The sequence below is a fragment of the Bombina bombina genome, chromosome 5, assembly GCF_027579735.1.
Source record: "Bombina bombina isolate aBomBom1 chromosome 5, aBomBom1.pri, whole genome shotgun sequence".
In the NCBI taxonomy this organism is placed as follows: Eukaryota; Metazoa; Chordata; class Amphibia; order Anura; family Bombinatoridae; genus Bombina; species Bombina bombina.
Window position 1 is genome coordinate 682,125,808 of NC_069503.1, and position 144,179 is coordinate 682,269,986.

The 144,179-nt window shown below is 39.5% G+C and overlaps 1 protein-coding gene across 1 annotated transcript; it reads left to right on the forward strand.

Annotated features, from left to right (window-relative positions):
• The first annotated feature begins 38,177 nt into the window (after positions 1-38,177).
• Positions 38,178-104,585, forward strand: LOC128660696 (leukocyte elastase inhibitor). Its single transcript, XM_053714652.1, has 9 exons — positions 38,178-38,263; positions 44,394-44,575; positions 56,781-56,828; positions 57,923-57,970; positions 71,097-71,225; positions 72,807-72,924; positions 74,149-74,291; positions 82,085-82,237; positions 104,178-104,585. Exons 2-9 carry the CDS (start codon positions 44,411-44,413, stop codon positions 104,583-104,585), a joined length of 1,212 nt encoding a protein of 403 aa, XP_053570627.1. The 5' UTR covers positions 38,178-38,263; positions 44,394-44,410.
• The last annotated feature ends 39,594 nt before the right edge of the window (positions 104,586-144,179 follow it).

The window sequence follows — 144,179 nt, forward strand, 5'->3', positions numbered from 1 at the left end:
GAAAAAGCCGGGTGAACCGGCGAAACATGTTAGGGACCTAAGAGTTAAGGGGAACTCTTGTTTTTTTAATTGAGCCGCAATTGAGACTTTGAAAATGTATTCAAAACCTAGTTACATCTATGTAAAATAAGACCTTAATAAGATCCGGACACTAAGAACAAACTTAGCTTAATATCACAAACAGCTGCTTAGAACGCTAGATATAACTGACAAGGGCAGTGTTTGAACCTAATGACTGTAGCTAACAGGGGAGTAGATCTTTCAGTATTTATGTAGCTATAAGATCTATTTAATGAATCCAAATGACAAATGAGACTTTGATCTAAACCGCTAAAAAACCACAAAATTACTGATACTTTTAAGTTAACATACAATTTAGTATATAGTGTTGCTTCAATTGTATCTAAAGTGCTGTGAAGGCAAGGTATATAACCGCAATTAAGGCAACTACTGAAACCATAACAAACTAATCTTTTGAAATAGCTAACAACGTTAATCTCAGTAGTTTGTATTTCAGCAGTGTTAGAACTGCAGCTTCACGAGTTAATTATTAACAGTATTCATCGACATAATGAAAGAAGTGTACTGCTGTATAATCAGACAAAATTATCAGCATAGCAGTGTGACTATATAAGTCTGTTGTTATAGTGATTTAACTGCAGCTTAAATTACAACTCCAGATAATAGAGATGTTGAATGGAATATATACTTAAACACCTTTTGCAACACAGTTTCTATACATTTTCTCTACCGAAACTGTGTAGCTAACACAAAAGTTGAATTTTATTTTTTCAACACATTAAACATTTCTGAAAGATCTTTATATAAAAATATAATAACTTACAAAGTGCTGTGAGGAAAATACAAAAACAGATAAAAAATATTACAACTTTTAGTGTGTGGCTAATATACATTAATACGTATATTATGAACCATTAAACGCATAGTTGCAGTACTGCTGATAAAGAGCACAAACCGCAACACTTATGGTGAAAACACCTATATGTACTAATAGAAAAAATATATATAGATACTATTGAAGCTTGCAATACAAGTCCAACAAATTCTAGTACCATTCCAACCATCAAGTGTACTATCATAGAGGTGGAACTATATTTAATATTATATTATAAACAATTGTTACTCACATAATCAAACACAAATTGATTATGTAGATATAAGTAACATCACCTCACTATTAATATTACCAACCTGTATAGAGAGACTGTATTGGTCATTAGTAGACAGATTTAACCAATATAGGTTAGATCTTAGTCAGGTTGCACTTGATTAATATTGTTTGTATACTTGTAAACACCAAGATATCAATTGAATTTACAAGTGGTTTATGACATTAAATCTAGATATATTTTGATCAATAAAATCCATCAATTATGTTTTCATATCCATAATTTGTATCTAATCAATCAATATATCTGGATACCAACCTTTCCCTGTACTACTCTAAGTTCTGATTCTTATAATGGTTTAAACCTTATCCCCATTCACCAAGGACAATCACATATATATAGATGTACTAGGCAATTCTATGCATGAGTCCATATTGTGAGTGTTTTTAATTGTGTGTTTTTTCCCCCCTTTTTAATATATTAAAGCAAATAAAAGTTATATTTTATTATTTCTTTCCTTACACCTCTGGAATTACCTATTAAACACTTGTTGTGAATAACAAATAATTATTTCATCACAAATTTGATGTCATATACATACATCGATAGCTCTTGAGTGCTACAAGTGTATTCTTTCTTGGTGGACTTTCAAAATCCACCATAAATTTACTTTTAGATTTAGAGTTTTGTCTGTAAAGACCCGCGTAGCTAACGCCGCATTTTTTCCCAATGCACCCTTAAGACAACGCTGGTATTGAGAGTTGTCTGAATGGCTGCGTTAGGCTCCAAAAAGGGTGCGTTGAGCCTAATGTACCGCCACTTCAACCCTCAAAACCAGCGTTGCTTACAGTAGCGGTAAGCAGCTAAAACGTGCTCATGCATGATTCCCCTATAGGAAACAATGGGGCAGTTTGGGATTAAAAAAACCTAACAAAAAAGCAGCGTTCAGATTCCAACGCAGCACCATTGTTTCCTATGGGGAAACACTTTCTAAGTCTGCACCTAACACCCTAACATGAACCCCGAGTCTAAACACCCCTAACCTTACACTTATTAACCCCTAATCTGCCGCCCCTGCTATCGCTGACACCTGCATTATATTATTAACCCCTAATCTGCCGCTCCGTACACCGCCACAACCTACATTATACCTATGTACCCCTAATCTGCTGCCCCTAACATCGTCGACCCCTATATTATATTTATTAACCCCTAATCTGCCCCCCCCATGTCGTCGCTACCTAACTACACTTATTAACCCCTAATCTGCCGACCGGACCTCGCCGCAACTCTAATAAATGTATTAACCCCTAAAGCCAAGTCTAACCCTAACCCCCCCTAAGTTAAATATAATTTTAATCTAACAAAATAAATTAACTCTTATTAACTAAAGTATTCCTATTTTAAACTAAATACTTACCTGTAAAATAAACCCTAATATAGCTACAATATAACAAATAATTATATTGTAGCTATTTTAGGATTTATATTTATTTTACAGGCAACTTTGTATTTATTTTAACTAGGTACAATAGCTATTAAATAGTTATTTACTATTTAATAGCTACCTAGTTAAAATAATTACAAAATTACCTTTAAAATAAATCCTAACCTAAGTTACAATTAAACCTAACACTACACTATCAATAAATAAATTAAATTAATTAACTACATGTACCTACAATTAAATACATTAAACTAAATTACAAAAAAAACAACAAACACTAAATTACAAAAAATAAAAAAAAGATTACAACAATTTTAAGCTAATTACACCTACTCTTAGCCCCCTAATAAAATAACAAAGCCCCCCAAAATAAAAAAATGTCCCTACCCTAATCTAAATTAAAAAAGTTAACAGCTCTATTACCAGCCCTTAAAAGGGCTTTTTGCGGGGCATGCCCCAAAGTAATCAGCTCTTTTGCCTGTAAAAAAAAACACAATACCACCTCCCAACATTACAACCCACCACCCACATACCCCTGCTCTAACCCAAACCCCCCTTAAATAAACCTAACACTACCCCCCCTGAAGATCTCCCTACCTTGAGTCGTCTTCACCCAACCGGGCTGAAGTCTTCATCCGATGGGGCAGAAGAGGACATCCAGACAGGCAGAAGTCTTCATCCTATCTGGGCAGAAGAGGACATCCGGACCGACAGACATCTTCATCCAAGCGGCATAGTCTATCTTCATCCATCCGACGAGGAGCGGCTCCATCTTCAAGACCTCTGGCGTGGAACATCCTCCTTCCCCGACGACTACCCGATGAATGAAGGTTCCTTTAAGTGACATCATCCAAGATGGCGTCCCTCGAATTTCCTATTGGCTGATAGGATTCTATCAGCCAATCAGAATTAAGGTAGGAAAAATCTGATTGGCTGATTGAATCAGCCAATCAGATTCAAGTTCAATTGGATTGGCTGATCCAATCAGATTGAGCTCGCATTCTATTGGCTGTTCCGATCAGCCAATAGAATGCGAGCTCAATCTGATAGGCTGATTGGATCCTACCTTAATTTCGATTGGCTGATAGAATCCTATCAGCCAATCGGAATTTGAGGGACGCCATCTTGGATGACGTCACTTAAAGGAACATTCATTCGTTGGGTAGTCGTCGGGGAAGGAGGATGTTCCGCGCCGGAGGTCTTGAAGATGGAGCCGCTTCTTGTCGGATGGATGAAAATAGAAGATGCCGCTTGGATGAAGATGTCTGTTGGTCCAGATGTCCTCTTCTGCCCGGATAGGATGAAGACTTCTGCCGCTCCGGATGTCCTCTTTTGGTCCATCGGTGCCCGGCTGGGTGAACACGACTCAAGGTAGGGAGATCTTCAGGGGGGTAGTGTTAGGTTTATTTAAGGGGGGTTTGGGTTAGAGTAGGGATATGTGGGTTGTAATGTTGGGGGGGTTGTATTTTTTTTTTTTACAGGCAAAAGAGCTGATTACTTAGGGGCATGCGTCGCAAAAAGCCCTTTTAAGGGCTGGTAAAAGAGCCGGTTACTTTTTTATTTAGAATAGGGTAGGGACCTTTATTATTTTGGGGGGCTTTATTTATTAGGGGGCTTAGAGTAGGTGTAATTAGCCTAATATTCTTGTAATCTTTTTTTATTTTCTGTAATTTAGGGTTTGGTTTTTTGTAATTTAGTTTAGATTATTTAATTGTATGTAATTGTAGGTAATTTATTTTTTAATTAATTTATTGGTGTTAGATTTAATTGTAACTTAGGTTAGGATTTATTTTACAGGTAATTTTGTAATTATTTTAACTAGGTAGCTATTAAATAGTTCTTAACTATTTAATAGCTATTGTACCTAGTTAAAATAAATACAAAGTTGCCTGTAAAATAAATATAAACCCTAAAATAGCTACAATATAATTATTCATTATATTGCAGCTATATTAGGGTTTATTTTACAGGTAAGTATTTAGTTTAAAATAGGAATACTTTAGTTAATAAGAGTTAATTTATTTTGTTAGATTTAAATTATATTTAACTTACGGCGGTGTTAGGGTTAGACTTAGCTTTAGGGGTTAATACATTTATTATAGTAGCGGCGAGGTCCGGTCGGCAGATTAGGGGTTAATACTTGAAGTTAGGTGGCGGCGATGTTAGGGAGGGTATATTAGGTGTTAATACAATTTATTATTGGGTTTGCGAGGCAGGAGTGCGGCGGTTTAGGGGTTAATACATTTATTAGAGTAGCGGCGAGGTCCGGTCGGCAGATTAGGGGTTAAAAAGTGTAGTTAGGTAGCGGCGACATTGGGGAAGGCAGATTAGGGGTAAATAAATATTATGTAGGTGTCGGCGATGTTAGGGGCAGCAGATTAGGGGTTCCTAGGGATAATGTAGGTGGCGGCGGTGTGCGGTCGGCAGATTAGGGGTTTAAAATAATTATTATAGTGGCGGCGATGTGGGGGGGACCTCGGTTTAGGGGTACATAGGTAGTTTATGGGTGTTAGTGTACTTTAGAGCACAATAGTTAAGAGCTTTATAAACCGGCGTTAGCCCAGAAAGCTCTTAACTACTGACTTTTTTCTGCGGCTGGAGTCTTGTCGGTAGAGGGTGTACCGTTCACTTCAGCCAAGACTCTAAATACCGGCGTTAGGAAGATCCCATTGAAAAGATAGGATACGCAATTGGCGTAAGGGGATCTGCGGTTTGGAAAAGTCGCGGCTTGAAAGTGAGTGTTAGACCCTTACCTGCCTGACTCTAAATACCAGCGGCCGGCCAAAACCAGCGTTAAGAACCCTTAACGCTGCTTTTGACGGCTAACGCAGAACTCTAAATCTAGCCGAATTCATTTAATATTCAATATTATCCAAACAAACAATCTCTCAGACTTATCTATTTACATTTACCATACTAAGGTATAAATTAATATTTTGAAATGTATATTATAGGTTGTTTAAATTTCCAAACTGTCTTCACATGCCTGTTAGTGAATTTTGGCATATGTTCCTTCCAGACCGGGATGCATATTGAGAATCTTAAAGGGGATTTTGTGATCTAACATTTGATTGCCAAGTAAGTGTTAATTACTATCTTCCTGAGCTTCAAAGGCCAAGTTTTTAGACTCTCAGGCTCCCTCCCCAAAGGGGGCATTCCGGGTTAGATAATTATCAGTATTAGTCATAGATTTGAGCAAATGTATTGAACAAAACCTGTAATTTAGCATAGAGAGTGGGGAGAACTGAATTCTGATGTGTAATTAGCAAGGCATCCAAATTCTGACCCCAGATTTGCATTACACAGGATGTAACTAGCAATGGTATTAAGCATGCTCAATTGTAATATTTGATAGATTGCATACTTATTTTATCTTATTATATATATATATATATATATATATATATATATATATATATATATATATATATACACACACACACACATATATATATATATATACATATATACATATACACATATATATATACATATACATACATATAAATATATACATATATATACACATACACATATATATATATATATATATATACATATATATATACACATACATATATACATATATATACATATATATATATATACACACACACACATATACTGTGTATATATATATACATTAATAACACTCACAGATATCCTGACAGATCAAAGTTTTGCCAATCATTCAGAGCATTTATGTTTTTCTTTTTTATTTCTTTTCTATTTTATGGAAATTTTTGGATGTCTTATTAACTTGCATAATACTTACAGTTTCAGGTTTTCATAAGCCAGCTCCATGATAACTGACTGCAGCTGTCAACGGTCTCTCACCGGGTGCACCGCTCTCTAGACACACTTCAGTACTGTAGACTATAAAGTGTCTGTACAGACATGTGCCAAACAATTAATTGCTGTCAACAAAATAGGAATTACGGGCATACTTTGCCCAACACGTAACCGTTCACACACACGCCTGCTCTTTACTGAGGTGTCCTGGCACTGCCTGGTGACGTTGAAGCAGCTGACAAGGTTACTGCCAGGATCTTGCATAATGTAATTATTAAACACAAAACTACTCAAAGAAAATTGCAGAAAATAGACGGTAATGCATAGGTATTCCCTAAAGGGGAAGGGATTGTAATTTCCATTGACTGACACAATTGACAAGTGTATTCTGCGTTTAATAACTTTGTAATATATTGTACGGGCAGTCAAGTGGTAGATCCAATATGTATGGTTCTATATTTCTGTCAGGTGCCAACCAGTAGAAAATATGGGACAAACCCCCGTCCCGTATTGATTCACAACAGGACTCGCTATTTTAGTCTCAAATACGGGACAATTCTGTATTTTAAGGGATGGATAAGAGCCGACTACAACAGTGAAACTCTCGGCAGGGCCCTCTACCCACTTGACCCCTACAATAGCTATCCTGTATACCGACTATGTTTACAGTGCTGCTGAATCTGTTGGCGCTCTACAAATACCTGATAATAATAATAATAATAATAATGTATGGCAACCCTAACTATAGCTACATCACTGCATGCAATCATAGGTAATTTGCTCTTTTGATTTTAATTCCTGTGGCCAGAGAGCCACTGCCATATGGTAAAATTTAAGGTTACTCTATCTTTGACCTACTCACAGACAATGCGAGCGATATTAGGTTTTTCTGCTTTTCTCGAGAGGGAAATAGTGGATGTATTACGAGTCGAAAGTAAACGTGTTCGCTTGAGCACAATGTGTTCGCTTGAGCACAATCTAATTTACCATGCGTCAGATTAGAGCGACTTCAGAGCTGGTGTAAATGGTAGTGGATTAAAATAAAGTTGCATTAACATATAAAAGTACAGTTACACTCATATAAATACTGTCTGATAAAAATTATTTTAAAAAAAACATATTAAGAAAAAAGTTATAGGGGCTTAAAGATAGATGGTATAAGGTATTAGAAAGGGCTGCAAAGCGCCTTAACATACATACATATATATATATATATATATATATATATATATATATATATAATATATATGTGTGTGTGTGTGTGTGTGTGTGTTACAGATGTATTTATGTATTTACATGTGTATATATGTATTATTATTATTATTATTATTATTATTATTATTACTATCAGTTATTTCTAGAGCAACAACAGATTCCACAGTGCTATAAACATAGGCATGATATGCAAGTAACATTTATAGGGAACAAGTTGGTAGAGGGCCCTGCCGAGAGTTGCACTGTTGTAAATCAGCTCTCATGAAGGTGATCTATAATACAGCTGGGCTCATAGGCTTACATTCTAAGGGGGTTAAAGGGGATAGAAAGGAGGAGTGGAACTGAGGTTAGAAAAGCTTGGCGTATGATGTATGCAACCCTGAACATTAGATGCTTAAAACTTTCAAGGGGAGAGTCTTGTGGAATGAGGCAGAGAGTTCCACAAAATCGGGGACGGTCTGAGAAGTCCTGTGGACGGGAATGTGAGGAGGTAACAAGAGAGGATTAGAGGAGAATTTTTTGAGCAGATTAAATGTGAAGAGAGGGAGAGATCTGGAGACAAGGTCTGAGATATAGGGGGCAGCAGTGCAGTTTAGGGCCTTGCATGTCAGAGTCAGGATTTTGTGTTTTATTTTGGCAAGATTATATCTTATAGATTATATAGATTGTGTTATATTTGGCAAGAGGAAGCCGGTGAAGGGATTGGCAGAGATGTGCATCAGATGAAGAGTGAAGTGAAAGGAAGATGAGACTGGCAGAGGCATTCATTATGGATTGTAAAGGAGCTAAACAGCAGCTAGGGAGACCAGAGAAGATGGAGTTGCAGCAGTCAAGGCAGTAAAGGATAAGAGAGTGGATTAAAATCTTAGTTGTGTTTTGTGTCAGGAAATGACTAATTTTCTAAATGTTTCTAAAGTGGAAGCAGCAGGAATTGGCCAAAGACTGAATGTGAGGAGTGAAAGAAAGATCTGAGTCAAGTGTGACCCCAAGACATCTGGCATGCAGGATTGGGGTAATGATGGAATTATCAACAGTTAAAGAAAAATGGGGGGTGGAGATTTTAGAAGAAGAGGTGGAAATAAGGAGATCAGTTTTGGAGAGATTTAGTTTAAGGTAGTAAGAGGACATCCATGAGGAGATATGAAAAAATAGCTGGTCACACAAGCAAGGGGTAAGGTCTGGTGCAGAGAGGTAGATTTGGGTGTCATCAGCATACAGATGATATTGATACCCATGGGATGTTATTGAGGAACCTAATAATGATGTATAGATTGAGACGAGAAGGCGACCAAGTTTGTATGTATGTATGTATTGGGTACTTATAAAGCATGGCTAATCACCCGTAAGGGTCTCAAGGCGCTGCTCATTTCATCAACCTCGAAAGGATGAAAGGCTGAGTGGACCTCGCCGTGGATCGAACCTGCTACCCTTGGGTTGCTACAGAGCTCAGCCACAGTGCCTTAGCATGCTGAGCTATCTGTCCGGTACCCCAATAGAAAGTGGTAAAGGGGCAGATGGTGCAACAGAGAAAGCTACACTAAAGGAATGGTTAGACAGGTAGGGAGAGAGTCATGTATCGCAAATGCAAAATGATTGAAGGGTTTGGAGCTGTTAGTAGGTAGTTGGTAACCTTAACGATTGCTGTCTCTGTGGAGTGTTGGGGCAAAATCATAAATTATGCTTACCTGATAATTTCATTTCCATCTGTGGGAGGAGAGTCCACTGCTTTAGTCATTTGTGGGAATTAAGAACCTGGCCACCAGGAGGAGGCAAAGACACCCCAGCCAAATGATTAAAAACTTCCCCCATTCCCCTCATCCCCCAGTCATTCTGACAAGGGACCAAGGAACAGTAGGAGAAATATCAGGGTATAAATGGTGCCAGAAGAATAATATAAAATGTAGGTCTGCCCATCGGAGTAAACGTGCGGGAGTAGTGGAGTCTCCTCCCACAGATGGAAATTAAATTATCAGGTAAGCATAATTTATGTTTTCCATCTTAATGGGAGGAGAGTCCACATTCATTCATTACTTGTGGGAACAAATACCCAAGCTCTAGAGGACACTGAATGAATAAAAACTGGAGGGTAAAAGGAGGTGGGCCCTATACTGAGGGCACCACAGCCTGCAGAACCTTTCTCCCAAAACCAGCTTCCGCCAATGCAAAAACGTCAAATTTGTAAAATTTTGCAAAAGTAAGGAGGACCAAGTAGCCACCCTACAAATCTGCTCCACAGAGGCCTCATTCTTAAAAGCCCAAGAGGAGGCCACAGCCCTAGTTGAGTGAGCCGTAATCCTCTGAGGAGGCTTATGTCCCGCTGTCTCATAGGCCAAACGGATAATGCCCCTCCACCAAAAAGACAGTTGACGAGGCGTTTTGCCCCCTACACTTCCCTGAATACACAACAAATAAAGATAAAGTCTGTCTGAAATCTTTTGTGGCCTGAAGATAAAACTTCAAGGCTCAAACCAAATCCAAGTTATGAAGATACCTCTCCTTAGACGAAGAAGTGTTAGGACACAAGGAAGGAACTACTATCTCCTGATTAATGTTACGATCTGATACCACCTTGGGAATAAACCCCAATCCCGTGTGAAGCACAAACTTATCAGCGTCAAAAAACAGGTAAGGAGGCTTAAATTGCAAGGCTGCTAACTCAGAGACTCTGCGAGCTGATGCAATAGTCAGAAGAAATAAAACCTTCTACGAAAGAATCTAAATATTAAGCGCATGCATAGGGTCAAACGGAGCCCTCTGCGACACCTTAAGAACCAAATTAAAGCTCCAAGGGGGAGCAGAAGTTCTAAACACCGGTCTTATTCTAGACAGAGCCTGAACAAAGGACTGAATATCAGGAAGCTCCTCTAGCTTCTTGTGTAACAGAACCGATAAGGCCAAAATCTGTACCTTAAAGGAACTGGCGGCAAAGGCCTTTATCCAGACCATCTTGGAGAAAAGCCAGAATCCTTGATACCCTAACTTTGTGCCAGGGATATCCTCGTTCCTCACCCCAGAATAAATAGGTCCTCCACACCTTATGATAGATGTGACGAGTGGCCGGTTTCCTGGCCTGAATGAGAGTATCAATCACTCTCTCTGAGAACCCTCTCTTTGCCAAGACTAGGCGTTCAATCACCACGCAGTCAGCTTCAGCAAATTGAGATTTTGGTGGAGAAATGGACCCTGAACCAGCAGATCTCTGCGACAGGGTAACTTCCATGGAGGAGACAACAACATTCCCACCAGATCCGCAAACCACATCCTCTGTGGCCACAATGGAGCAATCAGAATAGTTGAAGCTTGCTCCTGTTTGATGCGGGCCACCAGTCGAGGAAGGAGTGGCAATGGTGGAAAAATGGAAATTAGGTTGAACTCCCAAGGCACCGCTAAGGCATCTATCAGCTCTGCCTGGGGGTCCCTGGCCAGCAACCCATATCTGGGTAGCTTGAAGTTGAGTCTGGAAGCCATGAGGTCTATCTCCGGTGTCCCCCATCTGTTGCAGATCTCTGAAAACACCTCGGGGATGGAGAGACCTTTCCCCCGGATGAAATGATTGTCTGCTGAGAAAATCCGCTTCCCAGTTGTCCACACCTGGAATGTGGATCGCTGAAGGCGAACAGTTGTGGGTCTCTGCCCATTCCAGAATCCGAGAGACTTCCCTCATGGCTCGTTTCCCCCCCTGATGGTTGATGTAAGCCACTGAGGTAATGTTTTCTGACTGGTATCTGATGAAGCGAGATGACCCCAGTTGGAGCCAAGCCCTCAGAGCATTGAAAATCACTCAAAGTGCCACAATATTGATTGGTAGAGTTGACTCCTCTCGACTCCACCTGTCCTGTGCCCTTCTGCCACCCCAAACAGCACACCCTTCCTGAAAGACTGGTGTCCGTGGTCACAATCTCCCAGGATGTTCTCAGGAAGGATGTCCCCTGGGATAGCTGTCCCGGATGGACCCACCAAGAGAGAGATTCCTTCCCTCGATTATCCAGAGATATCTGCTGGGATAGATCTGAGTGATCGCCATTCAATTGTCTCAACATGCATAACTGATAACTGCAGAGGACTGAGATGGAACCTGGCGAAAGGAATGACATCAATGCTGGATACCATGAGCCCGATCACCTCCATACACCTGGCCACAGATGGCCTACTTAATAATAGTAGACATCTTCAAGGGAACTGGTAAAGTCTGAGGCACCACCCTGTCCTCTTAAATGCTATCTAGCTTAGGGATCGAAGGTTCCTCTGGGATTTTCAGTTCCGGAACCTCCAACGTAGCAAGCACTTCTTTCAGTAAAAAGCGCAAATGCTCCATCTTAAACTTAAAATCTGGCTCCTCTGTAGCCGGAGGGCTAGAAGATGCTGATTCCAACCCAGAGAGAGTGCCCTCTGAAGAGTCGGAGCTGTCCTCATCAGCGGATAATCTATCCAAGACATCCAACGGAGTAGATGACCCCTGGGACGGAAGGCTATGCCTTTCCCTTCGCAAGATGTGGTAGAGCATGGAAGGCCTCAGAAACTGCTGTTTGCAACTGGGCAGCAAAATCTGGCGGCCAAGAGGCCCCTCCCGCGTGAGGATCAGTAAGGCCCTGGGGATCTGCATGTGTAATCCGAGATGAATGTAGGGAACGCACCTCATGGGACGGAGAGCCCTCAGAGGTGGATGGCTCAGTAGTACTAAATATCTTATTCATTTTAGATATTGAAATTTTATCAAAGCATGTGGAAAACAGTTGAGCAGGTGGGTCAACCTGTACCTCCTCACAATAAACACAGGTATGAGGTTTAATTAAAGAGGGAGTATCCTCTAACATATCAGAGTCCTCCATAGCTTACGCCTTTAATACGGACTAGATAGATTAAATGGCACCTTTATACACCAATGGCCGGGGCACTCACCACCTCCTATGACCCAGACCACAGAGAAACCGTGTTGAAGAGGCCACACACGGTCACATGGAGTACCATGCAGGACCACCCCTGCAATATCAAGAAAACGCGCCAAAATAAGGGCTGCACCGATCTCATCTGAACTGTTCACACATTGCTAGAGCCTCATCTCACACTTGACATAGCATCAAACACAATACAATATTATGCCTAAATATGAGATATTAACCCTTGAGTCTATACAGATAAAAGGAGACACACTGTGACCCTGTCTTCTTGCGTTATCATATGTGTATAAATGAAAACGATCTTACCAGAATCTATACCGTGGAACAGGAACACGGCCCTTCAAGTGTGACAGGTTAGTAGCATCGCTCCTGACATGGGCCCCTAGTTATCAACGTGTCTACTTACCTGCCTTCACCGGCCCCAATACGCCCGCCTAAGCTCACCTACCATCGCCGCCACGGACCTGAATAGGCTCGCCAAAGATATCAATAAAGCTGTCAAAAAGCCGTGCACCAAGTACGGGGCGATGAGCAGTGGACTGTGATAGTTATCACTCTTCCGATCTCGCTGCTCTTCGGCTTTTTCCCAGCTTTATTACTAGCCTGTCACTAAGCACCCACACTAAACTACACTGTTCTACCCCCTATACCGGTGCCCCCGGAGCCCCCCACAACTAAATAAAGTTATTAACCCCTAAACCGCCGCTCCTAGACCCCGCCGCAACTATAATGTATTAACCCCTAAACCGCTGCCCCCGGACCTCGCCGCCACCTACATTATACCTAGTAACCCCTATCCTGCCCCCCCCTATACCGCTGCCACCTATAATAAATTTATTAACCCCTATCTTGCCGATCCCAGACCCCGCCGCAACTAAATAAATTGTTTAACCCCTAAACCGCCGCTCCCGGACCCCGCGCCACCTATATTAAACTTATTAACCCCTAATCAGCCTCCCTTATACCGTCTCCACCTATAATAAATGTATTAACCCCTATCCTGCCCCCCTACACCGCCGCCACTATAATAAAATTATTAACCCCTAAACCTAAGTCTAACCCTAACCCCCACCTAACTTAAGTATTAATTAAATACATCTAAATAAATATTATTCTTATTAACTAAATTAATCTTATTTAAAACTAAATACTTACCTTTAAAATAAACCCTAATATAGCTACAGTATAAATAATAATTATATTGTAGCTATTTTAGGATTTATTTGTATTTTACAGCCAAATTTCAATTTATTTTAACTAGGTACAATAGCTATTAAATAGTTATTAACTATTTAATAGCTACCTAGTTAAGATAAAGACAGATTAACCTGTAAAATAAATCCTAACCTAAGTTACAATTACACCTAACACTACACTATCATTAACTAAATTATTCCTATTTAAAACTAAATACTTACCTGTAAAATAAACCCTAAGATAGATACAATGTAATTAATAATTACATTGTAGCTATTTTAGGATTTATATTTATTTTACAGGTAACTTTGTATTTATTTTAGCTAGTTAGAATAGTTATTAAATAGTTATTAACTATTTAATAACTAGCTAGCTAAAAGAAATACAAAATTACCTGTAAAATAAATTCTAACCTAAATTACAATTAAACCTAACACTACACTATCATTAAATTAATTAAATCAATTAGCTACAAATAACTACAATTAAATACAATTAAATAAACTAACTAAAGTACAAAAAATAAAAAAAACTAAGTTACAAAAAATAAAAAGTTACAAACATTTAAAAAATATTACAATAATTTTAAGCTACTTACACCTAATCTAAGCCCCCTAATAAAATAACAAAGCCCCCCAAAATAAAAAAATGCCCTACCCTATTCTAAATTACGAAAGTTAACAGCTCTATTACCTTACCAGCCCTTAAAAGGGCCTTTTGCGGGGCATGCCCCAAAGTATTCAGCTCTTTTGCCTGTAAAAAAAAATACAACACCCCAACATTAAAACCCACCACCCACACACCCCTACTCTAACCCAAACCCCCCTTAAATAAACCTAACACTACCCCCTGAAGATCATCCTACCTTTAGCCGTCTTCAGCCAGCCGACCACCGATGGAACAGAAGAGGACATCCGCAGCGGCCGAAGTCATCATCCAAAGGGCGCTGAAGAAGTCTTCCATCCGATTGAAGTCATCATCCAAGGGGCGCTGAAGAGGTCTTCCATCCGATTGAAGTCTTCATCCAGGCGGCGTCTTCAATCTTCATCCATCCGGAGCGAAGCAGAGCCATCTTCTTCCACCGATGACTTCCCGATGAATGACGGTTACTTTAAGTGACGTCATCCAAGATGGCGTCCCTTGAATTCCGATTGGCTGATAGGATTCTATCAGCCAATCGGAATTAAGGTAGGAAAAATCTGATTGACTGATTGGATAAGCCAATCGGATTGAACCGTCATTCGTCGGTGGAAGAAGATGGCTCCGCGTCGGCTCATCTGAAGATGGCTCTGCTCCGGATGGATGAAGATTGAAGACGCCGCCTGGATGAAGACTTCAGTCAGATGGAAGACCTCTTCAGCGCCCCTTGGATGATGACTTCAATTGGATGGAAGACTTCTTCAGCGCCCCTTGGATGATGACTTTGGCCGCTGTGGATGTCCTCTTCTGTTACATCGGTGGTCAGCTGGCTGAAGAAGGCTAAAGGTAGGATGATCTTCAGGGGGTAGTGTTAAGTTTATTTAAGGGGGGTTTGGGTTAGAGTAGGGGTGTGTGGGTGGTGGGTTTTAATGTTGGGGGGGTTGTATTTTTTTTTTACAGGCAAAAGAGCTGAATACTTTGGGGTATGCCCCGCAAAAGGCCCTTTTAAGGGCTGGTAAGGTAATAGAGCTGTTAACTTTTGTAATTTAGAATAGGGTAGGGCATTTTTTTTATTTTGGGGGGCTTTGTTATTTTATTAGGTGGCTTAGATTAGGTGTAAGTAGCTTAAAATTTTTGTAATATTTTTTAAATGTTTGTAACTTTTTATTTTTTGTAACTTAGTTTTTTTTATTTTTTGTACTTTAGTTAGTTTATTTAATTATATTTAATTGCAGTTATTTGTAGCTAATTGATTTAATTAATTTAATGATAGTGTAATGTTAGGTTTAATTGTAACTTAGGTTAGGATTTATTTTACAGGTAATTTTTTATTTCATTTAGCTAGGTAGTTATTAAATAGTTAATAACTATTTAATAACTATTCTAACTAGCTAAAATAAATACAAAGTTACCTGTAAAATAAATATAAATCCTAAAATAGCTACAATGTAATTATGAATTACATTGTAGCTATCTTATGGTTTATTTTACAGGTAAGTATTTAGTTTTAAATAGGAATAATTTAGTTAATGATAGTGTAGTGTTAGGTGTAATTGTAACTTAGGTTAGGATTTATTTTACAGGTTAATTTGTCTTACTAATAACTATTTAATAGCTATTGTACCTAGTTAAAATAAATTGAAATTTGCCTGTAAAATAAAAATAAATCCTAAAATAGCTACAATATAATTATTTATACTGTAGCTATATTAGGGTTTATTTTAAAGGTAAGTATTAAGTTTTAAATAGGATTAATTTAGTTAATAAGAATAATATTTATTTAGATGTATTTAATTAATATTTAAGTTAGGTGGGTGTTAGGGTTAGGGTTAGAATTAGGTTTAGGGGTTAATAATTTTATTATAGTTGCGGCGGGGTCCGGGAGCGGCGTTAGGGGTTAACATATTTATTATAGTGGCGGTGGGGTCCGGGAGCGGCGGTTCAGGGATTAACATATTTATTATAGTGGCGGCGGGGTCCGGGAGTGGCAGTTTAGGGGTTAACATATTTATTATAGTGGCGGTGGGCTCCGGGAGCGGCGGTTTAGGGGTTAACATATATATTATAGTGGCGGCGGGGCCCGGGAGCGGCGGTTTAGGGGGTAATACATTTATTTAGTTGCTGCGGTGTAGGGGGGACAGATTAGGGGTGTTTAGACTCGGGGTACATGTTAGGGTGTTAGGTGCAGACATCTCCCATAGGAATCAATGGGATATCGGGCAGCAGCGAACATGAGCTTTCGCTATGGTCAGACTCCCATTGATTCCTATGCAATCCGCCACCTCCAGGGCGGCGGATTGAAAACCAGGTATACTGGGCCGGAAAACTGCCGAGCGTACCTGCTAGTCATTTGATAACTAGCAAAAGTAGTCAGATTGTGCCGAACTTGCATTCAGAACATCTGGAGTGATGTAAGAATCGATCTGTGTCGGACTGTGTCCGGCGGATCGAAGCTTACGTCACTATATACTACTTTTGCCGGTGTGTAGGGCTTGATAACTAAAGCAAATCAGCCTCGCCACAAATACGCTGCGGAATTCCAGCGTATTTGCGGTTGACGGCTTGATAACTAGGGGCCAAGGACTTGAGTGCATAAAGCAGGCAGCGAAACTCGTCAACACTGATTGCTTAAGGAGCTGTTAATCATCAGTCGGATGGTTTCGCAGAAAGACTCTCCCTGCATCTCCAGACTCTAACTTTCACCCATGCTCTCACTGAGAGGCTGACAAGGTTACTTAAAACTCCAGTCTTCCGACACTTCTCTGGAAACCTCCTGTGACGAAAAGCAAAGAATAACTGGGGGATGAGGGGAGTGGGGGAGGTATTTAAGCATTTGGCTGGGGTGTATTTGCCTCCTCCTGGTGGCCAGGTTCTGTATTCCCACAAGTAAGGAATGAAGCCGTGGACTCTCCTCATATTAAGATGGAAATCCAGATTGCAGTAAGACAAGGAGGGAGTTTAATGTAAGAAAATGTGATAGACGTGTATATACTAGCTTTTCCAGAAGTTTTGAGGCACAGAGGAGAAGGGAAATAGGGTGGTAGTTGGATGGGGAGGTTGAATTTACATACATATATACACACATTTAAACACATAAATATATATGTACACACTTATATATGTGTATTTGAGCCCTTTGCAGTCAAATACCTGAAAACATGTGAAATCATTTTTATTCAACATTATTTTATAATTGCTTTAACTATGTATTTATTGTAAATATTTCCTGACGCCCGCAAAAAAGTCTCCATCTAGCAGGGTTAACACAGGACTATTTTTTTCTTTAATGATTCAGATAGAGCATGCAATTTTAATCAACTTTCTAATTTACTCCTATTATCAATTTTTATACATTCTCTTGCTATCTATATTTAAAAAGCAGCAATGTAAAGCTTAGAAGCCGGACCATTTATGGTTCAGAACCTGGGTTATGCTTGCTAATTAGTGGCTTAAATGTAGCCACCAATAAGCAAGCGCTATCCAGGGTGATGAACCTAAAATGGGCTGGCTCCTAAGCTTTTACATTACTGCTCTTTAAATAAAGATAGCAAGAGAACAAAGAAAAATTGATAATAGGAGTAAATTAGAAAGTTGATTAAAATTGCATGCTCTATCTGACTCATTAAAGAAAATAATTGGGTTTCGTATCCCTTTAATGCTTGAGTGGGAGCATTAAATAATGCTCCACTTGTAATTTGGCCCTTAATATTTAAAAATATATATATATAATTTTTTTCAATAGTTGAAAAAACCTCACTTTCCCATTTGGTGAGATTTTTTATCTAAAATCAACAATAATACTGCAAGAAATGAATATACATATAAAGAAAGTGACCACATCTTATTTCATCTTCTATATTGAGATTTTTATAGTTCTCATACTGTAAATCCTGAATAAGTTATGAGTTTTAAATTATTGGCAAAAGTTCCAAACCTCACAGTACAGAACAATGTTTTTCTTTGCCAAATTTCTATTACTGTAAGAAGTTGGCAACACTAGATTCTAGGTACTGAATATAAAAAATATAAAAAATTAACATGGTTTTAGGGACTTTTGTTACAAGATGTCCATTAAAACCTGTACAGTACACATGTAAATATCTATCATGTCCACAACTGCTATACTATACTATAGGGGTGAATATAGGTTTAATGAATCTAGACCATACATTTGTATATACATCTAAATTGGTGTCTTTGCTCATTTGAGGGTATATTGCACATGTTCAGCATAATATGATTATTATTTTTTTGGCACTTTATTAAATGCCTTAAGGTAATATTGCCAAATTCAATGCTATCCATGCATCCTATGGGTGACTTTTCTGATATCTTTCAAATACGAAAAAAAGGTGTTATTGTTTAAACTGTGATCGTTCTGATGTTGCAAAACATATTTCGAGAGCCATTACAAAGGGTTCTGAAATCAATCTCTATATGTGGGGTTTAATAATGGCATTTAAAAATGAAGATAATAAGTATTTCAAAACCGTGCATTTTGAATGAATTGGTCTAGCGTAAGCAGGCGGCAGCTTTGCACAAGCAGCCACTTATGCAATGTTAAATGTGGGCAGTGTCTGCGATTCCGGGTGGACAGGATCACGGAAGCAAACCTTGTCAGTCAAGGGATTGATCAATTTTAATAGTTCTCATACTGTAAATCTGCTGTTTGAATCTACTGGGTACCCTGAAAAAAAATGACACAGTATATTTATATGTGTGGGTTTCTCACTGACAAATGGCCTACAGTAGCAGCTCAGCAAATATATGAAAAAATCTCAGCAGTTAAAGGGTTAAAGGGACGGTAAACATCTTATAAGACATATATGTTGTGTTGCTATAGAATAACATATCAGCCAAGTCTTAAAGGGGCTTTCATGATTAAGGTAGAACATGCAATTTTAAACAACTTTCCAGTTTACTAATATTATCAAATTTGCTTCATTCTCTTGGTATGCTTTGTTGAAGGAGCAGCAATGCACTACTGGTTTCTAACTAAACACATGGGTGAGCAAATGACCTAGGTTCTTTGCTGCTTTTGAGCTTTCCTAGATAAACCTTTCAGCAAAGGATAACAAGAGAAGGAAGCAAATTAAATAATAGACGTACATTGGAAAGTTGTTAAAAATGATATGTTCTGTCTAAATCATGAATGTATAATTATGAGTTTACTGCCCCTTTAACATTTTAAAACAATATCATTTTTACTGCAATTATTTTTCATTAGCCAAACTCCAGCCACCATTTGCTTCATTTGGCCAATCTGGGTCCCCATCCGATATGCAGCGTCGCCCGCAGAAGCCGGCGACGCCAGATTTTGCGCGGGTTTGGTATCACATATACGGCGTAACATAGAAGATACGCTCGTATATTTCTGCCTTCGCCCGTAGTTTTTTGGTCCATAGACCGATAAACAAAACACGCGCAGTTTGGTATCCAATATACAGTGTAAGGACTTACGTGGCAAAAATGGAGAAAACTTACTCCATTTTCACCTCGCCACAAAATGCAGGCGTAGAAAGCCTTGCGCTGAGTATTTGAGCACTGTAACTCCCTAAAATGCCTGGAAAATAAAACCTAACACCTAAAGCATGCGCAATGTCTATCTACCTGTCAACCTCAATCCCCCACCGCAATACATAATAAAGTGTTTAGCCCCTAAACCGCCGCTCCCGGACCCCGCCGCCACCTATATTTAATGTATTACCCCCTAATCTGACCCCCCTACACCTCCGCCACCTATATTAAATATATTACCCCCTAATCTAACCCCCCTACACCGCCGCCACCTATATTAAATATATTACCCCCTAATCTGACACCCCTACACCGCCGCCACCTATATTAAATATATTACCCCCTAATCTGACCATCCTACACCGCCGCCACCTATATTAAATATATTAACCCCTAATCTGACCCCCTTACACCGCCGCCACCTATATTAAATATATTGCCCCCTAATCTGACCCCCCTAGACCGCCGCCACCTATATTAAATATAATACCCCCTAATCTGACCCCCCTACACCGTCGCCACCTATATTAAATATATTAACCCCTAATCTGACCCCCCTACACCACCGCCACCTACATAAAATATATTACCCCCTAAACCTAAGTCTAACCCTAACTTAATTATTATTTAAATCAATCTAAATAATATTAATATTATTAACTAAATTATTCCTATTTAAAACTAAATACTTACCTATAAAATAAACCCTAAAGGCTAGATTTAGAGTTTTGTCGGTAACAACCCACGTAGCTAACATGGCTTTTTTCTGGCCGCACCTTTAAAATAACTCTGGTATTGAGAGTCCATAGAATGTCAGCGTTAGGCTCCAAAAAAGGAGCGTAGAGCATATTTAACGCAACTGCAACTCTCGATACCAGAGTTGCTTACGGACGCGGCCAGCCTCAAAAACGTGCTCGTGCACGATTCCCCCATAGGAAACAATGGGGCTGTTTGAGCTGAAAAAAAACCTAACACCTGCAAAAAAGCCGCGTTCAGCTCCTAACGCAGCCCCATTGTTTGCTATGGGGAAACACTTCCTATGTCTGCACCTAACACTCTAACATGTACCCCGAGTCTAAACACCCCTAACCTTACACTTATTAACCCCTATTCTTCCGCCCCCGCTATCGCTGACCCCTGCATATTATTATTAACTAATCTGCCGCTCCGTAAACCGCCGCTACTTACATTATCCCTATGTACCCCTAATCTGCTGCCCCTAACACCGCCGACCCCTATATTATATTTATTAACCCCTAATCTTCCCCCCACAACGTCGCCTCCACCTGCCTACACTTATTAACCCCTAATCTGCCGACCGGACCGCACCGCTATTATTATAAAGTTATTAACCCCTAATCCGCCTCACTAACCCTATAATAAATAGTATTAACCCCTAATCTGCCCTCCCTAACATCGCCGACACCTAACTTCAATTATTAACCCCTAATCTGCCGACTGGAGCTCACCGCTATTCTAATAAATGTATTAACCCCTAAAGCTAAGTCTAACCCTAACACTAACACCCCCTAAATTAAATATAATTTTAATCTAACGAAATTAATTAACTCTTATTAAATAAATTATTCCTATTTAAAGCTAAATACTTACCTGTAAAATAAACCCTAATATAGCTACGATATAAATTATAATTATATTATAGCTATTATAGGATTAATATTTATTTTACAGGTAACTTTGTATTTATTTTAACCAGGTACAATAGCTATTAAATAGTTAAGAACTATTTAATAGCTAAAATAGTTAAAATAATTACAAAATTACCTGTAAAATAAATCCTAACCTAAGTTACAATTAAACCTAACACTACACTATCAATAAATTAATTAAATAAAATACCTATAATTATCTACAATTAAACCTAACACTACACTATCAATAAATAAATTAAATACAATTCCTACAAATAAATTCAATGAAATAAACTAACTAAAGTACAAAAAATAAAAAAGAACTAAGTTACAAAAAATAAAAAAATATTTACAAACATTAGAAATATATTACAACAATTTTAAACTAATTACACCTACTCTAAGCCCCCTAATAAAATAACAAAGCCCCCCAAAATAAAAAAATGCCCTACCCTATTCTAAATTACTAAAGTTCAAAGCTCTTTTACCTTACCAGCCCTGAACAGGGCCCTTTGCGGGGCATGCCCCAAGAAGTTCAGCTCTTTTGCCTGTAAAAAAAAACATACAATACCCCCCCCCCAACATTACAACCCACCACCCACATACCCCTAATCTAACCCAAACCCCCCTTAAATAAACCTAACACTAAGCCCCTGAAGATCTTCCTACCTTATCTTCACCATACCAGTTTCACTGATCGATCCAGAAGAGCTCCTCCGATGTCCTGATCCAAGCCCAAGCGGGGGGCTGAAGAGGTCCATGATCCGGCTGAAGTCATCATCCAAGCGGGAGCTGAAGAGGTCCATGATCCGGCTGAAGCCTTCATCCAAGCGGGAGCTGAAGAGGTCCATGATCCGGATGAAGTCTTCCATCAACGGCATCTTCAATCTTCTTTCTTCGGGAGCCATCATCTTCCATCCGACGCGGAACATCCTCTTCTGCCGATGCCTACTAGCCGAATGACGGTTCCTTTAAATGACGTCATCCAAGATGGCGTCCCTCGAATTCCGATTGGCTGATAGGATTCTATCAGCCAATCGGAATTAAGGTAGGAATATTCTGATTGGCTGATGGAATCAGCCAATCAGAATCAAGTTCAATCCGATTGGCTGATCCAATCAACCAATCGGATTGAACTTGATTCTGATTGGCTGATTCCATCAGCCAATCAGAATATTCCTACCTTAATTCCGATTGGCTGATAGAATCCTATCAGCCAATCGGAATTCGAGGGATGCCATCTTGGATGACGTCATTTAAAGGAACCGTCATTCGGCTAGTAGGCGTCGGGAGAAGAGGATGTTCTGCGTCGGATGGAAGATGATGGCTCCCGAAGAAAGAAGATTGAAGATGCCGTTGATAGAAGACTTCATCCGGATCATGGACCTCTTCAGCTCCCGCTTGGATGAAGACTTCAGCCGGATCATGGACCTCTTCAGCTCCCACTTGGATGATGACTTCAGCCGGATCATGGACCTCTTCAGCCCCCCGCTTGGGCTTGGATCAGGACATCGGAGGAGCTCTTCTGGATCGATCGGTGAACCAGGTATGGTGAAGATAAGGTAGGAAGATCTTCAGGGGCTTAGTGTTAGGTTTATTTAAGGGGGTTTGGGTTAGATTAGGGGTCAGTGACGTGCGGTGAGGTCAGAGGCTGGTGAGGCACTCACTATTGTATGCCCGAGAAGCCCATATATGAACCCAATAGAGGTAGCTTAAAGGGACAGTCTACCATAGAATTGTTATTGTTTTAAAAGATAGATAATCCCTTTATTACCAATTCCCCAGGTTTGCATAACCAACAGTTATATTAATATACTTTTTACCTCTGTGATTACCTTGTATCTAGGAACCTTCTTCCAGCCCCCTGATCACATGACTGTAACTGTTTATTATCTATTGTCTTAAATTTAGCATTGTGTTGTGCTAGATCTTAAATAACTCCCTGTGCCTGAACACAGTGTTATCTATATGGCCCACGTTTACTTTCTGTCTCTTTGTGTTAAAAAGAGATTTAAAAAGCCTGTGATAAGAGGCAGCCCTCAAAGGCTTAGAAATTAGCATATGAGCCTACCTAGGTTTAGTTTAAACTAAGAATACCATGAGAAAAAAGCAAATGTGATGATAAAAGTAAATTGGAAAGTTGATTAAAATTAAAAGTCCTATCTGAATAATGAAAATTAATTTATACTAGACTGTCCCTTTAAAGTTACAACTAAATTATAAAGTTGCAAAAGGGCAATTAGCATTATTTAGAACACACGCATACAGGTAATAAACTAAGTAAATTCTGATTATATAGGCAAATGCAGTTCCACTATTTATACTCATTGATGACAAATTAAAAAATAGACTCTGAGGGAAAGCAGTGTGCTGGGCTTACACATTCATGCTACATGCTCAAGAAAATAGCGCTTTGCTGATTTAGACTCTTGGTGACACCGTGACCCACGCCCATGGGGTATTTCCTGAAAACTAAAAGTGGCAAGGCTTGTGTACTGAAGGAGGCAGTAAAATCTAGGGACCAAGATAACCTCACCATGACCTGACACTGCTAGCGAAGTAGTCAGTGCTGCTCTAGCACACTCAATGTGTGTGATTCTCAAAATGTACTTCCCTGCAGCCCGCCCCATAAATAGCAGTTTCGGTCGGGCTGCAGGAAGTACATTTTGAGAATCACACACATTTTCCAACGTGCCTCTGCTTACAACCCAGTTGAGTGTGCTAGAGCAGCTCTGACTACTTCGCTAGCAGTGTCAGGGAAGGAATAGGAGGACTTAAATTTAGTAGTGAACAACACAACTGCCAATGATGCATTTCCTACAAACTCATGGAGCTATCCCAGATCCTGGCTGGCACTCACCAAGGGGGCTGGAGTATAACACTTACATGCTGCCAGGGGCCTGCTTGTCAAACACAAATCACACAACCCTGCTTTAATGCACAATCTATCAGTTGGAATTAGAGGAGCAGAGTAGGTTTTACAAGTTCCAGTCCAACTGATAGATTGCACATTAAGTATTTGATTTTTTTCCCAATATGCAGCTGGAACTTGTAAAACCTACTAATTTGCTCCTCTATTCTGATAGATTCCACATAGAGTATTTTATTTTGTTTCCAAAAAATAAAATACTTAATGCACAGTTTATCAACTGGAATTAGAGGAGCAGATGAGTAGGTTTTGAAGCTGAAGCTGCAAAGCAGATAAGTGTCACATATTTTTTTTGTATGAAGAGGCATTATTTTACTGGAAAACAAAAATAGAATTCAGTATTTTAATTAAAAAAAAACACACCAACAAATCAGATATTTAAAGGGACATTAAACCCATTTGTCTTTATTGATTCAGGTAGAGAATACAATTTTAAACAACATTCCAATTTACTTCTATTATCTCATTTGCTTTATTCTTTAGATATCTGTTGTTGAAGAAATAGCAATGCACATGGGTGAGCCAATCAAATGAGGCATCTATGTGCAGCTACCAATAAGCAGCTACTGAGCCTATCTAGTTATGTGTTTCAGCAAAGGATATCAAGAGAATTAAGCAAATTAGATCATAGAAGTAAATTAGAAAGTTGTTTAAAATTGCATGTTTTTTTCTAAATCAGGAACAAAATTGTTTCATGTCCCTTTAAGTCTGTTTAATTTTGTGCATTTGTTATGGAGGGATATACTAAGCTAATAGTGACAGGACAGGACATACATACTTTTAAATGCAGGTATATAAAGTGTATTGGTGACAATAATCAGCTATATTAACAATTAATACAACTGCAACTTGCAGAAAAAGTGCATTATGCTTGCTTTATTAACTGTTGGTACAACTGCTGGTTAATGTCATGAAAATATTTAATACATCTACTTAAAAAGTGTGTGTTTATTAAATGATGTATTTTTTTACTTCTGCATGAGATATGTATGAATTAAAAAAATCATAATGCACTTTTACTGCAACAGTTGTATAAATTGTTAATATAGCTGATTATAGTCACCAATGCACTTTATAAAGCTGCATTTAAAAATATGTATTTAAATATATTTTTAAAGCATTATAGAAGCCATTTATTCCACAATTAATTAGGGTCAGTGGGTCATAGGCAGTCAGTTCTTATCTTGTCTTTAGTCCTGCCGTTTCTTTACTTTTCAGGGACAGACCCTTACAGAGCATGCTTTCACTGACTGTTTGCAGAAGCAGACGTTTCTCCAAAAGACTCATGGCATGCAGTAATAAATTAAGAAGGGCTTGACCCCCGAGTCGTCGATTGCCGTCCCCTTTTACTAAACTTAAATTACTTTAACTCATCCCACAATTAAAGAATACACAGACACTTGTTGCTTGGTAAAAATACTGGCCACAGCCTGTTTATTAAATACCAAATTTAAAACACCAAATCAATAAATCTTTGAACCATATACAATCCATTAACTCTGAAGATGCTAGCTCCCAAACTTAATTCATTAAGCTCCCTTTTCTTGTTGACCAGGCCGTGTATAAATTCACCTGGACTTAAATAAGTCCGTTATTTCTTTAAAACCACCAAGCTCCAAGGAACCCTGTGTCCAAGAAGCTACTTAACCTGCTCTCCCACCCCGTGGGGAGATTAACCCATTCACTTATGGCCATAGTCCAATTGCAGAAGTGAGGGAACTAGCACCCGCCAAGCTGTGACAAAACATAAAAAACGTTACACAATGGGTGGGTGGTAGGTAAAAAACTTCTTGCTGCCGTGAAATTATTTTCTGAAGATGGCCGTCTACCCACTTCCTTATATGGCCTTCTCCTGTAACCCACCCCACTCCAGAAAATATGGGACTACTCCTCCCATGGGTCAAAAGCCCCTCCCCCTACGTTCCTTCGTGTCCGGGGCTGGCTTGACCCCCGAGTCGTCGATTGCCGTCCCCTTTTACTAAACTTAAATTACTTTAACTCATCCCACAATTAAAGAATACACAGACACTTGTTGCTTGGTAAAAATACTGGCCACAGCCTGTTTATTAAATAACAAATTTAAAACACCAAATCAATAAATCTTTGAACCATATACAATCCATTAACTCTGAAGATGCTAGCTCCCAAACTTAATTCATTAAGCTCCCTTTTCTTGTTGACCAGGCCGTGTATAAATTCACCTGGACTTAAATAAGTCCGTTATTTCTTTAAAACCACCAAGCTCCAAGGAACCCTGTGTCCAAGAAGCTACTTAACCTGCTCTCCCACCCCGTGGGGAGATTAACCCATTCACTTATGGCCATAGTCCAATTGCAGAAGTGAGGGAACTAGCACCCGCCAAGCTGTGACAAAACATAAAAAACGTTACACAATGGGAGGGAGGGAGGGAAAAAACTTCTTGCTGCCGTGAAATTATTTTCTGAAGATGGCCGTCTACCCACTTCCTTATATGGCCTTCTCCTGTAACCCACCCCACTCCAGAAAATATGGGACTACTCCTCCCATGGGTCAAAAGCCCCTCCCCCTACGTTCCTTCGTGTCCGGGGCTGGCTTGACCCCCGAGTCGTCGATTGCCGTCCCCTTTTACTAAACTTAAATTACTTTAACTCATCCCACAATTAAAGAATACACAGACACTTGTTGCTTGGTAAAAATACTGGCCACAGCCTGTTTATTAAATAACAAATTTAAAACACCAAATCAATAAATCTTTGAACCATATACAATCCATTAACTCTGAAGATGCTAGCTCCCAAACTTAATTCATTAAGCTCCCTTTTCTTGTTGACCAGGCCGTGTATAAATTCACCTGGACTTAAATAAGTCCGTTATTTCTTTAAAACCACCAAGCTCCAAGGAACCCTGTGTCCAAGAAGCTACTTAACCTGCTCTCCCACCCCGTGGGGAGATTAACCCATTCACTTATGGCCATAGTCCAATTGCAGAAGTGAGGGAACTAGCACCCGCCAAAGACTGGACTGACTGCCAGGCAGACCAGCCCGCCACCCCTCACGCCAAAGATACCAAAATCTCTTGGAGCCCCAAGAGAAACCACCTTAAACCTAAAACATTAAGGTGTACACCAACCTGCAAATAAATTTTTTACCATTACTTGCATCCTCCAATCACTGATGCCCCACACACATTGGATTCCCTGCATAAGACTGCAACCAGCTTGTTCACCTACTTCCTCTTGTGAATTTTATAATGGACCCATGCCACCCTCCAACCAATCTAATAACCACGGCAGACCATACTACCGTTAAACCCTGGACAAGCCCACAAACCTCTCCGAGCCACCTTAATCTTATTCAACAGGCTTCTCTGAGGCAAGAAAACCCAAACATTACCTCGGCCCGGACCACTAGTACCCCCAAGACCGGAACAGTTCAGCATAATACACAACCCGCTGCAACATGCAAGCCAATCTGGGGGCCCCGTCCTCCAAACCATCCAATAGCATTGTCAAATTGAACACCCAAATTTCAGACACCCCCAACCAAGATGACTTGAAGAACCTCAACCTACCCGCACCTTTAATAAAGCCATCAAACCCCCTATAGCAGCTTCAGCGGCTGCCCGACTCCTCCAGGAAAATGGACACTTGTGATACCGTGAAAATCACCTCCAAAATTCAACAGCACCCATGGGTAGATTCAAAATCTTGACCATTTACGTGCAAGGCAGGCATGCTAACCACTAAGCTATGACAGAACATAGCCATAACCCAGCCCCACATGGGGCCATATATTACGAAAACCACCCACAGGAGTACCATCCTCCACAAACCTTAAGCAAAATCACACACATGAATTGCGCCATCTCTAATGCCCTTAACTGCAATCAATCCTTCCTATTCCACTCAACTTTTGCACAGGCAGACCACGTATCCTCGCTATGGAAGACCTCACCAAGTGGGCTGGTCATCCGTACCAAGATATTCCCTCCACACCGGAATGCTCTCCCCACTCTGTTTGCCCATGGCGCGAAATCCCAGGAGCGATGCCACCGAAAAAACACTTAAGGCATTGGCCCGTGAATTATGAATTGCAGAAATGCGCCTTGCTCCCACCAACGCATGGAAACATGCATTGCAACCCAATTGCCCTCAACAATTCCATGACCCTGGGATTAGGGGTGGGAGGGGGCAGATAATATGCCAACTACTGACACCCCTCCATGTTGCCAGTGTGGACAACCCCGACCCGTTTCCAAATGAATCTGCCCACACAAACATGGCCACCAGCACTGTAAGAGCTCAAGAAACTAAGGCATTAACAATTCCACCTCCTTCCGTTTTTTCTGGTTAGTGAGGCGCACACTAAGAAACCGCACCAACACCTACCCTTCCAGCCGGTCAGTCCCCCACACCTACTAAGAAATCTGGGCACATGAATCATCGCAGACCCGCTAAAAATAAAGATAAAAATACCCAAACAAGGTCACTGTGTGGCACCCTTAAAGACTAATAAAATGATGAAGCTGCTTCACCTCGGCTGCTTCCAATGCCAAAACTGCAAAATCTCCCGCCATAGATAATGCTGCGGGACAATTTTCCCCTGCAAAATCCTGAGCGTGACTCTAGCAGACTCCCTGGAGGACCTTACCTACTTCTGCACGGCCCCCTCTGATCATAATGCTCCGCACTCCAACCCCCAGCCACAGTAGTAATAATAAGGAAATAACCGACAGCAGCCTTCAGACTTATCAGATGCTAGGTACCTCCACAATCCTCAGCCCTTCAATAAAATTATCCCTGATGCATAAGCAGGCCAGGTTATTGGCAGGCCAGGCAAACAGAAAGCCGTACCGTATAAAAAGTATTACATTTGCTCCTAATAGGGCTTAATTACGCAACTGAACCAGCTGATCCATGTATTAAAACCACAACCTAACAAAATGAATTGAGCCTATATGTATATGCTCATCTCGGCAGTTTATCACCCTATGTACCTATACATGCATCTTTATTTTATATCTGTCCATAAACCACTCACCCAGACTTGTAAACAACCATATGACGTTAACATCTTATTACCTTATCTCTTCTATACCCCCCGGGGAATGCCATGTCCACTACTAGCTGCGTTAACACAGCTTGACCTCTATGACAAAACTTTAAATATGGGTTTGGATACCACAGGGGAACTACCCCTTTATATCTGCCGATATTCTGGCAATGTAAATACTTGTAAACTATTCAATACCTTACACTAGGCAGAGTGGATCATTGGGAAGAAAACATGGGTGGTAAACACATTGCGTAGACCGTCCCTGCAAGATAAAACTTATGGAAAATACCACCATTAGGATCGGACACAGACCCTGAAATCCCTAAACCAGAAGGGCACAATCAAATTAGTGATCTCAAACCGAAAATCATAGCATTTGTAATGCAAGATCTCAGTTCCCCCCGTAATAGGGTGATATAAACTTATCACACCCATATATAACATAATCGACATATCAGGTATATGCCAAGCACCAACAGAGTTTTGCGGCGCTATAACGCTAGGCTGTATACAAGGTAACAATTATAGAGATCAAACGGGTCCGCCCAAAATTTCACTGCTGCAGTCTGCCCATAGGAAGGTGAACTACAAACCGATGGGCTCATAGGATATGACCATACCCTATTAGCGCCCCTAGATACTACATAACATAAGGGCTGTCGCCTCAGACAGCGCTGTGACTCACTGTTATGAAAGGTATTGTAACATTTGCACTCCCATACTCAGTATAGATGCACCCCATATCATGATATTAACGCTTCAGAGGAATAAAAGTGGAAAACCATAGAGAAGGAATAATTTTTTCCACCTATCCAGTGAATAGAATTAGATACTATAAATTATAGAAATAGCTATATACCATCATATACACCTATGACTATATCCTCCATAGGCAACAAAGCATGAAGACTTAAACTGGACAGAACACCGTAAATTTCATTATTGAAAAGGTTAAGAAATCCCTTACTTGTTCACCAGATTAGTATAACAACAGTTATATTAAATTGCGTTACCACTGTGATTACTTTGTATCTGAGCCTCCAATCCCCTCTTAACCCTTATCACAATGCTTTGACAGACATTCAATTTAGTCAATCATTGCCGACCCCTAAAAAACTCCACGGGAGAGAACACAATGTTATTATATAACCACATGAACTCTCACTGTCTAACTGAAAACATTTCCCATATGCTCCAAGCTAAGAAGCGATTACCCACAGCTCAGAAATCAGTTTAGCCCACCCAGGTTTAGCATTTTACAAATATCAACAAGGTAACAAGCGAATTTAACGATAAAAGTCAATTAAAAGTTGTCAAAATAGTCCATGCCCATGAATCATAGCAATTAAATATTGACTAGCCTGTACTGTACCTCACAGAAAATTAGATGTAAAATACAGTTAACTGCCACTAGATGGCAGGCAAAACAAGGGATCCTAGGAAATAAGATCAACCACCCACTCTAACCTCTAAAGGCAGAGCAGAGAGTGTAAACCAATACAGCAGAAAATTAGTATTAACAAACAGACATAATATGAATATCCCCTATGGCACCAAACTTTACATAAGGAGAGAAAACACCTACTGACAAGAGAAAAAACTTCCATACAGTTTAGTGATCCCCAAGAAGGAATATCCTCTGTATATATATATATATATATATATATATATATATATATATATACACACACACATATACCCACACATATATACATACACCCACATAGATACATACATATATATATATATATATACACATATATATATACATACATATAAACATACATACCACATTGCTCTACAATAAGGAATATACTCTACATTCCCTTATTCAGCAAAATATACAAATTTTTGCTACTACCTGACCGACTCTGCAAATGTTATGCCCTAGGCTCGCCACTTATCTGGCACAGAGCAAAATGCGCACAAACTTCAATGGCGGGAAAGTTACCCCACCAAAACCGTATTTAACAGAGTCCCCCCCTTAGAGTAATAAGGATATCAAACTCAGAAATTTATTTAAGGTGAAGACACAATATAAACACTTTATTGCCTGTAAAAAGTCTGCATGACACTGAGAAAGAGACATGCACCCAAAGAGCCAACCTAAAGTCCAAAGAACCGAGCACTCCAACGTTTAAGCCAACCTGTCGCCCCATGTCACTTGTAACCGGGAAAAACGTTTAAGCAAACCTGTAATTTCGTTACCGAAACTGCAGGAAATAAAAGATTAACTGCTGCCTCATTTTAAAAATTGCACTGTAGCACCGAAGAGGCGCAAGGCCTGGCATCCATAATACATCCCGGATGCGTTTCTGCAGATATTGGCGGTCAACCACCACAACTCAAGCCCAACAAAATTCACACTGGCAAACAAGCAAGCACACCCAAACTTGCCAATGCAAATCCTCACAACTCTACCCGTTGCAGTAATGTCGCCACGAGACAAACCAGCACACACACACATCAAAGTATACTTCACAATCACAAAATACTGACTGGCAGGAAAGAAAAACCATGTATATACAGTAGTACCGCGACCCACACTCCACACAGCAAACCCCATTACCGGCTTTATTCTAATGAGCGGGACATCTGGCAAAAGTCCCAACCGCACTTGCGTCGCCGGATCTGTAGCCCCATGTCACTTGTAACTGTATTGGCAGACTTCCACTAACCGCAATTGGAAGTGGCTGTTAGTGGACTGTTCCTCCTGCAAGGAACCAGCAACCCAAGCGTACATCTGAGGAAAGATGGAACCGCTACTAATCTCATCCACTCACAATTAAACTAAGGGGAGGGGGCCACCATAGACCCCAGGTGTCTAACGGATAGTATAACCGCGCACACCGCAATACCAGACAGCAGAGTCACAGAGAATACAACTGTCACACCGACACAGGGCTGCAAGGAAAGAGAAGACAAAACACTAGCCTTCCCTATGCAGAAAAATTACCATCTGCATCAAACTCACCATGCTCCGCATATACCGCCAGCTAGAATTAGATGTTTTAATAGGGCTCCCATATATTTATATATATTTATAAGTATGGGGGGATTACCTATGGAGCTCCTAATGCGGGGCAGGTACAAAATTTCAGGCAAGCAGAAAACAAAAACTTCTTGCTGCCGTGAAATTATTTTCTGAAGATGGCCGTCTACCCACTTCCTTATATGGCCTTCTCCTGTAACCCACCCCACTCCAGAAAATATGGGACTACTCCTCCCATGGGTCAAAAGCCCCTCCCCCTACGTTCCTTCGTGTCCGGGGCTGGCTTGACAAGGCAGATAGATAATTTTCTCGGGCATGCAGGAGGTAAGAAGAGCACATGTGCATTTATCTCCCCTTTTCCCAGAACCACAGATCAGCAATTACATGTCAAGAAAAATAAATAAATAAATAACGGCTTGTTGAACTGTTTAGAGTGCACCAGCTCTCATTATATTGCTGATGGCTGGTGCACTGTAAACAGTTCAACAAGCCGTTATTTATTTATTTTTCTTGACATGTAATTGCAGATCTGTGGTTCTGGGACATGGGGAGAGAAAATATTCCATACTATTCAGCACACTGACTGAGCACAGACAGATGTGGAAAGTAAGGCTGTGCGATAGCAGTAGCACTTGAAATGCTTTCCCTGAAATCAGTCTGTGTAGCGCCTGACACTTACCCTGTGCTGCTGCCCCCTCACTGACTTTTCTCCCCCTTCTCACGGCACGGGCGGGACAAATGCCTCTCTCTCTCCCCAGTTCACTTAGCTTAATAGGAAGGGAGTAGTGTACTAGTGACAGGCAGCAGGAGCTAGAGGTAATCAATGTGTCACTGACTGTCCTCCTGACACAGGCTCTGACACAGTGAACTTTTTGCTATAACGCCTGGGCCTGTGCATATAATCTGTGTTATTATTTAATAACAACTGAAATGTTATACTAAAGTGATAGGACAACGGTGAACTGTTGTCCTATCACTTTAATATAACATATCAGTTGTAATTAAATAATAACACAGATTATATGCAGGGCGGCAGGGGTTATAACAAAAAGTTCGGCATTTGATATTGCTAGTTCGGAGTGTAACTAAACTGACATACTAATACTCTCTGCGGTGGCCAGCTCTCACAAATAGGAACAAAAATAAAATAATTTTACTTACCATACAACTGGGTGTCTTAAATCACTTCACCACTGGTCTCACTGGCAAACATCCTTGGTCCCCAATTTGACAGACAGTCACTGGACGGTCACACTGTGTCACTGTCACAGTGTCAGACAGACTGTCAGACACATTCACCACCACAACCGACTCCGAGAGATGGCTGACTCCTACACCGGGTCCGCCCGGGTCCACCACCCACGTGGCACCGGCTCCGCTCCTCCGTCGTCCTCCTGTCCCTGACTCCAGTCCTCTCCTCCTGAGCCTCCTCCTCAGTCTCGGCTCCTCCAGTCCAGCCACCCAGTCAGACAGCCAAGTGGGGCAGTTTAGGCAGCAGTGCAGCACGGCAGTTGGGCACGCAGACAGACACTCTCTCAGCTGCTCTCCCTCCACTGAGTCTTCCCGCCACTCGCTGTTGTCTCAGCGCGCGCAACGTCAATGGTCACATGGCCCACCTGTCAATCAGCAGCCCAGCAGGCAATGGCATGCTGTGATTGGCTGAAGTGACCTAGCTCATCATGGAGGCGGTTTTGAGAACCGCCTCCATTGGAGCTTGTACAGGGCCCGGGCGACTCACCACTGGGTGGCGCAGCTCTAAGTGAGCTTTAGATCCATTGTTGCGCAATAATGGAGGGCAGCGGACCGGCTCACTGCCTCCTAATTGCGCAACAATGGATCATGCGGTCGGTGAATATGCGCGAAATCTACTATCTAACGTACTACACACTACTAGAAATTAAAATGAATGAGTTATCGCCGTGGGGGGGGGGGTACCCTTGGGGCGAGGGTGGTAAAAAAAATTAATGAGAAATGAGATAATAATAAACATTATTTTTTTTTAATAAATATTAATTACAAATCTTTTTTCCCTCATTGGACAGGGTAGGCACTGCCTCCCCTGCCTCCTGTGACTGCACGTCACTGTTAGGGGTATGTGGGTTGTAATGTTGGGGGGGGTATTGTATGTTTTTTTTACAGGCAAAAGAGCTGAACTTCTTGGGGCATGCCCCGCAAAGGGCCCTGTTCAGGGCTGTTAAGGTAAAAGAGCTTTGAACTTTAGTAATTTAGAATAGGGTAGGGCATTTTTTTATTTTGGGGGGCTTTGTTATTTTATTAGGGGGCTTAGAGTAGGTGTAATTAGTTTAAAATTGTAATATTTTTCTTATGTTTGTAAATATTTTTTTATTTTTTGTAACTTAGTTCTTTTTTATTTTTTGTACTTTAGTTAGTTTATTTCATTGTAGTTATTTGTAGGTATTGTATTTAATTAATTTATTGATAGTGTAGTGTTAGGTTTAATTGTAACTTAGGTTAGGATTTATTTTACAGGTAATTTTGTAATTATTTTAACTATTTTAGCTATTAAATAGTTCTTAAATATTTAATAGCTATTGTACCTGGTTAAAATAAATACAAAGTTACCTGTAAAATAAATATTAATCCTAAAATAGCTATAATATAAATATAATTTATATTGTAGCTATATTAGGATTTATTTTACAGGTAAATATTTAGCTTTAAAAAGGAATAATTTATTTAATAAGAGTTAATTAATTTCGTTAGATTAAAATTATATTTAAGTTAGGGGGGTGTTAGTGTTAGGGTTAGACTTAGATTTAGGGGTTAATACATTTATTAGAATAGCGGTGAGCTCCAGTCGGCAGATTAGGGGTTAATAATTGAAGTTAGGTGTCGGCGATGTTAGGGAGGGCAGATTAGGGGTTAATACAATTTATTATAGGGTTAGTGAGGCGGATTAGGGGTTAATAACTTTATTATAGTAGCGGTGCGGTACGCTCGGCAGATTAGGGGTTAATAAGTGTAGGCAGGTGGAGGCGACGTTGAGGGGGGCAGATTAGGGGTTAATAAATATAATATAGGGGTCGGCGGTGTTAGGGGCAGCAGATTAGGGGTACATAACTATAATGTAGGTGACGGCGCTTTGCGGTCGGCAGATTAGGGGTTAATTATTGTAGGTAGCTGGCTGCGACGTTGTGGGGGGCAGGTTAGGGGTTAATAAATATAATATAGGGGTCGGCGGTGTTAGGGGCAGCAGATTAGGGGTTCATAAGTATAACGTAGGTGGCGGTCGGCAAATTAGGGGTTAAAAAAATTTAATCGAGTGGTGGCGATGTGGGGGGACCTCGGTTTAGGGGTACATAGGTAGTTTATGGGTGTTAGTGTACTTTAGAGCACAGTAGTTAAGAGCTTTATGAACCGGCGATAGCCCAGAAAGCTCTTAAAGGGACACTGTACCCAAATTTTATCTTTTGTGATTCAGATAGAGTATGCAATTTGAAGCAACTTTCTAATGTACTCCTATTATCAAATTTTCTTCATTCTCTTGGTATGTTTATTTGAAAAGCAAGAATTTAAGTTTAGATGCCGGCCCATTTTTGGTGAACAACCTGGGTTGTCCTTGCTGATTGGGCAGCACCAATAAACAATTGCTGTCCATGGTTCTGAACCACAAATTTGCTGGCTCCTCAGCTTAGATGCCTTCTTTTTCAAATAAAGATATCAAGAGAACAAAGAAAAATTGATAATAGAAGTAAATTAGAAAGTTGCTTAAAATTGCATGCTCTATCTGAATCACAAAAGAAAAAATTTGGGTACAGTGTCCCTTTAACTACTGACTTTTTTCTGCGGCTGGAGTTTTGTCGTTAGATTTCTAACGCTCACTTCAGACACGACTCTAAATACCGGAGTTAGAAAAATCCCATTGAAAAGATAGGATACGCAATTGACGTAAGGGGATCTGCGGTATGGAAAAGTCGCGGCTGAAAAGTGAGCGTTAGACCCTTTTTTGACTGACTCCAAATACCGGAGGTAGCCTAAAACCAGCGTTAGGAGCCTCTAACGCTGGTTTTCACGGCTACCGCCAAACTCCAAATCTAGGCCTAAGATAGCTACAATATAATTAATAATTACATTGTAGCTATTTTAGGGTTTATATTTATTTTACAGGTAACTTTGTATTTATTTTAACTAGGTACAATAGCTATTAAATAGTTAACTATTTAATAGCTACCTAGTTAAAATAATTACAAAATTATCTGTAAAATAAATCCTAACCTAAGTTACAAATACACCTAACACTACACTATCAATAAATTAATTAAATAAACTACAATTATCTAAACTAAAATACAATTAAATAAACTAAACTATATTACAAAAAAACACAAACACTAAATTACAAAAAATAAAAAAATATTACAAGAAGTTTAATCTAATTACACCTAATCTAAGCCCCCTAGTTACCTGTAAAATAAATATAAACCCTAAAATAGCTACAATGTAATTATTAATTATATTGTAGCTATCTTGGCGTTTATTTTATAGGTAAGTATTTAGTTTTAAATAGGAATAATTTAGTTAATAATATTAATATTATTTAGATTTATTTAAATAATAATTAAGTTAGGAGTGTTAGGGTTAGACTTAGGTTTAGGGGGTAATATATTTAATATAGGTGGCGGCAGTGTAGGGGGGTCAGATTAGGGATTAATATATTTAATATAGGTGGCGGCGGTGTAGGGGGGTCAGATTAGGGGCTAATATATTTAATATAGGTGGCGGCGGTGTAGGGGGGTCAGATTAGGGGGTAATACATTTAATATAGGTGGCGGCAGTGTAGGGGGGTCAGATTAGGGGGTAATACATTTAATATAGGTGGCGGCGGTGTAGGGGGGGTCAGATTAAGGGGTAATACATTTAATGTAAGTGGCGGCATGGTCCGGGAGTGGCGGTTTAGGGGTTAATACTAGGATAGGCTTATTGCGTTGTGGGGGGTTGTCGGTCTAGGGGTTAATACATTTATTGTTAGGAGTGAGAGGGGGGATTGCGGATAGAGGGGTATACGTGTCTGGCTATTTTTGGGAGGCGTGTTAGACAGTTACGGCAGATTTAAAAGTTTAGTTAGTTTTTTTAGGCACCGGCAGTTTCTAAAGTTCCGTAAGTTACTGGCGACTCCAGAAATTTGTACTTACGCTTATTTCTGGACATTGCTAGTTTGTCCAACTTACAGCACTTTAGCAACTGCCGGCGGGGTATATTGGATACCCCGATGTGCGAGGTGAAACTACGGGCGGCGCGGGTTACCTCGTTTGCGGCGAAAAGTACGCTGTATATTGGATCGCGCCCCTGGGCTTTAACCCAAAGACAACAAGGGTATCTGCTGTCATAAAGAAGTCAATAGGGGAATTTCAAGTTCTAAGAATTCGAAGTTGCTCAATTTTCAGAGCTAAATTACATGAAAAGAGGACAAAATAAATCATGTAATTATACTGCAAAGGATTTTATTAAAAATCTCAAGGTGTTTACTATCCCTTTAACAAAGTAGTCTAATACTGAAATTATTTCAGTTTACTGAGCAAGGCCAAGTTAAAACAGAACTGAATATTTGTTTAAATAGGTTATAATAATGTATCATCATTATGACATCTCTGGGAATTGTAAAATTAATTCCAATTTCTTATTACTTGTAATTATAAATGTCACCTACATGAAAGAAAAGCATTGCTCAATCTAAACAGAAAACAATGTGTGGCAATATGTCAAGGGTGTAACCACTTATTTTAAATATAAAGCTTGGTTCTCTGAGATTAATTTCCTTTCATTGCATCAAAATAGCTGATAAACTTCTTTGAGGGAAAAAGGTAAGTTTATTTTTTTGTCAATCTACATTTCTAGATACTGTAAAACTTTACTACTAAACAGGCTTATAATACATTAAATATGTAGATGAAATGAGTAGATAACTTATAAAAGCATTTTAATTTAACTAAAAGCCATTGTTCAGCATTTTATAGGTTAAAAAAAAGTGTCATCAAGCCTTGACTTTCCATTTACTGGTACAGAATCCACATTAAAGGTTTATGCAAAGCAAACTCAGTAACCTAAATACTGATTCTATGTTGGAGCCTTTTATGCATTAGGAAGTCCTCCTATGTGTTCTATTTGTAAAACTGTAGACTGTATTACACAAGAGTACAAATAAAATATGCTAACAATATATTCTATATTCATACAAAAAAAAAACATACTTGTAAATGGAGTGTCAGAGAGGAATACAAGTGCAACTCGTACATAGATGCCCAATGAAACAAATAAAGAAGGAAAACGTGATGATCGGATAAACTTATGAAGCCTTTTAAAGTGTACTTTAAAAACTAGATTTGCTAACAATCACCTATGGTGGCTCTTTATCAAAACGTGTATGTTAAAGTAAACACCGTTGTAAATAAAATGTTTAGTTATGTATAATAAAACAACTTTGCTTTCATTATTCATTATTTGTTTTTGCCCCTTATTCATGTAATTCAGCTCTACAAATTGAGCAATTTCTAATTTCCAGAACTTGAAATGCACTGCTGACTTCTCAAGGCCAACTATGTTACATATCTATCCCTAATTAGCTTTATCAGATAACAACCGCATAACAACGCACTCTACACTAACATTATAGCTGAGTCTTGTTGTCTGCAGACTAAAGCCCAGCTTGGCTCCTCCAAATAAGGCAAATGGTGGGTGGAGTTTGCCAATTGAAAATAAAAAAGGGTGTTAATTTGTTTTAAAAAAATTAAAGGGACAGTCTATTCCAGAATTTTTATTGATTAAAAAGATAGCTATTCCCTTTATTATTACCCATTTCCCAGTTTTGCATAACCATCATGTTTATATTAATATACTTTTTACCACTGTGAATATCTTGTATATAAGCCTCTGCAAGACTGCCCCCTTATTTCAGTTCTTTTGAAAGACTTGCATTTTAGCCAATCAGTGTCCTCTCACAAGTAACTTCACAGGCTTGAGCATAATGTTATCTATATGGCACATATGAACTAACGCTGTGAAAACCTTTCAAATGCATTCAGATAAGAGGCTGCCTTCAAGGGCTTAGAAATTAGCATATGAGCATACCTAGGTTTAGCTTTCAACTAAGAATACCAAGAAAACAAAGCAAATTTGATAATAAAAGTAAATTGGAAAGTTTTTTAAAATTGCATGCCCTATCTGAATCATAAATGTTTAATTTTGACTAGACTGTCCCTTTAAGACTTGACTGCTATAGTATTCTATTGTTTACTGTCTCTTTAAATAACTAAATTTGATAAATATGATATCATACAATAAGGAATACAGTGAAGTAGTTTAACTTTATGTTAAGCCTTCATTTAAAACTAATACCTAAATGTGTTTCTGAAGCTGCTCATTAGTCTATTATTTGGTACTAGTACTAAAGCCTGTGTACACGGGCCATTTTTTGCAGTACAGCGGTCCCACCCCTTGCTCTCTCCCCCCTCTCTTTTGCTTTCTCTCCCCCCTCTCCTTTGCTCTCTCTCCCCTCTTTTGTTCTCTCCCCCCCTCTTTGGCTCTCCCCCCCCTCTTTGGCTCTCCTCCCCCCTCTTTGGCTCTCCCCCCCCTCTTTGGCTCTCTCCCCTCTTTTGCTCTCTCTCCCCCCTCTTTGGCTCTCCCCCCCTTTGGCTCTTTCCCCCCCCCTTTGGCTCCCCCCCCCATTTGGCTCCCCCCCCCTTTGGCTCTCTCCCCTCTTTTGCTCTCTCTCCTCTTTGGCTCTCTTTCCTCTTTGGCTCTCTCTCTCCCCCCTCTTTGGCTCCCCCCCTCTTTGGCTCTCCCCCCCTCTTTTGCTCTCTCTCTCCCCTCTTTAGCTCTCTCCCCCCTCTTTTGTTCTCTCCCCCCTCTTTGGCGCTCTCCCCCCCCTCTTTGGCTCTCCCCCCCTCTTTGGCTCTGCCCCCCCCTCTTTGGCTCTCTCCCCTCTTTTGCTCTCCTCTTTGGCTCTCTCTCTCCCCCCTCTTTGGCTCTCCCCCCCCTTTAGCTCTCTCCCCCCCCCCTTTGGCTCTCTCCCCCCCCTCTTTGGCTCTCTCCCCCCTCTTTGGCTCTCCCCCCCCTCTTTGGCTCTTGGCTTTCTCTCCTTTTTGGCTCTTTTTCCACGTTGGCTCTCTCTCTCCCCACTCTTTGGCTCTCCCCCCCCCTTCTCTTTGGCTCCCCCCCCTTTGTTTCTCTCCTCCCCCTTTGTCTCTCCCCCCCCCTTTGTCTCTCTCCCCCCCCCTTTGTCTCTCTGCCCCCCCCCCTTTGTCTCTCTGCCCCCCCCCTTTGTCTCTCTGCCCCCCCCTTTGTCTCTATGCCCCCCCCCTTTGTCTCTCTGCCCCCCCTTTGTCTCTCTGCCCCCCCTTTGTCTCTCTGCCCCCCCCCCTTTGTCTCTCTGCCCCCCTTTGTCTCTCTGCCCCCCCCTTTGTCTCTCTGCCCCCCCTTGTCTCTCTGCCCCCCCTTGTCTCTCTGCCCCCCCCTTTGTCTCTCTGCCCCCCCTTTGTCTCTCTGCCCCCCCCCTTTGTCTCTCTGCCCCCCCCTTTGTCTCTCTGCCCCCCCCCTTTGTCTTTCTGCCCCCCCCTTTGTCTCTCTGCCCCACCCCCTTTGTCTCTCTGCCCCCCCCTTTGTCTCTCTGCCCCCCCCCTTTGTCTCTCTGCCCCCCTTTGTCTCTCTGCCCCCCTTTGTCTCTCTGCCCCCCCCCTGTCTCTCTGCCCCCCCCCCTTTGTCTCTCTGCCCCCCCCCCTTTGTCTCTCTGCCCCCCCCTTTGTCTCTCTGCCCCCCCTTTGTCTCTCTGCCCCCCCTTTGTCTCTCTGCCCCCCCCCCTTTGTCTCTCTGCCCCCCCCCTTTGTCTCTCTGCCCCCCCCCCCTTTGTCTCTCTGCCCCCCCTTTGTCTCTCTGCCCCCCCTTTGTCTCTCTGCCCCCCCTTTGTCTCTCTGCCCCCCCCCTTGTCTCTCTGCCCCCCCCTTGTCTCTCTTCCCCCCCCTTTGTCTATCTGCCCCCCCCTTTGTCTCTCTGCCCCCCCCCCCCCTTTGTCTATCTGCCCCCCCCTTTGTCTCTCTGCCCCCCCTTTGTCTCTCTGCCCCCCCTTTGTCTCTCTGCCCCCCCCTTTGTCTCTCTGCCCCCCCCTTTGTCTCTCTGCCCCCCCCTTTGTCTCTCTGCCCCCCCCTTTGTCTCTCTGCCCCCCCCCTTTGTCTCTCTGCCCCCCCTTTGTCTCTCTGCCCCCCCTTTGTCTCTCTGCCCCCCCTTGTCTCTCTGCCCCCCCTTGTCTCTCTGCCCCCCCCTTTGTCTCTCTGCCCCCCCTTTGTCTCTCTGCCCCCCCCTTTGTCTCTCTGACCCCCCCTTTGTCTCTCTGCCCCCCCCCTTTGTCTTTCTGCCCCCCCCCCTTTGTCTCTCTGCCCCACCCCCTTTGTCTCTCTGCCCCCCCCTTTGTCTCTCTGCCCCCCCCTTTGTCTCTCTGCCCCCCTTTGTCTCTCTGCCCCCCTTTGTCTCTCTGCCCCCCGCCCTTTGTCTCTCTGCCCCCCCTTTGTCTCTCTCCCCCCCTCTCCTGCTCCCTCTCTGGCTCTGTCTTCACATCGCGGGACCCTGCCCGGCCACGCCCCATCGCGGCGACAACCACCCGGCCACGCCCCTCGCGACGCCCGACCACGCCCCTCGCGACGCCCGGTCACGCCCCTCGCGACGCCCGGTCACGCCCCCATTGCAATGCTCCCGTCGGCCACAAACAGCTGTGAGGTCTGGGGAGCGCGTGGCCGCTTCTCACGCAGCAGACCTCACAGCTGTTTGTGTACCTCGCGCTCCCTATCTCACAGCTGCTTGTATGCTGTGTACCTCGCGCTCCCTATCTCAAGGCCAAGTGTTTGTCTCTACTGCGCATGACGGCTTCAGACAAACACTTGGCCTTTTATAATATAGGATGATGATGTATATAAAGACATATCATAAATATAGCACACTGTTATGGCTGCAGAATTTAAACACAACTAACCCAGGTCAACATAAGTAAGCAACAATTATTTCAGTTTTCAGTTTTGGCAAATGTCATCTTTTAGGCCCAGTGTACTGTAGACCCACATCTATATATGCCCCAGTGTACTATAGACCCACATCTATATATGCCCCAGTGTACTATAGACCCACAGCTATATATGCCCCTGTGTACTATAGACCCACAGCTATATATGCCCCAGTGTACTATAGACCCACAGCTATATATGCCCCTGTGTGCTATAGACGTACAACTATATATGCCCCAGTGTACTATAGACGCACAGCTATATATGGCCCAGTGTACTATAGACCCACAGCTATATATGCCCCAGTGTACTATAGACCCACAGCTATATATGCCCCAGTGTACTATAGACCCACAGCTATATATGCCCCTGTGTACTATAGACACACAGCTATATATGCCCCTGTGTGCTATAGACGCACAACTATATATGCCCCAGTGTACTATAGACGCACAGCTATATATGGCCCAGTGTACTATAGATGCACAGCTATATATGGCCCAGTGTACTATAGACGCACAGCTATATATGGCCCAGTGTACTATAGACGCACAGCTATATATGGCCCAGTGTACTATAGACACACAGCTATATATGCCCCAGTGTACTATAGATGCAGTTATATATGCCCTAGTGTACTATAGACGCACAGCTATATATGGCCCAGTGTACTATAGACACACAGCTATATATGGCCCAGTGTACTATAGACGCACAACTATATATGCCCCAGTGTACTATAGACGCACAGCTATATATGCCCCAGTGTACTATAGACGCACAGCTATATATGCCCCAGTGTACTATAGATGCACAGTTATATATGCCCCAGTGTAGTATAGACACACAGCTATATATGTCCCAGTGTACTATAGAGACACAGCTATATATGGCCCAGTGTACTATAGATGCACAACTATATATGCCCCAGTGTCCTATAGACACACAGCTATATATGGCCCAGTGTACTATAGATGCACAACTATATATGCCCCAGTGTACTATAGACACACAGCTATATATGCCCCAGTGTCCTATAGACACACAGCTATATATGCCCCAGTGTACTATAGACACACAGCTATATACGCCCCAGTGTACTATAGACACACAGCTATATATGCCCCAGTGTACTATAGACACACAGCTATATATGCCCCAGTGTACTATAGATGCAGTTATATATGCCCTAGTGTACTATAGACACACAACTATATATGCCCCAGAGTACTATAGACGCACAGCAGTTATATATGTCTGATCTTGGTATATCTACATTGAACCATTTTGCATCATGATTACAACAAAAATATATGTAGCTTTATACAGCATAACAAATAATTTGGTATAGCATTGCCTGAAGGCTCTTTACTTGTGAAATTACCAACCTAGTTTTGTTACATGATGCAACTCTACAAGGTGTTCAACTTACCTCACAATCTATGTTCAGTAAATACTTTTTCTCAGTGCAAATAATGATATACTCTTTTTATTCTGAGATGTCTGTACAAGTTGGAGAAAGATGTTGGAAGAATTTGCATCTAAGTTTTAAATACAGAACTGCTCATATGGATATATATTCTATTTAGGTAATAATTAAAGGCATAATCTGACAAAGGATACCTTTGCCCCACAATACATGACACCACAATACTAAGCTAGCAAGTCACAAACATAAACTAAATTAACATAATATGCAGCTTGTACAACGACACGGTTGTATTGTACATACTGTCAACTAGATGCAAATAAATCACCTATACCAGGGATGGGGAAACTTGACCCTCCAGATGTTTCAGAACTATATTTCTCATGATGCTCAACTGGACCTCAGAGTGCGTAAGCATCAGGAGGGCCAAGGTTCCCAATTCCTTACCTATACCATAAGATGCTGCATGTACTAACTTTACAGATACTATCACAATTTTTTTGTTTCTTGTTTCTGCAGTAGTAGGAAAAATCATCATGGATGTACTGAGTGAATCATTGGCTAAATTTACAGTTGACCTTCACAAGCAACTGGTCAAAAATAATAAAAAGAACATATTAATTTCTCCAGTAAGCATCTCATCTGCTTTTTGCATGGTATTATTGGGAGCGAAAGGAAACACTGCAAGCCAGATTGAAAAGGTTAGTACTCACCAGGCGAATGATTAGTTTTGATAAAGCAATGACATTTCAGACTTTTCCTATCTATATATAGATACAAACTGTCACACTGTACAGCATAAACATTCATTTACATGTATTTATTTTTTTTGTCCATTGAGGGCTAGATTACGAGTGGAATGATATCTGCTTGCACATTAACTCTGCTAGAAGTATTTTTTTTGCACGTATTACAAGTTTAAAATAAAAGGTTTTCGCACAAGTGTCAACCCGATGCACACAAAAAGCCAAATTTGGAATACCGCAACCATGTTAACGAATCCCGCCATAGACTTCAATGGAGCTCACAACTAAAAAAATACTTTAAAAGTGTTATATATACAGTAAATATGATTATATATAAAGATATATACAGAGATATATAGGAATATCGATTTAAAAATACTTAGAACATATTCCCCTATGTGAAGAACAGTGACATTTACAGTAAATACACAAACAAATATAAATATTGTGTAAATATGATGATTTTTCATGTTTTCAGCTACTTAAAGGGACAGTCTACACTAAAATTGTTATTGTTCAAAAATATAGATAATGCCTTAACTACCCTTTCCCCAGCTTTGCACAACCGACATTGATATAGTAATATACTTTATAGCATTTAAACCTCTAAATTTCTGCCTGTTTCTAACTCTAAGCCACTATAGACAGCCTCTTATCACATGCTTTGTTATTTGCTTTTCCCAACAGGAGACTGCTAGTTCATGTGGGCCATAAAGATAACATTGTGTTCACACCCTAGGAGTTTTTTAAGATTCAGCACAACACAGTACTAAATGCAAGTCAATAGATAATAAATAGTTACAGTCATGTGATCAGGGGGCTGTCAGAAGATACTTAAATACAAGGTAATTAAACTATAAATTAATCTAACATAACTATTCTAATAAAATAAAATAAACTACCATTAAAAAATCCTAACTTACATGATTAAAAAAACAAAAAATAAAAAATGATAGATTTAAATAAACCTAATACTATGAAAAAAATTAAATAATTTAACATTACAAAAAAAAACGCTAAAATTACAAAAAATAAAAAATGAAAATATCCAAAATTAATAAAAAAATTACACCTAATCTAATAGCCCTATAAAAAACAAAATAAGCGACTCAAAATAAAAGTACCGAAAAAAGTTATTTAAATAACTATTCACAAACACCTAGGCCCATATTTATCAAGCTCCGTACGGAGCTTGAAGGACCGTGTTTCTGGCGAGTCTTCAGACTCGCCAGAAGCAAGTTATGAAGCAGCGGTATAAAGACCGCTGCTCCATAACCCTGTCCACCTGCTCTGAGCAGGCGGACAAACATCACAGGAAATCAACCCGATCGAGTATGATCGGGTTGATTGACACCCCCCTGCTGGGGGGCGGCGTTGCACCAGCAGCTCTTGTGAGCTGCTGGTGCAATGTTAAATGCGGAGAGCGTATTGCTCTCCGCATTTAGCGAGGTCTTGTGAACCTGATCCGCACTGTCAGATCAGGTCCGCAAGACCAATGATAAAAAGAGGCCCTAGAGTACAAGTGTTGTGCTAAACCGGGTGCGTAAAGAATGCAAAAAAATGAGCGTTAAAAAAATGAAAATATCCAAAATTAATAAAAAATTACACCTAATCTAATAGCCCTATAAAAAACAAAATAAGCCCCTCAAAATAAAAGTACCGAAAAAAGGGAATAGGAGCGCCAAAGTTGGCTAAAGTATATATAAAACAGGATAAATCAGGAACAAAGCTGACTGAAAAGGAGGGTGATATTGACATTGGTATATCTAATAATGTATAATATATATATATATATATATATATATATATATATAACACCTACAGTTGGTCTTTCTATATAGGCAAATAAGTATAGAAACTGGTAGTTTCAAAAATGCTTAAAACAATTTATTTATATTAAAAACTTATATAAAAAATTTTATTAAAATTTTTTTTATAATAAAAAAGGAGTGACTCAGGATTGTTTGCTCTCACATATATATTAAGTCAAGTCAAAAACTGTTCAGATAAAATACAATACAATCGGATTCAATGCTATATAATACAATTGGTATACAATGTAATAGATATAAAGTGCAAATAATGAATACACTAATAGAAGAGACAATCTCAGAAGATCAAAATAGTGCAATGTCTGGATAGATCTCCGGTAAGGATACCGGTTGGTTACCTACGCAAACATGTGCACGTGCAATAAAAGGTGGTAAACTGTGGAAAATACAGTAAAAAAATGGCCAAAAATGCAATATGTATATATATATATATATATATATATATATATATATATATATATGTTACCTGGGATCTTGGAAACACACAGTCCTCAAAGCTGGAAACACCACACAAGGTTGTAGCTTTATAAAATACAGTCTGTTTATTATCAGGTCTGGCAAAAACCCAGGGACCCAGAAATAAATCACATATTTTCTCTATGTGGCAAACAAACATAACAATTCTCCCTGGGGTTGTCAGACCATACCCCGCACTGCAGCACTTTTGAGGGAATATAGACACCTTCCATTACTATGCCTTGGGTTCTGTCACAATATATATTTATTTTTTTATATATATATATATATATATATATATAGATACATATATATATAAAATTCAAAAATTAAAATTTAAAAATCATAACGTGAAAGATATGTGAAAAAATATGTGAAAAAATTAAAATAAAAAAAAAATATATATATATATATATATATATATATATATATATATATATTATATTAAAGGGTCCAAATCAAAATTAAGAAAAAAATCCAAAGGTATAATTCCAATGATAATATGTATATAATACCCCAAAAATATATAAATATGCGTATGGGTCCAGTGGTATTATAGTACTGATCATACAATCCAAGTGTCCAAATAAGTGTGTATTATTAGTAGTGATTCCTGTGTCCAAACTCGATATCCAAGAGGTCCCGCTGCTGGGATAATAACTAGTAATAAACAATACAATCCTAAAAAAGAAAGAAAAAAGAAAAAACAGTGTACAAAATGCCATTTATAGGTAGAGGCTATTGTTGTTGCACTCACTCAAATAAACAATCCTGAGAGAAATAGAAAGCCTCACAAATCGTGGTGGGGATACTGGTCGACGCATTCCAGCCCTTATATAGGGCCTTTTTCAAGACATGATCTTTATCACCTTTTATCGCACGTGTACACGTTTGCATAGGTAACCAACCGGTATCCTTACCGGAGATCTATCCAGCCATTGCACTATTTTGATCTTCTGAGATTGTCTCTTCTATTAGTGTATTCATTTTTTGCACTTTATGGGCGCGATCCGATATAGATCGCAGTTTGTGGCGCAAGCGAGGGAACCCGCGTCACCCGCAGTTTCAGCTCGCAACTCGAGCTATCCCATATATGTCGCCGTCAGATGCTAACGTGCCGTAAGTCTGACAAACCAGCGATGTCCAGAAATCTGCGCAAGTATAAATTTCTGGCGTCGCCAGTGACTTGCGGCACGTTAGAAACTGCCGGCGCCTACAAAACCTGACTAAAGTCTAAATCACCCGCACTGTCTAACACGCCTCCCTAACATAGCCCGACACGTCTAACATGCCTCCCTAACATAGCCCGACACGTCTAACCCTCTATCCGCTATCCTCCCTCACTATCCTAACAATAAAATATGTATTAACCCCTAAACCGCCGCTACCTAATAAAGTTATTAACCCCTAAACCGCCGCCAGCTATATTAAATCTATAACCCCCTAAAGTGAGCCCCTAACACTGCCGCCATCTACCTTACCTACCCCCTAAAGTAAGCCCCTACCCCGCCGCTATTTTAAAATTATTAACCCCTAATCTAATCCCCCTACCCCGCCGCCATCTATATTAAATTATTTAACCCCTAAAATACTAAACTATCCCTACCACTAAACCTAAGTCTAACCCTACAAATAGCCCTGAAAAGGGCTTTTTGCGTGGCATTGCCCCAAAGTAACAGCTCTTTTGCCAGCCCTTAAAAGGGCTTTTTGCGGGGCATGCCCCAAAGTAACAGCTCTTTTGCCAGCCCTTAAAAGGGCTTTTGGTGGGGCTTTGTCAGAAAGTAAACTGCTCTTTTGCCTACAATCTACATCCCCCTACACCGTGGCCACCTATAATAAATGTATTAACCCCTAATCTAATCCCCCTACACCGCCGCCAGCTATATTAACTATATTAACCCTAATTATATTAGGGTTAATATAGTTAATATCGTTATTATATTATATATATATATTAAGTATAATAACCCTATCTAACTCTAACATCCTAACTAAACTCTTATTAAAATAAATCTAATATTAATATTATTAATTAAAATATTCCTATTTAAATCTAAATACTTACCTATAAAATAAACCCTAAGATAGCTACAATGTAATTAATAATTACATTATAGCTATGTTAGGGTTTATATTTATTTTACAGGTAAATTGTTAATTATTTTAACTAGGTATAATAGCTATTAAATAGTTATTAACTATTTAATAGCTACCTAGTTAAAATAATTACCCAATTACCTGTAAAATAAATCCTAACCTAAGTTACAAATACACCTACAATATCAATAAATTAAATAAACTACAAATATCTATCTAAAATACAATTAAATAAACTAAACTAAATTACAAAAAAACAAACACTAAATTACAAAAAATAAAAAAAAGATTACAAGATTTTTAAGCTAATTACACCTATTCTAAGCCCCCTAATAAAATAATAAAGCCCCCCAAAATAAAAAAATTCCCTACCCTATTCTAAATTAAAACAAGTTCAAAGCTCTTTTACCTTACCAGCCCTTAAAAGGGCCTTTTGTGGGGGCATGCCCCAAAGAAAACTGCTCTTTTGCCTGCAAAAAAAAACACAATACCACCCCCCAACATTACAACCCACCACCCACATACCCCTAATCTAACCCAAACCCCCCTTAAATAAACCTAACACTACCCCCCCTGAAGATCTCCCTACCTTGTATTCACCCCGCCGGGCAGAACTCCTGATCCGATCCGGGCGATGTGTTCCAGCAAGCGGCAGTGAAGTCTTCTTCCATCCGGGCGATGTCTTGAAGCAAGCGGCAGAGAATCTTCTTCGGCGACGTCTTCAAGCAAATCGGCATCTTCAATCTTCTTACTTCGCTCCTCCGCCGTGGAGCATCCTTCCGGCACGACGACTTCCCGACGAATGAGGTTCCTTTAACCCCTTAATGACCGAGGACGTGCAGGGTACGTCCTCAGAAAAAAAGCAGTTAACGCCTGAGGACGTACCCTGCACGTCCTCGGTGTGGAAAGCAGCTGGAAGCGATCCTGCTCGCTTCCAGCTGCTTTCCGGTTATTGCAGTGATGCCTCGATATGGAGGCATCCTGCAATAACCTTAGATGGCCATCCGATGCAGAGAGAGCCACTCTGTGGCCCTCTCTGCACCGGACATCGATGGCCGGTATCGTTGGTGGGTGGGAGCCGGTGTGGGAGGTGGGTGGCGGCCATCGATGGCCCTGGTCATGTGGAGGGGGCGGGATCGTGGGCGTTATTTAGGTGGTGGGGGTTGGTCCATGGGGGGGGGGAAGCTACACTACAGAAAAATTAAAAAAAAAAATTAAAAAAATAAACATTTAATTGTGCAAACTGGGTACTGGCAGACAGCTGCCAGTACCCAAGATGTCCCCCAATAAGGCAGAGGGGGAGGCTTAGAGAGCTGTTTTGGGGGGGATCAGGGAGGTTGGGGGCTAAGGGGGGATCCTAAACACAGCATATGTAAATATGCTTTTTTTTTTTCTTTTAAAAAAAAAAAAATCTTTTATTTTAGTACTGGCAGACTTTCTGCCAGTACTTAAGATGGCGGGGACAATAGTGGGGTGGGGGAGGGAAGGGAGCTGTTTGGGAGGGATCAGGGGGTGGGATGTGTCAGGTGGGAGGCTGAACTCTACACTAAAGCTAAAATTAACCCTGCAAGCTCCCTACACACTACCTAATTAACCCCTTCACTGCTAGCCATAATACACATGTGATGCGCAGCAGCATTTAGCGACTTTCTAATTACCAAAAAGCAACGCCAAAGTCATATATGTCTGCTATTTCTGAACAAAGGGCATCCCAGAGAAGCATTTACAACCATTTGTGCCATAATTGCACAAGCTGTTTGTAATTAATTTCAGTGAGAAACCTAAAATTGTGAAAAAATTAAAGTTTTTTCTAATTTGATCGCATTTGGCGGTGAAATGGTGGCATGAAATATACCAAAATGGGCCTAGATCAATACTTGGGGTTGGCTACTACACTACACTAAAGCTAAAATTAACCCTAGAAGCTCCCTACATGCTCCCTAATTAACCCCTTCACTGCTGGGCATAATACACGTATTTTGCGCAGGGGCATTTAGCAGCCTTCTAATTACCAAAAAGCAAAGCCAAAGCCATATATGTCTGCTATTTCTGAACAAAGGGGATCCCAGAGAAGCATTTACAACCATTTATGCTATAATTGCATAAGTTGTTTGTAAATAATTTCAGTGAGAAACCTAAAGTTTGTGAAAATATTTGTGAAAAAGTGAACAATTTTTTTTATTTGATCGCATTTGGCGGTGAAATGGTGGCATGAAATATACCAAAATGGGCCTAGATCAATACTTTGGGATGTCTTCTAAAAAAAATATATACATGTCAATGGATATTCAGGGATTCCTGAAAGATATTAGTGTTCCAATGTAACTAGCGCTAATTTTGAAAAAAAGTGGTTTGGAAATAGCAAAGTGCTACTTGTATTTATGGCCCTATAACTTGCAAAAAAAGCAAAGAACATGTAAACATTGGGTATTTCTAAACTCAGGACAAAATTTAGAAACTATTTAGCATGGGTGTTTTTTGGTGGTTGTAGATGTGTAACAGATTTTGGGGGTCAAATTTAGAAAAAATGTGTTTTTTTCCATTTTTTTCCTCATATTTTATAATATTTTTTAAAGTAAATTATAAGATATGATGAAAATTATGGTATCTTTTGAAAGTCAATTTAATGGCGAGAAAAACAGTATATAATATATGTGGTTACAGTAAATGAGTAAGAGGAAAATTACAGCTAAACACAAACACCGCAACAATGTAAAAATAGCCTTGGTCCCAAACGGACAGAAAATGGAAAAGTGCTGCGGTCATTAAGGGGTTAAATGACGTCATCCAAGATGGCGTCCGTCGAATTCCGATTGGCTGATAGGATTCTATCAGCCAATCGGAATTAAGGTAGAAAAATCTGATTGGCTGATTGAATCAGCCAATCAGATTCAAGTTCAATCTGATTGGCTGATTGGTTCAGCCAATCAGATTGAACTTGAATCTGATTGGCTGATTCAATCAGCCAATCAGATTTTTCTAACTTAATTCCGATTGGCTGATAGAATCCTATCAGCCAATCAGAATTCGGTGGACGCCATCTTGGATGACGTCATTTAAAGGTACCTCATTCGTCGTTCAGTCGTCGGCCGGGATGGATGCTCCGCGGTGGCGGAGCGAAGAAAGAAGATTGAAGATGCCGCTTCATGGAAGATGCTGCCGGAAGGAAGAAGACTTTGCTGCCGCTTGGAGGAAGACGTCGCCGGGAGGAAGAATTCTTCTTTTCCGCTTGGAGGAAGACATCGCTGGAGGAAGAATTCTTCTTTGCCGCTTGGAGCAAGACATCGCCCGGATCGGATGAGGAGTTCGGCCCGGTGTGGTGAAGACAAGGTAGGGAGATCTTCAGGGGGGTTGTGTTAGGCTTTTTTAAGGGGGGTTTGGGTGGGTTTAGAATAGGGGTATGTGGGTGGTGGGTTGTAATGGGGGGGGGTATTGTATATGTTTTTAAATGCAAAAGAGCTGAATTCTTTGGGGCATGCCCCACAAAAGGCCCTTTTAAGGGCTGGTAAGGTAAAGAGCTTTGAACTTTTTTTAATTTAGAATAGGGCAGGGAATTTTTTTATTTTGGGGGGCTTTATTATTTTATTAGGGGGCTTAGAATAGGTGTAATTAGCTTAAAAATCTTGTAATCTTTTTTTTATTTTTTGTAATTTAGTGTTTTTTTTTTGTAATTTAGTTTAGTTAATTTAATTGTATTTTTAGATAGATATTTGTAATTTATTTAATTTATTGATAGTTTAGGTGTATTTGTAACTTAGGTTAGGATTTATTTTACAGGTAATTGGGTAATTATTTTAACTAGGTAGATATTAAATAGTTAATAACTATTTAATAGCTATTATACCTAGTTAAAATAATTAACAAATTACCTGTAAAATAAATATTAACCCTAACATAGCTACAATGTAATTATTAATTATATTGTAGCTATCTTAGGGTTTATTTTATAGGTAAGTATTTAGATTTAAATAGGAATATTTTAGTTTATAATATGAATTAGATTAATTTAATATAAATTTAGTTAGGGGTGTTAGGGTTAGATAGAGTTAATATAGTTAATATAAATACTATAGTAACTATATTAACTATAATATACTTAGGGTTAATATAGATAATATAGCTGGTGGCGGGGTAGGTAGATTAAATTAGGGGTTAATAATTTTAATAGAGATGGCGGCGGTGTAAGGGGCTTACATTAGGGGTTAATAATATTAATATAGCTGGCGGCGGAATAGGGGGATTAGATTAGGGGTTAATAATTTTTATATAGGTGGCGGCGGTGTAAGGGGTCAGATTAGGGGATAGATAAGGTAGATGGCGGCGGTTTTAGGGGCTCACAGTAGGGGGTTAGTTTATGTAGATGGCGGCGGGGTCCGGGAGCGGCGGTTTAGGGGTTAATAACTTTATTAGGGATTTCGGGGGGGGGATCGCGGTTGACAGGTAGATAGACATTGCGCATGCGTTAGGTGTTAGGTTTATTTTCTAGCTAGTTTAGGGAGTTACGGGGCTCCAATAGTCAGTGTAAGGCTTCTTACGGCTGCTTTTTGTGGCTAAGTGAAAATGGAGTAAGATTTCTCCATTTTCGCCACGTAAGTCCTTACGCTGCATATTGGATACCAAACTGCGCTAGTTTGGTATACCTGCCTATGGCCCAAAAAGCTATGGGCAACGGCAGAAATATACGGGCGTAACTTCTAGGTTACGCCGCATATGTGATACCAAACCAGCGTAAATATTGGCGTCGCCGGCTTTTGCGGGCGACGATTTTTATCGGATCGACCCCTATATCTATTACATTGTATACCAATTGTATTATATAGCATTGAATCCGATTGTATTGTATTTTATCTGAAAAGTTTTGACTTGACTTAATATATATGTGAGAGCAAACAATCTTGAGTCACTCCTTTTTTATTATAAAAAAAATTTTAATACATTTTTTTTATATAAGTTTTTAATGTAAATAAATAGTTTTAAGCATTTTTGAAAATACCAGTTTCTATACTTATTTGCCTATATAGAAAAACCAACTGTAGATGTTATATTATATATTATACATTATTAGATATACCAATGTCAATATCACCCTCCTTTTCAGTCAGCTTTGTTCCTGATTTATACTCTTTTATATATACTTTAGCCAACTTTGGTGCTCCCTTTGCCCTAAGTTAAACAGCTCTTTTACTCTTTTACCTAAAAAACTTACAAAGTCCCCCCTAAAGGTAAAACCCCTCACCCAACCAACCCCCCAAAATAAAACATCTTAGTCTAAATAAATCCTAAACTACCCATTACCACTAAAGGGGCATTTGTATGGGCATTTTCCTTAAAAGGGCATTCAGTTCTTTTACTGCCCTTAAAAGGGCATTCAGCTCTTTTACTGTCCATTAAAACCTTAATTTAAAAAAAAAGCACAATTAAAAAAATAAATAAAAAAAAACTAACACTAACCACAGGAAATCTACTCACGGTTCCTGAAGTCCGGACATCCATCTTCATCTAGGCCGTGAGAAGTCTTCATCCAGGAAGCGACATCTTGATCTATCGTGGGGGCATCTTCTTTCTTCATCCCGTTGTCGCAGAGCTGTGGAGGAGAGGAGCTGTGGAGGTACGGAGCATCTTTGCCGGCGGCGCGGACATCCAGTGTAGAGGATCCTCTACATACAGTCACCGCCGTACACTGAAGCTTGAATGCAAGGCACCCATTTAAATATGGGGTACCTTGCATTCCTATTGGGTGACATTTTCAAATCAGCCGAAAGGATGAGAGCTATTAAAATCATATTGGCTGATTTGAACAGCCAATAGGATTTCAGCCTATAGGATGTCAGCCAATAGGAATGCAAGGTACTCCATACTTAAACGGGTACGTTGCATTCAAGCTTCAGTGTACGGTGGTGATTGTATGAAGAGGATTCTCAACGCTGGATGTCCGCACCACCAGCAACAATGCTCCGCCCCCCACAGCTCCGCACCACTGGGATAAATATAGAAGATGCCGCCTGGATGAAGATGGATGTTGGGACTTCTGGAACTGTGAGTAGATTTCCTGGGGTTAGTGTTAGGTTTTTTTACATTTTTTGGGGTGTTTTTTTTTAGATTAGGGTTTTGATGGCCAGTAAAAGAGCTGAATGCCCTTTTAAGGGCTGTAAAAGAGCTGAATGCCCTTTTAAGGGCAATGCCCATAAAATGCCCCTTTAGGGGCTATGGGTATTTTAGGATTTTTTTAGACTTAGGTTTTTTATTTTGGGGTGTTGGTTGGGTGGGGGGTTTTACTGTTGGGGGGACTTTGTACGTGTTATAGGTAAAAGAGCTGTTTAACTTAAGGCAATGCCCTACAAAAGGCCCTTTTAAGGGCTATTGGTAGTTTATTGTTAGGTTAGGGGGTGTTTTTATTTTGGAAGGCTTTTTCATTTTTATAGGGCTATTAGATTAGGTGTAATTTTTATTATTTTGGATATTATTTTTTGTAATCTTACATTTTTTAATTTTTCGTAGTATTAGGTTTATTTAAATGTGTAATTTAGGTTTTTTTATTTTTTCATAGTGTTAGTTTTTTTAATCATGAAATTTAGGATTTTTAATTGGTAGTTTATTTTGTTTTATTTGAATAGTTAGGTTAATTTATAGTTTAATATTAGTTTTGTTTTAATTTCACTGGTAAGCTTATATTTATTTTAAGATAGTTATATTGTAACTTTTAATTTAAAGTTAGGGGGGTGTTAGGTTTAGGGTTAATAGTTTAATTTAGTGTTTTGCGACGTGGGGGTGGCGGTTTAGGGGTTAATAGGTTTAGTTTATTAGTTGTGATGGGGGGGCTGGCGGTTTAGGGGTTAATAGTTTATTTAGTTTTGGCGATGTGGGGGACTGGCAGTTTAGGGGTTAATAGGTGTAATATAGTATTTGCGATTTAGGGTTTAATAGGTTTAGTTTATTAGTTGTGATGAGGGGGGCTGGCGGTTTAGGGGCTAATACTTTATTATAGTGTTGGCGATGTGGGGGGCGGCAGTTCAGGGGTTAATAGGTTTATTTTAGTGTTGGTGATGTGGGTGGGCAGCAGATTAGGGGTTAGTAAGTGTAATATAGTATTTGCAATGTGGAAGGGTGGTGGTTTAGGGGTTAATAGGTAGTTTATGGGTGTTAGTGTACTTTGTAACATTTTAGTTATGAGTTTTGTGAAACATTTTTGTTTCGCAAAACCTATAACTACTGGTCTCAGATCGTGGAATGGATTGTGTTGGTATAGGCTGTAACGCAAGCATTTTAGCCAGATCGCACAACCTGTAATACAGCGCTATGGAAAATCCCGCACTCAAACTTAATTTGCTTAAAGGCTAAAATGCTTGCGGTATAGCTATACTGCCGCAACTTGAAATACGCGTTACCTGCCATTCCACACGCAATGGCCAATACCGCACAACGCAAAACTTGTAATCTAGCTGATTGCAAGTAGATGAGTCTATTGAAAATATTATATCAGAAAAATACTATTCTTATTTTACAATGAATATATATATATATATAAATCGCAAAAAGGAAGGCACTCGCCGGGTTTAATAAGGATAAAGATTTATAAAGCTTTATCCTTATTAAACCCGGTGAGTGCCTTCCTTTTTGCGATATGTTGGATCTGTGAAGTATGCAGGGTCTCTTTGATGTGCACCCCGGTGGTTCAAATGTTACCATGAGTACCAGGCCATGCTATAAAGACTATATATATACAATGCAAAATCTAGATACCTAATTTCTAAACAGAATGCTGTATTTACTTTCAGGTATTTCATTTCCCTGCAGTTGAGGAATCAACACTGTCTCCAAAAAACGTATGTATCTGCTCCTTTCCAGTGGTGTCTCCAGAAAAAATACATACAGGGGGGCACTTCTCAGAGGCACACTGGTATTTTGTGGGTGGGGACACCATGAGAAGGTATTCTGTGGGCGGGGTCAGGATATTCCATTGACACGGTGATCACAGATGCAGGTGGGGGCTAGTGCCCCCCCCCCGCCCCCTGGTTATGCCTCTTCTCCTTCCTCAGTGTTTTTTTTTTTTTTTTTCACTTTAAAGCACTAGTGCATTTATTCTTGGTACTAGCACAAGGCACTGGGAAATCTCCACTCTCAATCCCTCCAAAACAGTTTTAGTGTATATTTGTCTAATTTATTTTGCAAAATAGAAAGTCAGTTATTCACGGAAATGACATGCACGCTCACTAGACCACCAGGGTAATTGATTAATTAGTAATAAATTAAACCATAACACTTGAACATCATAGGAGTAGACAGGCAGCATGCCACAGAACTACCCCTCTGAATTTGATGCCACTCCAAAAGCCACATACCTAGGCCAAAAATTGACCCTGCTGAAATATCATGGTAATGTCAATTTTCTACATTATCCAGAGTTTAAAATGTGACTGCAATTCTTGTATTATATAGCTAAAAGTCTCTAGGGAGTTCATTGGATGAGACCATCAGCATGTACTGGCAAGACTGGTGGATAATATAAAGCTACCAGAACTGATATAAATTTTAATAAAAAAGACAAATACATTTTAGTCACAGAAGTAAATGTATTGCCTGGAGTTGAACATTTATTTAGAGCTTAGAATAGCTGCATCTGACTTACAAATTAACCCTCTCATAGCCTTCTAAGCATCAGTTCTACAAACAGGATGGCTATTGTGATTGTCTGTTTGCACACATTTTGCCACCTGGTCTTTTACGGGCATGTACAGTATTTTTAAGGTTCAGTAAAATATATATTAAGAATATCACTACAGAAAAATACTATTACTATTTTGCTATTAATGTATTTAAGCAAACATCATAAAACTATTATATTATTAAGAAGCTATTTAAAGTATTAGAGCATAACCATATGGGTACTTTCCAAACATTATTTTCTATTTTATTGCAGAAACGTAATTTACCTGAAGAAATGGGATGTGAACCCGTAAATACGAATGTATGTATTATCATCTACTTATGATACATTTCAATTCCCTCAAATATTTAAATGTAACCCATTTTGCTTGCTGGGGTCTGTAGAGGAGTATTGGAGGATCCCATCATTACACTCAAGCACCATTGGTATTGTAGAGATTTTATAGTTACCAGCTTCATTCTCTTGGTATCTTTTGTTGTAAAACATACGTAGGTAGGCTCAGGAGCAGCAATGCACTTTTGGTAGCTACTTGCTGAACAGTGCTGCACATATTTGCCTCTTGCCATTGGCTCACCCGGTGTGTTCAGCAAGCTCCTAGTGGTGCATATCTGCTCTTTATACCATGGATACCAAGAGCGTGTAGTCAATTTAATAATATAAATAAATTGGAAAGTTGTTTAAAATTGTATGCTCTATCGGAATCATGAAAGATACATTTTCGGCTTCATGTCCTTTGAAGATACCATAGTAAAGATTGATGGGAATATACTCTCTACCTGAGACTACAGTTTTTTAACAAACATTTTCACATGATACTTCTCCATATTCTTAGCACATTAAAGTCATTTGAGAAATCTTTATTCTGACTGGGGAGAACAGCCCTTACTGACAGTAGATTGAAAAAATGATAAGAGTAAACTCATAACATACCATCAACTATCATGATAATCACCCTTTAGACAGAGCAATACAGATAGACAGACAGCCAGACAGAAAGACAGACGTTCAAACATCTGAAACACAAGAATTAGCATAGACCAAGATTACAAGTTGCGTGGTATGGCTTTTCTGCACGCGTTATGGTCTTTGCGTTCAGAATGGTCATTATTATTATTATTATTATTATTATTATCAGGTATTTGTAGAGCGCCAACAGATTCCGCAGCATTAAGTTAGTATTACAAGACGCGTGTCCCGTCTTTACCGTGCGCAATATGGCCTTTACTGCAATGATCCATTCTGCACTCAAAGACCTGTAGTAATGTGTTTTGTGAAAAAAAAGTTCACAAAACACATGAAAAATACCTTAAAAAGTACACCTACACCCATAAACTACACTATTAACCGCTAAACCACTATCCCTCGCATTGAAAACACAAAATAAACTTATTAACCCCTAAACCGCCATCCCCCACATCGCAACCACAAAATAAAACTATTAACCTCCAAACCGCCATCCCCCCACATCGCAACCACTAAATAAAACTATTAACCCCTAAACTGCCATCCCACCACATCGCAACCACTAAATAAAACTATTAACTCCTAAACCACCATCCACCACATTGCAAAGTATTAAACTAATATTTAAACCCCCTAACCTAACACCCCCTAACATAACCCCAATTAAAATACACCTAAATTAAAGTAAAAATAAACTAACTACCTTAAAACAAAAAAAATAATAAAAAAACCTACATTACAAAAAACCCTAACATTGCAAAAAATAAAAATACTACCTTTACAAAAAATGAAAAAGCTACCATTACAAAAAAAACAATCAAAATTATCCAAAATTAAAACAAAATACTCCTATTCTAATAACCAAAAATAAAAAAACACCCCAGAATACAAAAAAATCTTATCTACAGATAAACTACCAATATTACTTAAAGGGGCCTTTTGTAGGGCATTGCCCTAAAGCTAACAGCTCTTTAACATGAAAAATATAACAATTAACCCCTAACATTACAATCCCTGAGGGTCTCTTCATGCGATCTCCAGCTGCACACTGAAGATTGAATAGGTAGGGTCTGGGGGTGTTGGGTCTTTAGGCCTTCAATGGGGAATGTGATCGCAGGTGTTTTTTTTTTTTAACATTTTTTCTCCATTAATCTCTATGGGGGAATACATGCACGCGCACGCCAAGTCGGAACTTGGTTTGTGTGTGGTATACGGCTTAACACAGCATAACGCACGCAAAAAGTACGTTATTTTAAAACTTGTAATGGCAGCGCAATGGAAATTGCAAAAAAAGCCAAAATGTGCTGTGTGTTTGCTACAGATTTGCTGCGTGACTTGTAATCTGGGTTATAGGAGGGGGCTAACTGAACTTTACATTGTTAAAGGAACAATTAATGATGTGTTCAGGAATAAAAATATTGAATATTATGTAACCATCCCAAAAAATGTTCTAGGCAAACCAAAACAATGTTTTAGGCTACTGTAGTAATTAGTAGTACTAAGTATTAATAGGTACTGTATATATTTTGCGTGATGCAATAGATTTCTAATATAGAATAAAATCAAGATTTTTCACATGATATTTGTTTTCATCTTCTTAGCACATTTATTAAATAAACTATCTAAGGCCTAGATTTAGAGTTTGGCGGTAGCCGTCAAAACCAGCGTTAGAGGCTCCTAACGCTGGTTTTAGGCTACCGCCGGTATTTGGAGTCAGTCAGGAAAGGGTCTAACGCTCACTTTCCAGCCGCAACTTTTCCATACCGCAGATCCCCTTACGTCAATTGCGTATCCTATCTTTTCAATGGGATCTTTCTAATTCCGGTATTTAGAGTCGTGGCTGAAGTGAGCGTTAGAAATCTAACGATAAAACTACAGCCGCAGAAAAAAGTCAGTAGTTAAGAGCTTTCTTGGCTAACGCCGGTTTATAAAGCTCTTAACTACTGTGCTCTAAAGTACACTAACACCCATAAACTACCTATGTACCCCTAAACTGAGGTCTCCCCACATCGCCGCCACTCTATTAAATTTTTTTAACCCCTAATCTGCCGACAGCCACCTACGTTATACTTATGTACCCCTAATCTGCTGCCCCTAACACCGCCGACCCCTATATTATATTTATTAACCTCTAACCTGCCCCCCACAACTTCGCCGCCAGCTACCTAAATAATTAACCCCTAATCTGCCGACCGCAAAGCGCCGCCACCTACATTATAGCTATGTACCCCTAATCTGCTGCCCCTAACACCGCCGACCCCTATATTATATTTATTAACCCCTAATCTGCCCCCCTCAACGTCGCCTCCACCTGCCTATACTTATTAACCCCTAATCTGCCGAGCGGATCTCACCGCTACTATAATAAAGTTATTAACCCCTAATCCGCCTCACTCCCGCCTCAATAACCCTATAATAAATAGTATTAACCCCTAATCTGCCCTCCCTAACATCGCTGACACCTAACTTCAATTATTAACCCCTAATCTGCCGACCTAATCTCGCCGCTACTGTAATAAATGTATTAACCCCTAAAGCTAAGTCTAACCCTAACACTAACACCCCCCTAAATTAAATATAATTTAAATCTAACGAAATAAATTAACTCTTATTAAATAAATTATTCCTATTTAAAGCTAAATACTTACCTGTAAAATAAACCCTAATATAGCTACAATATAAATTATAATTATATTATAGCTATTTTAGGATTTATATTTATTTTACAGGCAACTTTGTATTTATTTTAACCAGGTACAATAGCTATTAAATAGTTAAGAACTATTTAATAGCTAAAATAGTTAAAATATTACAAAATTACCTGTAAAATAAATCCTAACCTAAGTTACAATTAAACCTAACACTACACTATCAATAAATAAATTAAATAAAATACCTACAATTATCTACAATTAAACCTAACACTACACTATCAATAAATAAATTAAATACAATTCCTACAAATAAATAAAGGGAGTGCAGAATTATTAGGCAAGTTGTATTTTTGAGGATTAATTTTATTATTGAACAACAACCATGTTCTCAATGAACCCAAAAAACTCATTAATATCAAAGCTGAATAGTTTTGGAAGTAGTTTTTAGTTTGTTTTTAGTTATAGCTATTTTAGGGGGATATCTGTGTGTGCAGGTGACTATTACTGTGCATAATTATTAGGCAACTTAACAAAAAACAAATATATACCCATTTCAATTATTTATTTTTACCAGTGAAACCAATATAACATCTCAACATTCACAAATATACATTTCTGACATTCAAAAACAAAACAAAAACAAACCAGTGACCAATATAGCCACCTTTCTTTGCAAGGACACTCAAAAGCCTGCCATCCATGGATTCTGTCAGTGTTTTGATCTGTTCACCATCAACATTGCGTGCAGCAGCAACCACAGCCTCCCAGACACTGTTCAGAGGTGTACTGTTTTCCCTCCTTGTAAATCTCACATTTGATGATGGACCACAGGTTCTCAATGGGGTTCAGATCAGGTGAATAAGGAGGCCATGTCATTAGATTTTCTTCTTTTATACCCTTTCTTGCAAGCCATGCTGTGGAGTACTTGGACGCGTGTGATGGAGCATTGTCCTGCATGAAAATCCATGTTTTTCTTGAAGGATGCAGACTTCTTCCTGTACCACTGCTTGAAGAAGGTGTCTTCCAGAAACTGGCAGTAGGACTGGGAGTTGAGCTTGACTCCATCCTCAACCCGAAAAGGCCCCACAAGCTCATCTTTGATGATACCAGCCCAAACCAGTACTCCACCTCCACCTTGCTGGCGTCTGAGTCGGACTGGAGCTCTCTGCCCTTTACCAATCCAGCCACGGGCCCATCCATCTGGCCCATCAAGACTCACTCTCATTTCATCAGTCCATAAAACCTTAGAAAAATCAGTCTTGAGATATTTCTTGGCCCAGTCTTGACGTTTCAGCTTGTGTGTCTTGTTCAGTGGTGGTCGTCTTTCAGCCTTTCTTACCTTGGCCATGTCTCTGAGTATTGCACACCTTGTGCTTTTGGGCACTCCAGTGATGTTGCAGCTCTGAAATATGGCCAAACTGGTGGCAAGTGGCATCTTGGCAGCTGCACGCTTGACTTTTCTCAGTTCATGGGCAGTTATTTTGCGCCTTGGTTTTTCCACACGCTTCTTGCGACCCTGTTGACTATTTTGAATGAAACGCTTGATTGTTCGATGATCACGCTTCAGAAGCTTTTCAATTTTAAGAGTGCTGCATCCCTCTGCAAGATATCTCACTATTTTTGACTTTTCTGAGCCTGTCAAGTCCTTCTTTTGACCCATTTTGCCAAAGGAAAGGAAGTTGCCTAATAATTATGCACACCTGATATAGGGTGTTGATGTCATTAGACCACACCCCTTCTCATTACAGAGATGCACATCACCTAATATGCTTAATTGGTAGTAGGCTTTCAAGCCTATACAGCTTGGAGTAAGACAACATGCATAAAGAGGATGATGTGGTCAAAATACTCATTTGCCTAATAATTCTGCACTCCCTGTACAATTAAATAAACTAACTAAAGTACAAAAAAATAAAAAAGAACTAGGTTACAAAAAATAAAAAAATATTTACAAACATAAGAAAAAATTACAACAATTTTAAACTAATTACACCTACTCTAAGCCCCTAATAAAAAATCAAAGACCCCCAAAATAAAAAAATTCCCTAACCTATTCAAAATTACAAAAGTTCAAAGCTCTTTTATCTTACCAGCCCTGAACAGGGCCCTTTGCGGGGCATGCCCCAAAGAATTCAGCTCTTTTGCCTGTAAAACAAAACATACAATACCCCCCCCCCAACATTACAACCCACCACCCACATACCCCTAATCTAACCCAAACCCCCCTTAAATAAACCTAACACTAAGCCCCTGAAGATCTTCCTACCTTGTCTTCACCATGCCAGGTTCACCGATCGATCCAGAAGAGCCTCCGATGTCTTGATCCAAGCCCAAGCGGGGGGCTGAAGAGTGACGTCCATCCTCCGGCTGAAGTCTTGATCCAAGCGGGCAGAAGAGGACATCCGGACCGGCAAACATCTTCATCCAAGCCGCATCTTCTATGTTCTTCAATCCGATGACGACCGGCTGATCTTCAAGACCTCCATCGCGGACCCATCCTTCTTCTCCGACGACTTCCCGACAAATGACGGTTCCTTTAAGGGACGTCATCCAAGATGGCGTCCCTCGAATTCCGATTGGCTGATAGGATTCTATCAGCCAATCGGAATTAAGGTAGGAAAATTCTGATTGGCTGATGGAATCAGCCAATCAGAATCAAGTTCAATCCGATTGGCTGATCCGATCAGCCAATCAGATTGAGCTCGCATTCTATTGGCTGATCGGAACAGCCAATAGAATGCAAGCTCAATCTGATTGGCTGATTGAATCAGCCAATCGGATTGAACTTGATTCTGATTGGCTGATTCCATCAGCCAATCAGAATTTTCCTACCTTAATTCCGATTGGCTGATAGAATCCTATCAGCCAATCGGAATTCGAGGGACGCCATCTTGGATGACGTCCCTTAAAGGAACCGTCATTCGTCGGGAAGTCGTCGGAAAAGAAGGATGGATCCGCGATGGAGGTCTTGAAGATCAGCCGGTCGTCATCGGATTGAAGAACATATCCTCTTCTGCCCGCTTGGATCAAGACTTCAGCCAGAGGATGGACGTCACTCTTCAGCCCCCCGCTTGGGCTTGGATCAAGACATCGGAGGCTCTTCTGGATCGATCGGTGAACCTGGCATGGTGAAGACAAGGTAGGAAGATCTTCAGGGGCTTAGTGTTAGGTTTATTTAAGGGAGGGTTTGGGTTAGATTAGGGGTATGTGGGTGGTGGGTTGTAATGTTGGGGGGGGTATTGTATGGTTTTTTTTACAGGCAAAAGAGCTGAATTCTTTGGGGCATGCCCCGCAAAGGGCCCTGTTCAGGGCTGGTAAGGTAAAAGAGCTTTGAACTTTTGTAATTTAGAATAAGGTAGGGCATTTTTTTATTTTGGGGGTCTTTGTTATTGTATTAGGGGGCTTAGAGTAGGTGTAATTAGTTTAAAATTGTTGTAATTTTTTTCTAATGTTTGTAAATATTTTTTTATTTTTTGTAACTTAGTTCTTTTTTATTTTTTGTACTTTAGTTAGTTTATTTAAGTGTATTTATTTGTAGGAATTGTATTTAATTTATTTATTGATAGTGTAGTGTTAGGTTTAATTGTAGATAATTGTAGGTATTTTATTTCATTAATTTATTTATTGATAGTGTAGTGTTAGGTTTAATTGTAGGTAATTGTAGGTATTTTATTTAATTTATTTATTGATAGTGTAGTGTTAGGTTTAATTGTAACTTAGGTTAGGATTTATTTTACAGGTAATTTTGTAATTATTTTAACTATTTTAGCTATTAAATAGTTCTTAACTATTTAATAGCTATTGTACCTGGTTAAAATAAATACAAAGTTACCTGTAAAATAAATATTAATCCTAAAATAGCTATAATATAATTATAATTTATATTGTAGCTATATTAGGGTTTATTTTACAGGTAAGTATTTAGCTTTAAATAGGATTAATTTATTTAATAAGAGTTAATTAATTTCCTTAGATTTAAATTATATTTAACTTAGGGGGGTGTTAGTGTTAGGGTTAGACTTAGCTTTAGGGGTTAATACATTTATTAGAATAGCGGTGAGCTCCAGTCGGCAGATTAGGGGTTAATGTTTGAAGTTAGGTGTCGGCGATGTTAGGGAGGGCAGATTAGGGGTTAATACTATTTATTATAGGGTTAGTGAGGCGGATTAGGGGTTAATAACTTTATTATAATAGCGGTGCGGTCCGCTCGGCAGATTAGGGGTTAATAAGTGTAGGCAGGTGGAGGCGACGTTGTGAGGGGCAGATTAGGGGTTAATAAATATAATATAGGGGTCGGCGGTGTTAGGGGCAGCAGATTAGGGGTACATAGGGATAATGTAAGTAGCGGCGGTTTACGGAGCGGCAGATTAGGGGTTAATATTAATATGCAGGGGTCAGCGATAGCGGGGGCAGCAGAATAGGGGTTAATAAGTGTAAGGTTAGGGGTGTTTAGACTCAGGGTACATGTTAGAGTGTTAGGTGCAGACGTAGGAAGTGTTTCCTCATAGCAAACAATGGGGCTGCGTTAGGAGCTGAACGCGGCTTTTTTGCAGGTGTTAGGTTTTTTTTCAGCTCAAACAGCCCCATTGTTTTCTATGGGGGAATCGTGCACGAGCACGTTTTTGAAGCTGGCCGCGTCCATAAGCACCGCTGGTATCGAGATTTGAAGTTGCGTTAAATATGCTCTACGCTCCTTTTTTGGAGCCTAACGCAGCCATTCTGTGAACTCTCAATACCAGCGGTATTTAAAAGGTGCGGCCAGAAAAAAGCATGCGTAGCTAATGCACCCCTTTGGCCGCAGAACTCTAAATCTAGGCGTAATAGTTTATTAGATATAGCAATAGATGTGCTTTTTTAATTCAACTATCTCTCATGATTTGACAGTTAAGAGGGTGATTAGATTACCAATACGAAAATCATAGATAATGAACACTGAAATACCTAAATAGATATGATTTATAGATCTGTAAGCCAAACCTCAATGAAAAAGATGAGAATGATCTCAAGAAGAAGCATAATTTACCAGCTACCTTTGTATACTTGTTCCCCTGTATGGGTAAGTGAAGGGATAAAGATTTTGTGGACATAGATATTGCAAAAAGTTTGGATCTAGAATCCTCCAAAATCTCTATGTCAGTGTCACCTATGCTTGTGACTTTGCTGCAGCATTTCTATCTTTTTCTCCTTTTGTGAACCACAGTCAATGACTGTATGTGATGAGGTAGGAGATTAGGTGACCACTGTGCATGCAGATACATCTTAAAGATCAGATCCTCCATGCTGTATTTTTGGTGCTCTGGACCACTTGTCTTCTATGTAGTTGCCGGATTTATTCTAGGAGGGTGATGAATTACCTTGGGGTCTACTGTTTTTGAAGTGTTACCATTTGATCCTGGAATCTCTTTTCCTATGGAGGGTGGATTGGGGTTAAAAAAAAAGTTGGCATTTATAACCTATTTCTCCTTTGTAGATGACATGAAGAGGCCTAGTTATCAAGCCGTCAACCTCAAATACGCTGGAATTCCGCAGTGTATTTGTGGCGAGGCTGATTTGCCTTAGTTATCAAAGGCTAGAGACCAGCAAAAGTAGAATTTTGTGACGTAAACTTTGATCCGCCGGACTCAGTCCGACACAGATCGATTCTTACGTCACTCCAGATGTTCCACACACAAGTGCGGCACAATCTGACTACTTTTGCTAGTTATCAAAAAACTAGCAGGTACCCTCGGCACTTTTACGGCCCAGCGTATATGGTTTTCAATCCGCCACCCTGGAGGCGGTGGATCCCATAGGAATCAATGGGAGTCTGACCATAGCGAAAGTACAAGTTCGCTGCTGACAGACATCCCATTGATTTCTATGGGAGATGTCTGCACCTAACACCCTAACATGCACCCCGAGTCTAAACACCACTAATCTGTGCCCCCTACACCGCCGCAACTAAATAAAGTTATTACCCCCTAAACCGCCGCTCCCGGAGCCCACCGCAAGCTACTCTATACATATTAACCCCTAAACCGCCGCTCCCGGAGCCCACCGCAACTATAATATATGTATTAACAACTAAACAGCCGCTCCCTGACCCTGCCGCAACCTATATTAAATTTATTAACCCCTAATCTGCCCCCCTACACCGTCGTCACCTATAATACATTTATTAACCCCTATCCTGCCCCCCACTACACCGCCGCCACTGTAATAAATTTATTAACCCCTAAACCTAAGTCTAACACTAACCCTAACACCCCCCTAACTTAAATATTAATTAAATAAATCTAAATAATATTTCTATTATGAACTAAATTAATCCTATTTAAAACTAAATACTTACCTTTAAAATAAACCCTAATATAGCTACAATATAAATTATAATTATATTGTAGCTATCTTAGGATTTATATTTATTTTACAGACATCTTTCAATTTATTTTAACTAGGTACAATAGCTATTAAATAGTTATTAACTATTTAATAGCTTACCTAGCTAAAATAAAGAGAAATGTACCTGTAAAATAAAAACTAACCTAAGTTACAATTACACCTAACACTACACTATCATTAAATAAATTATTCCTATTTAAAACTAAATACTTACCTGTAAAATAAATAATAATTATATTGTAGCTATCTTAGGATTTATATTTATTTTACAGGTAACTTTGTATTTATTTTAGCTAGTTAGAATAGTTATTAAATAGTTATTAACTATTTAATAACTACCTAGCTAAAAGAAATACAAAATCACCTGTAAAATAAATCCTAACCTAAGTTACAATTAAACCTAACACTACACTATCATTAAATAAATGACCTACAAATAACTACAATTAAATACAATTACATAAACTAACTAAAGTACAAAAAATAAAAAAAGCTAAGTTACAAAAAATAAAAAAAATAGGTTACAAACATTTTAAAAATATTACAACAATTTTAAGCTACTTACATCTAATCTAAGCCCCCTAATAAAATAACAAACCCCCCCAAAATAAAAAAATGCCCTACCCTATTCTAAATTAAAAAAGTTTGCATTCTATTGGCTGATCGAAACAGCCAATAGAATGCGAGCTCAATCTGATTGGCTGATTGGATCAGCCAAGCGGATTGAACTTGAATCTGATTGGCTGATTCAATCAGCCAATCAGATTTTTCCTACCTTAATTCCGATTGGCTGATAGAATCCTATCAGCCAATCGGAATTGAAGGGACGCCATCTTGGATGACGTCCCTTAAAGGAGCCTTCATTCGTCGGTAGTCCGTCGGTAAAGAAGGATGTTCCGCGTCGGCGGGATGAAGATTCAAGACCCGGCTTGGAAGATGACATCGCCCGGATAGAAGACTTCTTCAGCGCCTCTTGGAAGATGACATCGCCCGGATGGAAGACTTTTTTAGCGCCGCTTGGAGGATCACTTCATCGGATGGAAGATTTCTTCAGCGCCGCTTGGAGGATCACTTCTGCCGGTCCGGGTCTCCTCTTCAGTTCCATCGGTGGCTCGGCTGAGTGAAGACGACTAAAGGTAGGATGATCTTCAGGGGATTAGTGTTAGGTTATTTTAAGGGGGGTTTGGGTTAGATTAGGGGTATGTGGGTGGTGGGTTTTAATGTTGGGGGGGGTTGTATTTTTCTTTTACAGGCAAAAGAGCTGAATTCTTTGGGGCATGCCCCACAAATGGCCCTTTTAAGGGCTGGTAAGGTAAAAGAGCTTTGAACTTTTTTAATTTAGAATAGGGTAGGGCATTTTTTTATTTTGGGGGGGTTTGTTATTTTATTAGGGGGCTTAAATTAGGTGTAAGTAGCTTAAAATTGTTGTAATATTTTTAAATTGTTTGTAACCTATTTTTTTTTTTTGTAACTTAGCTTTTTTATTTTTTGTACTTTAGTTAGTTTATGTAATTGTATTTAATTGTAGTTATTTGTAGGTCATTTATTTAATTTATTTAATGATAGTGTAGTGTTAGGTTTAATTGTAACTTAGGTTAGGATTTATTTTACAGGTAATTTTGTATTTCTTTTAGCTAGGTAGTTATTAAATAGTTAATAACTATTTAATAACTATTCTAACTAGCTAAAATAAATACAAAGTTACCTGTAAAATAAATATAAATCCTAAGATAGCTACAATATAATTATTATTTATATTGTAGCTATATTAGGGTTTATTTTAAAGGTAAGTATTTAGTTTTAAATAGGATTAATTTAGGTCATAATAGAAATATTATTTAGATTTATTTAATTAATATTTAAGTTAGGGGGGTGTTAGGGTTAGTGTTAGACTTAAGTTTAGGGGTTAATAAATTTATTACAGTGGCGGTGGTGTAGCGGGGGGCAGGATAGGGGTTAATAAATTTATTATAGGTGGCGACGGTGTAGGGGGGGCAGGATAGGGGTTAATAGGTATAATGTAGGTGGCAGCGGTGTCCGGGAGCGGCGGTTTAGGGGTTAATACATTTATCAGAGTTGCGGCAGGGTCTAGGAGCGGCGGTTTAGGGGTTAATACATTTATCAGAGTTGCGGGAGGGTCTAGGAGCGGCGGTTTAGGGGTTAATAACTTTATTTAGTTGCGGGGGGCTCCGGGGGCGCCGGTATAGGGGGTAGAACAGTGTAGTTAGTGTGAGTGCTTAGTGACAGGCTAGCAATAAAGCTGGGAAAAAGCCGAAGAGCAGCGAGATCGGATGAGTGATAACTCTCACAGTCAGCTGCTCATCGCCCCACGGCTTTTTGACAGCTTTATTTGATAACTTAGGCGAAATTTTTCAGGTCTGCGGTGGCGATATGAGGCGAGCTTAGGCGGGCGTATTGGGCCGGCGAAGGCAGGAAAGTTGACACGTTGATAACTACCCCCCAAAGTCTTTTAATGCTTTTACTGATGCCAGATCAACCAGATATTGTATCTGCAGTTGTTTTAAGGCAATATATCCTCCAGGTAGCTGCCCTATTGGTTTGTTAAAATGCAGAACTGGCATTAGCTAAAGGATTGCTTTCTCATACAACCCTATTTAGCCACTCAGAAGTATAAACAGGTTCACAGTTCTAAGCATCAAAAGTAAGGAAACCAACACAGTTCACAAAACACAGTAGGTGTTTAGACAAAAATCATAATCCAGAAGTCAGTCCAAGGTCAAACCAGATGAAAAATTATTGTTTAATTAAGTACCTCATAATTCTTTCTGTGCACTATGTAAAATTATGAGGTTTGTCATGACAATTGCTATTTATAGTAACACTTAACTATTAAATATGAGTTGCAACTTGGAGGTGGCCCCTCAAAAATGTCTTTATCCCAATTAAAGTTAGTGAATTAGTGTTTATTTAATTTATCATTCATTCATTCCATCATTTTATTAGATTATAAATTCAGACATACCGACACGCATGCTGGTTAAAAATATCTAAGCTCAACAGAGATGATAATAACGATCAAAAAATAGTAGAAGCAATAGGTATAGCTATAGCTACCCTGAGCCGCTAAGCTCCTTCTATAGTGGGAGCTGTCTTAATTATTACCTTTCCCTATAGCTCATTGAGAGAAACATTATTGCTCTATTCCTACAAATGCAGGGATTCTGAAACAATATACTATTAAATAATATGGTATAGGGAGATGACAGCTCTCACTACCCATAGGAATGGAGTGGGAAATTAAAGAACTTCTATTAGATTTACAAGTATATCATAAAATGTCTAACCAAGCAGATTAAAGAGAGACACACCGCTCGGTCTCTTTAAGTGGTGCTTAGAGTAGAAAAAGAAAAGGTTACCCAAAATTGAAATCTTTGATCTTATAATAAATTCACTGTGTTTTCTTTCAGGTTTGCCAAGCTAACGTTGTGCTCCAAGCAATGAAACAGCTTCTTCAAGAGCTAAATCAGCAAAGCAACCTGTATGAACTGAGCGCAGCAAATCGAATGTATGTTAAACAAGACTTTGAATTAAAAGAAGTAAGTCATAATTATTTATATAGACTTTGATATATTTTGTCTTCTGGAAAATATTATTAGCAGTACAGCAAATTGAAATACATTTTTGTATGCACTAGAAGATGACTAAATGTCACAATTTACAAATTAACCAATTAAGAGTGAATCTATACTGGATTTAGTGTTGTCATGACTAAAGGGAGGCGGATAATAACATCATTATTATGCTTATAAAATGTATTTAGTGTTTAATGTCCCTTTAAGGCAAGCTTAAAATACATAAATAAGGACTTTGGCCTCCATTTATCAAGCTGCAAATTAAGTTTGAGAGCCCTTATGGCAAAGGCCAGTTTATGTGAGCCTGCATCCGTAAGTTAAGGAGCAGCAAAACACTGCTTCATACCCTCTCCACCACCCCAGAGTAGGTGGAATTAAACATCCTACACTGATCTGTCCAGGATGAATGACAAGCTGGGGATGCACAAGAGATTTATTTTGGAGTTGTAACTTCCTGCAGTGGATGTCCTTTACCCCCTTGGAACAGGAACCTGCCAAGGAACCTTGTCTGACCTCTTGTTAATAAATGGAGGTCAATTTGTTCTCACATAAAAACACAGAGAATAAATGGAGCACATTTATAATCTTATTGAACTGATGTATCAGTGATATTATACCAACCCAAACTGATACGTATATTGGATCTGCCCCAATTTTCTTTCTCCTACGTCCTCATTAGTACACATTTGGTGCTAGAAGAGAAATATCCCAATCCTTAAATCAAAGTACTGAAATGTTCCAACTTCGTTAATATTAGACATGTGCATGGCGAAAAAATTTGGTTCGGTTCGGATCGATTCAGAATTTTTCAAAGTTTGGTTCGTATCGATTCGAATTCGGAAAATGTTGAATCAATTCGTTTCGGATTCATTTCGGATTCATTCGGATTCGAAGAAATTCGGCTGGATTCGGTTCGATTCGATTCGGTTCATAAATTCGGCATTTCGGTAAGTGTTAGGTGGGATTAGACTAGTATTATACTGTATATTAGGTGTTAACCTAACATACTGTACAATACTAGTGTAATTCAATGGCCATCCGAATTTACGAATCGATTCGATTTGATTCGGTTCGATTCGGAAAATTCGGTAAAATTTTAATTCGGAAATTCGGTTCGATTCGAATAGACGAATTTGCCAAATTTTCCAAATTTCCGAATCGAACCGAACCGAATCGCACATATCTAGTTAATATACATGCAATATTCACTTAGATTCACTTAGATTAGTCTTAGGACATGGACATGGGCTGCATTAAATTAACAAAATCATGATCTAACATCACAGATATAAATTATTTTGCAATTTAAAATATATGTTTTTTAAATACAATAAAGAAAAAAAAACTTATAATCATTAATTTCTTTCTTTATTGTATTTAAAAAAAAAGAGTAGAGTATGTTTATTTGTATTAAAATGTGCTTGCAATAACAAAGCAAAAACATTTCTGGTATACTAATGTGCCTGTTCTTCACGTAAGAGATTTTTCTAAAAGTAAATGTATTTAATTAGCTTAACCATAATATTTGAAATTCCTACATTACAGCAATTTAAACAGTGTACTGAAGAGCTGTTGAACGCCAAGGCAGAAGCTGTAGATTTTCAGAAAGATCCTGAAAAAGCTAGAACTAAAATAAATGCTTGGGTTGAAAGTCAAACAAAAGGTTAGTAATAACATACAACATTTGCCAATACACAGCTATTATCCAGCTAATTACCAAAATGATCACAAAATTTAAAAAATTATATTGCAAATTTCCTCCAAATATAAAAAATTATCACTATCATATATGTTCACTCACAACATTTCTTGACTCTATAAAACACAAAAAAGCTTATGAAAACTCATACATTATTTGCTTTATATGTAATTATACTGACGCTTCATAATGGTTGTTGTGTCTAAATATACAATATGGGCCAGATTACGGGGGAAGCACTAACAGTTACGTGCAAGCAATAAGGGGTTTATCAATGGTGTTTGCGCTCCTTGGGTTTATTGCTCATATTACAAGTTGAAAGTAAACGCGATCGTTTGAGCGCAATCGTGATTTATGCTAGAATGATTACTGCATCCTCAGATCTCTGGCTAACTGTTCCACACAAAAAAAATCCACATAAACACCCCCCCCCCCTTTTCACCCTCCTTAAAGGGACACTAAACGCAATTTCTTCTTTTGTGATTCAGATAGAGCATGCAATTTTAAGCAACTTTCTAATTTACTCGTATTATCAAACGTTCTTCGTTCTCTTGGTTTTTTTATTTAAAAAGCAAGAATGTAAGTTTAGATTCTGGCCCATTTTTGATGAACAACTTGGGTTTTTCTTACTTTTGCAAGCACAATGAAATGTTTGTACATACAAAATTACATAACAACCTCTGAAATTGTTAATTGTACATGCCATTAATTGACATTATTAGTCATCACCAATACTGACTTAGTTTACTGTCATGTTTTATGTCAACTTTGACCTTTAGATATTTTGCTTCCATGAAATCCCCTGCACAAATCAAATCTGTAAATCTTTCATAACACAGCTTTTCCAATAATATTATATAAGTAACTCAGTTGATTCGAACGATTCAGATAGCAATGCTTCAAATAGGTTTCGATTAGCTTACTGAAAAAAAAAAACATTAAAAGATTAATTGTTGAATATGAACCATAATTAGTCATTTGTTTTTACTTTTCATGGACCTAACATAATACTGTTTAATGGTGAAGCATAGAGTTTTGAAATGTAAGCTGATTTATTGTGGTATAAAGATAATACTCTTTTTTTCAGCACTGAAAAGTATTACTAACTACAATAAACATATCCAGTGTAAATTTAGATTTATGTGTGTGTTGCTCTTATTTGCACATCATGTTTTCTTCTCCTTTCAGATAAAATCAAGGAATTGTTTGCCAGTGGTACCATTAGTGGTGATACAGTGTTAGTTTTAGTAAATGCAGTGTACTTTAAGGGAAAATGGATGGAACAATTTGATAAAAAAGCAACAAAGGATGAACCTTTCCATCTGAATAAGGTATGTTCTTCTGGATTTCTATCAACAAGCTGTTAATAAATATGTTTGTAAGGCACAAATAAACTGCATTTGGTGAAGCTATAAGTGTGTTTAAATTAATATATATATTGGGACATGCAGTCATAGGAGGCAGGGGAGGCAGTGCTTCCCCTCCCATATGGGGCCAAAGTTTAATTCAATTTAAATAAATAAAAAAAAATTGTCAAATAAAAAAGTCAATTTTTTTTCCTCCCCATGTAACGCTATGGATAGGCAGTGTACAAGACTGCATCTCTCCATTGTGCTACATGGGTAATGGCAAAAGGCTTGATGAAGTGCCACCTGTTTGCTGTCTATATATCAGCACAGGAAATTGGGACCAATAGGAGGGAGCCCTCTTCATGCCTCCTAGAAAGGTAGCCAATCAGAGACAGTCATGTTCTCCTGGTGATTGATAGCACCAGGAGAACATGACCGGCATTGATTGGCTCCCTGAGCAGCACTGACAGAGCGTTACTGGCGGAAAGGAGAGACTGCTGCCTCCTGTGATCTGTCATCCATCTTGAGCCCGTCTTGACTTGTGATCATCATCGATTCAACATCAAGAGATCAGCTGCTGCCTGGCCCCTGCCCTACCGATAAGTAACTAAGACCGTGAAAGTCAGCCCTGGATTAAAGCCAGGGGACATCTGACATCTATACAGCAGGGATTCTCTTAGTGAATGTGTATTACTATTATTTGTGCACATTATTTTTATTATAATATACATTGATGACATCAAGGTATATTATAATAAAAATAATGTGCACAAATAATAGTTAGACATGCACTGCTAACAGTTCAACCTGTAAGAGAGGTGCTGCACAGATCACACATTGCTTACACGGGCTGCTCTGCTCAGATTGATTTATTTGCCATGCCGAGGTGACTATTTAGAGCGCTCTGCAAAACAGAGCTGATAGTCACCTCGGCATGGCAAATAAAGCTATCTGACCAGAGCAGCCCGTGTAAGCAATGTGTGATCTGTGCAGAACCTCTCTTACAGGTTGAACTGTTAGCCTGGAACTACTTCTGCCAATGAATCCTGCATTCCAGCAGGGACGGTAAAATTAGCAGTCACCTTATCTTCTTACTGAGAAGAGTTTTATGACTGGGCTGCTCTGCAGGATTATTAAGGTAACAGCTGTGACCGTCCATTTGCCTTCATCATGGTGCTTACAAAGGTCCCTATTTATTAAAGGTCTTGCGGACCTGATCCGATACTGCGGATCAGGTCCGCAAGACCTCGCTAAATGCGGAGAGCAATACGCTCTCCACATTTAACATTGCACCAGCAGCTCACAAGAGCTGCTGGTGCAACGCCACCCCCTGCTGACTCGCGGCCAATCACCAATCGGCCACCAGCAGGGAGCTTTCAATCAACCCGATTGTACTCGATCAGGTTGAATTGTGGCGATGTCTGTCCGCCTGCTCAGAGCAGGCAGACAGGTTATGGAGCAGCGGTCTTTGGACCGCTGCTTCATAACTGGTGTTTCTGGCGAGCCTGAAACACGGGGCCTCAAGCTCCATTCGGAGCTTGATAGATAGGCCCCAGAGTCTGTGATAGGCCCCAGTGTCTTTCTCATAGGGCTGTAATATACATGTCAGGATTCCCTCCTCTGTTTAGTACGATACATGGTCACCTCAGCATGGCAAATAAATCAGAGCAGCCTGTTGTTGATCTGTGCCTCTCTCTAACAGAACTGTGAGCAGGGAACTACTTCTGCTAAATAACTCAACTAACTTCAGCAGGGAATGTAAAACTAGCAGCTGTCTTACTGAGGAGAGTTTTAAAAGCATTTTTAAACGTATTTCCTTACTTGCTGTGGGTGGGTTTCTAATATTTATGGTACACAACTACACATTGACTGACAGAAACTGCAGTTACCAGAGGGTATGTGTTTGTGCTTGTGTATGTATGTGTGTTTGTGCTTATGTGTGTGTGTTTGTACTTGTGTATCTGTGGCTGTGCTTGTGTATTTGTGTATGTGTGTTTGTGCTTGTGTATTTATGTGTGTGCGTGCTTGTGTATGTGTGTTTGTGTATTTATGTGTGTGTGTTTGTGCTTGTGTATATGTGTTTGTGTATTTATGTGTGTTTGCGTATGTGTGTGTGTGTGTGTTTGTGCTTGTGTTTGTGCTTGTGTATTTATGTGTGTGTTAGTGTTTGTGCTTGTGTATTTGTATGTGTGTGCTTGTGTATGTGTGGTTGTGCTTGTGTATGTGTGTTTGTGCTTGTGTATTTATGTGTGTTTTTGTGCTTGTGTATGCGTGTTTGTGCTTGTGTATTTATGTGTGTGTGTGTGTTTGTGCTTGTGTATATGTGTTTGTGTATTTATGTGTGTTTGTGCTTATGTGTGTGTTTGTGTATGTATGTGTTTTTTTGCTTGTGTATTTGTGTGTGTGTTTATGCTTGTGTATTTATGTGCGTGTGTGTTTGTGCTTGTGTATGTGTGTTTGTGCTTGTGTATTTGTGTATTTATGTTTTGTGTGTGCTTATGTATGTATGTGTGTGTTTGTGCTTGTGTATGTGTGTTTGTGCTAGTGTATTTATGTGTGTGTGTGTTTGTGCTTGTGTATGTGTGTGTGTGTGTGAAACATTGGCTTTATTCCTTTGGCTGAGGGGTAACATTTTATCTCTAGCTGTCATTTGTTTACTGTATCTTTTTTATGTCATCATATGTCCACTTTATTAAAATGCTCGTGCTTTGGGGCCTATTTATCATAGGTTTTGCGGACCTGATCTCCACTCTCCGTATTCAGCATTGCACCAGCAGCTCACAAGAGCTGCTGGTGCAACTCCACCCCCTGCAGACTCGCCAGCAGGGAGGTGTCAATCAACCCGATCGTACTCGATCGGGTTGAATTCCGGTGATTCCTGTCCGCCTGGTCAGAGCAGGTGGACAGGGTTATGGAGCAGCGGTCTTTGTGACCGCTGCTTCATAACTGCTGTTTCTGGCGAGCCTGAAGACTCACCAGAAACACGGGCCCACAAGCTCCATATGGAGCTTGATAAATGGGCCCCTTTGTGTTCAAAACCTGTACTTTCTGCATGTACCTGTCATTGATCTAGGTGCATACAGATAATACAGAGAAGATGATTGGTGCGTACAGTTGTCATTCAAGCACATGCTCAGTACACAATTCTATTGGCTTATCATAGCCAGTGCCTCACTAGCCTCTGACCTCACTGCACGTCACTATATATATATATCTAACTTCACATATATTATATTTATTTTTGCATTCTGCTTTGTATATAAAGATTTTTGTGACATCCATCATTAATATTTACTTATACTGCTGCTACTGTAGTCGCTGCTGATTTGAAAGATATCTTTAGTTATTTTCTTTCTGCTCCAGTCTATAATGTTGAGGTTTTATTTAGGCTGACCTGATTTTGGGAAAGCCCTTCAACCCCCGTCCTCCTAGTAACATGAGTGTGCTGTGCATGTAAAACAGCTCAGTTACTCTTAGAATGACTCTAATATATTCTTAGAAAAGTATAAAAGTACATGTTGGTGGGGTCAGGTCACAATAAGAGATAGTTGTAGTTTGAGGGGGTAATATAAGTTAAAGGGATAGGAAAGTCAAAATGAAACTTGCAAGATTCAGATAGAGCATGTCATTTTTAGCCACTTTTATCTTCAGATGTGCTTTGCTCTATTAGGCCCTGATATTCAAAGATTCTCCTGCTTGGAAAGAAATTGTAGTTCAGAATTCACATAGGCTGAACTAACTGAATTTGTAAAAGATAAAGTGTGGAACTCTCCAGCACAATGAGATCTCTCTCATTTATGTATGTGAAGCAGAGACAAGTCCAGTGTAATATAGCACTAATGATATGAGGGTTTTGCGGCACTTACACTTTGTGCATTGTATTTTATATTACTATACGTTTCAGATTAGGTCCTTTCAGTATTATTGCATTTAAGCTTTGCACTTTCTCATTTGTATTTTAATACATTAAAATTTTGATCTAGCAGTGATTTTACACATTCTGATTACGCTTTGAAAGTTTCTGTGTTACTTTAATAACTACAAATTACATTGCATTTTGTATTTTCTCCATTGTAAACTGACAGTTTTAGAAAGTGGGAGGCAAAGTGCATTTCCTTGGGCTGAACAGGGGAGTTCCCAGGGTATATCTGAAGCTATCTCACAAGTCTTGTGACATTTTCTAAGCATTTTAAACAAGCTGGTCTCGCTGATTTGTTTCATCAGCTGTATGTAGGTGAAGTTTGCTCAAAATTCACAATACACTTATTTTAACTAACAGAAAAGTAATATATACTAAAAAATTGATAAAAGCAAGTTAAAATGTAGTGAACACATATCAGTTTCATTTGGAATTGATGCAAATGGAGCTTTTATATCAACCCAAGGGATTCTCCAGTTACCTTCTCTCCAATGTCAAATTTTGTATCCCAGATAGAAATAAAGACACTACAAGCTGTTAGTGTGAGGAATCATATTGAACTAAAGAACTACATCCAGGTCAGAGGTAGGAACAGGAAAACAGGAAGTATAAGGCAATGCAATATTACCATAAACAAACAGAGTCACAGTATTTGCATAATAACTACATAACAGAGAGCTTCATTAATTTTGATGGAAGGCATCTCTCATCTCTCTGGGATTTCCAGGTTCCTCACCTTTTCTTAGAAAAATCAGTGAGTTCTGCCCCTGTTAAGTAAGCACTATATTCTCTCTCCAAACTAGAGAATGTTTGATTATCTGGCCCATAGAAAGTAATAACACTCTCTGGGAAACTGAAACTGATAGTCTTTCAATTTTAATTTAAAATAAGACATGCAAAGTGCAATCTATTTTGTAAAATATACACACACACCCCTATATATATATAGCACTTTTTTATTGGTGGATAATTGTATCCACCAATCAACAATAACAACCCAGGTTGTTCATAAAAAAAATGGGCGGCATCTAAACTTACATTCTTGCTTTTCAAATAAAAATACCAATGAAGAACCTTTGATAATAGGAGTAAATCAGAAAGTTGCTTAAAACTGCATGCTTTAGCTTAATCACAAAAGAAAAAATTTGGGTTCAGTGTTCCTTTAACACCCAAAGAAAATAATAGCTATCACCCTTACTTGGTAGCTGTTGCTACAAGGCTTGCAATATATTATTTTACTGCTGCATTCTATGCACAAACCATGGGGTTGTCACTCACTTGCCCTAAGTTTCTGTCCTTTAACCCCTTAATGACTGAGGACGTGCAGGGTACGTCCTCAGAAAAAAGGCAGTTAACGCCTGAGGACGTACCCTGCACGTCCTCGGTGTGGAAAGCAGCTGGAAGCGATCCTGCTCGCTTCCAGCTGCTTTCCGGTTATTGCAGTGATGCCTCGATATGGAGGCATCCTGCAATAACTTCTACGGCCATCCGATGCAGAGAGAGCCACTCTGTGGCCCTCTCTGCACCGGACATCGATGGCCGGTATCGTTGGTGGGTGGGAGCCGGTGTGGGAGGTGGGTGGCGGCCATCGATGGCCCTGGTCATGTGGAGGGGGGCGGGATCGTGGGCGGGGGAGTCCGGGGGCGCGCGCGGGCGCGCGCACGTGCACGAGGGGGCGGGGGCGGGCGCGTGCACTGGGAGGGAGCGGGTGGGAACCGCTACACTACAGAAAAATGTGTCCCAAAACAAAATAAAAGTGGGACTTAGAATGTAAAAAAAAACCTTAGGAGTCATTTAGGTGGTGGGGGTTGGTCCGTGGGGGACCGTGGGGTGCCCTGCAAAAAAAATAAAAAAAAATAAAAAAATAAACATTTGTTTGTGTGCAAACTGGGTACTGGCAGACAGCTGCCAGTACCCAAGATGGCCCCCAATAAGGCAGAGGGGGAGGCTTAGAGAGCTGTTTTGGGGGGATCAGGGAGGTTGGGGGCTAAGGGGGGATCCTAAACACAGCATATGTAAATATGCTTTTTTTTTTCTTTTAGAAAAAAACAAAAAAAAACTTTTATTTTAGTACTGGCAGACTTTCTGCCAGTACTTAAGATGGCGGGGACAATTGTGGGGTGGGGGAGGGAAGGGAGCTGTTTGGGAGGGATCAGGGGGTGGGATGTGTCAGGTGGGAGGCTGATATCTACACTAAAGCTAAAATTAACCCTGCAAGCTCCCTACAAACTACCTAATTAACCCCTTCACTGCTAGCCATAATACACGTGTGATGCGCAGCAGCATTTAGCGACTTTCTAATTACCAAAAAGCAACGCCAAAGTCATATATGTCTGCTATTTCTGAACAAAGGACATCCCAGAGAAGCATTTACAACCATTTGTGCCATAATTGCACAAGCTGTTTGTAAATAATTTCAGTGAGAAACCTAAAATTGTGAAAAAATTAACGTTTTTTTTTTATTTGATCGCATTTGGCGGTGAAATGGTGGCATGAAATATACCAAAATGGGCCTAGATCAATACTTGGGGTTGTCTACTACACTACACTAAAGCTAAAATTAACCCTAGAAGCTCCCTACATGCTCCCTAATTAACCCCTTCACTGCTGGGCATAATACACGTATTGTGCGCAGTGGCATTTAGCAGCCTTCTAATTACCAAAAAGCAAAGCCAAAGCCATATATGTCAGCTATTTCTGAACAAAGGGTATCCCAGAGAAGCATTTACAACCATTTATGCTATAATTACATAAGTTGTTTGTAAATAATTTCAGTGAGAAACCTAAAGTTTGTGAAAAAAATTGTGAAAAAGTGAACAATTTTCTTTATTTGATCGCATTTGGCGGTGAAATGGTGGCATGAAATATACCAAAATGGGCCTAGATCAATACTTTGGGATGTCTTCTAAAAAAAAATATATACATGTCAATGGATATTCAGGGATTCCTGAAAGATATTAGTGTTCCAATGTAACTAGCGCTAATTTTGAAAAAAAGTGGTTTTGAAATAGCAAAGTGCTACTTGTATTTATGGCCCTATAACTTGCAAAAAAAGCAAAGAACATGTAAACATTGGGTATTTCTAAACTCAGGACAAAATTTAGAAACTATTTAGCATGGGTGTTTTTTGGTGGTTGTAGATGTGTAACAGATTTTGGGGGTCAAAGTTAGAAAAAGTGTGTTTTTTTCCATTTTTTCCTCATATTTTATAATTTTTTTTATAGTAAATTATAAGATATGATGAAAATAATGGTATCTTTAGAAAGTCCATTTAATGGCGATAAAAACGGTATATAATATGTGTGGGTACAGTAAATGAGTAAGAGGAAAATTACAGCTAAACACAAACACCTCAAAAATGTAAAAATAGCCTTGGTCCCAAACGGACAGAAAATGGAAAAGTGCTGCGGTCATTAAGGGGTTAAAATAGTAAATAGCTTGTACTTCCTGAGGAAACTAGTAAATATCATTTTTGCTTGTTGTTTACTTCTTATTGTTTATCTATTTGTTTCATTTTCTTGTATGTTTGTTTTTGTCCTTTTTTATAATGGAATATGATGTAACCTGAGTGCTCATAATTATGACAAGATTTTTAGAGCTCCTGTTCTCTTTTTATGTATGCTAAAATCATACTTTCTTCTTCCTTTTGAAATCAAAGTGATTTGGCACTCAAATCCTCATTTTATAATCAAAAGCAAACTACTGTACATATCTGAAGCTACATTCACAAACTCTAATAATACTGGGTTTATCTTTGTTGGTGCCTGTTAGTATTTGTTTTATACTTGCTAAATGTTTTCCTTTGATAACATTTATTACACAAATTAACATAGTTAAAATATTATTGTTCCTTTAGAATGAAAATAAAACCGTGAAGATGATGTATAAATCTGCCAAGTTTCATCTTGGTTCTCTGCCTGATCTGAAATGCAAGATTCTGGAGCTTGTTTACGAAGGAAACTTTAGCATGCACATAGTATTGCCAGATGAGATTGATGGATTGGAACAGGTAAGAACACCCTCTGTCTTGTTAATGTTCCTTTTTCCTCTTAATAATATTTGTAATTGTGACATTATATTATAATTATTTCATTTAATTGTATAGCTTTTTTTGTGTTTTGAGTTTTTTTTTGTCATATACATATGCACAGAGCTGATCTATATTACACATTTTAACACAATATAAAAGTGAAGTATATAAAGTCTATAAATGATCTAATAAAAATGGGATGGTATACATTGTTTTATAATAAAGAGTAGTGGAATGCATGTTTTTTTGTTTTATTGGGGAATTATGGGGTAGAAGATAGGTAACTAAGTGATATTGACTAAGGGCTAGATTACGAGTGAAGCGTTAGTTTCTGCTCCAGCTCGCATGTTATCTTCACACTTCTTGCACACGCCGGGTTGCACTCGTTTTCCAAGCAAAATGCTGAACTTTGAATATTGCGACCGCATTAATGTATTCCCCCATAGACTTCAATGAAGCACGAAAAGTGTGGGGGGGGGGGGGGAGTAAAACAACACCCTTACTCATGTGCTAACCCGCCATGAAATATGAATATTTCACATTCCAATGTTCTTCACATAGAAGAATATATTCTATTTATTCATAAATACATACATATATATATATGTATATATATATATATATATATATATATATATAAACACACACAGTATATATATATATATATATATATATATATATATGATGATTCATAGATATGATTTTACATGTTTTCAGCTACTTGACTGCAAAGGGCTCCAATATATATGTATCTCTATTTTAAAGCCCTTTGCATATCTTTTTTTCTAACACCCGAGACCTCACATCTTTGAGTCCTTATACATTTTTAATGGAATTTTTTAAAATAATTGTTATTAGACAGTATTATTATGAGTTTAACTGTACATTTAAATGTATTTTTCATGTGTTTTGTGCAATTCTTTAGCCGAGCGTAACTTAACCAGAGCTCTGAAGTTGCGCTATCCTAACACGCGTTAAATTCAATTGCGATCAAGCATGTATTTTTCCTACACTTGCATAATTGTAATGTGTATCTTGATAAAACTCACCAGCCAACTTTTAGAGAGAGAAAATGTGAGATCTTCAGACTTAATTTGTTAGGTTATTCTGATACAAATTGTAAAGAGACTTTATACACAACAAAGGAACTCCCTGTTCAGCACATTCACCAGTGCTGCAAGACTAACATTACAGTAGAAATATAAGGAACCATTTGAATTTTAGCTTTGTGTCTACAATTTCAACTGTTTTTGTAAATTATTATTTTTTATTTTTTTATAACAAACTTTTGTTCAGGAAAAATAGAGGCATTACATGAAATGCAGAGAGTCAGAAATTGTACATCAAAAATATAGACAGATTCAATACTGGTACATAAAGGAATTGGAACATCATAGCATATTTTCTTTTCTATATAATTTACCTGAGTTAAAGTACATGACCTTTATAGTAGACAATAATGTGTTATAGACTAAAGCGAGCTGTTATTGCAGAAATCATTTCATATTATTAAGGCTTCACATATGGTGTGGTAATTTGGAAATCGGAAGGTAACATATGATATGGATCATCAATATTTAGTGTGTTTAGGATAATATATTTAGTAAGGGACCTTGTTCATCCAGTAGTGTGTAATAAGCGTAGAGGTATCTGGGTTTTGTTTCCCATAAAAATCGAATCTATCTGTGGTCATGTAAAAGTACAGCTCAAGGGAAATGTTTGTGGCTATTTGTAGTAACTAGTGCTGTTTAGAAAGTACTTTATCTTGTTTCCAGAGTCTTGGAACCAATTGCTTTGCACTATTCAAAATGATGTGGAATAGTTTACCATGTAGTTTCGAAGGAGGTTTAGGAAATATATTAAACAAAAAAAATAGTGGATCAAGGGGCCAATTACATCTGAACAAAAAAATGTATATAAACTCTCACTTCCTCCCAATATTTCATAATACCTGGACATTCCCACTATATATGGTAAAGTGAGCCTACATGGCTACATCTCCTCCAGCATTTATCTGACACCTGAGAGAAAATGTGTTTTAACAGTAGAGGGGTTAAGTACCATTGCATGAGAAGTTTGTAGTTTGTCTCTAGTGTTGTCGATGGGTGTGAAGAGCAGGAAATGGACACATAGATTGAATTCCAATTAGCTTGTTGAAGCTTATAGGTTAAGGAATCTTGCCACTTTTTAGTGTATGATGGTTGTTTTTGATATTGTGGTGAAAGTAAGATTTTGTATATCAAAGATACTGAGTGTTTAGGTAAATTTGATGTACTACAGAGTAGTTTGATTGGAGTTCGAGAGCAAAATAGAAATGTTTTCAACATATGGTGGTAGTGTTACCATGTCAAAGAAGTGTTGTATCCTAGATCTTGTATTTGATCAAAAGGTAGGAGTTTAGAATAGTCAGATATCAAGTACACAGGTATGAGTTTGTTGATGTCATTGATGTCTTTTTTTCCATACTTTTTCCCTAGCGGTAGGTCTGGGTTATGTAAAATTGGCGTTAAAGGTGAGGGGATATTTGATAGGTTAGTGTATTGTCATAGGGGCCTAGTTTTCAAGCCGTCAACCTCAAATACGCTGGAATTCCGCAGCGTATTTGTGGCGAGGCTGATTCGCCTTAGTTATCAAAGGCTAGAGACCGACAAAAGTAGAATTTTGTGACGTAAACTTCGATCCGCCGGACTCAGTCCGACACAGATCGATTCTTAAGTCACTCCAGATGTTCCGCACACAAGTGCGGCACAATCTGACTACTTTTGCTAGTTATCAAAAAACTAGCAGGTACGCTCGGCACTTTTCAGGCCCAGCGTACCTGGTTTTCAAACCGCAACCCTGGAGGCGGCGGATCCCATAGGAATCAATGGGAGTCTGACCATAGCGAAAGTACAAGTTCGCTACTGCCAGATATCCCATTGATTCCTATGGGAGATGTCTGCACCTAACACCCTAACATGTACCCCGAGTCTAAACACCCCTAATCTGTCCCCCCTACACCTCCGCAACTAAATAAAGTTATTACCCCCTAAACCGCCGCTCCCGGAGCCCACCGCAACTATAATATATATTAACCCCTAAACCGCCGCTCCCAGAGCCCACCGCAACTATAATATATGTATTAACCCCTAAACCGCCGCTCCCGGAGCACACCGCAACTATATGTATTAACCCCTAAACTGCCGCTCCCGGAGCCCACCGCAACTATAATATATGTATTAACCCCTAAACTGCCGCTCCTGGACCCTGCCGCAACCTATATTAAATTTATTAACCCCTAATCTGCCCCCCTACACCGTCGCCACCTATAATACATTTATTAACCCCTATCCTGCCCCCCACTACACCGCCGCCACTGTAATAAATTTATTAACCCCTAAACCTAAGTCTAACACTAACCCTAACACCCCCCTAACTTAAATATTAATTAAATAAATCTAAATAATATTTCTATTATGAACTAAATTAATCCTATTTAAAACTAAATACTTACCTATAAAATAAACCCTAATATAGCTACAATATAAATTATAATTATATTGTAGCTATCTTAGGATTTATTTTTATTTTACAGGCATCTTTCAATTTATTTTAACTAGGTACAATAGCTATTAAATAGTTATAAACTATTTAATAGCTTATCTAGCTAAAATAAAGATAAATTTACCTGTAAAATAAAAACTAACCTAAGTTACAATTACACCTAAAACTACACTATACTTTAATAAATTATTCCTATTTAAAACTAAATACTTACCTGTAAAATAAACCCTAAGATAGCTACAATGTAATTAATAATTACATTGTTGCTATTTTAGGAATTATATTTATTTTACAGGTAACTTTGTATTTATTTTAGCTAGTTAGAATAGTTATTAAATAGTTATTAACTATTTAATAACTACCTAGCTAAAAGAAATACAAAATTACCTGTAAAATAAATCCTAACCTAAGTTACAATTAAACCTAACACTACACTATCATTAAATAAATTAAATAAATTAACTACAAATAACTACAATTAAATACAATTACATAAACTAACTAAAGTACAAAAAAAAAGCTAAGTTACAAAAAATAAAAAAAATAGGTTACAAACATTTAAAAAATATTACAACAATTTTAAGCTACTTACACCTAATCTAAGCCCCCTAATAAAATAACAAACCCCCCAAAATAAAAAAATGCCCTACTTCAGCTCTTTTGCCTGTAAAAGAAAAATGCACCCCCCCCAACATTAAAACCCACCACCCACATACCCCTAATCTAACCCAAACCCCCCTTAAAATAACCTAACACTAATCCCCTGAAGATCATCCTACCTTGAGTCGTCTTCACTCAGCCGAGCAGCGATGGAACCGAAGAGGAGACCCGGAGCGGCAGAAGTTATCCTCCAAGCGGCGCTGAAGAAATCTTCCATCCGATGAAGTGATCCTCCAAGCGGCACTGAAGAAGTCTTCCATCCGGGCGATGTCATCTTCCAAGAGGCGGAACAGCCAATAGAATGCAAGCTCAATCTGATTGGCTGATTGGATCAGCCAATCGGATTGAACTTGAATCTGATTGGCTGATTCAATCAGCCAATCAGATTTTTCCTACCTTAATTCCGATTGGCTGATAGAATCCTATCAGCCAATCGGAATTGAAGGGACGCCATCTTGGATGACGTCCCTTAAAGGAGCCTTCATTCGTCGGTAGTCCGTCGGGAAAGAAGGATGTTCGGAACAGCCAATAGAATGCAAGCTCAATCTGATTGGCTAATCCAATCAGCCAATTGGATTGAACTTGAATCTGATTGGCTGATTCCATCAGCCAATCAGAATATTCCTACCTTAATTCCGATTGGCTGATAGAATCCTATCAGCCAATCGGAATTCGAGGGACGCCATCTTGGATGACATCCCTTAAAGGAACCTTCATTCTTCATTTGGACGTTGGAAGAAGAGGAAGGATCCGCGTCGGAGGTCTTCAAGATGGAGCCGTTCGTCATCGGATGAAGATAGAAGATGCCGCTTGGATCAAGATGGTTGCCGGTCCAGATCTCCTCTTCTTCCCGGATAGGATGAAGACTTTGGAGCCTCTTCTGGACCTCTTCAGCCGCCGCTTAATAGAAGACTTCAGCCGGATGATGGATCGCCAGCCCCCGCTTGGGCTTGGATGAAGATTTCGGAGGCTTGGATCAAGACTTCGGAGGACTGATCGGTGAACCTGGCATGGTGAAGATAAGGTAGGAAGATCTTCAGGGGCTTAGTGTTAGGTTTATTTAAGCGGGGTTTGGGTTAGATTAGGGGTATGTGGGTGGTGGGTTTTAATGTTGGGGGGGGTTGTATTTTTCTTTTACAGGCAAAAGAGCTGAATTCTTTGGGGCATGCCCCGCAAAGGGCCCTTTTCAGGGCTGGTAAGGTAAAAGAGCTTTGAACTTTTTAAATTTAGAATAGGGTAGGGCATTTTTTTATTTTGGGGGTCTTTGTTATTTTATTAGGGGGCTTAGAGTAGGTGTAATTAGTTTAAAATTGTTGTAATATTTTTCTAATGTTTGTAAATATTTTTTTATTTTTTGTAACTTAGTTCTTTTTTATTTTTTGTACTTTAGTTAGTTTATTTCATTGTAGTTATTTGTAGGTATTGTATTTAATTAATTTATTGATAGAGTAGTGTTAGGTTTAATTGTAGATAATTGTAGGTATTGTATTTAATTTATTTAATGATAGTGTAGTGTTAGGTTTAATTGTTACTTAGGTTAGGATTTATTTTACAGGTAATTTTGTTATTATTTTAACTATTTTAGCTATTAAATAGTTATTAACTATTTAATAGCTATTGTACCTGGTTAAAATAATTACAAAGTTGCCTGTAAAATAAATATTAATCCTAAAATAGCTACAATATAATTATTTGTTATATTGTAGCTATATTAGGGTTTATTTTACAGGTATTTAGCTTTAAATAGGAATAATTTATTTAATAAGAGTTAATTTATTTCGTTAGATTTAAATTATATTTAATTTAGGGGGGTGTTAGTGTTAGGTTTAGACTTAGCTTTAGGGGTTAATACATTTATTATAGTAGCGGCGAGCTCCGGTCGGCAGATTAGGGGTTAATAATTGAAGTTAGGTGTCGGCGATGTTAGGGAGGGCAGATTAGGGGTTAATACTATTTCTTATAGGGTTATTGAGGCGGGAGTGAGGCGGATTAGGGGTTAATAACTTTATTATAGTAGCGGTGAGATGCGGTCGGCAGATTAGGGGTTAATTATTGTAGGTAGGTGGAGGCGACCTTGTGGGGGGCAGATTAGGGGTTAATAAATATAATATAGGGGTCGGCGGTGTTAGGGGCAGCAGATTAGGGGTACATAGGTATAACGTAGCTGGCGGCGGGGTACGGAGCGGAAGATTAGGGGTTAATAATAATATGCAGGTGTCAGCGATAGCGGGGGCGGCAGATTAGGGGTTAATAAATATAACATAGTGGTCGGCGATGTTAGGGGCAGCAGATTAGGGGTACATAGGGATAACGTAGCTGGCGGCGGGGTACAGAGCGGCAGATTAGGGGTTAAAAAATTTTAATAGAGTGGCGGCGATGTGGGGGGACCTCGGTTTAGGGGTACATAGGTAGTTTATGGGTGTTAGTGTACTTTAGAGCCCAGTAGTTAAGAGCTTTATAAACCGGCGTTAGCCCAAAAAGCTCTTAACTACTGACTTTTTTTTGTGGCTGGAGTCTTGTCGTTAGATTTCTAACGATCACTTCAGCCACGACTCTAAATACCGGCGTTAGAAAGATCCCATTGAAAAGATAGGATACGCAAATGGCGTAGGGGGATCTGCGGTATGGAAAGTCGCGGCTGGAAAGTGAGCGTTAGACCCTTTCCTGACTGACTCCAAATACCAGAGGGCGGTAAAAACCAGCGTTAGGAGCCTCTAACGCTGGTTTTGACGGCTACCGCCCAACTCTAAATCTAGGCCTAAGATAGCTACAATGTAATTATTAATTACATTGTAGCTATCTTAGGGTTTATTTTACAGGTAAGTATTTAGTTTTAAATAGGAATAATTTATTTAAGTATAGTGTAGTGTTAGGTGTAATTGTAACTTAGGTTAGTTTTTATTTTACAGGTTAATTTCTCTTTATTTTAGCTAGGTAAGCTATTAAATAGTTAATAACTATTTAATAGCTATTGTACCTAGTTAAAATAAATTGAAATTTGCCTGTAAAATAAAAATAAATCCTAAGATAGCTACAATATAATTATTATTTATATTGTAGCTATATTAGGGTTTATTTTAAAGGTAAGTATTTAGTTTTAAATAGGATTAATTTAGTTCATAATAGAAATATTATTTAGATTTATTTAATTAATATTTAAGTTAGGGGGGTGTTAGGGTTAGTGTTAGACTTAGGTTTAGGGGTTAATAATTTTATTACAGTGGCGGCGGTGTAGGGGGGGTAGGATAGGGGTTAATAAATTTATTATAGGTGGCGACGGTGTAGGGGGGGCAGGATAGGAGTTAATAAATTTAATATAGGTTGCGGCGGGGTCAGGGAGCGGCGGTTTAGGGGTTAAACTATTTAGTTGCGGCGAGGTGCGGGGTCAGCAGGATAGGGGTTAATAACTTTATTATAGAGGGCGACGGTATAGGGGGGGGCAGGATAGGGGTTACTAGGTATAATGTAGGTGGCAGCGGTGTCCGGGAGCGGCGGTTTAGGGGTTAATACATTTATAAGAGTTGCGGCGGGGTCTAGGAGCGGCGGTTTAGGGGTTATTACATTTATAAGAGTTGCGGCGGGGTCTAGGAGCGGCGGTTTAGGGGTTAGTAACTTTATTGAGTTGCGGGGGGCTACGGGGGCAACGGTATAGGGGGTAGAACAGTGTAGTTAGTGTGAGTGCTTAGTGACAGGCTAGCAAGAAAGCTGCAAAAAAGCCGAAGAGCAGCGAGATCGGATGAGTGATAACTCTCACAGTCCGCAGCTCATCGCCCCGTACTTGGTGCGTGGCTTTTTGACAGCTTTTTTGATAACTTAGGCAAATTTTTGCAGGTCCGCGGCGGCAATGTGAGGCGAGCTTAGGCGGGCGTATTGGGCCGGCGAAGGCAGGAAAAGTAGACACGTTGATAACTACCCCCCATAGTGTTTTATCCAAAGTGTCAAATGTTTCTTTAATAAAAAGGATTTGATTAATTGTTTGTGGTCTAGATTGTGGTGATAGATAACAAAGGCTGCCTAGTTGAGGGAATTGAATTAAGTCTTGTTCAATCATAATCCACATTTTAGCTGTAAGCTTCCCATAATATCTCCAATCTATAATTCTGGTTAGAATAGTTGCAGTTCTATAACTTGATGTTTAGGTAAATATAAGGTGACTCTTGGTGGTTTGGATTTCCATATGTAAGAGTTTAAGACATACTGGAGTTGTGGTATATAGGTTTTTGGTAAAGGTATTGGTAGTTTGAAACACATAAAAAATCTTTGGGAGGAGGGTCATTTTAATGGCGCTAATTCTACCTATCCAGGATATTGGTTTAAGGAGCCAATCACTGGTCAATGTAGGAAATTCTTGGGTGAATTTTTCATATTCAAGCTTAAATAGCTATAAGGGATTGGGTGATAGGTAGATGCTGAGATATTTCAATGAATGATTGGTTATAATAAAAGGGTAGTTTAGATAAATGAGTTTCATCTTGTTTAAGCATTTGCATGGGGAGAAGTTCTGACTTTTTGAAATTAATAGAATAATTCGAGAGTTTCCTGTATGTATTCAGAATTTGCATGGTAGGGGGCAAGGAAGCTATGGGGTTTGATAGAAATAAAAGAAGATCAATGGCAAATAGAGCCAGGTTGTGTGATTGAGACTCCAGGGGAATTCCTCTTATTTGGGGAGGTTGTCTAATATGTAAGGTCAGGATTTCTATTAAGATAACAAAAAGTAAAGTGGAAAGGGGGCAACCTTGCTGTGTTCCATTTAAAATGGGAAAGAAATCTGAAATGATTCCATTAACCCTAACTTTGGCTGAGGGTTGGGAGTATAATGCCGATATTTTAGCAAGAAATTCACTCGGGAATCCGAATTTCTGTAGCGTAAGATATAGCCCAGCCTGTCGAAGGCCTTTTCAGCATCCGTCAACAGGAGGACTGAGGGGATTTTTAGTAATATGGTGGATAAGGTGTAGACTTTTAATGGTATTATCCTTTGCTTCTCTACCCTGCACGAATCCCTTTTGGTCTTCATGGATAATATGGGCCAGTATGGGGTTAAGTCTATTGGCAAGAATTTTTGAGTACAGTTTTAAATCTAGATTAAGTAGTGATATGGGTCTGAAGTGTGCTGGTTGATCTGGGGATTTCCCTGCTTTTGGGAGGACGCTTATATTTGCTTCTAGCATGTTGGGGGGAATTTGGTTATCTTTGTCTATCTTCTGAAAGAGTGCAAGGAGATGCGGACTAAGGAGATCATCAAACGTTTTATAATAAGCTCCAGAGAAGCCATCTGGACCTGGGCTTTTACCTGGTGATAAGGATTTAATTGTCTCTTTGAAGTCATTGAATTCTATAGGTTTAGTGAGAGTCTTCCTCATTTCTGAAGTGATCTGAGGGATTTGTAGTGTGTTGAGGTATTTCTGACAATTTGTTTTGTGGTCTGTCATGTTTCGTGAGGGAACAGATTATATTAGTTAGCATAGTATTTTCTGAATATAGCTCCCATTGATATTGAGTCTTCTATATGTGTGCCATCATGTTGGATTAGATGGTGTATGTAGTTATCATTCTGCTTTTTTTTTAGGGCTCTGGCAAGAAGTTTACCCGGTTTGTTGCTTTCTGTATGGAATTTTTGTTTTAAGAAAAAGAAGGCTTTTTGGGCTTTAATATCTAACGGCTAGATTTAGAGTTGGGCGGTAGCCGTCAAAACCAGCGTTAGAGGCTCCTAATGCTGGTTTTTACCGCCCTCTGGTATTTGGAGTCAGTCAGGAAAGGGTCTAATGCTCACTTTCCAGCCGTGACTTTTCCATACCGCAGATCCCCCTACGCCATTTGCGTATCCTATCTTTTCAATGGGATCTTCCTAACGCCGGTATTTAGAGTCGTGGCTGAAGTGAGTCAGTAGTTAAGAGCTTTTTGGGCTAACCCCGGTTTTTAAAGCTCTTAACTACTGTGCTCTAAAGTACACTAACACCCATAAGCTACCTATGCACCCCTAAACCGAGGTCCCCCCACATCGCCGCCACTCGATTAAAATTTTTAACCCCTAATCTGCCGCTCCGTATATCGCCGCCATCTACGTTATCCCTATGAACCCCTAATCTGCTGCCCCTAACACCGCAGACCCCTATATTATATTTATTAACCCCTAATCTGCCCCCCCAATGTCGCCGCCACCTACCTACAATTATTAACCCCTAATCTGCCGACCGCACCTCACCGCTACTATAATAAAGTTATTAACCCCTAATCCGCCTCACTCCCGCCTCACTAACCCTATAAGAAATAGTATTAACCCCTAATCTGCCCTCCCTAACATCGCAGGCACCTAACTTCAATTATTAACCCCTAATCTGCCGATCGCACCTCACCGCTACTATAATAAATGGATTAACCCCTAAAGCTAAGTCTAACCCTAACACTAACACCCCCCTAAGTTAAATATAATTTAAATCTAACGAAAAAAATTAACTCTTATTAAATAAATTATTCCTATTTAAAGATAAATACTTACCTGTAAAATAAACCCTAATATAGCTACAATATAACGAATAATTATATTGTAGCTATTTTAGGATTAATATTTATTTTACAGGCAACTTTGTATTTATTTTAACCAGGTACAATAGCTATTAAATAGTTATTAACTATTTAATAGCTAAAATAGTTTAAATAATTACAAAATTACCTGTAAAATAAATCCTAACCTGAGTTACAATTAAACCTAACACTACACTATCAATAAATTAATTAAATAAAATACCTACAATTATCTACAATTAAACCTAACACTACACTATCAACAAATTAATTAAATACAATACCTACAAATAACTACAATTAAATAAACTAACTAAAGTACAAAAAATAAAAAAGAACTAAGTTACAAAAAATAAAAAAATATTTACAAACATTAGAAAAATATTACAACAATTTTGAAAAGGGCCATTTGCGGGGCATGCCCCAAATAATTCAGCTCTTTTGCCTGTAAAAAAAGAAATACAATCCCCCCCCCCCCAACATTACAACTCACCACCCACATACCCCTAATCTAACCCAAACCCCCCTTAAATAAACCTAACACTAAGCCCCTGAATATCTTCCTACCTTATCTTCACCATACCAGGTTCACCGATCCGTCCTCCGAAATCTTCATCCAAGCCCAAGCGGGGGCTGGCGATCCATAATCCGGCTGAAGTCTTCTATCAAGCGGCGGCTGAAGAGGTCCAGAAGAGGCTCCAAAGTCTTCATCCTATCCGGGAAGAAGAGTAGATCCGGACCGGCAACCATCTTGATCCAAGCGGCATCTTCTATCTTCATCCGATGACGAACAGCTCCATCTTGAAGACCTCCGACGCGGATCCGTCCTCTTCTTCCGACGTCCAACTGAAGAATGACGGTTCCTTTAAGGGACGTCATCCAAGATGGCGCCCCTCGAATTCCGGTTGGCTGATAGGATTCTATTAGCCAATCGGAATTAAGGTAGGAAAATTCTGATTGGCTGATGGAATCAGCCAATCAGATTCAAGTTCAATCCAATTGGCTGATCCAATCAGCCAATCAGATTGAGCTCGCATTACATTGGCTGATCGGAACAGCCAATAGAATGCGAGCTCAATCTGATTGGCTGATCCAATCAGCCAATCGGATTGAACTTGAAGCTGATTGGCTGATTCCATCAGCCAATCAGAATTTTCCTACCTTAATTCCGATTGGCTGATAGAATCCTATCAGCCAATCGGAATTCGAGGGACGCCATCTTGGATGACGTCCCTTAAGGGAACCTTCATTCTTCAGTTGGATGTCGGAAGAAGAGGATGGATCCGCGTCGGAGGTCTTCAAGATGGAGCCGTTCGTCATCGGATGAAGATAGAAGATGCCGCTTGGATCAAGATGGTTGCCGGTCCGGATCTACTCTTCTTCCCGGATAGGATGAAGACTTTGGAGCCTCTTCTGGACCTCTTCAGCCGCCGCTTGATAGAAGACTTCAGCCGGATTATGGATCGCCAGCCCCCGCTTGGGCTTGGATGAAGATTTCGGAGGACGGACCGGTGAACCTGGTATGGTGAAGATAAGGTAGGAAGATCTTCAGGGGCTTAGTGTTAGGTTTATTTAAGGGGGGTTTGGGTTAGATTAGGGGTATGTGGGTGGTGGGTTGTAATGTTGGGGGGGATTGTATTTCTTTTTTTACAGGCAAAAGAGATGAATTATTTGGAGCATGCCCCGCAAATGGCCCTTTTCAGGGCTGGTAAGGTAAAAGAGCTTTGAACTTTTTAAATTTAGAATAGGGTAGGGCATTTTTTTATTTTGGGGGTCTTTTTTATTTTATTAGGGGGCTTAGAGTAGGTGTAATTAGTTTAAAATTGTTGTAATATTTTTCTAATGTTTGTAAATATTTTTTTATTTTTTGTAACTTAGTTCTTTTTTATTTTTTGTACTTTAGTTAGTTTATTTAATTGTAGTTATTTGTAGGTATTGTATTTAATTAATTTGTTGATAGTGTAGTGTTAGGTTTAATTGTAGATAATTGTAGGTATTTTATTTAATTAATATATTGATAGTGTAGTGTTAGGTTTAATTGTAACTTAGGTTAGGATTTATTTTACAGGTAATTTTGTAATTATTTTAACTATTTTAGCTATTAAATAGTTAATAACTATTTAATAGCTATTGTACCTGGTTAAAATAAATACAAAGTTGCCTGTAAAATATTAATCCTAAAATAGCTACAATATAATTATTCGTTATATTGTAGCTATATTAGGGTTTATTTTACAGGTAAGTATTTATCTTTAAATAGGAATAATTTATTTAATAAGAGTTCATTTTTTTTTTCGTTAGATTTAAATTATATTTAATTTAGGGGGGTGTTAGTGTTAGGGTTAGACTTAGCTTTAGGGGTTAATCCATTTATTATAGTAGCGGTGAGGTGCGATCGGCAGATTAGGGGTTAATAATTGAAGTTAGGTGTCGGCGATGTTAGGGAGGGCAGATTAGGGGTTAATACTATTTCTTATAGGGTTAGTGAGGCGGATTAGGGGTTAATAACTTTATTATTGTAGCGGTGAGGTGCGGTCGGCAGATTAGGGGTTAATAATTGTAGGTAGGTGGCGGCGATGTTGTGGGGGGCAGATTAGGGGTTAATAAATATAATATGGGGTCGGCTGTGTTAGGGGCAGCAGATTAGGGGTACATAGGGATAATGTAGGTTGCGGCGATGTCCGGAGCGGCTGATTAGGGGTTAATTGTGTAATGCAGGGGTCAGCGATAGCGGGGGCGGCAGATTAGGGGTTAATAAGTGTAAGGTTAGGGGTGTTTAGACTCGGGGTACATGTTAGGGTGTTAGGTGCAGACTCCCATAGGAAACAATGGGGCCGCGTTAGGAGCTGAACGCTGCTTTTTTGCAGGTGTTAGGTTTTTTTTCAGCTCAAACTGCCCCATTGTTTCCTATGGGGGAATCGTGCACGAGCACGTTTTTGAAGCTGGCCGCGTCCGTAAGCACCGCTGGTATCGAGAGTTGAAGTGGCGGTAAATTATGCTCTACGCTCCTTTTTTGGAGCCTAACGCAGCCATTCTGTGAACTCTAAATACCAGCGGTATTTAAAAGGTGTGGCCAGAAAAAAGCACGTGTAGCTAATGCACCCCTTTGGCCGCAAAACTCTAAATCTAGGCCTAACAATCTATTCAACTGGTGTCTACATTGGGCTAAGTTTTGTAGTATAGAATCATCAGATGGGATTAATTTGTGTAAATGGTCAAGGTGAGAAACTTGTTTTACTAAGTCTTGCCGTTGTTGTCTGGATTACTTGGTTTTGAAAGCTTTAATCTTGATGAGTTTTCCCCTGATCAAACACTTGTGTGCCTCCCATTTCATACTTATAGATATATCAGGGGTCTCATTTTCTTGAAAGTAATCTTATATACACTTGGTGATTTGTTGTTTGGTTAAGGGATCTAATATTAATGTATCGTCAAGTTTCCATTGGAAAGGTAGTGGGCCATCTAAACGTATTGTGTACTGCCGAACGGTCAGACCAATTAGTAGGGATTAAACGTGAGGAATGCAGAAATTAAAATAATAGATGATCTGCTAGAATGTAATCTAACCATAAATATGATTTGTTGGGATTAGAAAAAAGGTATAGTTTCTTTTTGTTGGGTTAAGTTGTCACCATTTATCATGTAGAGTTAATAAGTGAAAGTCCTGCCAAATTTGTTTATGAAATTTACGTCTCAATTTGATGGTTTGGTTAGAACTGTCCATGTTTGGGTCTAGTGGGATATTAAAATCTCCAGCGAGTATTTGGGCGCCCTTTCTGAGTTGGAGTGTTGAGTTAGTAATAGAACGGAAACATTTATTTTGGGATGAATTAGGGGCATATACATTGATAATGGTAATAGGTTTTTCATAGAGGATGTCCATCAGACCCAGATAACGACCCTCCTTATCAGTATCTATTTTCAACAGTTGAAAGGGGAGGGATCTGTGAATTAAAATACTGACTCCATTTTTTTTTTTTGGGTGGCAGCTGTGGAAGTGTGTTGGGTATTGGGGGGAGAAATACCTAGGTATTGAAGATTTTTTAAAATGGATTTCCTGAAATAATAAAATATCATACTTATTGTGTTTATAATCTTGCATTGCTCGCAATCGTTTCATTGGGGAATTGAAGCCCTTAACGTTTTGCATTAGAAAAGATACTAATTGTGAAGTGTTATCAGTCCTCACATTTTTGAAAAAGGTGATAGTAGTAATTAGGCAATTCCAACCAGAATAGTGTAGATAATAGAAAGAATCTGTGTACCATTTCATGTAACTGCTAATACCCCATAAGGAAAGAGTCGAGATGCAATGAGTTGTTTATAATATCAAAATGTATTCAGCTGTGAGGTAGTATAAAATATATTAAATAAAAAAAGTGATGGTAAAATAATGTGTTTTTATAAAAAAACTTATTAGAAGTCGGTTGGCCAACCTTGTAAAATTTGTGTTATAAATGACAGAGATAAAACACCAGTAAAAAATTTAAAATAATAATAAATTCAGTTGATTGCATAAAAAATCTAGGTTACAATTACTGTAATAGAGTTATTCAATGTCTGAAAAATCAATTAATCAATTGCTAGTGATTTTCCTGCAATAGATGGAATAATTGTTGCAGTTTGTATAACTAACTGAGAATACAGTGAGTTGTAGCGACTTGGTCGAAAATATGTGATACAATTGTAGCTGTTAAAATAACTAGCTAAAAATACTTGCTAAATATACTTGCTAAAGATAACTTGCTACAGACACAATGCACACTTTGAAAAGAAATCTGTAATCACTCCTATAGAGGGAAATTTACATGCATGCTGTGATGATAAACACTTTCTTGCTTCAAATGTACAGCGCAATACACATACGTAATTTCTATGAATGGAAATGTGTGCGTTCTTATGCGAGAAAAACAAGGGATCAGTACAAAGTTACAGTATCGATGTAAACAATGTATACTTGCAGTTTCAAATCCAGCGTTTGAGTCAAAGTTCCTAGTGTTGCAAGTGCACTTGAGAATAATTTCTAACCTTTTGCCTTCTGTATCTTCAGACGGTTCGAATTCTGTCCTAACAGAGGTGAACATGTATATATACAAAATACTGCTGGTAAGGCAGACTATGGAGAGTATGTTGGGGAGAACTAGGGTATTAATCTCATCTCCGGAGGGATAGTGTTATATATTAGGAAGCAGATTAAGTAAAGTAATATTTTGCTTTCTGGCGATATTGAAAATATGAGAGTTGGCAAACTCTGTGGTGCAGTATAGCTACTTCATCGTTATTCTTTAACCCCTTAACGACCGAGGACGTGCAGGGTACGTCCTCAAAAAAAAGGCAGTTAACGCCTGAGGACGTACCCTGCACGTCCTCGGTGTGGAAAGCAGCTGGAAGCGATCCTGCTCGCTTCCAGCTGCTTTCCGGTTATTGCAGTGATGCCTCGATATGGAGGCATCCTGCAATAACCTTAAATGGCCATCCGGTGCAGAGAGAGCCACTCTGTGGCCCTCTCTGCACCGGACATCGATGGCCGGAATCGTTGGTGGGTGGGAGCGGACTTGGGAGGCGGGTGGGCGGCCATCGATGCGCCGTGTAATGTGCAGGGGGGGCAGGATCGGGGGCGGGGAGCGACGGGGGGCGCGCATGTGAGTGCGCGCGTGCATGGGGGGGCGGCGGGCGGGCGCGTGCATGGGGCGGGAGGGAACCGCTGCACTACAGAAAAACAAATCTGAAAATAGCTATAATAAACAAGAAAATAATAATGTTTCTAAGTGATCTGCAACTGGTGGGAGGTTGGGGGACAGCTACACTACAGAAAAGGGGATTTTTAAAAAAAAAAAGATTTATTTTTTTACTAAACTGGGTACTGGCAGACAGCTGCCAGTACCCAAGATGGCGCCCGCTAAGGCAGAGGGGGAGGGGTTAGAGAGCTGTTTGGTGTGGGATAAGTGAGGTTGGGGGCTAAGGGGGATACTACAAAGCAGCATATGTAAATATGCTAAAAAAAAAAACTAAAAAAAACCCGCAAATATACCTTTTATTTTAGTACTGGCAGAGTTTCTGCCAGTACTTAAGATGGCGGGGACAATTGTGAGGTGGGGGAGGGAAGAGAGCTGTTTGGGAGGGATCAGGGGGTCTGATGTTTCAGGTGGGAGGCTGAGCTCTACACTAAAGCTAAAATTAACCCTGCAAGCTCCCTACAAGCTACATAATTAACCCCTTCACTGCTAGCCATAATACACGTGTGATGCGCATCGGCATTTAGTGGCCTTCTAATTAACAAAAAGCAGCGCCAAAGCCATATATGTCTGCTATTTCTGAACAAAGGGGATCCCAGAGAAGCATTTACAACCATTTGTGCCATAATTGCACAAGCTGTTTGTAAATGATTTCAGTGAGAAACCTAAAATTGTGAAAAATTTTACGTTTTTTTTTAATTTGATCGCATCTGGCGGTGAAATGGTGGCATGAAATATACCAAAATGGGCCTAGATCAATACTTTGGGTTGTCTACTGGACTACACTAAAGCTAAAATTAACCTAGAAGCTCCCTACATGCTCCCTAATTAACCCCTTCACTGCTGGGCATAATACACGTGTGGTGCGCAGTGGCATTTAGCACCCTTCTAATTACCAAAAAGCAACAACAAAAGCCATACATGTCTGCTATTTCTGAACAAAGGGGATCCAGAGAAGAATTTACAACCATTTATGCCATAAATTGCACAAGTTGTTTGTAAATAATTTCAGTGAGAAACCTAAAGTTTGTGAACAAAATTGTGAAAAAGTGAACAATTTTTTTTATTTGATTGCATTTGGCAGTGAAATGGTGGCATGAAATATACCAAAATGGGCCTAGATCAATACTTTGGGGTGTCTTCTAAAAAAAAATATATACATGTCAAGGGATATTCAGGGATTCCTGAAAAATATTAGTGTTCCAATGTAACTAGCGCTAATTTGAAAAAAAGGGGTTTGGAAATAGCAAAGTGCTACTTGTACTTATGGCCCTATAACTTGCAAAAAAAGCAAAGAACATGTAAACATTGGGTATTTCTTAACTCAGGACAAAATTTAGAAACTATTTAGCATGGGTGTTTTTTGGTGGTTGTAGATGTGTAACAGATTTTGGGGGTCAAAGTTAGAAAAAGTGGGGGTTTTTTCCATTTTTTTCCTCATATTATATAATTTTTTTATAGTTAATTATAAGATATGATGAAAATAATGGTATCTTTAGAAAGTCCACTTAATGGCGAGAAAACGGTATATAATGTGTGGGTACAGTAAATGAGTAAGAGGAGAATTACAGCTAAACACAAACACTGCAGAAATGTAAAAATAGCCTTGGTCCCAAACGGACAGAAAATGGAAAAATGCTGCGGTCATTAAGGGGTTAAAGGAAGATAGCACCTAGACATATATCTAGATAAACGAATACATAGAAATACAGAAGTAAAATAAATTACTGTATAGAACCTGTTTCCAGGGAGAATCCTTTTAGGCATGTCCAACTTGTCCCTCAGACCCACAGAGTATACAAGGTGATGGATAAATTGGTGATCTAGGTACCAACGTACCATGATGATGTATGGCACTAAGTGTGGGAAAGTTCCTGAGATTTATGTCTCTTGTATTGTACCATGTGCCAATTGTCTCTTTGTGATTTCGGTTTGTCCTGGCGTGATGTAGGTCGGTCCAATACAGGAGGTTTGCTTGATGGAGGATCTATCTGGAGATCACTACAGAATTCTTCTGCATCCTCAGGATCCTTGCATGTAAATCCTTTGCCCCTCTCTGATGACCATAATAGAGCACGGGAAGCCCCATCTCATCCATAGGATATAGAATTGGCTCTGAGATCTGCAGTCAGAAACTGGAACTCTATTCTGCGCATAAGTGTGCGTGGTGCCAAATCAGGGAAAATTTGAATAGATTTTTCTTGAAATCTGATTGATTTATGTTTTCTTGAGTATTGTAGTATTTCTTCTTTCTCATTATAATCCTTAAAGCGTATGATTACATCTCTTGGGTTTTCATTCTCTGGGGGTTTGGGCCTTAGTGCCCTATGAGCTCTGTCAAGGGGCACGGGTGGTTCAAATTCTGCTCCTTTCAGAAATGAGAATAGCTCTGAGAGATATGTAGAGACGGATGCTGATGGAATGGTTTCTGGGATTCCCTGTATTCTCAGGTTGCATCTGCGCTCTCTATTTTCAAAGTCTTCGTCTTTGTCATACAACTTCATGATTGCAGATTTGTGTCCTTTGATCATTTGTTGCATAGTGGATATTTCATTTTGATTGGTTTCCATTTCTTCTTCAATGAAGGTCACTTTATTGCCAAGTTCTGTGATTTCTTTACGGAAACCAGCAATCTCCTCTTTGATACATAAACGCACTTGTGTTATCAAGGATGTAAAGGTCCTTTTATGATGGTAAGTATTCTAGAAGTGTTTTCGATATCTGTATAGGGTCATCAATGCCCTCTTCTTCCAGGTCTGAAATAGGAGAGGTGGATCTAGAGAGTTTTGGTAGATTTGCATTGGTGTCCCTAGATCTGGAATCTGTGACTTTGAAAAAGGATTCCCTTACAGGGTAGAACTAGGTAGCGTTTTGATCATTTTGTCTGCTTTAGTGAGTCGTTTTAGAGACATGGGGCATATTAATGAAATGTCTGTCCGACATGATCCAATCAGCGGATCATGTCCAACAGACATCGCTGAATGCTGAGAGCAATACACTCTCTGCATTCAGCATTGCACCAGTAGCTCTTGTGAACTGGCCGCTAGCAGGGGGTTTCAATGAACCTGATCGTATTCGATCGGGTTGATTTCCTGCGATGTCTCAGAGCAGGTGGACAGGTTATGGAGCAGCGGTCTTTAGACCGCTGCTTCATAACTGGTGTTTCTGGCAAGTCTGAAGGCTCGCCAGAAACAAGGCCCTTATGGAGCTTAATAAATGGGCCCCATGGTAAAAGGATAGTTGTTTAAAATTAGGTGCTGATCCTCCTTCCTAATTCTATCACAGATGACAGTAGTTGATGAGTGAAATGAAACAAATAGGGAGCACACAGGAGAGGATATGTACACAGATTTCTCCAAGTGTATGTGTTTAATTTTCTTTATGTGGCTGAAGTGTCACAGCTATATTCCTGTTGTTACCCAGCGGGATCATCCAGAAGTGATGCGTGGTATATAAGGTTATCAGATATATTGTTGTCCTTTGAGAGAAGCAATAACTATTGCGTAGTAAAGATGGCGCCCTTTCTTTTTAGAAAACTGTGGAGATTGTTATTTATAAGGGCCGCTTTACTGGATGTTCGTAGGCTAATTAAAAGTAAAGTTCATGCCAAGAGTGTTGAGAGTATTTATCTTTGTACTTTCAATATCTCCGACGAGGTATATAAGGTATGTCGCTAGGTGGTTATTTCCCCTTAACCATAGTAAGATTATCTGCTTATCTCGGTATGTTTAAATGATAAGTTATCATTGTGCTTGAAGTTTTACCTTCCAGAATTGGAGTCGCATTATTTCGGAGCTGAGATATGGAGTGCTGTGGGCCCATGAGATCTTTGGATTTCACATGCTTAGCAGATATTCACTCCATGCTGCAGGCCCTGATACAACCTCCAATGTTGGCGGTCTGCAGTAAGGGGTATTTCTTTATCCGATATTCCGGATGGGTGGTCACATGTCTCCTACTCAATAATCCACAAGCTGGGGTGTAAGGGAGACAAAAAAAATCTCTGTTTGATTGCTCTAAGGGGATCTGGTCCACGGAGCTTACTCAGTTTTCGGCCATTTCCTTTGCTGGCCGGCTCCGCCCTCTGTTTTTGTAAATTATTTTATATGTTAAATATGAGTTTTACTGTTTACACCGAATATTATTTTGTTCCTCATATTTTAAGGATGATTTGCATGGTATAATGGAAATTTGCATCTTGAAGTGGATTTTTAACTTCTATTTGTATGCATAGTATTTTTATGAGTTTTTATGCATACGCTTTTGGAAGGCTTGTTTTATTGAGCAGTATCGTGTATGTATGTATCTCACCATTGCATCCAGATATTTAGGTTACGCCTCTTAGTGAGATACACATATAACTTGTTCCCACAAGGCCTAAAAATGAAAAACTTGCCGTCACGGAGAAACCACTCAAAATCATTGAGGGCTTCTTTTTAGAATTTAATGGTAATGTATGTGCCTAGAGAGGTTATCTAAGAAGCCTTATTAGTAGAAAGGCACATTTTAACTTGAGAGCTGAGGAGTGTTCTAGATATGAGGGAGGGCACATACATCACAATATAATGCTCCAAAAAATGTTTTGCATGATTTCTCTCAATTATCTGGCCCTTAGGGCATCATGATCAAAAACCCGCTGGCATTTAGAGAAATCACACAAAATCTTTGCAAGCTTTTTTTTACCATTATATTGTAATTTCCAGAGCCCTACATAACTAGAAAAATAACTTTCAAACTAAATTTTGCCTTTTTAAAATTCTTTAAGAGACCTTGCAGTACTGAAAATTTTTAGATCATCTTGCCAGAGCGGAGAGCTTTAGAGCATTGGGCCCTCAGTGAGAAAAATGAAATATAGACTGGGACAGGATAAACTGGATTATTTGCTTATCACACAGAAGATTTCTTGCTTGTGTGTCTAGGCCAATTTTATTGAAATAACAAAAAGTACCCCCAAAAAAATTTATAAAAAACCCTTTATGGATTTCATAAATTATTATAATAAACTATAACTATGCTGGAGGTTAACTAAGTCTGCATTGTTAAATAAGATAATGTTCAAATTAGATAGGTCGTTTGGTTTATATCTACTACCAAAACATTTCTTTTTATAATAATTCAATAATAGTTCAATTTTAATCTTCCCAATTCAAGAAAATTCTAAATTTGATTAAAAAAGCCAATTTTTTTAATGTTCAGAATTCAGATGCGAGGAAAAAAAAATATAGCAACAGGTCTGATCTATTAACCACATGGTTTAAAACATTCTATAATATTTTGAACAGTATACATTTATAGATATAGATATAGATATTGACGGCAGATAAGAGCCATAGGCCCAGCAAGTCTGCCCGACCTTACCTAACAGTATAAACTTATCTAGTTCGTAGGATAGCCTTATGCTTGTCCCATGCATTTTTAAAAGTAATATGTTTTTGTTGTCACTATTTCTCTAGCTTGAAAATGACATGACACATGACAAATTAATAAGCGTCTTATACTCTACAAATGTGGAACAAAAAGTTGAGGTGAAACTTCCAAAATTCAAAATTGAGGAGACCTATGACCTTAAGGAAACACTTTCTGCTATGGGAATGACGGATGTCTTTAATTCAAATGCAGATTTTAGCAACATTTCTTCTCAGAGAGGCCTACAGGTGTCAAAGGTTGTTCACAAGTCCTACGCAGATGTAAATGAAGAGGGAACAGAAGCTGCAGCCGCTACTGGGATTATAATTAAACATATCCTAAAAGCAGTACCGATATTACTGATTGAATTTACCGCAGATCATCCTTTCCTGTTTTTTATAGCCCATAAACCCACTAAAACTATAATGTTTTATGGAAGAGTCACTTCTCCGTGAAATAAAAACAGAATTTATATCTTACCTGATAAATTCCTTTCTCCTACGGTGTGTCCGGTCCACGGCTTCATCCTTACTTGTAGGAATATTCTCTTCCCTAACAGGAAATGGCAAAGAGGCACACAGCAAAAGCTGTCCATATAGCCCCTCCTCTGGCCCCACCCCCCAGTCATTCGACCGACGGTTAGGAGAAAAAGGAGAAACTATAGGGTGCCGTGGTGACTGTAGTGTATAGAGATAAAAAAAAAATTAAGCCTGACAAAAAAGCCAGGGCGGGCCGTGGACCGGACACACCGTAGGAGAAAGGAATTTATCAGGTAAGATATAAATTCTGTTTTCTCCTACATAGGTGTGTCCGGTCCACGGCTTCATCCTTACTTGTGGGAACCAATACCAAAGCTTTAGGATACGGATGAAGGGAGGGAACAAGTCAGGTAACCTAAACGGAAGGCACCACGGCTTGCAAATCCTTTCTCCCAAAAACAGCCTCCGAAGAAGCAAAAGTATCGAATTTGTAAAATTTTGTAAAAGTATGCAGTGAAGACCAAGTCACTGCCTTACAGATCTGATCAACAGAAGCCTCGTTCTTGAAGGCCCATGTGGAAGCCACAGCCCTAGTAGAGTGAGCTGTAATTTCATTCAGGAGGCTGCCGACCGGCAGTCTCGTAAGCCAATCGGATGATGCTTTTCAGCCAAAAGGAAAGAGAGGTAGCAGTAGCTTTCTGCCCTCTCCTCTTACCAGAGTAAACGACAAACAAGGATGAAGTTTGTCTGAAATCCTTAGTTGCCTCTAAGTAGAATTTTAGAGCACGGACCACATCTAGGTTGTGCAACAAACGTTCCTTCTTTGAAACTGGATTCGGACACAAGGAAGGAACAACTATTTCCTGGTTAATATTCCTATTGGAAACCACTTTTGGAAGAAAACCAGGCTTGGTACGTAAAACTACCTTATCTGTATGAAACACTAGATAGGGAGTAGAACACTGCAAAGCAGACAATTCAGAAACTCTTCTAGCAGAAGAAATAGCAACCAAAAACAGAACTTTCCAAGATAGTAACTTAATATCTATGGAATGTAAGGGTTCAAACGGAACCCCTTGAAGAACTGAAAGAACCAAGTTTAGGCTCCATGGAGGAGTCATAGGTCTGTAGACAGGCTTGATTCTAACTAACGCCTGTACAAACGCCTCTACATCTGGCACGGCTGCCAGTCGTTTGTGTAACAAAACAGACAGAGCAGATATCTGTCCTTTTAAAGAGCTAGCTGACAAACCTTTATCCAAGCCCTCTTGGAGAAAGGAAAGTATTTTAGGAATTTTGATTTTACTCCAGAAAATCCTTGGAATCGCACCAACGGATATATTTTTGCCATATCTTATGGTAAATTTTCCTAGTCACTGGTTTTCTGGCTTGAACCAGAGTATCTATAACCGAATCAGAAAACCCACGCTTAGATAGATTCAAGCGTTCAATTTCCAAGCAGTCAGTTGCAGAGAGACTAGATTTGGATGTCTGAATGGACCTTGTACTAGAAGATCCTGCCTCAAAGGTAGCTTCCATGGTGGAACCGATGACATATTCACCAGGTCTGCATACCAAGTCCTGCGTGGCCATGCAGGAGCTATTAGAATCACCGAGGCCTTCTCCTGTTTGACCCTGGCTACGAGCCTGGGGAAGGAGAGGGAACGGTGGAAAACACATAAGCCAGATTGAACGACCAGGGCGCCACTAATGCATCCACCAGTGACGCCTTGGGATCCCTGGATCTGGACCCGTAGCGAGGAACCTTGGAGTTCTGACGAGACGCCATCAGATCCATATCTGGATTGCCCCATAGTTGAGTTAACTGGGCAAAGACCTCCGGGTGAAGTTCCCACTCCCCCGGATGGAAAGTCTGACGACTCAGATAATCCGCCTCCCAGTTGTCTACTCCTGGGATGTGAATTGCAGATAGATGGCAGGAGTGTTTCCTCCACCATTTGACGATCTTGGATACCTCTCTCATTGCTAAGGAACTCTTTGTTCCCCCCTGATGATTGATGTACGCTACAGTCGTCATGTTGTCCGACTGAAATCTTATGAACCTGGCCTCCGTCTAGTTGAGGCCAAGCTAGGAGCGCATTGAATATCGCTCTCAGTTCCAAAATGTTTATCGGGAGAAGAGACTCTTCCCGAGACCATAGACCCTGAGCTTTCAGAGAGTCCCAGACCACGCCCCAACCCAAGAGGCTGGCGTCGGTCGTGACAATGACCCACTCCGGTCTGCGGAAACTCATTCCCTGAGACAGGTGATCCTGAGTCAACCACCAGAGGAGTGAGTCCCTGGTTATCTGGTCTACTTGAATTTGGGGGAGACAAGTCTGCATAATCCCCATTCCACTGTTTGAGCATGCACAGCTGCAATGGTCTTAAATGAATTCGAGCAAAAGGAACCACGTCCATTGCTGCAACCATTAGTCCTATTACTTCCATGCACTGAGCTATGGAGGGCTGAGGAATAGAATGAAGAACTCGACAAGCGTTTAGAAGTTTTAACTTTCTGACCTCTGTCAGGAAAATCTTCATTTCCACAGAATCTATTATTGTTCCCAGAAAAGGTACCCTTGTGGACGGGGACAGAGAACTTTTTTCTATGTTCACCTTCTCATCACTTTTCTGTTGTAGAGTAAATAGTACAAACCGGCACTATTTTAAAATAACAAACTCTTGATAGAAGAAATAAAAACTACAACTAAACACCACAAACTCTTTACCATCCCCGTGGAGATGCTACTTGTTCAGAGCGGCAAAGAGAATGACTGGGGGGCTGGGCCAGAGGAGGGGCTATATGGACAGCTTTTGCTGTGTGCCTCTTTGCCATTTCCTGTTAGGGAAGAGAATATTCCCACAAGTAAGGATGAAGCCGTGGACCAGACACACCTATGTAGGAGAAATAAGCTTTGATTGTCACAGTGTGTTTGTTAAAGTTTAGTAAGCATAATGTAACCCGCTTAAATGACACTTCTCTTATCTTGGTTCTTTTAAATGACTATGAAAGTGTAAATATTACTTGACAAATATTGAAATATTTATATATAGATAGATAACAAAATAAATATATCAATAACAGTTTAACAAGATTCAAGATGGTGCATGACAAATAAAATGATGAAGCTCTGAAAAAATCTTTTAACAACTGTAAATTAACTATTAACAAAGCTGGTTTATTCTTCTTTTGATATACCTATAGGGGCCAGTTTGTCAATTGTCGGGTGGACATGATTCGCTGTAGCTTATCATGTCCGGCGAACATTGCTTAATGCCAACAGCGTATGCTGTCAGCATTTATAATTACATCAAGCATTTCACAAGAAATGCTTGTACAATGCCGCCCCCTGCACATTCACCGGCCAATCGGCTGCTAGCAGGGGGTGTCAATCATCCCGATTGTATGGTACCCCAGAGGTGACGGACAAGTTAAGACCGCTGCTTCTTAACTCCTGTTTCCGGCAAGCTGGAAGCTTCACACACAATAAGCAGCATCCACTGCTTAATAAATGTACCAAATAGGGTGGTCATTTTCATATTGCAATCATATTTTCTAAAGGAATGTCAGCACCTTTAGTATAAAAATGTATGTCTGGGAACAATATTCCTAATAAACTACAGAAAAAAACCTAACACCCAACTTGTGCGCAAACCCAATTACTTTTACTCAAGTGTGCTAACCCACCATGAAATATGAATATTTCCCATTCCAATGTGCTTCACATAGCAGAATATGTTTTATTTATTTATAAATACATATTTCTATATATATTTGATTTTATTTGGTAAAATATATATCTATACATATATATATTATATATAGATGATTATATATAGGTATAGATATATATAGAAATATCTTTCTATTTATATATATATATATATATATATATACACAGTATATATATATATATATATATATATATATATATATATATATATATATATATATATATATTTTATGTATATCTCAAACATATTCCCCTATGAGAAGAACATTGGAATGTGAAATATTTACAGTACAGTTAAAATAAATATGAATATTGCATAAATATGATTTTATATGTTTTCAGCTCCTTGACTGCAAAGGGCTCCAATACACACACACATATATATATATATATATATATATATATATATATATATATATATATATATATATATATAATATATATATATATAGTAGAACAAAAAAGGTTCTCAAAGCAAAAAGTGAATATTTATTAGCAACAGTATAAAAGCTTCTAAGATGTATATACAAGGCAAATGGCTATGATGGACAGCAGAAAGGGGGCTGGGGGTGGGCGTCTGAGGCGTTTCAGCTCCTTAGGAGCCTTAATCATAGACAGAATACTGCCCTAATGCCCTATTCAGACTGATATAGACTATGCTAACTTACTATTGGATAGCCTGACCTACCTGTGTTTACTAGTGGGTGTATACCTATTATGGAAAACTACCTATGTACGGTTGAGTGCCTAATGCTGTGAAGACGTAATTCTCTAAGAAATTACTTATATTATTTTGTTATATGTATGTATATAACCTTACTGCTGTGAGAATGTAATTTTCTGGGGAAATTATGTTATTGAATTGTAAATAGCCTTACTAGTACCCTGTTCACCATAAACTAATAATTTCGTAGATTAACAAGTAAAGAAGAAGAAAAAAAGGAATATTTGAACTAATTAAATAATTTAGTTACCAACCTGTTACTACTAATCTGATCGCATTATATGCTAAATGTGTACCAAGTTTTGCTTATGGTCATACATATTTACTGCTTGTTATAGAAAGTAGGCAACTGTGGTTATATTCATCTTACACTGTTTCTAAATAGGTGAATGCGGGGTTTATGTGCTTATTCCTAGATACATATTTAGATGTTTATATAGTTTAAATAATCTAAGAGTGGTGGTTGTAGTAACCTAAGAGTGATTTTTGGTTGGTAAACAAGAGGGCATGTAGCCAATCACAACAACCACTATATTATTGGATTCATACTTAATTCTATATTAACTTTGTATTTTGAAAATCCAAATGTTATCGTGTCATGATAGAGTGATGCCCTCCTATTAATCAACTTTAATTACTAAATCAAATAAAAAGAAGAAATAAGACTAGCTTACTAAGCTGGGAACATACACAAGAAAGTAATTACTTTTGTGTATTTTAGTATTTAAATACAGATTGAGAATTTTTACTCAATTGCTTATTTAAATATTATATTGTTTGAAAACACAATACAATATATTCAAAAAAATTCAAAAGCAGGTAAGGGACAATCCATTACCAATGATTGATTAGATCCGTCTCAATGTTTAGACCTGATGGTTGCCGACTGCCTAGGGTGAAGATCCAGAACACTTCTTTGGCAAGGAGGTCCTTCAATCTATCTCCACCTCTCGGCTTCCTTTTTATCTGGTCAATCACAGTCCAGGTGAATGTGCTTATGTCCTTATTGTGCTCATCCACAAAGTGTTTGGAGGCTCCAGTGGGTGTTATCCCCCTTTCGATGTCATTAAGGTGGGCACGGATCCTCTCCCTGGCTTCCCGGGAGGTGCACCCTATGTATTGTTTCTGGCAAAGGCTGCATGTAATCATGTAGATCACAAAGGTCGATCTACAGTTTGTGCATTGTGATAGCAAGTACACTTTTTGCGTGGCCAGGGATTGGAAAAATTTCCCCGTGATGACATAACCGCAGGCCTTGCAGGTACTATTACCACATTGTAGTGTCCCTTCTGTGAAAGCCTAAGTACTTTGTTGGTTTCGATTTCTTGAGCATGATGGCGAAATTGATTGCCGATGTTGTATTGTCGTCTTGCTACGCAAAAAGCAACCTTCCTTGATATCATCTTGAGAAAGTCATCTCCCAAACAAAATTGGCAAATTCTTGCGCAATATTTTGCAGATTGAGTAGTTATTGGGGACTATAGGTGAGTCACAAAGGTGGATTTTGTCTAGCTTCCTTTGTTACTCTTCTGGTCTCAAGGAGAGAATTCCTATTGATATGTTTGACATCATCGAGTGCTTTGTGCACCACATCGATGTCATAACCACGCTCCAACATCCCTCCTGGTTAATTTTTTCACTTTCTGCCAGAAAGCTATCATCCTCTGAACAATTGCGCCGAATTCGCAAAAATTGTCCTTTGGCTATTCCATAACTGGTATGCGGAGGATGATTACTTCTGGCATGTAAGTAGGTGTTGGACGAAATAGGTTTGACATACAATGAAGTGATTACTCTGTTTTCCTCTGGAAGTCCGGTCAGGACTAAATCCAGGAATGGAAGCTCGTTCTTCTCAAAAGTGTAGGTAAAATGTAATTCCCATTTCATTGTTGTTGAGATAATCAACAAACAGTTCACTGGTCTGACTGTGTGCCAGACCACACAAATAGGAGATCGTCAATATACCTTTTATATCCAATAATGGATTTAAAGAATGGATTTTGGTCACTGTAGATGTATTGGTGCTCCCAATAGCCCATGAAGATGTTGGCATATACATACGTATTTATGTGTTTATATGTGTACATATGTATGTAAATACATATATACACATATAAATACATACATACATATGTACACCCATATATACAGTATATATATATATATATATATATAAATATATATATATATATATATATATATATATATATATAGGAAAAAACATCAAGCAGGGATCTGCACAAACAATAAACTTCTTTAATTGAACTGAGACGTTTCGGGGTAGTTAGCCCCTTTCTCAGACAGATAATAAACATAGTGCAACTTACCCCTCTTAAATACCCTCCACAATGTACTGTGAATGCTGAACACCGCGGCGTCTCATCTGCGGCAACTGCGCATGCGCAGAGATAACTATGGTGGCCGGCATTAGGACAAACTACTAATGACAAAAAGTCATCCAGTTGGAATCATATCAGTTGTGTCTTCAATGGTTCTGTTTTTTAAAGGTTCATTGGAAAGTTGTTTAAATTGTATGTTCATATCTGTGACATGATAGAAAAATGTGGATTTATTTCCCTTTACAGATCTTTTCCCTTTAAACCCTTGACCAGAAGTATTTCAAATGATCGAGAGAACACTTTTCTAATTGGTGTTCAGATAATTTGGGGATTTATTTCATTCTACAGTCGTCACCATCTTGAAAATCTATCTTTACATTTATATGACATTTAAATAAAAACATTAGGGCCTAGCAAAGTTAATTGTTCAAATCTCACTTTAATATTATGAAACATTTGAACAACTAAAATATTATAAAATTTCGAGTTCATTATTATTAATAGTTGTGACATGTTTAGCTATTATAAAAAATATTGTGATCACTTGTTCCAGTGTTAGTGTTAGTCAGTTACTAATATGTAGTAGTCCTATTGAGGTTCCAATCAGCTAATAGAATGCGAGCTCAATCCTATAGGATTTTTTCACCTTTAATTCCGATTGGCTGATAGAATTCTATCAGCCAATCGGAATTCAAGGGACGCCATCTTGGATGATGTCCCTTAAAGGAACCTTCATTCTTCAGTTGCCGTTGTAAGAAGAGGTATGCTCCGCGCCAGATATCTTGAAGATGGAGCCGCTCCACGCAGGATGGATGAAGATAGAAGATACCGTCTGGATGAAGACTTCTGCTGGCTTGGGATGAAGACTTCGGCCCGCTTGGATGAAGACTTCTGCTGGCTTCGCTGAGGACTTCTTGCCGCTTGGATGAAGACTTCTGCTGCTTTGTTGAGGATGGATGTCGGGTCTTCAAAAACTGTAAGTGGATCTTCGGGGGTTAGTGTTAGGTTTTATAAGGGTTTATTGGGCTTTTTATTTTTAGATTAGGGTTTGGGCGGAAAAAGAGCTAAATGCCCTTTTAAGGGCAATGCCCACCCAAATGCCCTTTGTCAGAGCAATGGGGAGCTTATTTTTTAGATAGATTTTTGTTTGGGGGGGTTGGTTGTTGTGGGGTAGTGGGTTTTACTGTTGGGGGGGGTGTTTGCATCTTGTTTTACAGGTAAAAGAGCTGATTTCTTTGGGGCAATGCCCCCGCAAAAGGACCTTTTAAGGGCTATTGGCAGTTTAGTTTAGGCTAGGGTTTTTTTTGTTTTTTTTTATAGGGCTATTAGATTAGGTGTAATTAGTTTTAAATGGGGGAGGGTTTGTAATTTAGTTAAATGTATTTAATTAATGTAATTATTTAATTGTAGTGTAAGATTAGGTGTTAGTGTAAAAACAGGGTTAGGTTTTATTTTACAGGGCAAATGTGTAATTTATTTTAGCTAGGTAGCTAGTAAATAGTTTAATAACGTATTTGCTAACTATATACCTAGTTAAAATAAATACAAACTTGCCTGGTGAAATAAAAATAAATACTAAGCAAGCTACAAATGAACTATTAGTTATATTGTAGCTAGCTTAGGGTTTATTTTAACGAAAGTATTTAGTTTTAAATAGTAATTATTTAGTTATTAAAAGTAGGTTTTATTCAGATTTATTTTAATTACATTAAAGTTAGTGGGTGTTAGGGTTAGGGTTAGGTTTAGGGGTTAATAACTTTAGTATAATAAGAGTTATGGTGATAGTAAGTGCGCTAAAAGAAAGCTAAAGGTATCCCAATATTAACCAGTAATAAAAAGAGTTATAAAAATATATATAAAGAGTGAAAAGTGTAATAAAGTGGGGGGGCGGAGCCAGCTGTTAGAGAGAGCAGACACGTTTAATGGAAGCTCCTGCTTAAACATACCTTCTTTACTCAATTATCTATATTTACTGGAAGGATAATCTTGTTTTCTACCTTACTTTATGGTATTAGTTCCAGCACCTTTGATTGAGACTGATCGATGGAAGCTCTGACATAAAGCTCCTGTAATGGGTGGGGTGGGGGGTGGGGGGGGGGGGGGGGGGGGCCGCCGGGGGGGAAGGCCCTGAATGCCTGACACTCTGAGCCGCCATTATCTGTGCACTTGTCCTGCAGACTGATTTGAAAAACTTATGCACAACTCCTCATCGCTAGCCGCAGGCAAGCCGGGAAGAGAAGAAAGAATCAGATCCAACACCTTTCTGCTGTATTCCTTACTGAAAGATCTGGCTCAACAAAACAAAAATTATATTGCTTGATTTCATATTCAGGGCGGCCCGATCCCCCCCCCCCTTCTCCCCCCCTCTGATATCTGGGCCAAAGACCTTCCGCCAGATAATACCAGAGGACAGGGACCCCGTTATACACTTTCCTAGCAGTGTATAAGTTTTTTTTATCTTAAAGCTCCCAAGAATATGGAGTTCGTCGATGGAGAGGAGGACTTACTATTTAAACACACGGAGGAGCATTTCAATAGACCTGAAACGGAGCTTGTTGGCAGTATGGGAAACTCGCCATGCAGCTACCACAGGAGATCAAGGGTACAGCATATTGCAGCTGCGTGGAGACCCCTTCTGTGACAGATGGAGCTAGCGGTATGAGAGATTGTGAAACACATATTAATCAAAATGACACAATGGCGACACATGACATTTCTCTAGCCGTGACTCTCCCTCATCGCTGGTTTCACATCTCCCCATAAATATGTAACCACTCCAGCCCCCTATTCTCCCTGCCTTCTCATCTGGACAGTACCTAGCCACAAGGGAGTGGAACTGCCATTGCGGGACTTGACCCTGCATAGTCCACAACACCTGGACTCTAGCGGTTCTTATACCAACACAAATGGTGGGGCTTACGGCAAACTCTTGGACATCTGTTCATTCTCACCCCATTTTGCTCTAAAGGTGAACAGTCCCTGGAGGTTGGTTGAACACCCTATATTCTTACAATGCCTGTAAAATGCCTACTCTGCACTCCAGTAGCCCCCCCTAATTTTTTTCTTTTTTTTTCTCCTCCTTTCTCTTCCCTTTTTTTTTTTTTTTTTCATATATGTTCCCCACTCCCCCAAGTTTGATTGTATTGCTTGTTACTCTCTGCTGTTATTCTTGCTCCTTGAGCAGGAAATTTAGTTAAGAATAGTGTGAAATTCTTTATTTCTCTCTGCTCATTATAGTATGCAGTTTGAATTGGGATGAGATAAGTTCCACAGTTTATTGTATTTATCTCTTGTCTGTATTGGAGGTTGATGCATATATGTTACAAGTATTGACCCACAGAGCTCTTTAAGTTTTAGTAAACTCACACATCTATCTTACTCTCATATGAGATACTGAAGTTTTTGGGACCCTTAATTTCTCTTATAGATTGAAGCCTAACCTTTGCTTAGTCACTATTAAATTTAAAGAGCCATTTAGCTTATATGTGACTGGGCATAACACCAAGCCTCACTCTCACACCTATATAGCCTGAACATATACAGATGCTGCCGGCGGCCGAGGTAGCAATACATTTTTGAAGAGTGTAGGGAGATATATTAGTAAATAGGCATTTGATCACACCTTAGAGACTCCTATAGAGCTTCCTTCATCTATGATCAGTAAGTCCCAAAACTGTATATGTATTATACAAACTTTATGTACATGTTTATAATGTTATTTTGGTTAAAACTGGGTCATAAATGAGTGCTAACTTTTCCCATAGACTCACCTTACCCTTCAGCAGTCATAGACCATCCCATATTTCAGGCTATTAGACAAAAAGTAGATTTATACTACATATAATACTCATAATTGTACAGTAATATATCCAGCTCCTGTCATATATTTCTTTGCCCCAGATATCAGATATTTCAAATCAGAGCGGCTTTTGCCCGCTGTACTCCTCCTATACCCCCTTCACTATAAAAAAAAAATGAGGATACTATGACAAAGGCGCACCAATAGTCCAGACTATTACATATACAATTTCAGGTTACTATAATGTCTATGAAGGTCTATGCTAGTTAAAGACAGATGGATTATTTTTCTTCTCTCTTCCTGCTATACGACAGTAATATGTCTTGTTTTTGTAAGTATGTCAAGCCTTTAGCTTATTTCTTGTACACTCTGCAATCCTCAATAAAAAATTGTTTAAAAAAAAAAAAAAAGTGTAATAAATGTGTAAAATTCACAGTCAAAAAGAAAAAAAGGGGGTGTGAGGGGAAAAGGGGAGGATCTATGCGAAAAAATAATAATAATAATGTCCGCAAAAAATAAGTGATTAAATATTTTGGGAAGATAATAGTATACTCTTCTAATCAATGGTGTGCTATATAATCAAAATATGTGACAATGAGTGGTGTTTCTATATATTAGTGTAATAATATCAAACTTAAAATAGTGTATGTTGAAAGGAAACAATACGTTAATTTGTAACGAAAAAACTATAATATCTAAAAAATTAGATTATGCAGCCTAAATCATATATCAAAAATATATATTTATACACAATCACAATCAAATAAAAGGGGACGTCTCCCCTAATAAAAAAGTAATAAAAGCAGAATTAAGCAAGTAGAAATTCAATATTAAAAAAGCAAACTCGCTGAGAAAATGTGTTAAAAAATCCACAGTGTTGTACAGAGAGAGACAGTCTCTTATAACATCAGAACCTTTCGTTGTTGCTTTATAGGTAGGTTTTGCTGACCAAGTTCAGGATTTGGAAAAAGTGTAGGCTCCTTATAGCGCTATACAGTCATTCAACTATATTGAACTTATTGCTTTAAGATTCTTTCTACTTACTTCACCACTCGTGTGGCAGCGATAAAACCTGTACAGCTCCAAGTATCCAAACTAAGTCAGTACGCCGCGTGTATCTCGGCGTCTGACGTCATCGGCAAACTTCAGCCGCTGTCACCGTAATAGTTGGCTTTTCTGGATATTATAATCCTAGGTGGTTTTGGAGATAATCACTCTTTGTGTTTCCAACAGAGATAGTTCCCTGCACTTAGTGCTGATTGCACGCAGGAAAAAAGGAGGATATTGAGAAATGTAGATAACCCGGGTTAATAAGTAAAGTTGAGAAAATCCTTAAGTATAGAATGTCCTCATTCAAGTAGTAATGTCAGATAACACAGCCACTCAGATCAACGCGTTTCGCTCGCCAGGGAGCTTTTTCAAGATAGATGTGACTGGTCAGGTGTATCCTTATAAAGGTGTCAGAAAACCCTCATTGGTAGTTTTTTAATTGGAATTTAAGGTGGAATCATAGGAATACTATCTGTATATGTCCCATCTGATTAAGGTGGAATAGTCTCTTCATGTTCATTCTCAGCTTAAAGAGGAATTTCTTTTTTAGCTTAATATCTTACTTACTAAAAAGGCTACTATATAGGTACTACTGCAATATTCATAATTTTCTAAAAAGAATAAAATTCATAACAAATGATATTCATAAAATTTTTTATATATTCATAAAATTTATATTCATAAAATACATAAAATTCATAAAATATTTTTGTAACATATATTAATAAAAGTGTCCCTAAAACTTGTGACAGGAGAGATCTATATGTACATCCTACAATACTGAAAATTCCAAAAGGGATTTTATCGAATTGATTATGGCCATAAAACTTAAGTAGTATAAAAGTTACAATTTAAAATCACCATTAGTCCAACAGAAAGGGTGAGAGATCTAATTCTGAGTTTAAACCTCTTGGGTACAGAGTATTGTATTTGATCACTTATTTTTTGCGGACATTATTATTATTATTATTTTTTCGCATAGATCCTCCCCTTTTCCCCTCACACCCCCTTTTTTTCTTTTTGACTGTGAATTTTACACATTTATTACACTTTTCACTTTTATATATTTTTATAACTCTTTTTAATACTGGTTAATATTGGATACCTTTAGCTTTCTTTTAGCGCACTTACTATCACCATAACTCTTACTACATTTTTGAAAAGATAGAAGGATCTTTTCTAACTTGTAAGTTGTGTGGTATCCTGTTTATAAACCAGCGCTCTGCTTAAACACTTTTCTAACTTTAGTATAATGGCAGCAATTTTGGGGGCAGCAGATTAGGGGTTAATAACAGTAATGTAGGTTGCGGCGATGTTAGGGACAGCAGATTAGGGGTTAATAATATTTAACTAGTGTTTGCGATTATAGTGGCGGCGATGTCCGGAGTGGCAGATTAGAGGTTAATAATTTTATTTTAGTGTTTGCGATGCGGGAGGGCCTCGGTTTAGGGGTTAGCAGGTAGTTTATGGGTGTTAGTGTACTTTTTAGCAGTTTAGTTATGAGTTTTATGTTACAGATTTGTAGCGTAAAACTCATAACTACTGACTTTCAGGTGACGGTGCAAATCTTGTAGTTATGGGCTGTACCGCTCACTTTTTGGTGTGCGGTACAGAAATACCTGCAAGACTTGTAATACCAGTGGTAGTGAAAAAGAGCCATAACGCTGCTTTTTCACTCATAACGCAAAACTCGTAATCTAGCCGTATGTTTGTTAACTTAATAAATTGGATACTTTTTTTAAGAGTGCTGTATCCCCTCGCTTTTTTCAGGATTTTTTCAAAATCCTGTAGATTCTTTCTTTTTTTATTGTAACAAATTAATCTTTTGAGGGTGTGACAACCAAGGTTAACCAACCCTGCATTAGATGGCTAATACCCTTCCTTTACTTGTTGTGTCTTCACCGTTTTTATTTTTAATGGAATAAATACATTTTTTTACCTGTTGCTTAGTAGCCATCCTCTTTCACTTTGTTGAGCCTTTTGCGGTTGTCCTCCACACTTTGGTTGGCTCCACACACCCCTCCTCTGGTGTTGGTCTGATCCTTTCACCCTTGTCCTTTTGCGGAAGTTTACTGCAGCAGCACGACCTCTCCTCTTCAACCCTGCACTGGTCACTTGTTTGGCACAGAAAGGGTTATCAGACCCCTTCTACTGTCACTAATATGTCACAATCTAGCCACACCAGGCAATCTTGTGAGTTAGTTCAGTAGGTGCAAGGGTTAACAACACTCTCTAGTCTGTACTAGACGTAAAAGAAATGCCCAAAACTCCCCTTTAATGCCACCCACACTAAACTAAAAATGATATCTATCTAGACATTCACTCTCAGAATACAATTTAGCAAAAAATAACCTAAAATACTCCAGTCTCTTTCAGTAACGGGGTTCAAATATTAGACAAAGGCCAAAGCTTAATAAATTAATTATTTATTATGCCAAAAATTATTATGCACAATGCATTATTAATAAAACGTTGTTACAAATGAAATTACACACAAGCAATCCGTTTTTTTTTTAAAAAGGAGAAAAAGCAGATTTGATACTTTACTAGTCTCTCAATATCTGTGCTAGGGAGATGGAATGAATCAATGGGTCCTTACTCCATTCGTCACAGCCTCCCTTGTAAGAATGACAACTTTACATGTTAGAACACAAAACTTTATACAATTTTCAGAACATCAGGTTGCTTGCCCAACCCTCTTTGCATGGGGCTGGGAAGCCCCCTATCTTTTACAACAGTCAATAAACTCTAAGTCTTTGCCTGAAATTATAGAACACATAATTTCTGCTAGATACATCCATTTTCATATAGACAGAAAGGCAATCTCTTATTTACATTGTTAGAAGCAGTTTGATACCAAATATGACATGGTTGCCATATTTCCCTTCCTCTAATGTGATAACATGTTTTAAACACATATCTACATGTCCCTTTATTGACCTTATCAGTTTCTGTGAAGAGGCACTGTTTTGTATCATGACCTCTGCTGACAGTTTGAGCTATAAAGGTCTCTTCTGTGTATACTACAAAGTATTTATGAGGGTCCTGGCACTTCAAAGGGAACACAAACATAAACACAGGACACATTTCTTCTTGAAAACTAAATGTTTTTTAGCACAAAACTACAGAAAGTTAACCCCTTAGCATCTCAATTATGGGGTATTCGTGACAGAGGGTCTGCACCAACAATGCCGTTGCATATTATATTACATTAGAACTAAGACCAATTTCTCAGTTCTTACGGTCATCTTTCTTTCATTTTTTGTATATATGTATTTAAGTGTTTATATGTGTATATATGTCTGTAAATACATATATACACATATAAATACATATGTCTAAATGTATATATGTACGTATCTCTATTCTAAAGCCCTTTGCATGCCTTTTTTCTAACACCTGAGACCTCACATCTTTAAGTCCTTATAACTTTTTAATGGATTTTTTTTTAAATAATTGTTATTAGACAGTGTTATTTTGAGTTTAACTGTACTTTTAAATGTATTTTTCAGGTGTTTTGTGCAATTTTTTTAGCTGAGCGTAACTTAACCAGAGCTCTGAAGTTGCGCTATCCTGACACGCGTTTGAGCATGTCTTTTTCCTACACTTTCATGATTGTAATGTGTATCTTGAAAAATCTCACCAGCCAACATTCAGAGAGAGAAAATGTGAGATCTTCAGGTTTAGGGACCTATTTATTAATGTGCGAGTGGACATGATCCGATATTGCTGATCATGTCCGCTGTACAATGATAAATGCAGATAGCATACGCTGTTGCATTTATCATTGCACCAGCAGTTCTGGTGAACTGCTGGTGCAATACCGCCCCCTGCAGATTTGCGGCCAATCAGCAGGGATGTGTCAATCAACCCGATCGTATTGGATCGGGTTGATTTCTGGCGATATCTGTCCACTGCCTCAGAGCAGGCGGACAGGTTATGGAGCAGAGGTCTTTAGACCACTACTTCATAACTTGTGTTTCTGGCGAGCCTGAAGGCTCACCAGAAACAGGGGGCATCAAGCTCCATACTGAGCTTGATAAATAGGCCCTGTCATATCAGAGTTTGTTAGCAGTTGTTGTTAGAGTGGAATCATTGACAAGAGGCCACACCATAGGAAACTGCAATTTGATTTAACTATCAGTAGCAGTCTGAGTCTGAGAGAACAGGCAAGACTGCTAGCAATAGTTGGTTAATTAAGGGTTAGCTGGCTAGCAGCTGATACTAATGTTGTGGGTAGATGTGAAAACATTATCTGAACACAGGGGCTGCCTTGAGATTAATGGAAAAATAAACAAACAATCTCTGTTTTAGATTAGTAGTTCATCAATAACAGTTAGAGACAAAGTTAGTTAATTGCAGTCCATTTAAGCAACAGGTTATAACAAGTTGATGATTAGTGTGTGTGCTGTTAGCAAAAAGAACTAGTAAGATTTGTTGTATTACAGATTATAGCAAGCACAGACTTTGTGAGAGTTAATGAGCAGCACACATAAGCATAGATTGTAAGGGAAACAACTTATCTTATGGAAGGAATACAGTCCTGTATAGGAGATCATTAGAGCAGTGATTGCCAGCAGTAATTCAGTAGTTAAGGTTAAAGGCTTTTCCAGACAGCAGGAGAGGAACAATGCAGCTTCAGTGTGGAGTGTCCTGCTGTTATAGAGAAATTGAAAGTTAATCCAGAAGCAGTGAAAAAGGCTGCAGCTCGTGTAAGTTAGCAGCTGATACAGACTGAGGAGCAACAGCAGTCTGTAGTTGATTGGCTTCAGTAAGTTGCACAAGAAGGAAATTCTCTGCAATTGAAGATACCTAAGCAGAGTGTTAGAGGAAGTGCTGGCTTAAATAGGCTGAAGGAGGAGGGCCATACTTAAAGGGGCAGTAAGTTAGAGCATTACAGGACCCCCCGAGTAAGGCAGACCTCAGGGCTGCGAGGGCTTGAGAGGGTAACGTTTGTGGAAGTCAGAACGAAGACGAGGGGCTCTCAGGTCAGAGACGTGAATCCAAGAATCTTCAGACGAGTCATAACCCTTCCATCTGACTAAGTATTGGAGTCTCCCTCTACACAATCTAGAGTCCAATATTTGATCAACCTCATATTCCAAATCACCATCTATCACAACTGGAGCAGGAGGAGGAAGAGATCTCCCAGGAAACTTGTTCTCTAGGTATGGTTTAAGGAGAGAAACGTGGAAGGTTGGATGAATATGGAGATGTGCTGGGAGTGTCAAGCGTACAGCATTTTGGTTTATCACCTTAGCGATGGAGTAAGGACCAATGAATAAGGCGCTGAGTTTCTTTGAAGGAGTTCCAAGTTTTAAGTTCTTGGTTGATAACCAAACCCTGTCACCAACCTTAAAAGTTGGCGGATGGCGTCGGTGTAGGTCAAAGTATCGTTTTTGTCTTAACTGTGCTATTTTAATATTGGAGCGTATAACTTCAAATCCGGATTTGATGGTATTTAGGGTTTCTGTGACAGTCGGATTATAGCTGGAGTCAGGTTTTAAGAAATGAAAAGTTGGATGATAGCCATAGTTGGCATAGAAAGGCGTAGGTAGTGGAACTGAGAGTGTTATTGAAGGAGAACTCCGCCAAAGGCAAGAATGTAGACCAGTCATCTTGTAAATGAGAACAGTAACAACGCAAGAACTGCTCCAACCACTGATTAGTCCTTTCTGAAAGTCCATTTGATTGGGGATGGTAAGCACTAGTGAAGTTGTTCTGGATGGAGAGGAGTCTACATAGCTCTCTCCAAAATTTGGAGGTAAATTGTACGCCCCTGTCAGAAGTGATGGTGCTAGGTAAACCGTGCAGACGTACAATATTTTCAATGAAAATGTGTGCAGTTTTTAGAGCAGTTGGAAGTTCGGTTAAAGGAACAAAGTGTACCATCTTAGTGAATTGATCAATAACCACCAGGATGGTGGTGTAATCTGCAGAAGGGGGTAAGTCAACCACAAAATCCATTGAAATGGAGCTCCAAGGTTTCTCTGGAATAAGTAAAGACATAAGAAGTCCATATGGAGGAACTCTCTGTCGTTTAGAGGTTGCACAAACTGTACATGTATTGATATAGTCATAAACTGTTTTGTACATATTTGGCCACCAGAATTTCCTTTTTAGGAGTTCTAGGGTTTTGTAATGTCCAGGGTGTCCAGACAATGGGTTGTCATGTATTGTTTGGAGAATTTCAAGACGTAGCTCAGTTGGGATATATAATTTATCTTCCTTATAGAGTAACTGATCAGATCCTTTTGTAAGAGTATGTGAAGACGGAAGGGAGTGGTCATTGAGCAAAGCTTGTTTTATCCTTGAGGGAAAATCAGCTACGAGAGCTATAATCCGTTCTGTGGGTATTATAGTAGTTGTGGTGGCACAATGAGGCCTGGGAAACATCCTGGAGAGCGAGTCAGCTTTACCATTGGCACTACCTGGACGGTAGGTAATTAGATAGTTAAACCTATCAAAAAAAAGACTCCACCTAACTTGTCTAGATGACAAAGTTTTGGTGGTTTTGAGGTATTCTAGGTTACGATGGTCAGTGTAAATTAAAATGGGCAAGTCAGTGCCTTCCAATAGGTGTCTCCAGTTCTCAAGAGCGACCTTAATAGCTAGCAACTCCTTTTCAGCGATAGGGTAGTTCATATCGGCTGATGTGAGAGTTCTAGAGTGATAGGCGACGGGATGCACTGGAGTACTGATGGAAGTCCTTTGGGAAAGTATAGCACCAATTGCGTAATCAGAGGCATCTACCTCTAATATGTACTGTAGAGTAGGGTCAGGTAATTTAAGTATAGGCTCAGAGGTGAAGGCATTTTTAAGTTTGTCAAAGGCATGTTGGGCTTCAGAGTCCCATGTGAATCCTGTAGTGGTACCAGTGAGTCTTGTTAAAGGTTTAACAATGTGCGAGTAGTTCCTTATGAATTTTCTATAGAAATTTGAGAAACCAAGGAAACGTTGTAGTGATTTCTTATCGATAGGAGTAGGCCAGTTGAGTATGGCTTTAATCTTATCATCCTCCATTCGGATCTCACCCGGTGTAAGCTTATAACCTAGGAAATTGATATTTTGAGAGTGGAATGTACATTTCTCTAGCTTTGCATACAGACGGGTGTTTGAAGCCTGGCAAGGACCCATCGGACGTGTTTAATGTGTTCTTCTTCTGAAGATGAATAGATGAGGATATCATCTAAATAGATGACGACACAAATATCCAATAGGTCTCAAAAGATATCATTAACAAAAAACTGAAAAGTGGCGGGGGCATTGCAAAGCCCAAAAGGCATCACCAAGTACTCATAGAGGCCATATCTAGTGCGGAAGGCTGTTTTCCATTCATCACCACTCTTGATTCGCACTAAGTTGTAGGCACCCCGTAGATCAAGTTTTGTGAAAATTCTGGCCTTTTGTAACCTCTCCACTAGGTCAGGAATGAGTGGAAGAGGGTACCTATTTTTTATAGTTATTTTATTCAGAAGCCTGTAATCTATAATAGGGCGAATGGTGGCATCTTTATTTCTCACAAAAAACATACCAGCCCCAGCTGGAGAGGTAGACGGTCTTATAAATCCCTTGCGTAGATTATCATCTATGTAGGTCTTGAGTTGAGCGAGTTCTGGTTCGGACAAGGAGTAGACATGCCCGTAAGGAACACTAGAGCCGGGTAATAGGTCGATAGGGCAATCATAAGGACGATGGGGAGGCAGGCTTTCAGCTTCCTTTTTACTGAACACATCATGGAAATCTTGGTACTGTTCAGGTAATACATTAGTAGAAGGCTGTAGTAGTAGGTGGTGCTGTAGACAGGTTTTACTGCAGTAGTCAGAGTTAAAATTCACATGTAGGCTATCCCAAGATATGGAAGGGCAATGTAGTCTTAACCAGGGTAAACCAAGAATTAAAGGGTAAAAAGGCGAAGAGATAACGTCAAAAGTTATATGTTCAGTATGTCCAGAGGTAGAGCACATTTGTAATGGTATTGTGTTATGTGTAATAGGACCATTAGGGACAAGGGAGCCATCAAAGATTCTGAGAGACACAGGAGTAGATTTCTTAACAGAAGGAATTTCATTAACTTGTAACACAGATGAATCTATGAAGTTAGCAGAGGCTCCAGACTCAATAATTGCTTCTAGATGTAGCAGCTTTTTGTCCCACTGTACAGACATGGGAAGTGTACAATAAGCAGAATGTGGGGAGTGTGTAGAGAAACAAGATACTGAATGGAGGCAGGTACCAATAGTTTTTTTATTTAGGACTGGACATGAGCGGACTTCATGGTCACTTGCAGCACAGTATAGGCATAGGTTTTGGAGCTTTCTCCTACGTCTTTCTTCAGATGTGAGAGGACCACGGATAACACTTTTTTCCATAGGTACAGGCGGATTGGCTTGAGGGGTTGAATCCTGGTGTGGTCTTCTCTTTCTCTTATAGGACTGTTCCAAATGGGAATGTTCTGCTCTTCTTTCCCTGAGTCTTCTATCGATGATGGTAGCTGTTTTAATAAGTTCTTCAAGAGTGGGGGGTAGCTCTGTCCTTGAGAGTTCATCCTTGAGGTTCTCAGAGAGGTTAAGTCTAAACTGATTTCTCAGACTAATGTCATTCCACTGTGAGTCACGGGCCCATTTTTTAAATTCTATAACATAATCTTCAACAGGTCTTTTCCTTTGTTTGACTGCCCTTAGAGCAGTTTCTGCTGTGAATTGACTATCCATATCCTGGTATAATGATGACATTGCTGAGAAAAATTGTTGCAAAGAATTTAGGATTGGCTCTTGGTTTTCAATAAAGGCGTTAGCCCAGGTTCTGGCATCCCCACGGGTATGATATGACTGTACAAACCTTAATGTGCTCAGAATGGTAAGTTTTTGGTTTCATCATAAACATGCAATTTTAAAATCTTTAAATTGGGATCTGTCCCCAGAGAATGTATCTGGGGGGCTAATTGAGGGTTCAGGGGCCTCTGGGATGTTGTGAGTAGAGGTTAATGTAGTAAGTTGCTTTTAAATGTTGAAACTCACGTTGTAGGCCCTGCAGGCCCTGGGTAAGTATGTCAACTGTGTGAGTCAAATTCAGAATGTGTGTGTTCATTTCAGCAGGTTCCATGTTGCTTAAATATAAATTAAGAAAACACAATCCAAAAGTTTTGTTTTTTTTTTGTTGTTTTTTTACACAATGTATATATATAGAAATATATATATATTTTTTTTTTATTATTTTGGGCTTAGGTATTCTGTCATATCAGAGTTTGTTAGCAGTTGTTGTTAGAGTGGAATCATTGACAAGAGGCCACACCATAGGAACACTGCAATTTGATTAACTATCAGTAGCAGTCTGAGTCTGAGAGAACAGGCAAAACTGCTAGCAATAGTAGGTTAATTAAGGGTTAGCTGGCTAGCAGCTGATACTAATGTTGTGGGTAGATGTGAAAACATTATCTGAACACAGGGGCTGCCTTGAGATTAATGGAAAATAAACAAACAATCTCTGTTTTAGATTAGTAGTTCATCATATAACAGTTAGAGACAAAGTTAGTTAATTGCAGTCCATTTAAGCAACAGGTTATAACAAGTTGATGATTAGTGTGTGTGCTGTTAGCAAAAAGAACTAGTAAGATTTGTTGTATTACAGATTATAGCAAAGCACAGACTTTGTGAGAGTTAATGAGCAGCACACATAAGCATAGATTGTAAGGGAAACAACTTATCTTATGGAAGGAATGCAGTCCTGTATAGGAGATCATTAGAGCAGTGATTGCCCAGCAGTAATTCAGTAGTAAGGTTAAAGGCTTTTCCAAGACAGCAGGAGAGGAACAATGCAGCTTCAGTGTGGAGTGTCCTGCTGTTATAGAGAAATTGAAAGTGAATCCAGAAGCAGTGAAAAAAGGCTGCAGCTCGTGTAAGTTAGCAGCTGATACAGACTGAGGAGCAACAGCAGTCTGTAGTTTGATTGGCTTCAGTAAGTTGCACAGGAAGGAAATTCTCTGCAATTGAAGATACTAAGCAGAGTGTTAGAAGGAAGTGCTGGCTTAAATAGGCTGAAGGAGGAGGGACCATACTTAAAGGGGCAGTAAGTTAGAGCATTACAGGCCCCTTAATATGCTTAGGTTATTTTGATACAAATTGTAAAGAAACTTTATAAACACCAAAGAAACTCCCTGTTCAGTACATTCACCCAGTGCTGCAAGAACTAATGTTACAGTAGAAATATAAGGAACCCTTGGAATTTCAGCTTCTTGTTTACAATTTCAACTGTTTTTGTAAATTATTTTATTATGTTCAATATGAGTTTTACTGTTTACACCAAATATTATTTTGTTCCTCCATATTTTAAGGATGAGTTGCATGGTATAATGGAAATTTGCATCTTGTAGTGGATTTTTAACTTCTATTTGTATGCATAGTATTTTTATGAGTTTTTATGCATAATATTATTCTGATTTTTACAGTGTAAATTCAATACGCTTTTGGAAGGCTTGTTTTATTGAGCAGTATCGTGTATCGTATGTATCACGCCATCGTATCCAGAAATTTAGGTTACGCCATCTTAGTGAGATACACATATAATAGTGCAAAATGTGCCTTTAGATAATCACCTAATTTTAGATCATCTCGTCGCTGAGCGGGAGCTTTAGATCATTGTTCCCACAAGGCCTAAAAATGAAAAACGACCGCCGTCACGGAGAACCACTCATAATCATTGAGGGCTTCTTTTTAGAATTTAATGGTAAGTATGTGCCTAGAGAGGTTATCTAAGAAGCCTTATTAGTAGAAAGGCACATTTTAACTTGAGAGCTGAGGAGTGTTCTAGATATGAGGGACGGGCACATACATCACAATAAAATGCTCCAGAAAATGTTTTGCATGGATTTCTCTCAATGCTGGCAAACCATTTGATAATCTGGCCTTTAGGGCATCATGATCAAAAACCCGCTGGCATTTAGAGAAATCACACAAAATCTTTTACCATTATTTGTAATTTCCAGAGCCCTACATAACTAGATTAAATAACTTTTCAAAACTAAAATTAGCCTTTTTAAAATTCTTTTAGAGACTGTGCAGCTCTGATGAAAATTTTTAGATCATCTTGCCAGAGCGGGAGAGCCTTAGAGCATTGGGCCCTCAGTGACAAAAAATGAAATATTAGACTGGGACAGGATAAACTGGATTATTTGCTTATCACACAGAGACATCTTGCTTGTGTGTCCTAGGCCAAATTTTATTGAAATAACAAAAAAGTACCCCCAAAAAAATATAACAACCTTTAGGATTTCATTCATTTTTTATAATAAACTATAAACTATTGCTGGAGATGAACTAAGTCTGCATTGTTAAATAATATAATGTTCAAATTAGATAGGTCATTTGGTTTATATGTACTACCAAAACGTTTCTTTTTTATAACATTCAATAATAGTTCAATTTTAATCTTCCTAATTCAAGATCATTCTAATAGTGAAAAAAAATACCATTTTTTAATGTTCAGAAATCAGATGTGAGCAAAAAAAAAATATAGCAACAGGTCTGATCTATTAACCACATAGTTTTAAACATTCTATTAATATTTTGAACAGGATACATTTGTGAGTAATATGTTTTTGTTGTCACTGTTTCTCTAGCTTGGAAAATGACATGACACATGACAACTGACAAGCATCTTAAACTCTACAAATGTAGAGGAACAAAAAGTTGAGGTGAAACTTCCCAAATTCAAAGTTGAGGAGACCTATGACCTTAAGGAAACACTTTCTGCCATGGGAATAACGATGCCTTTAATTCAAATGCAGATTTTAGCAACATTTTCTTCTCAGAGAGGCCTACAGGTGTCAAAGGTTGTTCACAAGTCCTATGCAGATGTAAAAGAAGAAGGAACGGAAGCTGCAGCCGCTACTGGATACATTTCAAAAGAGCCTTAAACCACTGATTAAATTTACAGCAGATCATTCTTTCCTGTTTTTTATAGTCCATAAATAACCTACTAAAACCTACAATGTTTTATGGAAGAGTCACTTCTCCGTGAAATGAAATAAACTTTGATTGTCACAGTGTGTTTGTTAAGGTTTAGTTAGTATAATGTAACCGCTAATGGACAGTTCTCTATCTTGTTTTTTTTTTTTAATAACTTTGAAAGTGTATAAACTTTGTTTGACAAAGATTGAATCAACTACAATATATCACAACCTACAAAAGTAGATAATTCTCTTCTCATTTGGGGCATCTTGAAAACTGATCTTATGTTTCTAAACAGTACTAACTAATGTAACATTTAATAAAGCACTTAAGAAAAGTTGTTTTCTGGTATTTCAAATGGTTGCACACGAGGTTTAAGAATACCTTTAGTAAACCGATTTCATATCAGAGAGGCATAGTTCGTTTAAAAATATAAATATATAGATAACAAAAGAAATATATTAATAACAATTTAAACAAGATTTAAGATAATGCATGACAAATAAAAATGATGAAGCTCTGAAAAAGCTATCTTATTCTCATGAATCTATATGCATCCAACAACTATAAATTAACTATTAGCTTAAGGCTGGTTTATTCTTCTCTGTAGGAATTATGTCCGCCCGACATCACTAAATGCATATGCTGTCAACATTTATCATTGCACAGGCATTTCACAAGAAATGCTTGTGCAATGCCACCCCCTGTACATTCACGGCCAATCGGCCACTAGCAGGGGGTGTCAATCATCCCGATTGTATCGTATCCCAGAGGTGCGGGACCGTTCACATAGCAGAATGTTTTTATTTACTTATAAATACAAATGTCTATATATATTTGATTTTGTTGGTTAATATATATCTATCTATATATATATATATATATATATATGATATATATATATATATATATATATATATATATATATATATTACTGTGTATGTGTGTATATATATATATATATATATATATACTGTATATGTATACATATATATTATACTGTATGTATATACTATACTATATATATATATATATATTATATATATACATACATACTGTATATATACAGGTAGCCCTCAGTTTACCCCGGGGTTAGGTTCCAGAAGGAATGGTTGGAAATTGAAACCGTTGGAAATTGAAACCCAGTTTATAAATGTAAGTCAATGGGAAGTGAGGGAGTTAGGTTCCAGGTCCCTATCAAAATTGTCATAAGTAACACTTAATACATTATTTTTAAAGCTTTGAAATGAAGACTTTAAATGTTAAACAGCATTATAAACCTAATTAAATAATCACACAACACAGAATATATAATTAAACTAAGTTTAATGAACAACAAACATTTGCTTAAACAGCATTATAAACCTAATAAAAAAAATCACACAACACAGACTTTACTTGCATTTGTTTGCAAACAGTTCTTTCTATGCATTCCAATCTGGACTGATTTATAGACAGGAAGATCTTGTTCCTTCGAAAGCTGCTGGATACCTCAAGGTCTAGCTAGCTACACTGATTAATTTCAACCTGATTGTGTGCTTGGCTTGCATATCTTTGCTGGCAACACAAGTGGACAGCTCCACCTACTGGCTATTTAATCAAATGCACTGCTTCTCAATGCTTTTCAATAGCAGTCACATGCCTGAAAAAAAAAAGGTTGTTATTCTGATACGGTGCAAATTAAACCGTTGTAAACCGAGGGACTCCTATATTATATATATATAAATGATTATATATAAGTGTATAGATATATACAGATCTATATAGAAATATCTATTTATATAACAATCAAACATATTCCCCTATGTGGAGAACATTGGAATGTGAAATATTTACAGTACAAACACAGTTCAAATAAATATGAATATTGCATAAATATTATTCTATATGTTTTCAGCTACATGACTGCAAAGGGCTCCAATGCACTTTTTTATATATATAAAAAAGTGCATTGGACTTATATATATGGTAAACGCACTAACTTATATGCTACTTAAGGGGCACACGCAACTAGTAGCCAAATGCCACATATACAATATATATATAATAAATATATATATAATATACAAATACAAATTAAGTATAAAATCCACAGGATATAATATATCAGAAGATCGGCCGCAAATCAAGGGAAAAGTGTATGAAGACTCCTAGTTGCCTCACAAGGAATGTATATAAAGAAATATGTGTCTGCGCCTCTCTTCCGTGGAAATGTGATAAAAGAAAGTGGGGTCACAACTCCCCTATCCCCAAAACACTTACTTCCAGGGACTTCAACTCAATATGAGGTAAGTAGTCACCATTCAAAGTAAACCTTCATAAAAGGCTGCAATCGCCAGATCCACCAAATGTTCAATCAGGAGTACCGGAAGATAGATCAGTTGTGCTGGAAACTGAGGCAGTAAATCAAATCCCCACTGTGTAACTTGGTATCTTGATGTACCATGTAAATGGAACAAACAAGAGGTCCAAAGATAGTGAAGTACGGTTTTTTATTATAAACAAATCACATAAGACACAATTGCAAGCCCACCTCACAAAGTATAACATCAATCCATATGAGGTAAGGTATAAGCATAAAATCATAAACCAATACAGTGGAAAGTGGATCATATAAAAACCTCAGAGTCTCTGTTGACTCAAAAATACCCGTACAGCGTCCCTTTTATGCTTATACCTTACCTCATATGGATTGATGTTATTACTTTGTGAGTGGCTTGCAATTGTGTCTTATGTGATTTGTTTATAATAAAAACGTACTTCACTATCTTTGGACCTCTTGTTTGTTCCATTTACATGTACATCGAGATACCAAGTTACACAGTGGGGATTTGATATACTGCCTCAGTTTCCAGCACAACTGATCTATCTTCCGGTACTCCTGATTGAACATTTGGTGGATCTGGCGATTGCAGCACTTTTATGAAGGTTTACTTTGGATGGTGACTACTACTCATATTGATTGAGGTCCCTGGAAGTAAGTGTTTGGGGATAGGGGAGTTGTGACCCACATTCTTTTTTATCACATTTCCACGGAAGAGAGGCGCAGACACATATTTCTTTATAATATATATATTATATATATATATATATATATATATACTATATATAATGTGTGTGTGGTAAAAGAACTATACACTGCAAAGAGACAAGACTTGGTGTAGATCCGTAATGTCCCACAGCAAAGAAGCCCAGCACAAGAGATCTTGGAATATCACCCTCTTTAATGCCAAAATAGGCATAACGTTTCAGCTCTCACGAAGCCTTGGTCACATGCAGCAATTCACAAAGGAAAAATCAGGCATAAATAACACTCCCAAACAATCCCTTAAATACCCCCACCCTCCAATCAGATTCAAAAGAAAAAACCGCCAAACACATAAGCATTTAACACAGCTGTAAACATATACCTCAGCATGGACCGCAAGCGTGTGTTGCATAACCATGGAAACACAATCTAGACAAACAGCGGGGGCTACTTGTCGCAATTACGCATGCGTGCGCGATGATGTCATCGCGCCTACACAGGTTGTCATGGTAACCATAAACAACGGCTACGATCAGCGGAGACAAACCGCATCTATTCAGAAAATGACAAGCAATAAGATGTTACAACTGCGTGTGTAAATGGTCCACCAAGGCAATCTTGCGCAATTTATGCATAGCCTACTAGATATTGTAATAAAGTGTATATATGTGTGTATATATATATAACTATATACAAGTATATGTATTTAGACATGTATATGTATGTATCTATATGTTAAAGCCCTTTGCTGCCTTTTTTTCTGACACCTGAGACCTCATATCTTTGAGCCCTACAACTTTTTTAATGAAATATTTTTAAAATAACTTTTAAATGTATTTTTAATGTGTTTTGCGCAGCTTTTTAGTCAAGCATAGCAGATAACCAGAGCTCTGAAGTGTGCTAATCCCGACATGCATTTATTTAATTGCTCTCGAGCAATTATGTTTTCTTTCATACTGTAATTTGCGCACTACATCCAACGCATGCTAAGAACCTTGATAAACCCCTTTTTCGCTCGTACGCATCTGCTAGTGCACCACTCATAATCTAGCCCTAAGTCTATTTCAGAGATTATTGTAAGATTTTAAGATTTGAGTGTCCACTATGAGCAATTAAAAGAATTCCATAAAGTACCTGTAGGCAATAATAGTTGGTGGCGATTATGGAAGAGAGGAAGAGTAGTGTAATATGTCATGCGTTGTTGTTCATCTAAGGTTGTATTTACCTAATTTTAAGACCTGCTAAGGACCAGATGATTGTTATGCTCCTGTACGTAAAACAATATAATTCAAAGAGGGTGAAATTTCTTTTTACATGACCTCTGGTAATTCAAACAAAGTCCCCCCCAATTGCCCCCCAAATTTTGCACTCCACTGACAATCTAGGCCAAAGTAGTCTAGGTCGATAGTCGTAAAATCATGTTTTAATAGATTAGAGTATGTACATTTTTACTATAATATCCTTTTAAATGCAGGGATGACCTCATTGTGAGACACTCTTTTATATAGGTAAAAACTTCCTTTAGAGAATTCCAATAGGGCTTCATTGTGCTGACGAGATTTCTTAGAGAATCTCACAAGCCTAGAGACCTTTAGGTAATAAGTCCGTCAGGGCCAGATGAGCTAAATTTCATCATGATAGTGAGAAAAATTGTGCTGCTCCACACATTGGGCAGACCTCACAGAATAATCTAAGAAAAGGGACTAAAATATGAATTCCCTGTGATTTGCGAGCTGACCTCTATAGAAAGTTGGGGCGGAACTACAGGGGGTGCAGAGGTCGCAACTGTGAATGTGCCCCTGAGGGTGGTGTCAGGGTTTTTTATCCCTGTTTTGTTTGCCATGTGCTGCTGGCAGCCATTTTAGTCCACCTCTCTTGCTGACTATGGAGCATTGTGGGGGATGCTGCTCATTTCCCTGCACGTCCTTTTATGGCCAGACTGGTGTGCATCACCCCTGTGAGACAGGATGCAGTCTCAAGAATTGTGATGTCATCACTTATTATTTAAAGGGCCCTCTGTTCAGTATGCTTTGCCTTTGCCGTTGTCTCAGACCTGTTTGTGAGAGTTCCTGTGTATTACCTGGCTGCCTGACATCCTTCCTGGTTCCTGATCCCTGGCTTGTTCCAGACTCTGCTGTTTTCCTTGTTCCAGATTCCGGCTCGTCTGACTATTGGCTTTGGCTCCTGACTTGGCTCGTCTGACTACTAGCTCTGATTTTGACTCCCTGGCTTGTTATTTGACTTGTGGACTTTTTATTATTTTTTGCTATAATAAAGGTGTGATTATTTTTGCACTTCTTGTCTCAGTCTGATTCCTGGCACCCTGACATTACGCAATGGCCATGAATCACTGATGGTGCTAATAATCACCTTTACCTGCCATCATTTCCAGGATGGATGTACAGGATCACCGCTTGGATCAATTTGCACTAGCCCTGCAAACCCTGCTGACTCGCACTGCACATTTGGACCAAAGTGTCCCGCAAGTTATGGGCTGCTCCTGTTTCCGCTGCTGCACCTATGCCTACCAGGAGCATGTCCAATTCTGCACCTCTACCTCAGCGATATGGAGGCGATCCTATTCGGTGCAGAGGGTTTTTGAACCAGGTGGGCATTTACTTTGAGATGTTACCTCAGGTGCTTCCCTCTGACATAGCTAAGGTGGGATTTCTCATCTCGTTACTCTCTGACACAGCTCTTGTCTGGGTTAATCCCTTGTGGGAGACAAATAAACCTGTGATTTCAAATTACCCTGAATTTGTGGCCTCCTTTTGAAGGGTATTTGATGTTCCAGCTCGCTCCTCCTCTGCTGCTAAACGACTCATACCCATTCAGCAAGGTACAAGATCTGTTGCTCAGTATGCTATTGAGTTCCGTACGCTTGCCGCAGAGGTAGGTTGGAACAATGAAGCCCTTGTTGCCGCCTTCTTTCATGGGCTCTCTGATGCGATGCCAGAGATTTACCAGAGGATCTCGAGGCATTGGTGTCTTTTTTGATCCTAATTGACATCAGATTCAGAGAGAGGCCCTCTTTCAAGGAGCGCTTGCGGAAGCCTCCTGTTCCATTGTCTCCTACATGTTCGTTCCCACCCATGCCTCCCTGTCCTCCCATGCCTCCTGGTCCGAGTCACCAGGTACTGCTGAGCCAATGCAGTTGGGATTTACACGTCTCTCTGTGGCGGAGAGGGCCTTTAGGAGGAGGGAGGGGCTCTGCCTCTATTGTGGGTTACAGGGCCACCTTTTGAAGTCTTGTCCTACATGGCCGGGAAATGCTCACACCTAAGGTCCTGTCGGGGGCAGACCTTGGGTGGTTTATCCTCGTCCCCGGAACCACTTAAGGAGAAACCTTTGGTCATGGTTGTCCTTTCCTGGGTGGACTCCTCTATAGTCACTCAGGATGACTCTGGTGCTGCGGGCTATTTCATTGACAGTGCTTTTGTATCTAAGCACTCCATTCCTGTTTTGCCTCAGTCCATTCCACTTGCTATTGAGGCCATTGATGGCAAGTCCCGTCAGCCCGCACTCGTTACTCACGAAACTGCTCCATTGTCCATGGCTGTTGGGGCTCTCCATTTTGAAACCCTTTAGTTCCAGGTGATAAACTCTCCACATTTTCCTGTTGTTCTGGGTTATCCGTGGCTCCAAAAGCACAATCCCAGTCTTGACTGGCGCAGGTCCGAAATTTTGTCGTGGTCCCGCAATGTATTTCCACTTGTCTTTGGAAACCAGTTAAAGTCTTGTGCACTTCTTTGGTATCTCAATTGCCAGAGGAGTACCGAGAGTTCCTAGACGTTTTTGACAAGGTGCGTGCCGGTACGTTGCCTCCTCACCGGTCTTACGATTGTGCCATAGACCTGCAACCTGGAGCCATTCCTCCTCAGGGCCAGGTGTACCCTCTGTCTGTTGCAGAGAATTGTGCTATAGTGATGTCGCAAACCTAAAAATTTGGGTTTGCGAAAGTCGAATTCAAACTTCCGCAACTGTTCGCGAACGGGCGAACCAGGCGAACCGCCATAGACTTCAATAGGCAGGCAAACTTTAAAACCCACAGGGACTCTTTCTGGCCACAATAGTGATGGAAAAGTTGTTTCAAGGGGACTAACACCTGGACTGTGGCATGCCGGAGGGGGATCCATGGCAAAACTCCCATGGAAAATTACATAGTTGATGCAGAGTCTGTTTTTAAGCCATAAAGGGCATAAATCACCTAACATTCCTAAATTGTTTGGAATAACGTGCTTTAAAACATCAGGTATGATGTTGTATAGATCAGGTAGTGTAAGGGTTACGCCCGCTTCACAGTGACAGACCAAACTCCCCATTTAAAGGGACAGTCTACAACAGTTTTTATTGTTTTAAAAGATAGATAATCCCTTTATTACCCATTTCCCAGTTTTGCATAACTAACACATTTTAATAATATACTTTTAACCTCTGTGATTATCTTGTATCTAAGCCTCTGCAAACTGCCCCTTTTTTCAGTTCTTTTGACAGACTTGCAGTCTAGCCAATCAGTGCCTGCTCCCAGATAACTTCTCGTGCACGAGCACAGTGTTATCTATATGAAATATGTGAACTAACACCCTCTAGTGTTGAAAAGCTGTTAAAATGCCATCTGAAAGAGGTGGGCTTCAAAGTCTAAGAAATTAGCATATGAACCTCCTAGGTTAAGCTTTCAACTAAGAATACCAAGAGAACAAAGCAAAATTGGTGATAAAAGTAAATTGGAAAGTTGTTTAAAATTACATGCTCTATCTGAATCATGAAAGTTTATTTTGGCCTAGACTGTCCCTTTAACGCACCGCAAACAACACAAACAGTCCATTTGCACAACCGCAAACTCCCCATTTGCACAAGGTTGGATACCAAGCTAGCCATGTCCCGTTCCTTGTCCTCACTGATGTCATTGAAGGTCTCTTCCTCCACCCAGCCACGTACAACACCAAGGGTCCCGGAAAGGTGACAACAAGCCCCCTAGGACGCCTGCTGTTTTTGGTCTTCCACCTCCTCAAAGCCACCTTCCTCCTCTGACTCTTCAGACTCCTCTCTCTGCATTGCCTCTCTCTGCATTATTATAAGGTGTGTTAAGTAGTACTATTCCTATCAGTTTAATCCCTGTTACATCCCCTATCAGGGGACGTGTATATGGCATCGATTTTAGGAACCGGGAGATGGAAAAAGATGCTTGGTCGGTCCTCCTACTTCAAATTTGGGGCACTGCGCGTGCAATCTAATGTGCCACCAGATATGAGTGGACTGTTAAGTAGTTCTATTCTTATCAGTTTAATCCCTGTTACGTCCCTTATCAGGGGAGTGTATATAGCATCGATTTTAGGAACGGGAGATGGAAAAAGATGCTTGTTCGGTCCTCCTACTTCAAATTTGGGGCACTGCGCGTGCAATCTAATGTGCCACCAGATATGAGTGGTGTGTTAAGTAGTTCTACTCTTATCAGTTTAATCCCTCTTACGTCCCCTATCAGGGGACGTGTATATGGCATCGATTTTAGGAACCGGGAGATGGAAAAAGATGCTTGTTCGGTCCTCCTACTTCAAATTTGGGGCACTGCGCGTGCAATCTAATGTGCCACCAGATATGAGTGGTCTGTTAAGTAGTTCTATTCTTATATATTTATGTATATGGCATCGATTTTAGGAACCGGGAGATGGAAAAAGATGCTTGTTCGGTCTCCTACTTCAAATTTGGGGCACTGCGCGTGCAATCTAATATGCCACCAGATATGAGTGGTGTGTTAAGTAGTTCTATTATTATCAGTTTAATCCCTGTTACGTCCCCTCTCAGGGGACGTGTATATGGCATCGATTTTAGGAACCGGGAGATGGAAAAAGATGCTTGGTCGGTCCACCTACTTCCAATTTGGGGCACTGCGCGTGCAATCTAATGTGCCACCAGATATGAATGTTGTGTTAAGTAGTTCTATTCTTATCAGTTTAATCACTGTTACGTCCCCTATCAGGGGACGTGTATATGGCATCGATTTTAGGAACCGGGAGATGGAAAAAGATTCTTGGTCGGTCCTCTTACTTCAAATTTGGGGCACTGCGCGTGCAATCTAATGTTCCACCAGATAGGAGTGGTGTGTTAAGTAGTACTATTCCTATCAGTTTAATCCCTGTTATGTGCCATTTTTTGGTTTGGTTTTTGAAGCCACAGTGCAGCACCAGAGGCCAGAAAAATTAGGCATGTACACATGCCTGAAAAATTAGGTATTGTTTGCAGCGCTGTGTTCCCCCCCCCACACCCCCTTCCTTTTTTCTATAGCAGCGCCAGAAAAATTGATGTTTGTTTCCAGGCAGAAAGTGCCCTAAAACCTTGCGGCTTGAACCCTAGTTGGTGGAGGATAAGTCACGCAAGTCATCCGGCATTCAGAGATCAAATACAGCAGCATGTGGACCATTTTTAGCCCAAGGCAGCTCATCTCATCAGGCCTTTTTTAGTCGAATGTATCGCCCACTGTCAGTCCCTTCAGGATCCATCCTTATTCATCTTAAAAAAGGTGAGGTAATCTAGACTTTTTTGACCTAGGCGAATTCTTCTCAGTGACAATGCCTCCTGCTGCACTGAAGGTCCTTTCTGACAGGACACTTGAAACGGGGCAGACCAGAAGTTCTATCGCAAATTGGGATAGCTCAGGCCACAGGTCAAGCCTGCACACCCAGTAGTCAAGGGGTTCATCGCTTTTCAGAGTGTCGATATCTGCAGTTAAAGCGAGATAGCCTGCTACCTGTCGGTCGAGTTCTCTGAGGGTGGACCCCGAAGGGCTGTGGCGATGCGTAGGACTTTAAAAGCTCTGCATGTCCTCCATCAACAACACGTCTGTAAAACATCCTGTCCTTGCCGGCGTGGTCATGGGAGGAGGAGGATTACTTTCACCTCTTCCCCTGTTAGATTCCCGTTGTGCTGTGACATCATCCTTATACGCTGTGTAAAGCATACTTTTTAATTTATTTTGGAACTGCTGCATCCTTTCCGACTTGCGGTAATTCTGTAATATTTCAGGCACTTTATGCTTATACTGGGGGTCTAGTAGCATGGACACCCAGTACAGGTTTCTCCTTCAGCTTTTTTATACGAGGGTCCCTCAACAGGCACGACAGCATGAAAGACCCCATTTGCACAAGGTTGGATGCCGAGCTACTCATGTTCCGTTCCTCATCCTCAGTGAGCTCACTGAAGGTATCTTCTTCCCTCCAGCCACGTACAACACCACGGGTACCAGATAGGTGACAACGAGCACCCTGGATGCCTGTTGTGGTTGGTCTTCCTTTTCCTCCTCAAAGCCACATTCCTCCTCTGACTCCTCTTCCTCACAATCCTCTTCCAGGGTTGCCACAGGTCCAGCAAGCGATACTGATAAGGCTGTTTCTGGTGGTGATGGTGACCACAACTCTTCCTCTTCCTTTCACGCTCATCTACGGCCTGATCCAGCACTCTTCACAGGGCACGCTCCAGGAAGAAAACAAATGGTATGATGTCGCTGACAGTGCTTTCGGTGCGACTGACTAGGTTTGTCACCTCCTCAAAAGGACGCATGAGCCTACAGGCATTGTGCATGAGCGTCCAGTAATGTGGCAAAAAAATTCCCAGATCCGCAGAGGCTGTCCTAGCACCCCGGTCATACAAATAGTCGTTAACAGCTTTTTCTTGTTGAATCAGGCGGTTGAACATTAGGAGTGTTGAATTCCAATGTGTCGGGCTGACGCAAATCAAGCGCCTCACTGGCATGTTGTTTCGCCGCTGGATATCTGAAAAGTGCGCCATGGCCGTGTAGGAATGCCTGAAATGCCCACAGACCTTCCTGGCCTGCTTCAGGACGTCCTGTAAACCTGGGTACTTATGCACAAAGCGTTGTACGATCAGATTACACACATGTGCCGTGCATGGCACATGTGTCAACTTGCCCAAATTCAATGCCGCCACCAAATTGCTTCCGTTGTCACTAACCACTTTGCCGATCTCCAGTTGGTGAGGAGTCAGCCACTGATCCACCTGTGCATTCAGGGCAGACAGGAGTGCTGGTCCGGTGTGACTCTCTGCTTTCAGGCAAGTCAACCCCAAGATGGCGTGACACTGCCGTATCCGGGATGTGGAATAGTACCTGGGGGAGCTGGGGGGGTGCCGTTGATGTGGAGCAAGACGCAGCAGCAGAAGAGGACTCAGCCGAGGTTATGGAAGAGGATGGAGTAGGAGGAGTAGAGGAGGTGGCAGCAGGCCTGCCTGCAAGTCGTGGTGGTGTAACCAACTCCTCTGCAGAGCCACGCATTCCATGCTTGGCAGCCATCAGCAGGTTTACCCAATGCACAGTGTAGGTGATATACCTGCCCTGACCATGGTCAGATGGACCCTTGCCCCAACACTGTGTGCCAGACATGGCATTACTTCCTTTTGCACAATCGAGTACAGGTTGGGGATTGCCTTTTGTGCAAAGAAATTTCGGCCGGGTACCTTCCACTGCGGTGTCCCAATAGCTACAAATTTTTTGAATGCCTCAGACTCCACCAGCTTGTATGGTAAAAGCTGGCGGGCTAAGAGTTCAGTCAAGCCAGCTGTCAGATGCCGGGCAAGGGGGTGACTTTGTGACATTGGCTTCTTACGCTCAAACCTGTCCTTGACAGACACCTGACTGTGGGCAGATGAGCAGGAACTGCTCAAGGTGAGAGACGGAGTGGCGGATGGTTGAGAGGGGGCAAGGAGGACAGCAGTGGTTGACGTGGCTGAAGATGCTGGACCAGGAGGAGGATGGCGGCTTTGAGTTTGTGTGCTGCTTGTACTCATGTGTTGATCCCATAGGCGTTTGTGATGTGCGATCATGTGCCTTCGCAAAGCAGTTGTACCTAGGTGGGTGTTGGACTTCCCACAACTCAGTTTCTTTTGGCACAGGTTGCAAATGGCATCGCTGTTGTCAGAGGAAGACACACAAAAAAAGTCACAACTGCTGAGCTCTGCAATGACGGCATTCTGGTGGTGGGCAACAGCATGGCGTGCTGTCTGGCTGACCCCGGGTGCCGATGCATGCTGTCTGACTGTGCCACTAGCTCCTTGCGACTACCTCCCCCTCCTTCCAACTCGTCTCCTCCTCCTCTCTGTCTCCCCATCTGAACTTTCCCCATCTTCTTCTTCTCTTCTAGCGGGCACCCACGTGACATCCACGGATGCATCGTCATCATCAACCACTTCACTTGTATCTGACAAGTCAACAAAGGAAGCAGCAGCGGGTACAACATCAATCATCACACCGTACATCCATGTGTGTAATGCTGCCTGACTGAGACATATCCCTGTTATCAACATCACTCTGGCAATAATGGTTGCGCATCACTATCACTCATTTCTTCCAACTGATGTGTAATAACTCTCTGACAGATCAAGTGAAGCGGCTGTGGTGCTAGTGTTGGTGGTGGTGGCAGGCGCGGGGGAGTGGCAACTTCAGAGGTGCCCGAAGCTAAGCTGGAGGAGGATGGTGCGTCAAGGTTCCGAGCCAGAAGCTGTAGGAGATTGGGTGTCCTGTGTTAGCCAGTCAACTATGTCCTCAGAGTCAGAATGTTTGAGTTTGGGGTATGTGGCCTCTGAACACTGGGCATTATTCTAGGGCCAAAGGGAATCACAGCACCCTGAACAACGACGGCTACTGTGGGGTGGCCTGCCTCTGCCTGTCATTTTTTTTTTCCGATTAGTGGTACTATGCGTGCAAGCTACTGTGACAACAGATATGAGTGGCACTGTGCACTGGCAGAAGTTGGCAGCGTAGACGCTGTAGGCCTGACACACACGCTTGCAGACAACTAACTGCTATTCAAATCTATTACAGTCAAAAAAAATTTTTTTTAAATGTACACTACTGTTACACCAGTATGAGTGTGCACTAGTGTGACACTTTGCCCTGGCAGGCACCTGAAACGCACACTTGTGAATGGAAAACTGACTGCTATTATTTAACACAGTCAAAAAAGTGTTGTTTTTTTAAATCTACAACTACTGTTACACCAGATATGAGTTGCACAGGGGTGACACTATGCCCTGGCAGACAGGCACTGAAACGCACACATGTGTGAAGGAACTGACTGCTATTATTTAACACAGTCAAAAAAAGTGTTGTTTTTTTATATTTAAACTACTGTTACACCAGATATGAGTTGCACTGGGGTGACACTGTGCCCTGGCAGGCAGGCAGGCAGGCACTGAAACGCACACGTGTGAAGGAAACTGACTACTATTATTTAACACAGTCAAAAAAGTGGGTTTTTTTTATATTTATTTTAAACTACTGTTACACCAGATATGAGTTGCAACTGGGGGTGACACTGTGCCCTGGCAGACAGGCACTGAAACGCACACATGTGTGAAGGAAACTGACTGCTATATTTAACCACAGTCAAAAAAGTGTTGTTTTTTTTATACTTAAACTACTGTTACACCAGATATGAGTTGCACTGGGGTGACACTGTGCCCTGGCAGGCAGGCAGGCAGGCACTGAAACGCACACGTGTGAAGGAAACTGACTACTATTATTTTAACACAGTCAAAAAAGTGTTGTTTTTTTATTTTATTTAATACTACTGTTACACCAGATATGAGTTGCACTGGGGTGACACTGTGCCCTGGCAGGCAGCACTGAAACGAACTCGGTGTGAAGGAAACTGACTGCTATTATTTAACACAGTCAAAAAAGTGTTTTTTTTAATATTAAACTACAGTTACACCAGTATCAGTTGCACTGGGGTGACACTATGCCCTGGCAGGCAGGCACTGAAACGCACCCGTGTGAAGGAAACTGACTGCTATTATTTAACACAGTCAAAAAGTGTTGTTTTTTTAATATTTAAACTACTGTTACACCAGATATGAGTTGCACTGGGGGTGACACTGTGCCCTGGCAGGCAGGCACTGAAACGCACACGTGTGAAGGAAACAACATGACTGCTATTATTTAACACAGTCAAAAAAGTGTTGTTTGTTTATATTTAAAATTACTGTTACACCAGATATGAGTTGCAACTGGGGTGACACTGTGCCCTGGCAGGCAGGCACTGTAACGCACATGTGTGAAGGAAACTGACTGCTATTTTTTAACACAGTCAAAAAAGTGTTGTTTTTTTAAAATCTACACTACTGTTACACCAGATATGAGTTGCACTGGGGTGACACTGTGCCCTGCAGGCAGGCACTGAAACGCACACGTGTGAGGAAACTGACTGCTATTATTTAAACACAGTCAAAAACTTTTTTTTTTTTATATTTAAACTACTGTTACACCAGATAGGAGTTGCACTGGGGTGACACTGTGCCCTAGCAGGCAGGGCACTGAAACCGCACACGTGTGAAGGAAACTGACTGCTATTATTTAACACAGTCAAAAAAGTTTTGTTTTTTTTATATTTAAACTACTGTTACACCAGATATGAGTTTGCACTGGGGTGACACTGTGCCCTGGCAGGCAGGCAGGCACTGAAACGCACACGTGTGAAGGAAACTGACTGCTATTATTTAACACAGTCAAAAAAACTGTTGTTTTTTTATATTTAAACTACTGTTACACCAGATATGTGTCTGCACTGGGGTGACACTGTGCTCTGGCAGGCAGGCACTGAAACGCACACGTGTGAAGGAAACTGACTGCTATTATTTAACACCGTCAAAAAAGTTTTTGTTTTTTATATTTAAACTACTGTTACACCCGATATGAGTTGCACTGGGGTGACACTGTGCCCTGGCAGGCAGGCACTGAAACGCACACGTGTGAAGGAAACTGACCTGCTATTATTTATCACAGGTCAAAAAAAGGTGTTGTTGTTTTATATTTAAACTACTGTTACACCAGATATGAGTTACACTGGGGTGACACTGTGCCCTGGCAGGCAGGCACTGAAACGCACACGTGTGAAGGAAACAACTGGCATGCTATTATTTAACACAGTCAAAAAAAGTGTTGTTTTTTTTTATATTTAAACTACTGTTACACCAGATTATGAGGTGAACTGGGGTGACAACTGTGCCCTGGCAGGCAGGCACTGAAAAGCACAAGTGTGAAGGAAAACTGACTGCTATTATTTAAACACAGTCAAAAAAGTGTTGTTTTTTATATTTAAACTACTGTTTCACCAGATATGAGTTGCACTGGGGGTGAACACTGTGCCCTGGCAGGCAGGCACTGAAACGCACACCGTGTGAAGGAAATTGACTGCTATTATTTAACACAGTCAAAAAAGTGTTGTTTTTTTTAATATTTAAAACTACTGTTACACCAGATAGGAGTTGCACTGGGGTGACACTGTGCCCTGGCAGGCAGGCACTGAACGCACACGTGTGAAGGAAACTGACTGCTATTATTTAACAAAGTTCAAAAAAGTGTTGTTTTTTTTAAATTTACACTACTGTTACCACCAGATATTGAGTGGTGGCAACTGGGCAAGTGGGCACAGTATACGCTGTGAGCCTGACACACAACGCTGGCAGGCAGGCAACTGCAATTAGATTACTCAGGAAAAAAAAAAAGCAGCCCTAAAAAGGGCTTTTTGGGGTGCTGTCCTTACAGCAGAGATCAGATGAGTCCTTCAAGACTGTAGTGGACACTGAATACACTAGCCTAGCTATCGATTTCCCTTTGAATCAGCAGCGGCTACACTGTCCCTCCCTCTCCCTAAGAATGCAGCTTCCGAATGAATCTAAAATGGATGCTGTCCAGGAGGTAGGAGGGTCTGGGTGGAGGGTCTGCTGCTGATTGGTGGAATGTTGCCTGCTGACTGTGAGGTACAGGGTCAAAGTAATTACTCACTGATGACGAATAGGGGGCGGATCGAAACAATCGCATATGTTCGCCTGCCGCGGCGAACGTGAACTGCTATGTTCGCCGGGAAACTATTCTGCCGGCTAACTATTCGCGACATCACTATTGTGCTATGGAGGAGTATGTGCTGATGCTCTGTC

Coding starts and splice junctions, on each gene's coding strand:
- LOC128660696 (XM_053714652.1), top strand. CDS start 44,411: ATGGATGTACTGAGTGAATCATTGGCTAAATTTACAGTTGACCTTCAC. Junction 57,971..71,096: donor GTGAACCCGTAAATACGAAT/GTATGTATTATC, acceptor GTTTTCTTTCAG/GTTTGCCAAGCTAACGTTGT. Junction 71,226..72,806: donor AAGACTTTGAATTAAAAGAA/GTAAGTCATAAT, acceptor CCTACATTACAG/CAATTTAAACAGTGTACTGA.